General features: G+C 35.2%; 22 protein-coding genes, 1 long non-coding RNA gene and 5 pseudogenes across 33 annotated transcripts; 10 read left to right on the top strand and 18 right to left on the bottom strand.

The window, feature by feature from the left end:
* Positions 1-1,177: 1,177 nt before the first annotated feature.
* Positions 1,178-4,161, bottom strand: LOC9330380 (myrosinase 4). Its single transcript, XM_002891595.2, has 13 exons — positions 3,958-4,161; positions 3,789-3,849; positions 3,608-3,666; positions 3,432-3,507; positions 3,253-3,330; positions 3,075-3,162; positions 2,716-2,959; positions 2,497-2,615; positions 2,150-2,361; positions 2,020-2,051; positions 1,840-1,936; positions 1,629-1,737; positions 1,178-1,531 (listed from the first exon to the last, which is right to left on the bottom strand). Exons 1-13 carry the CDS (start codon positions 4,144-4,146, stop codon positions 1,363-1,365), a joined length of 1,533 nt encoding a protein of 510 aa, XP_002891641.1. The 5' UTR covers positions 4,147-4,161; the 3' UTR covers positions 1,178-1,362.
* Positions 4,162-12,641: 8,480 nt separating this feature from the next.
* LOC9327703 (ABC transporter G family member 13) lies at positions 12,642-17,086 on the top strand. The gene is made up of 9 exons (XM_021013467.1): positions 12,642-13,022; positions 14,413-14,492; positions 14,620-15,081; positions 15,157-15,279; positions 15,360-15,521; positions 15,609-15,893; positions 15,974-16,246; positions 16,347-16,454; positions 16,536-17,086. Exons 1-9 carry the CDS (start codon positions 12,836-12,838, stop codon positions 16,890-16,892), a joined length of 2,037 nt encoding a protein of 678 aa, XP_020869126.1. The 5' UTR covers positions 12,642-12,835; the 3' UTR covers positions 16,893-17,086.
* Positions 17,087-17,546: 460 nt separating this feature from the next.
* Positions 17,547-19,832, bottom strand: LOC9330379 (protein TRAUCO). The gene is made up of 2 exons (XM_002891594.2): positions 18,491-19,832; positions 17,547-18,167 (listed from the first exon to the last, which is right to left on the bottom strand). The coding sequence occupies exons 1-2, from the start codon at positions 19,734-19,736 to the stop codon at positions 17,902-17,904; spliced, it is 1,512 nt and encodes a 503-aa protein (XP_002891640.1). The 5' UTR covers positions 19,737-19,832; the 3' UTR covers positions 17,547-17,901.
* Positions 19,833-28,434: 8,602 nt separating this feature from the next.
* Positions 28,435-30,523, bottom strand: LOC9330378 (phospholipase A1-Igamma3, chloroplastic). Its single transcript, XM_021014679.1, has one exon. It carries the CDS (start codon positions 30,225-30,227, stop codon positions 28,647-28,649), a length of 1,581 nt encoding a protein of 526 aa, XP_020870338.1. The 5' UTR covers positions 30,228-30,523; the 3' UTR covers positions 28,435-28,646.
* A 2,978-nt stretch (positions 30,524-33,501) lies between these two features.
* LOC9330377 (probable sucrose-phosphatase 1) lies at positions 33,502-35,993 on the top strand. The gene is made up of 9 exons (XM_002894270.2): positions 33,502-33,611; positions 33,821-33,896; positions 33,980-34,282; positions 34,369-34,470; positions 34,551-34,745; positions 34,822-35,112; positions 35,203-35,389; positions 35,481-35,527; positions 35,613-35,993. The coding sequence occupies exons 2-9, from the start codon at positions 33,837-33,839 to the stop codon at positions 35,700-35,702; spliced, it is 1,275 nt and encodes a 424-aa protein (XP_002894316.1). The 5' UTR covers positions 33,502-33,611; positions 33,821-33,836; the 3' UTR covers positions 35,703-35,993.
* Positions 35,994-36,965: 972 nt separating this feature from the next.
* LOC9330376 (abscisic acid receptor PYL9) lies at positions 36,966-37,907 on the top strand. Its single transcript, XM_021010546.1, has 3 exons — positions 36,966-36,983; positions 37,141-37,356; positions 37,450-37,907. Exons 1-3 carry the CDS (start codon positions 36,966-36,968, stop codon positions 37,666-37,668), a joined length of 453 nt encoding a protein of 150 aa, XP_020866205.1. The 3' UTR covers positions 37,669-37,907.
* A 119-nt stretch (positions 37,908-38,026) lies between these two features.
* Positions 38,027-40,095, top strand: LOC9327701 (histone H3-like centromeric protein HTR12). Of its 6 annotated transcripts, none has more exons than XM_021015010.1 (10): positions 38,027-38,177; positions 38,253-38,313; positions 38,432-38,448; positions 38,528-38,573; positions 38,691-38,716; positions 38,790-38,826; positions 38,922-39,034; positions 39,367-39,444; positions 39,571-39,646; positions 39,784-40,095. In XM_021015010.1, the coding sequence occupies exons 2-10, from the start codon at positions 38,262-38,264 to the stop codon at positions 39,837-39,839; spliced, it is 501 nt and encodes a 166-aa protein (XP_020870669.1). In that variant the 5' UTR covers positions 38,027-38,177; positions 38,253-38,261; the 3' UTR covers positions 39,840-40,095. The 6 variants fall into 6 exon arrangements, with proteins under 6 accessions (XP_020870669.1, XP_020870668.1, XP_020870667.1 ...); XM_021015008.1 differs by having other exon boundaries at positions 38,028-38,177; positions 38,256-38,313; positions 38,405-38,448; XM_002894268.2 differs by having other exon boundaries at positions 38,028-38,177; positions 38,405-38,448.
* A 2,092-nt stretch (positions 40,096-42,187) lies between these two features.
* On the bottom strand, positions 42,188-44,097 carry LOC9330375 (cinnamoyl-CoA reductase 1). The gene is made up of 6 exons (XM_021015188.1): positions 43,809-44,097; positions 43,426-43,595; positions 43,154-43,345; positions 42,908-43,070; positions 42,649-42,835; positions 42,188-42,545 (listed from the first exon to the last, which is right to left on the bottom strand). The coding sequence occupies exons 1-6, from the start codon at positions 43,927-43,929 to the stop codon at positions 42,401-42,403; spliced, it is 978 nt and encodes a 325-aa protein (XP_020870847.1). The 5' UTR covers positions 43,930-44,097; the 3' UTR covers positions 42,188-42,400.
* An 85-nt stretch (positions 44,098-44,182) lies between these two features.
* LOC110225435 (nucleoprotein TPR) lies at positions 44,183-46,539 on the bottom strand. 2 transcript variants are annotated; one of them, XM_021015187.1, is made up of 5 exons: positions 45,550-46,539; positions 45,166-45,444; positions 44,968-45,093; positions 44,665-44,886; positions 44,183-44,580 (listed from the first exon to the last, which is right to left on the bottom strand). In XM_021015187.1, the coding sequence occupies exons 1-5, from the start codon at positions 46,012-46,014 to the stop codon at positions 44,257-44,259; spliced, it is 1,416 nt and encodes a 471-aa protein (XP_020870846.1). In that variant the 5' UTR covers positions 46,015-46,539; the 3' UTR covers positions 44,183-44,256. The 2 variants fall into 2 exon arrangements, with proteins under 2 accessions (XP_020870846.1, XP_020870845.1); XM_021015186.1 differs by having other exon boundaries at positions 45,166-45,453; positions 45,550-46,537.
* Positions 46,540-47,841: 1,302 nt separating this feature from the next.
* Positions 47,842-48,389, top strand: LOC9327700 (photosystem II 5 kDa protein, chloroplastic). Its single transcript, XM_002894267.2, has one exon. It carries the CDS (start codon positions 47,939-47,941, stop codon positions 48,257-48,259), a length of 321 nt encoding a protein of 106 aa, XP_002894313.1. The 5' UTR covers positions 47,842-47,938; the 3' UTR covers positions 48,260-48,389.
* Positions 48,354-50,105, bottom strand: LOC9327699 (nifU-like protein 5, mitochondrial). Of its 2 annotated transcripts, XR_002329241.1 has the most exons (7): positions 49,799-50,105; positions 49,541-49,702; positions 49,276-49,451; positions 49,099-49,202; positions 48,907-49,018; positions 48,619-48,760; positions 48,395-48,476 (listed from the first exon to the last, which is right to left on the bottom strand). XR_002329241.1 is itself a non-coding variant. In XM_002891591.2 (6 exons), the coding sequence occupies exons 1-6, from the start codon at positions 50,001-50,003 to the stop codon at positions 48,695-48,697; spliced, it is 825 nt and encodes a 274-aa protein (XP_002891637.1). In that variant the 5' UTR covers positions 50,004-50,105; the 3' UTR covers positions 48,354-48,694. The 2 variants fall into 2 exon arrangements, 1 of the variants encoding a protein (XP_002891637.1); XM_002891591.2 differs by having other exon boundaries at positions 48,354-48,760.
* Positions 50,106-50,269: 164 nt separating this feature from the next.
* LOC9327698 (DEAD-box ATP-dependent RNA helicase 34) lies at positions 50,270-52,480 on the bottom strand. The gene is made up of 7 exons (XM_021011652.1): positions 52,386-52,480; positions 51,970-52,263; positions 51,408-51,729; positions 51,222-51,329; positions 51,020-51,139; positions 50,757-50,924; positions 50,270-50,656 (listed from the first exon to the last, which is right to left on the bottom strand). Exons 2-7 carry the CDS (start codon positions 52,236-52,238, stop codon positions 50,465-50,467), a joined length of 1,179 nt encoding a protein of 392 aa, XP_020867311.1. The 5' UTR covers positions 52,239-52,263; positions 52,386-52,480; the 3' UTR covers positions 50,270-50,464.
* Positions 52,481-52,726: 246 nt separating this feature from the next.
* On the bottom strand, positions 52,727-54,210 carry LOC110224749 (F-box/FBD/LRR-repeat protein At1g51370; the record flags this gene model as incomplete). The annotated part of the gene is given in 4 exon segments (XM_021011654.1): positions 52,727-53,464; positions 53,575-53,880; positions 53,883-54,095; positions 54,097-54,210. Coding segments are annotated over 4 exon segments (927 nt in total), but the record flags the coding sequence as incomplete, so codon positions are not given.
* On the bottom strand, positions 54,131-55,025 carry LOC9330374 (stress-response A/B barrel domain-containing protein DABB1). Its single transcript, XM_021011653.1, has one exon. It carries the CDS (start codon positions 54,986-54,988, stop codon positions 54,350-54,352), a length of 639 nt encoding a protein of 212 aa, XP_020867312.1. The 5' UTR covers positions 54,989-55,025; the 3' UTR covers positions 54,131-54,349.
* Positions 55,026-61,336: 6,311 nt separating this feature from the next.
* LOC110224462 lies at positions 61,337-61,781 on the top strand (annotated as a pseudogene).
* A 1,473-nt stretch (positions 61,782-63,254) lies between these two features.
* LOC110224461 lies at positions 63,255-66,001 on the bottom strand (annotated as a pseudogene).
* A 1,199-nt stretch (positions 66,002-67,200) lies between these two features.
* On the bottom strand, positions 67,201-68,250 carry LOC9327696 (cyclin-dependent protein kinase inhibitor SMR9). Its single transcript, XM_021013554.1, has one exon. The coding sequence runs from the start codon at positions 68,023-68,025 to the stop codon at positions 67,669-67,671; it is 357 nt and encodes a 118-aa protein (XP_020869213.1). The 5' UTR covers positions 68,026-68,250; the 3' UTR covers positions 67,201-67,668.
* A 2,655-nt stretch (positions 68,251-70,905) lies between these two features.
* On the bottom strand, positions 70,906-74,470 carry LOC9327695 (armadillo repeat-containing protein 8). Its single transcript, XM_002891587.2, has 9 exons — positions 73,996-74,470; positions 72,954-73,676; positions 72,760-72,855; positions 72,589-72,672; positions 72,236-72,470; positions 71,981-72,141; positions 71,626-71,904; positions 71,314-71,535; positions 70,906-71,121 (listed from the first exon to the last, which is right to left on the bottom strand). Exons 1-8 carry the CDS (start codon positions 74,362-74,364, stop codon positions 71,482-71,484), a joined length of 2,001 nt encoding a protein of 666 aa, XP_002891633.1. The 5' UTR covers positions 74,365-74,470; the 3' UTR covers positions 70,906-71,121; positions 71,314-71,481.
* Positions 74,471-74,554: 84 nt separating this feature from the next.
* LOC9327694 lies at positions 74,555-77,449 on the bottom strand (annotated as a pseudogene).
* A 543-nt stretch (positions 77,450-77,992) lies between these two features.
* Positions 77,993-81,901, bottom strand: LOC9327693 (protein DETOXIFICATION 42). 3 transcript variants are annotated; one of them, XM_021013960.1, is made up of 14 exons: positions 81,502-81,901; positions 81,063-81,203; positions 80,788-80,982; positions 80,582-80,703; positions 80,258-80,479; positions 79,985-80,169; positions 79,771-79,906; positions 79,586-79,682; positions 79,399-79,499; positions 79,131-79,294; positions 78,973-79,044; positions 78,628-78,744; positions 78,322-78,539; positions 77,993-78,236 (listed from the first exon to the last, which is right to left on the bottom strand). In XM_021013960.1, the coding sequence occupies exons 3-14, from the start codon at positions 80,856-80,858 to the stop codon at positions 78,194-78,196; spliced, it is 1,548 nt and encodes a 515-aa protein (XP_020869619.1). In that variant the 5' UTR covers positions 80,859-80,982; positions 81,063-81,203; positions 81,502-81,901; the 3' UTR covers positions 77,993-78,193. The 3 variants fall into 3 exon arrangements, with proteins under 3 accessions (XP_020869619.1, XP_002891631.2, XP_020869620.1); XM_002891585.2 differs by lacking the exon at positions 81,502-81,901 and having other exon boundaries at positions 80,788-80,929; positions 81,063-81,282; XM_021013961.1 differs by lacking the exons at positions 81,063-81,203; positions 81,502-81,901 and having other exon boundaries at positions 80,582-80,698; positions 80,788-80,845.
* Positions 81,902-83,104: 1,203 nt separating this feature from the next.
* LOC9330372 lies at positions 83,105-84,362 on the bottom strand (annotated as a pseudogene).
* A 7,111-nt stretch (positions 84,363-91,473) lies between these two features.
* Positions 91,474-96,158, bottom strand: LOC9327691 (putative F-box only protein 11). Its single transcript, XM_002891583.2, has 3 exons — positions 95,624-96,158; positions 95,424-95,497; positions 91,474-92,247 (listed from the first exon to the last, which is right to left on the bottom strand). Exons 1-3 carry the CDS (start codon positions 96,156-96,158, stop codon positions 91,474-91,476), a joined length of 1,383 nt encoding a protein of 460 aa, XP_002891629.2.
* Positions 96,159-102,992: 6,834 nt separating this feature from the next.
* LOC9330370 (tRNA-specific 2-thiouridylase MnmA) lies at positions 102,993-109,351 on the top strand. Of its 2 annotated transcripts, XM_021013112.1 has the most exons (11): positions 102,993-103,438; positions 103,516-103,590; positions 103,759-103,812; positions 103,890-103,968; positions 104,093-104,220; positions 104,371-104,454; positions 104,600-104,683; positions 104,764-104,915; positions 105,138-105,288; positions 105,363-105,647; positions 109,279-109,351. In XM_021013112.1, the coding sequence occupies exons 1-11, from the start codon at positions 103,076-103,078 to the stop codon at positions 109,324-109,326; spliced, it is 1,503 nt and encodes a 500-aa protein (XP_020868771.1). In that variant the 5' UTR covers positions 102,993-103,075; the 3' UTR covers positions 109,327-109,351. The 2 variants fall into 2 exon arrangements, with proteins under 2 accessions (XP_020868771.1, XP_020868770.1); XM_021013111.1 differs by lacking the exon at positions 109,279-109,351 and having other exon boundaries at positions 102,994-103,438; positions 105,363-105,898.
* On the top strand, positions 105,970-108,446 carry LOC9330369 (1-acyl-sn-glycerol-3-phosphate acyltransferase 3). The gene is made up of 11 exons (XM_021013113.1): positions 105,970-106,224; positions 106,401-106,523; positions 106,608-106,647; positions 106,731-106,804; positions 106,896-106,955; positions 107,029-107,106; positions 107,192-107,350; positions 107,430-107,555; positions 107,657-107,749; positions 107,843-107,929; positions 108,014-108,446. Exons 1-11 carry the CDS (start codon positions 105,991-105,993, stop codon positions 108,221-108,223), a joined length of 1,284 nt encoding a protein of 427 aa, XP_020868772.1. The 5' UTR covers positions 105,970-105,990; the 3' UTR covers positions 108,224-108,446.
* A 316-nt stretch (positions 109,352-109,667) lies between the features above and the next one.
* On the top strand, positions 109,668-111,947 carry LOC9327689 (1-acyl-sn-glycerol-3-phosphate acyltransferase 3). Its single transcript, XM_021013791.1, has 11 exons — positions 109,668-109,864; positions 110,023-110,145; positions 110,229-110,268; positions 110,346-110,419; positions 110,510-110,569; positions 110,653-110,730; positions 110,816-110,974; positions 111,055-111,180; positions 111,270-111,362; positions 111,443-111,529; positions 111,614-111,947. The coding sequence occupies exons 1-11, from the start codon at positions 109,784-109,786 to the stop codon at positions 111,821-111,823; spliced, it is 1,131 nt and encodes a 376-aa protein (XP_020869450.1). The 5' UTR covers positions 109,668-109,783; the 3' UTR covers positions 111,824-111,947.
* Positions 111,948-114,114: 2,167 nt separating this feature from the next.
* On the bottom strand, positions 114,115-118,785 carry LOC9330368 (polycomb group protein FERTILIZATION-INDEPENDENT ENDOSPERM). Its single transcript, XM_002891580.1, has 11 exons — positions 118,594-118,785; positions 118,436-118,513; positions 118,192-118,335; positions 118,027-118,107; positions 117,667-117,742; positions 117,520-117,599; positions 117,348-117,425; positions 117,142-117,238; positions 114,495-114,558; positions 114,344-114,403; positions 114,115-114,229 (listed from the first exon to the last, which is right to left on the bottom strand). Exons 1-11 carry the CDS (start codon positions 118,783-118,785, stop codon positions 114,115-114,117), a joined length of 1,065 nt encoding a protein of 354 aa, XP_002891626.1.
* Positions 118,786-130,108: 11,323 nt separating this feature from the next.
* Positions 130,109-131,460, top strand: LOC9327688. Its single transcript, XR_002329050.1, has 3 exons — positions 130,109-130,239; positions 130,470-130,688; positions 130,762-131,460. It is a non-coding gene; the product is annotated as an uncharacterized LOC9327688 (long non-coding RNA).
* A 601-nt stretch (positions 131,461-132,061) lies between these two features.
* On the bottom strand, positions 132,062-135,364 carry LOC9330367 (annotated as a pseudogene).
* Positions 135,365-136,826: the final 1,462 nt, after the last annotated feature.

Here is a 136,826-nt window from a genome sequence, read left to right as displayed (position 1 = left end):
CCGAAAATACTCGAATGTTTTATTCGAAAACCCGAAATTTTACCCGAAATTAGCATTTTTACCCGAAAACCCTGATATTTACTCGAAAACCCGAAACTTTACCGGAACATTTACATACCAGGTATTTAGCAGTTCTAAAAATCTATATCATAACCGATCCGAACCCGAAAAGACCCGAACCGAAACCAAAGTAATTTTTTTATTTATCCTAATGGGTCCTAAACACCTCAACCCGAATGACCCGTACCCGATCGTATTTTACCCTAACCCGACCCGCATAGCGGAACGTCCAGCCCTAATAAGTATCAAATATTTAAAGTACGAAATTTAAACCCTATCTTTGCGGTACAAGATGAGCATATAATTTTTTTTATATTATATAATATGTGTGTTAGTACAAATTTAGATAAACTAAATTTTTGGTAAACCAAACTCAATAATAATCATGGGAAGAGTTTGTAAAAGCATATATTCCTCTCTTGATTGATATTCTCGAAGTTTACAAAGATTAGGGATTTTTTTTTCTTTCTAAGTGGTAAAAAATATTGAAGAATTCTTTTAGGTAAATTTCTAATTTGTATTGACAAAATGATGGCGACATAGTTTTGGGTAGAAATTTTGGAGAGTAATTAAACATCAAAATTATAATTTCCGTATGTACATTTGATTGATGCAATTAAGTTTTAACTCAATATGCTAGTCCGTAAGGGCACAATTGTATATATCCAACGGTATCGAATTCATGAGAATCAAGGTCACACTTTTAGTAGTATTCTGAGAACTGAATTTAACCAAGACGTACCGATTTTTGGTGTCGTTTGTATTAATCACAGTAATGAAAGTAGATAGCAATATAAGGCAATTAAGGAAGCAAGGCACCTGAAGAGAGTAAATAGAATTGAAAACATTGGACATTAGGATTGTTCCCAGGCGTTCATCGCCGTAGAAATGTTTTTCGAAATTGTTATAGCTAGGGCTCATATCACGTGATTAAGACTAATATTCTTTCAAAGAATGATTTCTTAGGTTTAAACTATAACACCTTAAAATTTTTGATTATTACACAGTTACACCTTGGCTTGGCGCTTTTGTAATGTATACCTGTCGATGGTGTCAAACTGTAAAACGTTGAAAGATTTTTGAGATGTTATACTTAGCAAGAGTATAGAACAAGAACAATACAAACTTCATCTACATTTTTATTTATTTATGAACTGACCCCGAATTAAGATCCGATTATCACAACATTATTAACAACATACACACAACACATAAGGTTTAGGCAGTCTTAAAATAATAATACATACAGTACAATTGTTATTACATTTGAGGTTTGGATTTATATCAAGGGCCGGCTTCCACTTATTTTGCGAGGAACCTAGAGAACCATTTTCCAGAAGCTTTTTCTTTTCGATCAGAAGGATTAGTGAAGTTGACCCAATTCATACCAAACCGGAGAGTGTAACCATTTCCGAATTCGTAATTGTCCATCAATGACCATGCAAAATATCCTGCTACGTTGCATCCATCCCTATAAAATATTTTTCGAAAAGTAGTTTTGGTATATTAACATTTATAATTGTCCGAAGAAAGTATATCAAATAAATAAAACAGGAATTATAACTCACTTCATGGCGCATTTGAGACAAGAGAGATGGCTGCAATGGTTTTGAATTCGTCCATTATCGGCAAGAGCAGTTGCAAGCGTTACGTTTCCAAGATCAAGATCAGCAACTCCTGAAATTTTAACACAAGCTAGATTTGTAATAAACACATATCTAGATCGATTTTTCATTGGTTAAACATATTCAAATGCAACATAAAATGATATGTGCATACCGTTTTCGGTGATGTAGGTAAGTGGATTTTTGTAGTTGTCTTTGATGTAGTTTAGAATCTGACGGAATCCTGGAGGATAGTAGACGAAGCTAGGAGCCTGTAGAAGAAAGAGAAAATAGAGTCAAATTAGTAATCTTTTAACTATGAAAAAGATATTTTCAAATTTAAGTCGATACTTACCACAACACCAATAGGAACTCCATTGCGGTAAACTGAAACCAAATAAAGGATCGGAATAATGAGTATGGATCCTAGAAATATAAATAAAAAATACACACAAAACAAATACAAAAAAATAAGTTTTACTTACATCCAAGAGTAACTCGTGGATCAGTTATTGCACTAGGTTTTGCCGGAGCAGGTGCGTCGGTTGCATATTGTGTAACGTAATAGTTCAACCCTAGAAAATCAAGTGATCCTTTAACTAAAGCTGATTCCTCAGGTGTGAATTCTGGCAATCTATCTCCTACCATCTCTCTCATAATCTTTGGATATTTTCCGTACACCAATGGATCCAAGAACCTTAATTCATGTAAGAAAAGATTCATAAATTAGTGTTGCAAATTAAAGTGTGCTTTTAACAAAATATTCCTAGCTAAAACTTTTGATATATTAATGTGTGTGTGTTTTGAGAATCATTTAAGTGAACATATATACCATCCAACAAAAAAATCGAATGCTCGTTTTGCAGCAGCCTTGTCGAGTTCGCTAAATTCGTTTAGCGGGGCGAACCATCTCCCGATCAAGGTTGTTCCTATCTTACCACCTTGGAATTTCTGCATAAGTATTTTTAGGTTATAGACTACAAATATGTACCACATAAAAGTAAAATTGACGCACAAAGAAATTAAATGAGAAATTTTACAGTATACGTACCTGATATCTTTTTCTGTATAAAGATACAGCTTTGGCATGAGCTAGAAGTTGGTTATGTGCAACTGTATAAGGTTCAACTCCAGAATCTCCTCCAAATTCACAGCCGGTGCACCGTCCTGGTGGATACGATCCATCTCCATAACCTTTGGTTGCAAGAGAGAAAGGCTGATTTAAAGTGATCCAAAATTTGACCCTGTCTCCAAATCTTTGGAATAGAAGCTCAGCGTAGTTTGTGTAGTCCTCCCTATTCACGTATCGCACATATTAGGCATACATAGATTTGATAGCGATGTTACATAACCTAAAGCAAAGAAAGAAAAAAAGAAGAAGTTATGAATCAAAATCGTTAATGCACTTACACTATACGTGGGCTTAAGAAGCCTCCATATTCGTCTTCTAAAGTCTGGGGAACATCCCAATGAAATATAGTCACATATGGTTCTATGCCTGTATTCACGTAAGTTAAATGTTTATACGACAAATACAATAACATTATTTAAAATGTATTAGCATTAAGTACTTGAATTTCGAATTTACCATTTGCTTTCAACTCGTTAATGAGATTGTTGTAGTATGTTATCCCATTCTCGTCCACTCCCCCAATCAGTCTTCCCTCTAAGATTAGTATATAAAAATCACAAAATTCTCGGTCATTTTTCTTTTGTTAATTAGATGAAATCATGCATGAAGAATAGGAGAAGTGTTTTTGTATTTACTTGGTAAGACCCTTGACCATGCTATCGAGAGTCGGTATGCTTGAACATTCATTCTTTTTAGTAGTTTGACATCATCCTGTTCAAGGTTAAATGAAAGTTGTAAAATTAAATTGAAATTACAAAACTGAAAAAATATCATATCTACACATTCATCAATAGTGATAGCCTCTTCTTACCTTATAAAGATCATACGAATCACAAGCAAGGTCTCCTGAACTGCGATCGGGAACTTTTTCTGTATATAAATAACAAAAACATGACCATGAATAACTCTTTTTAACATCTATATATAGGTACATTTTTTCTCATACATTGAGGATCATGGTAACAAATAATATGTTAAATGATGTTTGTGACCTGGATATCTATGAGTGAAGTAGTCCCATCCATTAAGTGCTCTATGTGCTGCACCTTCAATCTGGTAGAACAAGTTAAGTCATGTTGGATATATATATTGTACGAAAAAAATCAAAAATCCTATATATAGCAATAAAAATCGATCCCCAAAGCCAAGATATATATATACTTGATATGCCGAAGTAGCTGCACCAAAAGTGAAATTTTTGGGAAATCCAGTTCGGTTGAATGCATGAGTATTGTCGCAGTGGAAGGGTTCTTTGGCCTTGCATTCTGGATTGCAGACTTTTTGGCTACTCGAAACGACAAAGAGAACGACAAGAACTGCTAAGGAGTAGTGAGCTTTTGTAATTGCCATGGTTGAGTTTGTATTTTCTTTATTGATGGGCTTATTTTGGTGATGATTAACGATGAACTTGGAGGGGTTTATATACAAGGGTTTGAGTGCATGGGACTTGCATGGAGATTCAAGTTAACTCGTTACGTATATTTGCATTGCATTTTAATTATTCTCCACATGTTTTCCACCTCGATCGCTGTCTTGTTTTCTAATTAATAACTTCTGAATCAGCACTTTGAGGTTTACGGCATCATATCCTCTTATCTCTGTAAAATACGTCTACATCAAATTTACAATTTATGTAAAGTTCATCTAATATTAATTACATTTTTGATGTTAATTGGAGTTTTTTTTTTTTATCTATCTTGATATAAGCTAGCTGGTTGCTTAATAATTATTAAAGAAAAAAATGGTTGGAACTGTTAGTTCCGTGTTCAATATTACTTGGCTTATATCACAAAAACTTGTATTATTCGTGAATGCAGCAACTGTCGTTCCATAAGTAAACTATGACTTGTCTCATTGACAAATACGACAAGTATCAAATATTAAATTACGAATTTTCAGACCCTATTTTAAGGAACAATAACAATCTATAATTATATCAGTTGAATGTTATTACTAAAGATAAAATTTAATAACTTGTATACATGAATTCTGGTACCATTCTTGGGGTAAATTAGATAAAACAAATTTAATAAATGTTCTTGCAAATCAATTTATCTTTATTTATAAACTAAAGTATAATAAAAATGTATGACTCCAATGATTTTATGTAAATTGTGCGAGAGTAAGTTAAATTCTACATTAAAAAATTTGTTAATATGAATATGATTAATGAGCCATGGAAAGTTTCTTTAAATTATTACTTTTTTCGTTTGATTTTTTTTATTGAAGGTACATAAAAGTGTAAAAATTAAGGGAAATTTGTGAAATGGTGGAATTTAAGATGTGAGATAGATCTTCAAGTTTCTGTTGGAAAGTTTTGTGAAATGGTATAGAATTCTACATATTTTGTCCAAAAAATTATCACAAGATTTTATTGATTGTAACTATATAAAAATATAACCATATTTTTACCAAAACAAAACGATTATAAAAATATATATATTTAAGATTCATGTATTATGTTATATATAACAATGAAATTAAACGATAATTTAGAATTTCGTTATAATATATTATCGCATTCATATATAGCATAACTGAAATTAAAGTATATTTGATCAATTGGATGTTCATTTTTTTTTTTTTTATAAACCCTATCGGCTATCTGGTCGGCCCCGGTAGGAACGTACCGAGGTGCTACATAGTGGACTAGGTCCTTCGGACTATCACTCTGCCTATCCCGAGTTTGGAATGCCTTCCGACTAAGTGCTAGGGGTAGTCAGGCCGCCTGCATTTTTGACTACCAGGTAAACCAATTGGAGTAAAGCCCAACTGACAGACTTCCCACAATAATGTTGATAACAGCAGGAGGAGTCGAACCATGTAGAGGAGAGAGTTGCACCCAACCACCCTGAGCCCACCAAACCACCAGCCCACCATCATGTGGGCAATTGGATGTTCAAACAGAAAAAAAAAAAAAAAAAAAAAAAACAAATACGTTATGTATTATAAAGAAGCTGGGTTTGGAGGAGCTGGATTTAACAATTTGGTGGTAGAACCTTTAGGAACCTCAATCTACATTCTAAAGAAAACAGGATTTGGAGGAAGTTTTGCAAACTCCACCAAATTGCTCGTCTCGTTTACATATGCAAGGTTGATAATATTCTTTAGGCTCGTTTTCGGTACGATACTTGGTGTGATGTGGGTCCTCTTATCGATGTGGTGGATCCTTTTGGTCCAAGCGTTTGGTATTGCTTTGGATGATCATGTTCTTGGTTGTTGACTCTGGAACAAGTTCATCGTTTCTCCCTTGAAAGTGTCACCTTCGAATTCAACTGCTATGGGTTGCCCTTCTTTCTTGCAGTGAATTTCTCTTTTCGGATGCACGCAGGCCCGGCTCATCTTTTTTGTTGGACCCAGTGTTAGAAAAATAAAGCTTCATTTTGTTAGTACATATTTTTTTAAAAAAAATTGGACCCTTAATTTGGTGTAAAGAAAAAAATGGATAGATCTCAAAGCCGCAGGGTTTGGCTGGATCTTCAACAACCAACAGGAGGATATACACACGGTGGGATCGGATCACGCCTTTCACATCAGATCTCCGCTTCTAGCCGAAGCAATGGCCAGGCCCGGCGCGCAGGACAGGCTACCCAAGCGACTGCTTGGGGTCCCACAATTTTTTTTTTTGTTTTTTTGTTTTTTTTTTTTTAGTATTTTTTGGTTATTTAGGCCCATTTTAAAATTTTACTTAGTTAAATTAGTGATATTGAAGCCCATTTTTTTAGATATTTTTTTTAAACAATAATAAAAATTAACATATAAAAAAAAAAATCATATGTTACATATTGTTAATAAATATCAGGACCTCATTTTATATTTCGTGTAGGGTCTCACAAATGCTCGGACCGGCACTGGCAATGGCCATCCACCAAGCTCTCCAAAACGCCTCAGATTTGGGATTTACAAATCTCTCTTTCGCTTCCGATTCAAAGCAATTAATCGAAGCCATCAATTCGGAGACTCCTCCTAAAGAGCTCCATGAGATTCTCCACGACATCCTGCAGATTTCTTCTACTTTTCATCAAATTAGATTTACTTTCGTACCCAGAGAAAAGAATCGTGAAGCAGATGCTCTAGCTAAACGATCATTAACTGTTGCTGTACCAATACCAGTTTAATTGCTTTTAATGAAAAGCTTATTTTGCTCAAAAAAAAAAGAAAAAAATGGATAGATCTTGTGCTAATGCACTATCAGCACATGCATAGAGTCGGCACTGGACGCACAACATGTTCTATTGAATTTGGATGACATTTTTCCCAAGATTTGGCACTTCTTCCTCAACAAAGAAGGTCTTCTCGAGCGGTTTCCTTCTCCAACATTCTTACTTGGATCAGTTCACCCCATGTCGTCCCTCCGGAACAAGGTTATTTTAAAACTCTCTTTAAACCATCCTTTAATAGTTCTATGAAACTTGGAAGGCACACAACGGTCACTTTCACCATGCGGGATCAAAGCAGATTATGAGGAACCGGCTAAGCACTCTCAGTTCACACATCCAAGCTCGATCGAGGTATGGAAACTTGTCTCATAATATGCATGGTTCTCAATATTCCAGCCATGATAATTGTTTTTTTTTTTTAATTTAGTGATTAATTGTTGACTATTTGTTATCTCTCCCATCAATCTCATATCTCTAGCTTCTTTCTCTTTTTCCTAAGGTTTTCTTTCAACATTCTTCCTTATAACTAGAGCGTAAGATCACAGCAAGCCCATATAAATCTAATAATTGTTAAAGTGTGGTCGCATCACAATTTTGGCCACAGTAACAACCCTTGTTCTAAAAATCGGCCGCCTAGCCGCCTAGGCGGCCGCCTAGGCGCTGATCGGAGGAGTACCGCGGCGATTTTGTCCAAATCGATGAAAAAAATCGGAGATCCGATTTTTGTCCGCCTGGACCGCCTAGACGGCGCCTAGCCCGCCTAGACGGCGCCTAGCCCATTTTATTTTTATTATTATTTTTTTTTTTTTACTTTTTTTTTTCATCTAAAATTCAAAACGTCCTACTTATGTTCGTAATTTGTATAAAAATCATAAATTTGAAATTAAAATCTTGTTTTCATGTGTTTAATACAATTTTAAAAACAATATTATATAAATTACTTAATTATAATAGATTAATATGTTTTTAAAATATTAAATAGCCCTAAAACTAATCCCCGATTAATCCCCGTGTAATCCCCGATTTTCTTGCTAGGCGCTAGGCACACCCTCACCGCCCGACTAGCGCCTAGCGATTTTTTGAACACGGGTAACAACTAAGAAGTTGTGGTAATAAAAAACCAACGAACTTACAAGGAGATAGTTGAATTAAATTAAGGTGTCAGCGATACGAAGTTCACAGTTGAGATGTAGTAAATATAGCAAAGGTTACGATTCAATTTACCAAATATATATATGCATACAGTACAGAATGTTTACTCTCTTATATTTATTTCAGATCTCATAACCAAAAGTAGATTTACTTAGACAGCACTTTTTTTGTTTGCATTCTTCGTCCCTCGTGCCTTCATTTATTGACACTATATTAATTATAAAACTCAAAATAGTCATATTTTTTTAATATAAGCTAAAAATTTGACAAATTGTGCTGATAAACACTGCTTGGAAAAGAAAGTAAGAACATGGCTTCCCATAACTAGGGTTTTTGGAAATTTTAGAAACGGATATATATGTCATTAGATCGAGAACTCTTTAATTAATTATTAACACACAGATTACAGATAGAATGAACTGCAGAATGTTATGATCAAACCCAAATTAAAAGCACTTTATATGTAAAATCCTTTGGATTACAAAATAAACTGCCAAGGAGTTAAAAAAAAAAAAAAAAAAAAACTGCCACAAAAAAAAATCTCAGGATATTTATAGCATTTATGGACCACACAAAAATAGATTATTGTTTTTTTTTTTTTTTGTTAAATACAAAATTGATTATAGTTATGATATGGAAAAGAAGGAAGAAGTCATTTAATAAGTTTATCTAACGATCTATGATTAGGTTACCGCAGTAATGATTTTTCTTTCGCAGCAGAAATGAATAATTTAGTCACACTAACTTCATCTAGCTTTAATTCTTGTTGATACAATTTAAGACAAGATATAAACGCTGAAACACTGTATTTGAAATATTGTAGTACGCATGTGTTTCAAAAAAAAAAAAAAAAAAGTTGTATGTGTTTGATTACCACGAAACACATAAGAACTCATGGTTAAAAACAAATCCGTTACCATAAGCGTCCCTTGATTATGCAATATTAGTTGTTTTATGGAATACAATAATGATTTTTTAAGTATTATTAGTTGGGAATTATTTTGCCGCCTTTTTAAGAAAGTTTTCAAGTACTCTCTTTTTTTCTATTTTATAAGATATTTTTGGTTAAAAATACAAAAATTAAGAATTAATAAATATTTTCTTATTTCTAAAAATTCAACTAATAAAAAAATAACAGCAAAATTCAAATAGCCATAAACTATTAAATTAATATAAATTAGGTATAGAAACTCTTTTTGTATGCATAGAAACTTGTAAAAAATTAATAAAATGGAACAAGAAAATAGGTTTTGCTTGACTGCACATTAATACTTTTAAAATTACCTAAAATACTCATATATTTTACTTCCTCCGTTTTATATTAAGTGTCGTATTAGACTTTGAATTTTGTTTTAAAATAAATGTCGTTTTGTGTTTTCAATGCATATATTTTGTAAAATTTTCAAGTTTAGCACTATTAATTTAATTTATCGACCAATGAAAAAATGATATAGTATATAAATAAGGCGTAAAACAGAAAATTTATTTGGTTTTTTAATAAACTGTATGTGAAAAAAATAAATTAAAATATACTCTCTCTGTTCCTAGTTAATATATTTTCTAAGCTTTTCATATAAAATAAGAAATCATAATAAAAATTGATTATAAATGTATTTACTTTTGAGATTTACAATTTTCTTCAAATCTAAACCAATAGTATTTAACTATTTTATTTTAAAATTTACAATTCATCGAGGGATAATACCTAATAAAAATATAACTTAAAAATAGATCTTTTTGAAACAATTTTTTTTTCTCTAGGAAATACTAACTTATTTCGATTATATGGAGTATTAATTAGGTTATGACTTTTGGTTGTACATTGATGTTGGCTAGTAATCAACTTTTTGTACGGTGCAATTAAAACACTTTATGATAAAGCATGCATAAGGGTGTGAAATTGTTCATACTAATATATCGATTTTAAAAGACAACTCATTTTGAACCAAGCCAATGAAAATAATTTGATGGAAATGAAGGCAAAATAAATAAATTATTTGATTAAAAATAAAAAATGATTCAAATTATCATATATGCTTTTCTAAATAAAAATTTGAAATTTAACATTCAAAGTCCAAAATAAATTTTTTATATAAAAATAATTAAAATATAAATGAAAAACATTTTCCGTGGTTAATTTTTAGCATTACGATTAAAGAATTGATCCAGTCATTTGTTTACAGTTTGCACAACATATTTTAAAATTCCTTGTGTATTCTATTGATTACCTTCGTACCAATTACCAATTTACCATAAACTCAATAAACTTACAACAACTAGATTACTTTTAATCTAAAGGTTCTAATATACGGCATTAATGAATTGTGTCGATTTTACTTATATATATATATCACAGATTATATAATAAACTAGATCATAATCCGTGCTATATTACGGATATTTTTTTTTTGTATAAAATAACTTTGTACCTTTAAAAAAAAAAAAAAAAAAAAAAAAAAAAAAAAAAAACCTTTGTACATTTTGTTTAGAGAAGTAAGTAATGTTATATATGTCATGTTTTCAGTGTTTTTACGTCTAATCCGAACTGTCTGGTTCGACCAGTTGACCCGTGACCAAAATACCCCTAAAAACTAGCCACTAATTCATAACCCAGTGAACCGATTGAACCGATCCGGTTTGGGTTTAACAAAATTTATTTGATTTTGGTCTTTTTGAATAAAATATAAGGTTTTAGACTTTAAGTGAATTCACTATTCAATTATTTTATAACTTTTTCAGTTCTTCGGTTCTTCTCAAATGGTTTTAGTTGGATATATTTAAAAAAATTAATCACTTTATTATTATTGTTAGACTTCGTATTTTGTTAAACATGTTATGATTATGTTTTATTTTTATATTTATAAAACTAAATAATCTTTATAAATATTAAATACATTAAATAAATTTGAATCAATTGACTCATGGTTTTTTTTTTCTTTTGTTGATATACTTTTTTAAGATAAAAATAATTTGGTAACGCAAGATTTCATGTTAATGGAAATAGTGGTATATTTAATTGGAAAAACAGAGAAATCATATATTTTAAATAAAGTGATATTATGTTTTTTTTGTTAAGATAACGCATGATTTTATACTAACAGAAATAATGGTACATTCAATTGGATAAACAGAAAAATCTTAGATTTTAAAATAAGTGATAATACTATTTTAGATATGGTGTATGACGCTTTAGAAGAAATAAAGAAATCTCAGTAGATCCATGTTTCTAAGAATTAAAGAAATCTCATAGACCCGTATTTTAGATATATGACCCACGATTAGCACAATTGAATTCAAGAGTAAATTGACTTTATAACCCCTAATAAAGTGAACTGAATCAGTGGTTACATTTTTTTTTCCAATGGCATTATATCGTAATATCTTACAAAAACTAATGTTACCTTTTAAAGATACTTTAGAGATTCAATTTGTTTTTTTCCAAAAGTTTATGCAGTCTAAACGTAGGTTTAGATGAATAGTATAGACTCTCCTTATGGATTTGAGATTTCTCATGTGTGGTTCGTTTGAAAAATATGTTTTGGAGTGCCATACTAGTTCATACCCCTGTTCTAAAAATCCCCGCCTAACCCGATTACTCTCCGCTTAATCGCTAGGTCCAATTTATCCGTCTCGATTAATGACTAATCCCCTAAAGAAATCAATTACCCGATTACTCTCCGCATAATCCGATTACTTCCCGCCTAATCCGATTACTCCCCGTCTAATCTTACATATCCCGATTATTTTTAGATTGCAAGTATAAAAAAAAACTTTTTATTTTTGTTATTCAATCATTTAAATTGGGAGTTTGTGATGTTTTACAATAACTTATGTTCAAATTTTAATAAAAATCATAAAAATTTGTCTCAAAAATACAGTTTTATGTGTTTACTGCAGTTTTGAAAACAATATTGGATTAATATATTTTAAAAATATTAAAATAACTCTAAAACTAATCTCCGATTAATCTCCGATTTAATCTGATTTTCCGATTAATCGCTAGGCGCCCGACTAGCGCCTAGCGATATTTCAAACAAGGGTTCATACACTCGACCAAATCGGAATCTTATAACAAGTTTGGCATAATTGCCAGAAAAGAAAATTATTGCAATTTACGTGATAAATACACTAAAGTGTTATGTTTCCTTAAATCGTGAAACGATTAGCTCACGACTTATATAGTAAGTACCTAATGGGTCCAAGGAGTAAATGAATATAACATCAAACGTCAATTATTCTGTCACATGTGACATGCCTTAGTCTATGCATGCATGATAGCGTAGATATATAATAATTTCCTTTCTGTCTTTACACTATGCTTATTGCTTAATCCACTTTTCTGTTTTGCATGGGTAGACATTTTTTTGGTTTCATAATATAAATAGTAACCAATATCATTTAGTATGGTTTGAATTTTTCTTCGGATTTTACCATAACTAATTTAAAAATAAAATCAACTATACGTTAATTTCTTTTTCATTTATGATTTATTTTAAATATCAAAATTATATAACCGAATCGATTTATTATTGCCTACTAAATCTAGTTTTTCCGGATCACTTTCCTTGGTACAGTTTCGGTTTGACTCAAATTAGTTTAAACCAATTGGACCACCCTAATTAATACATTCACCGCACAACTTTTTCTAACTATAAATATGACCACAAACCATTTACACATATTACACTCTTCTCTCCCAAAGAAAAAAAAACTCTAAAGCATACTACATGTCTACGCCGGAAGAGGCAATGTATGTGGCGTGGGAAGATCTTACGGTGGTGATACCAAACTTCGGTGAAGGAGCCACGAAGAGATTACTGAATGGAGTGAATGGTTGTGGTGAGCCAAATAGGATCCTAGCTATTATGGGCCCTTCAGGTTCAGGCAAATCTACGCTTCTTGATGCTTTAGCAGGTCACTTCTCGCTCTCTCTCTCCCCCTCACACACACAACCATACATGTCAAGATTAGCTCGTCGTTTATTCTGTATATATATATATATATATATATATATTTTTTTTTAATTGTTAAAGGGTTTTCTTCTATTAAATTGAAACTAAATCTTATCACCCATACATGTTTTTTTATCTTTTTTTTTGCCATGGGACCAAAATTGTAGGATTTACTTGTAACTCCTAAACCTTTTTCATTTTCATAGAATATTTACATTTTTAGCAAAAAAATAATAATAATAATAAATAAATCTAAATCTTAAGAGAGCTGAAGCAACATCGACCAACAATGAGTGAATAGTAATTTAGAGGAATAATTAACAACCAACCACATTTAGCTTTGAAACCAACATTAAAGGATGAGACTTTCCCACTTTGAACCTAGTCATTTATTTTTGGTGTAGCGTTCTACATACTCTATATATATCTTACTATAACAGTATTGAATGATTATTTATACGTGACGTTATGTCTTTTTTTTTTTTTTGAATTAATAAATTTATAACTTTCCTATTTGAAAGCAACAAACTATGTATATACCGTATCACACATTTTGGTGAAGTTAAAACATTAATTGAAGTTTCTGTACTCTTCTGTAACTTTGACCAATCGTAACATATCTCTATTTTTTTTTTTGGCAACAGAACATATCCTTTTTTATAAGCAATGAAGTATGAACATATCAATATATAAAGATATTTATAAATATAGAAAAGCACTAGAGGATACATATATAGATATTTCTAACTTTATATTTATGGATTCTAGCTACCAATTTTTTTTTTTTCATTATAGCTATTTATTATCGGAGTACTAAATAAAAATTTTAAAGTAGTTGCAATTTTCATGTTCCTTATTAAATTAATAAGTTTACTTCGTCGTCGTACATTTAGTATTGAATGAATTGATAGCTACATTTTTTTTTTGGGAACAATTCTCTAACGTAGACTATGTACAGAAATTCTGCAGTAACTTTTCTTATTAAATCATGATTTTAAATGTTAACCTACCAATCACCAATATTCTGACACAAAAAATTAGGATTGCACGATCGTATCTTCGTACCGACTTGTGATCTCTCTTAAGTTGAACCCGGTTTGGTAACTGGTCGGACTCATTGAGGGATGTTACGTTCAATCCAAAAAGAATCCAATTCGATTATTGTTTTCTTGTCCAAACCACCTTTAATTGGATTAAGAAGATCTTTATTTTAATGACAAATCTAAACACCAGAAAACCCAAAACCCGGACTGATCAAACCTTAATTAATTCTATCAATGCTATAAGATTGTTCAAGAACATCTAACATTAAGAGGTAAATATTGTTTGTAACAAATTTGGTGATGGTACAGGAAGATTAGCAGGGAATGTTGTAATGAGTGGCAAAGTTCTTGTCAATGGTAAGAAGAGAAGACTTGACTTTGGTGCTGCCGTAAGCAAATCTACCCTTTCCTCTTTAGTTTTACCCTTTTGACTTAATCAAACTAATATTATTCATGAATGTCCTAAACCCTAAATCATAATTGTTGTTTCTTTTGAAACTGTTGAGAAACTCTCAGGCTTATGTGACACAAGAAGATGTGTTGCTAGGAACTTTGACAGTGAGAGAATCCATATCTTACTCAGCTCATCTCAGGCTCCCTTCAAAGCTTACTAGAGAAGAGATCAGTGACATTGTGGAAGCTACAATTACTGACATGGGTCTTGAAGAATGTTCAGACAGGACCATTGGAAACTGGCATTTGCGTGGAATAAGCGGCGGAGAGAAGAAACGGCTTAGTATTGCGCTCGAGGTCTTAACGAAACCAAGTCTCCTCTTTCTAGACGAACCAACCAGTGGATTGGACAGTGCTTCAGCTTTCTTTGTGGTTCAGATTCTTAGAAACATAGCAAGCAGTGGCAAAACTGTGGTTTCTTCAATTCATCAGCCGAGTGGTGAGGTTTTCGCCCTCTTCGATGACCTGCTACTGCTGTCAGGAGGAGAAACCGTTTACTTTGGCGAAGCGGAATCTGCAACAAAGGTAATAAGATAAGAGTATTGGCAAGAGTATGCAACCATCATGCTCATTTGTGTTGTTGTTGCTTTGACTTTGCAGTTCTTTGGTGAAGCGGGTTTTCCTTGTCCCAGCAGACGGAATCCATCTGACCACTTCCTTCGCTGTGTCAATTCAGATTTCGATAATGTCACAGCGGCTTTGGTTGAATCTCGGCGAATCCAAGTTTGTTTTCTTCTGCCCTTTTTTTGTTTTATGAGCTTACAATACACGCAAGCTCCTGACTCGACCGTTTGCCTCTGCAGGATTCTTCGTTCTCTCTTTACCAACTACATGAAACTTCAAATACATTAGATCCTCTGGATGATATACCAACAGCAGAAATTAGAACAACACTTGTCAGAAAATTCAAGTGTTCGGTATATGCAGCAGCTTCAAGAGCAAGAATTCAAGAAATAGCATCGATAGTAAGTTATGGTTACGATTGCTCTTTAAACTACAATGTATCACACAATGAGAGTCTCATAAGCACAATGATAAACCTCATGGAACAGGAGGGGCTTGTCACAGAAAGGAAACAGGGGAGCCGAACAAATTGGTGGAAACAACTCAGAATACTTACTCAGCGATCTTTCATCAACATGAGTAGAGACTTGGGTTACTACTGGATGCGGATTGCAGTCTACATAGTGCTATCCATTTGTGTCGGGTCAATCTTCTTCAACGTCGGGAGAAACCACACAAATGTTATGAGTACTGCAGCTTGTGGCGGATTTATGGCAGGCTTTATGACATTCATGTCAATAGGAGGTTTTCAATCCTTCATTGAAGAAATGAAGGTAAAGGGCTTAACAAATAAAATTCTCTTTCTTCCCCTAAAGACTTATCTTATGTTTTAGCATCTTTTTCCTTAATCCAGGTGTTTTCCCGCGAAAGGCTCAATGGACACTATGGGGTTGCAGTATATACTGTGTCTAACTTACTCTCCTCATTACCTTTCATAATCCTTATGTGCCTCTCCACTAGCTCAATCACTATCTACATGGTGAAGTTCCAATCCGGAGGTTCTCATTTCTTCTACAATTGTCTCGACCTCATCTGTGCGATTACAACTGTGGAGAGTTGCATGATGATGATAGCTTCAGTAGTCCCTAACTTCTTGATGGGAGTCATGTTGGGAGCTGGTTACATTGTAAGAATGGCCTGTCTCTCTCTCTCACCTAAAAGGTTTCTTATATATATATATCCAATGACTATCTAAATTGAAATCCGCTATATTCTTCATCTCATAGGGAATTATGGTGTTAAGTGCTGGTTTTTTCCGATTCTTCCCCGACTTACCTATGGTGTTCTGGCGATACCCGGTGTCCTACATAAACTACGGTGCATGGGCACTACAGGTAACCAGGTTTTCTCAACTTTAAGATGCAGATTATATTGGCAAATAAATATCTTAAATGAGCACACCTGATAAATTGCAGGGAGCATTCAAGAATGAGATGATCGGGGTTGAGTATGATTCTCCGTTACCTTTGGTACCAAAAATGAAAGGGGAACTCATTCTTCAAACTGTTCTAGGCATAAATCCAGAAAGATCAAAGTGGTTGGATCTAGCAGTTGTGATGATGATTCTCATTGGGTATAGGATTGCCTTCTTCGCCATCCTCAAGTTCCGGGAAAAGGTTTTCCCAATTATTCACATGTTATACACAAAGAGAACTCTGAGCTATATCCAGAAAAGGCCTTCTTTCAGAAGAATGACACCTTTCCATTCCAGGCGATACCCCGTTCACCATGCTCTCTCTTCTCAGGAAGGACTTAACTCTCCACTGCATTAGAAGCATATACAGCAGAATGCAATGTTTATTAGTGGAACCTAAAAGATACTGCTCGATAACCTTATGCCAGAGGTCTATATATTTCAATATGTCAGATGTTACTCTCTTCAAACTTGATAAACTGTTTGTAGCCTGTTGTGTAAGAAAAAAAAAAAGAGATACTATTCATTCTGACTAATCAGATTTGTTTAGCATGCGGATGGAATCCGTCAGAGATACAAAAATTGCCCGAAAAAGCTGAACTACTGGATTTTCAGATTACAAGCGATGCATGAGAGAGTATACCAGCGAAACATGGTAAAGAAATCAAATAAGACACTTCCTTTGCTAACACATCTTCAGAAGAAACTGTGTTATGGAAATCAAATGCTCAGGAGATGGTGTGGAGATTTGTTACCTGACAGTACAACAGTGGTCCTTGCTTGATAGCACCAACTAGCTGAAGCAAAACTTAAAATCTGTGCAGCACAAGAACAGGACCAGGCATATTTGACTTTAAGATTCAAATATGCTAGAGTCTTGAGCTGAAAAAGACTGATTTACTTTGATCACTGAGTGCCATGAAATCTCCTCTTGTGGTGTATAGTTGACAGGGAATAGAATCCAAACTCACAAAAGTACCTCTCGAAGGCGTCTGTTGAACAGAAACAGATAGAGAACAAACAACGAGAAGCTTCAATCTTTATAAGTGTAATACCAAGCAAAAATGGTTAAAATTTCAACTTTGGAAAAACCAAGTACAGACTCCCAGAAAAGTTACAAAGTAAGGTAAAAAAATACACAAACAATCAATAACTTTAGACAAATATGGCTAATCCAGTAGTAAGAAGAACATCCAGTTGTGAAATCAGAAAAACAGCCTGATTATTTTAGAGTAGACATGTACAGAACTCATTTGTTGTTCATTTGCTACCCTATGACTGTCACAACTAAACTCAACCAAATCTGAACCAATAACTAGTTTCGGAAAACTGTGTCAAAATGTCAAGAATACGCCTGCTGGTTCTGCCTAACTCTTCATATCATCAGAACCATTACTTTCAAGTCTACCATTAAATCCATGATATGGAACCTCCCACATCGGCCTCGGGGTAGCACGCCCACCAAAATCCTCAGGGAAAAATTCAAAATCGGGGCCAAAATTGAACTTCACAAGACAATTTGACTGGTCAGGGAGAGTGTACATCGAAGCAGCAGGGTAGTAACGACCGCCAAAAATATCTGTGAAGGCAACTCCCTGACATACACCATTTTTGAAGAACGATATTTCACTGCCTGCATCAGAAGTAAAGGCATTCGTTAACAAAAGATTGGTCATTCATCTTCCAGAATTGCCAGACAGTAACTACATCATAAATGTTGATGGTAGCAAAAACGAAAATAAGGCATTTAGCCATGTGAATCTTGAAGAAGAATCCCCACTATCTATAAGAATCTTAACCATATCTATTCTCTACCAAACCAAGATAAACCCTCTACCATCACAAGCAACAACATTCATACACATTTTAGTCCACTTAAAACATATGCAACTAACTAAAAGCAGCAAAGTCACCACAGGAACACAAACATTAATGAACAGGTAACGCAGAGCATACCTGGTACAACTTTAGGAGGCTCCTCTTTAGCATCAGGTGCACAAATATATCTCTGCCCTTTATAAAACACATAATGAGGAGGCTTTGGAGCGAAAGATTCACCATCAGGAAGATTTATGTAGAATCCAATAACATCACCTTCCTTGTAACCTTCCTCAGCATACTTCTCCCTTAAAGCCTTATGTATCTTACACCCATCAATATCCCTGAAACCAAAACTATTCCCATCATACCCAACCGGAGCCTGCAAATCCCCTTTATCCGTCGACCACCCGAGTCGTGTATGACCAGACTCACCCAAATTCAAAACTTTAATCTCAAAGTACCAAGCTCCTTCAACAACCCCTCTTGTAGCTCTCACCATCCTATACCCTTTACTACTTCCCGCAGTAAGTCTATCTTCACTTACCTCAACTTTCTCAGCTTTGTAAACTTTAGAAAGGCAAATTTCCAAGTCAGGCGTATCGTCTCCCTTATCGGGAACTCTAGGAACCGGAGTTATCAATACCTTATCTTCAACAGCTGCTGAATTCGGCGTATTGGCTTTACTCTTCTTCTTTCCCTTGCGTGTACTCTTAGTCACCCAAACATTATTGTTCTTCTTCTTCGATTTCGATTTCTTAGCCGCACTCGCAACCAAAGTCGCCGCCGCTTCCTCCACAACCATTGCTCCCGATGGCTGCATTTGCTCTGGCTCTTCCTCTTCCTTAACAGCAACTGAAGTAATAGAATCTAACTGCTTCTGCTTCTTATGCGGTGGATCATCTTCTTCTTCATCTCCTTCGTCTTCTTCCATTGCACTACCGTTCTGATTAGCCACAGAATCCAGTTTCGGAGATTTAGGGTTATCGGAGGAAGAAGCAGTTGGAGCTTCTTCAGAGAATGAATCGGATTCAATTTTCAAATCGGATCCGGGTCGATCAACATCCATAGCTACTACATCTACTTTCTCCAAATCAGTATCGATTGGTTCTTCGATTACACCGGATGGTTCCAATGGCACTGTATCATCCACTTCAGAGGGAAGAAGAGCGATTCCGGTGGGTTCTTCGGTAAGAGAAATTGAAACTTCTGCTTCTAAATCAGTTTCGATTGATTCTTCAACTGCAGCGGATGATTCCGGTGGCGCTGAATCAAGAGTGGTTCCAGTAGATTCGTCGGGAAGAGAAATTGAAACTTCAACTTTTTCGCCTTTTGGATTTTGTTCAGCTTCTTCGATTTTGGAATTTGATTGAAGAGACTCCATTGGAAGAAAGTTTTTCTCTGATGCAGCAGATTTGTGGGACTCGCAGACTTGACAAATATTTCGAGGGACTCGCAGACACTAGGCAGAGTTTGCAAAAAAACCAGTGAAGTTTGTTTTAGAATGTTGGAGACTTATATGGGCTTTATGAGGCCCAATAAGAAACTAGGGTTTGGATAAGGGCGTGTCCATGATTTTTTAGTTTAGTCCATTTTGATTTAAACACGGTTTAGACATCTAACAACGATCTACTAAGCATTCGAAATTAGAATTAAGAGGTTCGTTAATAAATAGGGAAAAAAACAAAAAAACAAGATTTTCCGACTAGTGTACTTTGACAGGGAGGAGCAAAGTCTCTCAAAGAGATAAAAAGTCCATGAGCGAAAACACATCCCTTCTCAAAGACTCAGACTAATGTTTTTAACTGCGATTAATTGTTCACTGAATAAAAACAAAACTAAAAGTGTTGTCATGTCATTTAAAATTAATATTAATTAAGATGACAACGGTATAATTAGATACTTTTTGTTATGAGATCGTAAATATGAAAATAAAAACATTTATTTTTTTGGGTATTAAAAATACACGTTTTACTTAGATACTTCAATCTTTTTACAAATTGTTTTATATCAATCTTTCATTCATCAAAATTAGAATATAAGCAAAGACTTTTTGTTATTTCATCACCTTGAGCTGCCTCAATAGCTATTTGCATTCTGTTTTCCCAAGTTAGAATATGTCCAATACGGTTTTCTATGCCCAATCCAAATGAAACAAAAACTACTTTTCTCTAACTCTACTTCAAATATGTCCAATATTTGCATTCTGTTTTCCCAAGTTAGAATATGTCCAATACGGTTTTCTTGAAACGTAAAACTGTTCTTGTTTTATTTGAAGTAGAGTTAGAGAAAAGTAGTTTTCAGCCTACTGATTAACGAGTAAGAGATGATTTTTTTAACAGTCTTCAAGTAACTAAATTTTGAATGATTGTTAATTGATCCCCATATCTTGCAATCTTCTTCCCCGTATTTAGTAGGAGGCAATGTAATCATAGACTGAGCCATTAGATTGTTGTGTTCAAATATTATGCACCTGCCAAAATCATCAATACACAACATAGTCTATAAAAATCATATAAAGCACACTTTCTATGAGAGATTTATGAAGCAATAGTATGTTAGAAATAAATTGGTTACCAAGATGTTTTAGACGGCTGTCTAATAAATTTGTTTAAGCATCGATTAATCTATTTATCATTTTTCACTAAAATAAAAATAAAAGAAAAACAACATCATATATTTATTAAAAAAAAAAAATCAAATCCCTTATATAAATTAATTTCAAATTTTGAAATAGCACATAGCGGAATTTCAGATAAGGTTTTTCTCAAACATTCGATGAGCGCATAGCGGAGTTTTGAACATCGGATAAAAACAAGATGGTGTTTTGGAATATATTCGGTTCAAACTTAATTTTTTTTTTGTCAAGTGTAAATATTTATGACGTAAGAAATGAGAATAGATATAGTTTTGTTGGTGTGCTTAAAAGAGATAGATGGATTGCATAACTGGATGAAATAAGATTTGAAAAAGATTTGTTCCGTTGAAATTCCTATAAACGAAGAGACAAATCTTGTTCCTCGTGTGATCGAAAGTAATAAAATAATTGGAATATTACTCATGGTTATAAATTGAGCCAAAAACAACTTGAAAGTTCCAAAACAACCGGAAAAATTTTAAAAAAAAGTAGGCATACGGCGTACAAAAATTTTACGCCCTTCTTTATTTCTAAGACGGGGTGGCCTAACCATCCAACAACTATTTCATCCCCATTGTCCATTGAATCCGCTCAGAATAACCCCTTTTTGATGAATTATTAAGAATATAATCATAAAAATCTTATTTTTCAGGAATTGTAGCTCAATTTTCTGAAAAACTTTGATTTTCAGTCAGTCTAGCACTAACTCTTCGATATATATGACAGTGTTGTCACGTCATTTAAAATTAATATTGATTAAGATGATAATGGTATAATTAGATGACTGGTTCTGCTAGTCATCTCTTCACTTCTTCATGGCTTTTGATCAATGACATTAGGCTCTGATCGTTTTGGTTCTTCATGTATAGATTTGCTTGTCCATTTGGTTCAGTTTGTTTATCTCTTTTACTTTCTGATGGATGAAATTTGGTCTCATGTTTTAACGAACTCTTTCTTCATCAAGTTGTAATAGATTTGGCCAAGTTCAACAATGGTGGAGCAAAAGAAAGCTGAGAAGACATATGTTAGAAGGAATAAAATGGACAAAAAGATTACACATCAAGAGGACATGCTCAATGAGTAAAAGGAGATCCTTGGTGATGACTTGGTTCTCAATGAGGATTCAACACAGAAGATTACACATCAAGTGGAGGAAAAGGAGATCCTTGGTGCTGACTTGGTTTTCAATGAGGATTCAACTAAAGGTGAATTCTCATTGTTTTGGATCTAACATTTTTCATCTTCTTTCATTGTTCTGATCTTGGCTCCGATTGGTAACCAATTTTGAGGAAAATAATGAGTAGGAATGTCATGTTCTTTTTGTTCCTCATTTTTTTTTACCATTTATAAGGAATCTTTGTTCCATTCTTCATTCCTCAAAAAAAAAAAGAATTGTAGAGGAACAACAAGGAACAAAAATTTAAAATTCGTTTTTAATTTTTAAATAATTTTAAAATAGCTTTTTTGATAATATTTACATTTTTATACATAAATAATTCCTATATTTTTATTATATATTTATGTATAAAAAAACTTTTATCAAAACTTTAATTTAAATGAATCTTATGACTTTGTTTTAAATTAGTATTTATACTAAAATAAATAAATAAATGCTTTCAAGTGAAATTTATATTATTTTAAAATAAAATATTTGAACTTATACTATATTTCGTTTCAATTAAAATAAAACATTAATTTTAAATAAAATTTATAAACTAAATAAAATACATAACTTTTAATAATTATTATGTTAAATATTTGTTCAATTTTTTTGTTACAATTTACCATAATCATTTGTTCAATTCTTATGTTCCTTTTGGTTCCTGGTTTTGATCATTTTCCTTTCATTTTTGTTCTTTTTCATTCCTTTTTATTCATGTTCCTATTGTTCTTTTTTTTGTCACCAATTGGAGCCCTTGTCTTTTTTTCTAGGGACTGAAACTATGAAAAAGAAAGCTGAGAAGACATATGTTAGAAGGAATAAAATGGACAAAAAGATTACACATCAAGAGGACATGCTCAATGAGGAAAAGGAGATCCTTGATGATGACTTGGTTCTCAATGAAGATTCAACACAGAAGATTATACATCAAGTGGAGGAAAAGGAGATCCTTGGTGATGACTTGGTTCTCAATGAGGATTCAACTAGAGGTGAATTCTCATTGTTTTGGATCTAACATTTTTCATCTTCTTTCATTGTTCTGATCTTGTCTTTTTTTTAGGGACTGAAACTATGAAAAAGAAAGCTGAGAAGACATATGTTAGAATGAAAACAATGGAAAGAAAGATTACACATCAAGAGGACGTGCTCAATGAGGAAAAGGAGATCCTTGGTGATGACTTGGTTCTCAATGAGGATTCAACACAGAAGATTACACATCAAGTGGAGGAAAAGGAGATCCTTGGTGATGACTTGGTTCTCAATGAAGATTCAACTAAAGGTGAATTCTCATTGTTTTGGATCTAATATTTTTCATCTTCTTTCATTGTTCTGATCTTGCTTTTTTTTTAAGGGACTGAAACTATGAAAAAGAAAGCTGAGAAGACATATGTTAGAAGGAAAAAAATGGAAAGAAAGGGTAACAATCAAGTGGATGAAAAAGAAACTCAACAGAAGGACGTGCACAATGAGGAAAAGGAGATTCTTGGTGATGACTTGGTTCTCAATGAAGATTCAACTATTACACGTAGTTATAAATTGATCGAAAGACCACTTGTAAGCTACGAGGACCACACTGGTGCCGCCTCAGTACTTAATTCTGAATGTGTCCTTGCCATATCTTCTGGAAGTCTTTACAAACGGAGTAATGCTTATGAAGACAAGCTCAACGAATGTGAGGATCAAAGGTTAGTTCCTTTCAATGAACAATTTTTTTGTTAGTGGTTAACCATTATCTTGAGTCTTGAGTTTAATGGGATGTGCATCATTAGGTTTGAGCTAGATATGCTTTTAGAGTATGGGAATTCTGTCACAAAAAATGTAAACCAACTTTAGGAAAAATTCAAGACTAGTGAGAACAAACCAATTTGCTTGGAAGATCACTTGACAGGTTTGATAACAACTTGTATAAATTGATTGATTGATTCCTCTGTTTCCTCTGTTATGGACTGATGCTTTGTTATGTTTTTGTAGCTCAAAACTTTAGATTCATAGAGATGTTGTATGGTGCTGAAGGGGGAGAAGTGATCGAAAATATCAAGAGTGATCCAAGTCTTGCATTGGCTTGTGTCATGAAGCGTGTAAAACAGAGGCAAGAGGAGTGGAGAACGTGCCTTTACGAATTTAAAGAACCATGGGGTGAAGTATATGCCAGGAATTTTCAAAAATCACTTGATCATAAAACCTATGACAAGAAGTCTTGAGAAGGTTGAGAAGGTTGAGAGTCACGAAGATGAGGACAAGGGTATGATTCAAGAAGATGGGGTCATTCGCAAGTCAGCTAGGAAAATTAAGCCAAACCAGAGATACCTTTAGTTTCATCGATATGAGGTGATTTCCTTTTATTTTGGTAATTATATTTGCTGAATGTAATTAGATATGAGAAAATAGAAACGATATATGGAAATCTAAGACCTTATGACATATACCGAATATACTAACTAGAAGAGTATATGCCAAAATATCCTAGGATATTATATGGTAACACAATATTTTGGATTGATTATTGAGAATTATAACACTAGGTACTTGCATTTGAGAAACTCTTTTTAGCATGCTATATTTTTGTTAAGCTCATAAGAAACGATTTGGTTTGCCGATTTTGAAAGAGCATGACAGGCCATGATTAACAAGCTAGCTTATAGTAATTCTAATAAAACTAAGAGATGTCACTAATATTCTCTTGGAGTTTTCTGGTGTGTACCTGCGTTCAGCTTGCATATTTGTCACCAACATACCTGGGACAAGCATTTTGGATATCGTGATTGAAATTTAATCACACAATGTTAGCATATATATATATATATATATATTGGATTCTTATAGTCCATTCTTTACATAGTGATAAGACCAAAAAATTGATACAACATCATTTGCAAAAAAAAATGATACAAATGACCTTTTGCTCTTGACTTTAAAGGACAAGCTTACTATCAATGGGTCCGTTCATGGATTCTCTGGAATACAGAAACAGCAAGGAGTTCATGACTTCGGATCTGCCCGAGCAGTATCATTTGGAGGATAAGAAGAAAAATACACAGTTTTTGTTGAACTTTCTCTCTATGAGGTATTCTCTCTGTTTTACTCCTCTGTTTCAATAGAGACAAAGAGAACTTTGCTCTCTCTTTACTCTCTTACATGTCTATTTTGGCTCTCTTCATAAAGAAAAAACGTTTAGTAACTAAGATGGAAGGGATAAATCGTTAATTAATCTTCTACTTTCTTTTCATTGATTGATTTACACTTCACAAAGATATATACTTATAGTAGTTTGCTACTACGAACCACACACACTTTAACTACTGCCATTTAGACCATACTTCTAGCTAGAAGTCTTACAAGCAAACTTTAACAACTCACTTTAGACTCTAACCAACCCGTAACAACTCCACCTTACCTAGACTTTAAACAACAAAACACACTTCCTTGTTTGCTTAACCAAACTAAAGACTCATTAGTTACTTTCTAACTTAGTTTTCGTGACTTTTAGTCACATCACAACTCTCTTTGACTTCATCTTTTCTCTTTGATGACTCTTCTCATCTTCTTCTTCTTCTTCTTTTCTTTTTTTTTTTTTTTTTTTGTATGAATGTAAAATTTATTCACCAAAAAAAGACTGTTTTACAATAAATGCAACGTTAATCTGAAAATCCAAAACAATTGAGGAAGAGATTACAACATGAAAGAATCATCCACGTCAATGGGTACTAAACCAATATCGCAGCCCGCCTTCGAAAACGGGTGATCCAGTCAAAACCAAGGTACTTAGCCTGTTTCTCATACTCTTGTCAATCACATTTGTTAACTGCGAGGCCGGTGTTGGAGGCTCCCCATGTCTTCTCCCATTCCGTTCTCGCCAAAGACTATGAATAGAGAGTTGAAATACATACCGCAACACAAACAAATGAATTTGTGGAGTGTCGAGGATGTGAGGAGAGGTAGTAGAGACTCCCATCTTGTTGTAAACCGTAGTCCAAGCATATCTCGGGTTAGAGATGACCAAACGTGAGAGGAGTAGGGACAAGAGAAGAATAAGTGGTCCCTTGTTTCTACTCTCTCTTGGCAGAGAACACATCCTCCATTTGAAGCCCTGTTCAATTGCAACAGTCTGTCTCCCGTAGCGAGGCGATTTCGAATGGCGATCCAAGCTGTGAATGAATACTTGGGTGTGGAGTGTTGGAACCATACACCCTTGTACCAGTCACATGTTGGATTTGTTTGCCGTATCGCTTGCCAAGTTTCCTGTGAGTTAAATGAGTTCTTGAAAGTACCATTACTTCTTTTCCAAAGAGAAACATCATTACCAGAATGGGAAGAAAGAAGACGGAGAGAGTCCATTTGTTCCTCAATCTGGTTCAAAGCACTTGCGCGATGTCTACAGCGACGATGCGACGAGAGAGCTGCGGCAACAGTGGAATTGGAAGAGATTCCCATGTCAATGCTACCACGGGGGCCAGTGATATCAACTAATCTCCCAAGAGAGCACCACGTATCCTGCCAGAAAGAGGTATGCATACCTGATCGGACCTCCATTTTATGAAGAGGTTTAGCCATGTCTCAATATTTCAAAATTTTCTTCCACATCCATGAACCCGCATTACTTGTGCTACGGGCTGACCAAAGGTGACCGTGACGGAGCAGATTTGTTCGAATCCAATTGACCCACAGGGAGTCCTTAGCAGACATTAGTCGCCATATGAGCTTCAAGATACACACCGTGTTTGTTTCAGAGAGTGGTCTTAAGCCCAAACCACCTTCCTTTCTCGGTTTACACACGTCACACCAAGCAACTTTCGCCTTTCTTGTACTTAGTTCAGGACCAGACCATAAGAAAGCAGAGAATAGGCTGTCAAGCTCTTTGATACACTTACTTGGCAAACGAAAAGCCGAGAGCCAAAAGTTAGTGATACTTGATAGTACAGATTTTATCAATTGAAGCTTCCCCGCAAAAGATAAAAAACGACCAGTCCATGTTGTAATTCGTGATCTTATCTTCTCTAGAAGAGGAAGGTAATCTGATCGGGTCATACTCCTAGTGAGGAGAGGTAAACCAAGATACCGGACTGGGAGAGTACCCGCAGAGAAAGGAAAACATTGAAGAAGATCTTGTTGATGCTCTTGTGAGTGACCTGCCAAGAACAACGTGGACTTCTCCAGACTGATTTTTAATCCCGAGACTGCTGCAAACTTATCAAAAACTTTCAGGATACCCTCAACTGAACGTGCACTTCCATCTGAAAAAACCAATATATCATCCGCAAAACACAAGTGGGTTAGTCTCATGTTTTTGCAACGAGAATGATAACCAATTTCGCTAGACATGGCCGCTTGATCAAGCATACGAGACAGAACGTTCATACAAATGACGAAGAGGTAAGGTGAGAGAGAACAGCCTTGTCTCAAACCCCTCTTGCTACGGAGAACAGCCTTCTTCTTTTCTCTCTTTACGAACATGTGTTTCCTCTGTTCTTTGCACTTCTTCTTTGCTTCTTTTTGCAACACTTAGTTTCTGTGATGTCTTCATCTTCATCACACTGATTTATTTCTATTATTGTGCAGGATTATCAAGGTTCATACTTCAACAGTTTTGTTGAGTTTAAAAGAGTCAACACTTTTAAAAGTCAACGTATAAGAGTCAAAACTTTTAAAAAGTCAACCCAACGCAAACTTTTAAATGTTGCCCAAAATGTGATAAGACAAGACCTAGAATAGTATGAGTTTGAGATAATCTATAAATTGTCAATTGACTTCGAGTTTGAAGCCAATAAAAATTAGCATGGTTTTAAGTATACTATTATCTTCTTAGGCGATTTTGCATCATACTTGCCCGGGTGGAACCCCATACATCTTAAGGAAAGCCAGATTTGTGTGACTTGTGGTGCCATGAATTGTTCCGTGCTCTGGTCCATTAAGGCTTTAGTGGCTTATAATATATGATCATCACTTTATAGCTAGAAAGATATCTTTCTTTGGATATCTTTCTTTGTATTTCCACTGCATTCTCAATTTTTTCAATAGAAAGAAGGCTTCAAATCAAATCTAGCTAGCTATAAATTTAGGTGCTCAGTCTTTTCTTAGACGCATGATGACAACTCTGAATCCTTCAATTTCTATCGTGCGCACATCGTTTTTGTTATGTCATCATCTGTGGGGTCAACAGAGATTCATCATCAATTTTATTTGGAGTGATCCACGCACTCAATGCCCTCTAAGCATTGTGGTCCACTTTTCTTCCACGTTTTGTGTACGAATTTACCGGTTAATTCATAACCGAGAAAAGTTGTATTGGATCTCTCCTAAACCACATATTATTACTAACATAGCTTTCAAATGACAGAGAATTTAAGTCTTTGGATGGGGGATGGTGATGGCCTCCATAATTATAGAAGTGCAATTGCATCATTAATCAAACACTAACTAACATACTCAATTTATTAAACGTGACCCACACATTACTAATATTTTTTTTTAGTAACTATTTATATTTAATTTTCGACTTAAGTCGTTGTGGGTTTAAAATTATCATCGTTAACCTTCCCAAGAACTTGTTGAAGATGGTGAGCGATATCCTCCTGTCGGTGAGGTTCGAGCTGTGGTCGGTCCGGCAGAACCCACCGTCCATCACTGCTCTTGACCATCCCTTTGTTCTCGTCTTGTCTCCAACAAGGCGGCACATGGTACTCACTTCTCAAGAAATCACAACTCTTATTCACTAAAGCTATGTCTCTCTTTGTCACCAAACAGAATCTCTTCTGTGCTTCTTCGTCTTTTCCATGATATCCATCTACTAAATGAAGCAAAGCTTCTAGGTTATGTGCACAACCCAAATCCTTAGTCTGTTTCAGAAATGGGCTTTTCTTGTGGTCCAAGGCAAGCTCCACGCCGACGTGCGCGTAGCTCCATGGGAATGATGTTTTTTCTTCTACATACTTCTGAAACTGAAACTTTTCGTTTGCGAATATCCCTGGAACAGAAGGTACCTTGTCGTGTACATTAACGACTCTCAGAACTTTAACCCCTAGTTCGTCGCATCGTTCCTTGAACCTCAAGTTACCTACTCGAGGTCCCGAGAAGGAGAAAACAGTAATTGGAACTTTATAGTTGTTCTCCGGTACGTGATTCAAGTTTAGCTCCGCAATATCATAAGCACTGACCAAAGCAAGAGATGCGCCAAGGCTGTGCCCAGTCACGGTGATGCTTATCTCATGACCTTCTTCTCCGGTACCATAGTACTCAAGAAGCCGTTTGACTTCGGCCAAAACCTGTTCCCGAGCCGAAAAGGAAGAGAATTTGCAAGAGTCTTCTTTCTTGGTGTACAAGTCATGAAACCCTAATTCAATCTTGATCGATGGGTCGTCACCAAAGTTAGCTGAACAAAGAATGTCTTTTAAGTCATAGATCCATTCGAGATAAGTGACTGTGCCTCTCCAAGCAATGACTATGTCACGTCTCCCGAGCCGACCCACCTCTTCTTCGTCCGTAGCTACAGCAACATAACCCATCCAGTTGGCGTGTTGGCTCCAAATGGAGCTGAGTTTTGATTTCTGGAAGAAGTTTGGGAGGTTGATGTTGGATGTAGCGTAGAGGTAACGTGTTATGGTGTAGCCTTTGTGGAGATGTAGGTCAAGGTTTGAGAAGAAATCAGAAGGATGGTATTTGCAAGAGCCACAATATTTAGAGTGAGGATCGAAGTCGAATGAGTCATAGCAAGCTTGAGCGAATTCGCCATAACGTATGATCTCTCTTCGAAGATGATTGTTCATTGGATCTAGTAGTCCTTCCCAATTATTGCAACCTTGTACTTCTCTCCAAATTTCTCGAAGACTAACTTCTTTTTCTTCTTCCTCTTCCTTATCTTCTTCTCGTTTGTTGTCTGACACATGGGTTTGTTTCTTTGGCTGCTTCTGTTGAGTCGTTGAAGAGCTTATGCTTGTGCATGAAGATGCGCAAATGATGGAGCAAGTCTTGAACTTTGTTGTCAAAATTAGGGTTTGGGGTTGGGTTTTAAAGATCTTGTGAGGAGAAGAAGAGAAGAATCTTGGGTTTTTGAGAGATATTGGTGATGATGGAGAAGCCATTTAGATTTTGTGTTAGAGTAGAGAGTTACAACTTCTGTTTTTGCTTGTTTTTTTTTTTTGTAGAGAATACTAGAGAGCAAGTGAGTATGTATATGCATATGAGTTTCGATTAAATTTGCTTGTTTTTTTTGTGTGTGGATGATTATGATTTGGTTGGGTTACAAAGATTGATGATGAATTTGGTATGAGTGCCTCTCCTTATTGTTGTGTATTTAATGGATGTTTCTTTCTTCTCCTTTAATGGAGTTTCCTTCTTGTACAATATGGCCACACATCTTTTAACACGTGTATATGCACAGCATGTATGATGTATGTATGTAGATGTGTATTAAATATGTGAATAGACCCACCCAAGAAACAAATAAATCTTCCACTTTGTATTGAGAATTAACATTCTTCTTTTTCAAGTGGTACAACATAATGATGAGTTTGAGAATTAAGGGATCGTGGATGGGTACAATTAGCAGCCCCGGCTCACATGGGTGGGCGGAGGTGCGACGGCCTAAAGCTTTTTTTTTTTAATAAAAATTGTATATAGAAAAAAGGCCCAAATATTTTTTAAAAAAATTATTAGTATGAGAATTATATTTCAAGAGGCCTAATTCTTTATTAAAAAAATATAAAAAGGCCCAAAATTTTAATATAACATTTTTTACTGTAAAGAATCTGTAATTTTTTTTAGAAAATAGGTAAATTATTTTTTTTATATATAATAATAGGCCAAAAAATTTTTTTTTGCCCTAAGACCATATTTATCGGAATAACTTATTTGGGTGTTCTTAAGGTTAATTAAGTATTAAAATAATGTAGATAGAAGAACAGTTCTTGGGTGGAGAGAAGAACATGTTAAACAGTTTTTGGGTGTTCTAAAACCATTTTCTTTTATTTTATTATTTTTTTAATGGTAAGAACATGGGATAAGTTATCCCCTTGCATATGCCCTAAAGCTCCCAAATATATTGGGCCAGAGCTGACAATTAGTAGAATAGTTTATGCAAACTTGCTAGCTAGCAATGATAGTCAAATTATCAATGGCTGATATAAGTTGTTTTCTTTAGTTGATACTGTTTTGAAAAGCCAAATTTAATCATATAAAATAAGAAAACGTTTCACAATCTTTAAAGGAACCGAAATAATAAATTGAAACATCGGGGTGAACGAAACCCCATAAACATGAAACATCGAACATATACACTATATGCTTTGGTACTCCATGCTTAATCTAAATTAGACGGTGACAACTCACTCACTTTCATAAGACTTGGTCTTTTAACTCTCACGTGTAGTCCAATTCAAACTGAAATTCTAACCAAACTGAGCCGAACCAAATCTTAACTTTGGTTCGATTCGGTAGGCCATGGACATAACTTTTGACTATCATTGCTATCTAGCAAGTTTGAATTGGACTCTAATGGCTTGGTACATAACTTTTTTTTTCATTACCCACGTTGAAGAAATTAATTGGAAGTGTAAATTTTGATTTTGAGTTTTGGAAATTTCCTAACTCACCAGATAGATAATTTCATATTCAAGTCCCATAACGGTCTTCCTATGTAACATGATGTAAGATACCCCAAGTTAATTTGGTCTACCAAGAGCATCCATCCAAATCGCTCCATTAGTAGGTGTGAAAATGATTAGAGTCATCACCCCGCTACCAAAATCGGATTGATGTTCAGGCCATAGTGTTTGTACATGACGTATATCTTTTAGTGTCTGAGTCATTCGATTAATTCCAAGAATGATAAGGACTTTCCTTCAAACCTATCAAGAATAAAGCATATTCGTCGGGGGTCTACTATGGATTCATCGGTTAAGGCAATTAATTTAACATTCAACCAATTAGAATAATGAGAATATCTTTTACACTCAATGATACTCTTTTTTTCATTTTTTTTTTTTTGCGTCGAACAATTAGCCATGTATGTGAGAAAATCATCTATTTTTGCAACACTTTGTTGACGGGTAGGTAAAAATGCTTCCGGATATATCGGATATCCGACCCGTTTAAAAAAATCCTTCACAAAAAATTTGTTGGGTCGGATTATATTTAACCCAACTCATACACCGGATATTTCATATTTAATAATTTAGATATTTAGAAGATTTGATTAAGATTTATAATTATGATTCTCCTATCATCTTTGTTTGATTTGTTTTTAACTGTTTTGAATCATCATATAATACATAAATTAAAAAAAAAATCAATTTTTTTCTTCTGCATATACTGTGATTCGAAATTTTAAATACGGACATATATTATCCAATTGACGAAAAATTGTGTTCAACGTTCTACATCGATTAAAATATTTAGACAATGATTCAGAATCATATCATAAATAAGAACATTAATAAAATAAATGAGTTTTTTGGCCGGACGGGTTTGGCGGAACGGGTTTTTGAATCAATAATAATAAAAAGATTAAAATATCATTAATCCGCCGCTTCAATACGGACTAAATCTTTTTTTTTTTAATACCACAAATATTAGACATATTAAATCAGTCTCATTTAGAAAAGATTGTATAAAACCAAAAATTGTCCCGTGGTATAATGTCCCGTGGTCTTAGAGGATTATATGATTTGTAAAATTTTATATATAATAAATAATCATTAAATTTTAAAATAAAAAACAAATCACGGGACGGGTTAAGAAATTACGGAACGGGTTATATTTCGGAAAGTATTTATATGGCGGACGAATTTGAATCAATATTTATATACCGCTTTAATACGGGTTAAATCCTCAGTTTATTAATAATTGTCTCGTAATGTACCGCAGGTTAAAATCGAAGTTAAAATTGTATCGAAAACCAAATGATAAGATTTAGCTGATACTAAAAAAAAATAGAAAACTATTATACACATAAACAAAATTTTGTATACACATGCATACACACTTAACATTTTCTTTACTATTTTGGTGAACTAAAATCATTTTCCAATTTATTATTTACTTTCGTTAAATTGGTAATATAGTGTAAACTTTAAAATATTGGAGAGAAATTGAAAATTTAATAGCACACTCAATTTAAATAAGAGCAAAAAATCAATTTTCAAAATTCTTAGAGAAAACAGATATATATATATATGAAATTTTGATGTTTTATATAATAAAATGTATATGTCAATCTTTTTGAAGTTTTATATAATAAAATGTATATGTCAAATTCTAAATATATACTGAGTATTTAAATAAGTACGTCAACGTGGAAAAAAAGACCACATCAGTCATAAACAAAATATTACTATTTCGTGGAAAAAAAAAAAAAGTTTAAATTAATATGAGGAAAAAATTGACTTGTTCTTCCCCCGCTCTGCGCTGCGTTAGCACTCTCTCAAATTCATTCTCATCACAAACCAATTCTTCTTCGCATTCTTCAGGTTTGTCTCAATCTCAAATCACCTTTACCTATTGATCTAACCCTCAAAGTTTCAGCCTTTAAGATTCCAAATCTGTTGTGTATCTTTAGGTCAAAGGAACCTTTTTTAAAATCGTTTCCTTCGATTTGATCGCTCTGACATATAAAAACGTAATCTTTTTGGCTCCGATGATCTAAAGTTTCATGCTTTTTCACTAATCAAATCTCCAGGACGTTGATTGTAATCATGGAGCGGTTAACATCTCCTCCTCGTCTAATGATAGTCTCAGATCTTGACGAAACAATGGTAAAACGCAACTCTTTATTCACAGAACAACGATTTGATTTGATTGATGTGTACATGTTTTTGTTTTCTATTTGATTTTGCAGGTTGATCATCATAAAGATCCAGAGAATCTATCTCTATTGAGGTTTAATTCATTGTGGGAAGACGCTTATCGACACGATTCTCTTCTTGTTTTCTCAACCGGAAGAGCACAAACAATGTACAAAAAACTGAGAAAAGAGAAGCCTTTGTTAACCCCTGATGTTATTATTACATCTGTAGGAACTGAGATTGCTTATGGTAACTCCATGGTTCTTGATGATAATTGGGTTGAAATCTTGAATAACAAATGGGACAGAGGAATCGTCGAGGAAGAAACCAGAAAGTTCCCTGAGTTAACTCTTCAGGCACTTTCTCCTTAAACACAACAAAGTCTCAATGTCACTATATACTCAGATGTTACTTGTCCATTGAGTGTTATCATTGAATGCAGGGTGAAACTGAACAGAGGCCACACAAGCTTAGTTTTAACATTGACAAAAGTAAGGTTAAGGCAGTGACTAAGGAGCTATCTCAGCGGTTGGAGAAACGCGGGGTAAGATTTGTTTCTTTACTCTTACAGAAGTTTGCCTGATCTTTGTTTGTTAGTTTACAACATGTTTGTGTTCTTTTCAGGTTGATATCAAGATAATTTTCAGTGGAGGAAACGCTTTCGATGTTTTACCACAAGGTGGAGGAAAGGGACAAGCTCTTGCTTATCTGCTAAAGAAGCTGAAGACTGAAGGAAAACACCCTGTTAACACTCTTGCTTGTGGGGACTCTGGAAATGATACTGAACTATTTACCATTCCCAATGTTTATGGTGTCATGGTTGGTTTTTCGCGGTCTCTGATCATCAGTTTTGCAATTGAGTTTCCATGTTTTTAGTCTTCTCTTGTTTTCATAGGTAAGCAATGCTCAAGAAGAGTTGTTGGAGTGGTATGCTGAAAATGCGAAAGAGAATCCAAACATAATCCACGCAAATGAGAGGTGTGCGGGTGGGATTATACAAGCCATTGGTCACTTTAAGCTTGGTCCAAACCTATCTCCAAGAGATGTTTCTGACTTCTTGGAGTGCAAGGCGGATAATGTGAACCCGGGTCATGAGGTAGTGAAGTTTTTCTTGTTCTACGAGAGATGGAGACGAGGTGAAGTTGAGAACTGTGAGACATATACAGCAAGCCTCAAAGCTTCATGTGTGAGTATAACCTTGTTTCTCTTTATCTGCAAATCTCACTGTATCAAAGAGACTTAATGATTCTTTTATGCTTTCTCAAACCACTATCAGCATCCTGCTGGTGTCTTTGTTCATCCATCTGGTGCTGAAAAGTCTCTCAGAGACACCATTGATGAGCTTGGCAAGTACTATGGAGACATGAAAGGGAAGAAGTTTCGGGTTTGGACTGATCAGGTCTTGGCAACAGACACAACTCCAGGGACTTGGATAGTAAAGCTTGATAAATGGGAGCAGATAGGTAGTTAAATAAAGCCTTAATATGTGACACTCTCCCACAAACCCCATATTAGTATCTTGCTTAATCGATATTCGGATTGTGGATATTGCAGGGGATGAGAGGAAATGCTGCACAACAACGGTCAAATTCACCTCAAAGGTAAGAGATGATTAAGAGGACTATTAGTATAAAGAGTAGATTCTTCTGTTTCTTGAGGATTGAAAGTAATATTGAAATATTGCAGGAAGGAGAAGGGTTTGTGTGGGAACATGTGCAGCAAATATGGTCGGAGGAAACAGAGATAAAGAAGGATGATAGCAATTGGATCATCTGAATTCCATTAAACCATTACAATTTACTTTTCTTTTTATTCCCTTCATTACTAAGAAAAATAAGCCAAAAAAAAAAACTATAATGATAAACTAAAAAAAAAAAAAAAACTATTTTGGATTTTTTTTCCTGAATCTTGCAATTAAATCTTCTTTATAGACCCCAAGAGGAGAGACATATACCGAGAAGGGAAAAGAGAATTTTCATACCCGTACTATCTGCACCGTGGATTTTTATACCCGGACAATTTTGTAAGGTATTTTACAATCTAAACTTTAATAAAATTTGAATCTCATATCTATACTTGATACAACGTGCAAAAATCGGAGTCAATCTAACGGGTGTTAGTCAACTCCGTTACGGTGCTGAGTCATCGTACACGTGTACGCTGACGTGTATCAAAACGACGTCGTTTTCATACCCGTACTGTCTGCGTCGTAGATTTTCATACCTGGACAATTTTGTAGGGTATTTTACAACCTAAACTTTAATAAAATTTGAATCTCATACCCTATACTTGATACAACGTGCAAAAATCGGAGTCAATCTAACGGGTGTTAGTCAACTTCGTTACGCTGCGTATCGAAACGACGTCGTTTTGATATGTGTTCTCAAACCCATTATTTCAATTTCTGTTAGTTAATAAACAAATTTATACATTTTTTGGTTCATACCATCACTGTTTTTACATAGCGCACACTTTATTCCACACATGTGTAATAGTGGAGTCAGAGGCTATAATGCCACTAAACCAGAAAAATGAATCACACATGCCATTTTAGAATCTGTATGCCACTCTAGTATGTGTTATTTCTATTTTGACCTTAATAAATATTTTTTATTTAATAACTTTAAAAAATTAAAAGGAAAATAAAAAAACAAAAAAGCAAAAAAAAAAATTGCTAGCATCATTGTAAGAGATCTAAGGGTCAGTTCTGTCATTGGCGGTGAAGTCAGGGCTGTCAGGCTCGGTGGCTTTTTGAGGTAGCAAAGGAAGAGTGTAGAGAGGAGGAAGGTTGGATATATTGTGCCACATATGCCACTATTTGAAAAAAATTAATCTGGCGTGCCACCTTATAATCTGAGTGCCACCATAAATGTGATATCCCCAAATTACCCTTAATGAAATTAAGGTGAATTTGTATGGAATAGTACAACTTGGTACAACTTTGTACAACTAAGAAATAATAATACAACTGGTACAGATGAAGCGCGTTTGAAGTGAAACGCGACGCGTAAAGAGCGCCTCCAAGGCTCAAGGACGAAGATGCAGTTGCAGCATTACGTTCTTTATCTTGACTAGGATGGTTGGATATATTGTGCCTCTAATTTCACCAATTTCGTAGCATTTTCTCCGATTTGATCCGTCAATTTTGATCCCAACCATCGATTTGGGGTTTTCCCCAATTTCTGTTTTAACGATTGGAATTGAATTTGTTTAGGTTTGGTCACTTGTACGGAGATTTGACCAGCCGCAGAAATACAAACCATTTGTGAGCAGATGTACAGTAATTGGTGATCCTGAAATCGGTAGTCTTAGAGAAGTCAATGTTAAATCTGGTCTTCCTGCAACAACAAGTACTGAGAGATTAGAACTTCTTGATGATGAAGAACATATCCTCTGTATCAAAATCATCGGTGGTGATCACAGACTTAAGGTATAACGAGATATCAAATCTCATTGATGTTTGTTTACATACAGATTGTGTTTTAGAAAACTGAGGAATTTGAAAATGTTGACTTTTTCGCAGAATTACTCGTCGATTGTTACTGTTCATCCGGAGATAATCGAGGGAAGAGTAGGAACAATGGTGATTGAATCTTTTGTAGTTGATGTTCCTGAAGGTAACACAAAAGATGAGACTTGCTACTTTGTTGAAGCACTTATCAGATGTAATCTCAAGTCCTTAGCAGATGTTTATGAAAGATTGGCTTCTCAGGACTTAACTCAATCGCTACATTATCAATGAAGGCCAGTGAAGTGAAGTATCAATTCTGGAAAACGGTGTCGTTTTTGAAGAGTATAATTCAGGAAATGCGATTGAGTTAAGTACTTCTTCCTGATAAAATGGTGTCGTTTTTGAAGAGTCGAACCTCCTATATGAAGCGGCAGGTTTAGTGCAAATAAAAGTTCTTATGAGTCTGACTGAAACAAACCATAAACCATTGGTGAAGCAGATTCAATTTTAAAATCAAAATTTTAGGGTCCAGCGGGAAATTAAAAAGCTACTCATTTGTGACTATGAAGAGTCATCATAAATTCATAACCAAATAATTCAAAACTATTAAACTTTCATGTTAAAAAAATTAAAAAAAAAAAAAGAAGAAAACACGTGCTAATGCTTCTCCTCCTCCTCCACATCGCCGGGTTTTCCTCCTCTTCCTCCCCTGTGAAAACTGCATTTATATCAATTCTCCAGATCCCCCAAACCCTAAATTCTCTCTCTCTCCAAATTTTCTCCGGGAAATTTCTCATTAGGTGAGGTTCATAATCGTCTTTTCTAAGATCTCTCTTTCCGATTTTACGATTCGTCTCATGGTGCGATTTCTCCAGCAGTAATTAATGGCGAGAACCAAGCATTTCGCTACCAGGACAGGATCTGGGAATCGAACTGGTATCTTAAATCTGCTTTCTCTTTCAATTTACTTGTGATTTTACCCATAATTTTCCGGTGTTAACCCTAGATTTCGAATCTGAAATTGTAGATGCCAATGCTTCTTCATCTTCTCAAGCGGCAGGTCCGACGAAGGTACGGCGTATAAGGGTCTCGAATTCAGATTCAAAGTTTCCTTATCACGTTATGATTTTGTCAAATTTCGAAATTGTAGACCCCGACAACAAGAGGCACTGAAGGTGGAGATAATACTCAACAAAGTGAGTTTTTTTTTTTTTTTTTTGGGATCATTATTATCACTTTGATTATTTTCCCTATTTTTTCATCTCTTTGTTTGTGCGTTATGTGAAAAGTTTGTTCCTTTGTAACATTTGCAGCAACTTCACCAGCTACTGGTGGAAGGGTAAGATTTTGACCACTGCTTATGAACTTTGATTTCGCGTTATGCTGACGAAATTCTCATTTGGTTTGTGAAGAGAGGGCCTAGGAGAGCCAGACAGGCTATGCCACGAGGTTAGTTTTTTTTTTTAAAACATCTCTTGTGATATCCTACATAATGCAGGACATTTATTGTGTTTTGAAAACTAATCTTCGTCTTGTCCATGTAGGTTCACAGAAGAAGCCTTACCGATACAAGCCAGGAACAGTTGCTCTGAGAGAGATTCGACATTTCCAGAAGCAGACAAACCTTCTTATTCCAGCTGCTAGCTTCATAAGACAAGTGAGTTTCTCTTTTTCTCTCTTTTTCTTTTGCTTAATAAGTTTCACAGCATAACCATATATATATCAAGAGATAACACAAGCCTTTTGGTGTTTGATGTGGCTTGTTTTCAACATGGATCCTATCTGAACATCAATGCAGTGAACATAGTGATATAGCATTTTTACTAAAATTCAGCCAAACCTCCGTTAAGGAGCTTGTAATCTAGTTTGTCTTTGAGGTTATTGACTCATAGATTCACAACCATATGATTCTGTAACTACAATACTTCCTCAGTGATATGGAAATGCTGATTTGTGTTCCAAACAAACTAATTTAGTTTCTTTTTCCAGGTGAGAAGTATAACTCATGCGTTGGCCCCTCCCCAAATCAATCGTTGGACAGCTGAAGCTCTTGTGGCTCTTCAAGAGGTACCAATCCTTCAACTTTTTTCTTGATACAAATATATGAATATAGATATAGAGAGAGTCACACACATCACAAATAATGTCTTGATGACCCACCCAATCAACTTAATCACAAATTCTTTGTGATAGGCGGCAGAAGATTACTTGGTTGGTTTGTTCTCCGATTCAATGCTCTGTGCTATCCATGCAAGACGTGTTACGCTAAGTAAGTACTCTAAAAGAAGACATTTTCAGTCAAAATTTAGGAATCACAAGCTACTTTTGTATCCCTTTGAATCATTAGTTACCTGAAAATCATATACAATATTTATGCTTATCCATATCTGTTTTTGTTCATATCAGTGAGAAAAGACTTTGAGCTTGCACGCCGGCTTGGAGGAAAAGGCAGACCATGGTGATAGAAACTCACTCCCTATTCACATCTCTTACATTGTAAGTGAGGATCGAATAGTTAACAACAAGTGTGTCGTAGGTTGTATAAGTTTTATTTATTCTATCCTCATGACTTGTTGATGCTTGTCCTTTTTTCTTTAACTTCATGATCTGACCAAAAGCTTCTTTTAAAACATAACTGGAAAGCGGAATTTGGTTGATTACAGTATCTAGGTTGGAAAATTTCGTTCTCAATGTGTGTTTCTTATCTGCTTTTCGTTGGATTTGATTGTTTTACGTTGAGATTTCTCTTGACAAAAACGTTTTCTTTTGTTAAGTTCTAACTTCCAATAGTTCATGTATATAAATCGAAGCCTCAGTCTTAGAAATGGCTGTGATTGAAAGGATAAAAAAGAAATTAAGTGGAAGATTTGGAAGAACATATGTTTTGGGAGGGCTTTAGAAGAAATATCTCTCTTGACTAATGGGAATATCCACGACTTTAAATTAAGTTTTATATTCATCCCTAACTAACTTTCAACTTACCTTTTGATAGTTCTAACAATATATTTCATTAAATTGACAAAATTTATCTCAATTTGTAATAGATTGAACTTCATAAATGTAAAAGTTAAGTGTTTCTCCTAATTAATGCATACTCTATAGTTTTCAATTTCATGTCTCTAATCAACCTTTGCTAGTATATATACATTGATGTTACATACTATTTTCATACATATCATTGTACATTAGTACTCAACATAGTTGATTCGTATGAACTTAATAACGGTTTAATTTATTTTATCTGCGTATAAATATAAAACATCAAGTAGTATTATTCCTATTTTAAAAAGCAATTAGACAAGAACATGACGGAGCAAATGTCTTATGATTCTCATTGGTTCTCAACGTAATCACTCAAGCATTGGCACACACACTGACATCTATTGGCTGCCACCCATAAGTTGCTAAATTAATTAATAAGAATAATAATTTAAGCCGTGACAAAAAAAAAAAAAAAATAATAATAATTTAAGTTAAATCCGATTTAAGGAAAATAAAGTACCATATACATCAATACATCATACATGATTCCTTAATGTGGAAACCGACCAAACCGGTCGTTAATATTTTCCCCTATAAATAGATAATAGACTTCATGTTCTTCCCTTAAAATCCACCATTCTCTCTTTCTCTCTCTCTACCTTAGGTTCAATATGGATGAGAGGAAATGCTGCACAACAACGGTCAAATTCACCTCAAAGGTAAGAGATGATTAAGAGGACTATTAGTATAAAGAGTAGATTCTTCTGTTTCTTGAGGATTGAAAGTAATATTGAAATATTATTGTAGGAAGGAAAAGGGTTTGTGTGGGAGCATGTGCAGCAAATATGGTCGGAGGAAACAGAGATAAAGAAGGATGATAGCAACTGGATCATCTGAATCTATTTTGGACATTTCCATAAAAACATTACAGTTTACATTTTTTTTTTAATTCCCTTCATTATTAAGAAAAATAAGCCAAACTATACATGATAGACTTCTAAAATAAACGTAATTTTTTTTTAAAAAATATACATGTATTTGGGATTTTTTTCCAAAAACTTAGAAAAACAAATTATTGATTGTTGTTGATGAATCTTGCAGTTAAATCTCTAGTTCAAACCCTTTGAAACTTGCTTTTTTGCTTAGGCTTTTAGCTGTTTTCTTAACAACATGGCTTTTTATGATATTAAGATAAGATGTCACTAAACACACGTTTTGTCCTATACACAAACTTGTTTTGATAGGATATAATTCGAGTATCTTTTACATGTTTTCAGTTTTATTTTTGATTAGAAAAAAAATTTGTCACAAATTTGCATAGTCAAGAATTTTCAAATCACGATTATATTAAAATGGGAAGATCATCAAAGAGAAGAAAATGATATCTACTCTATAGACTTATAATCTCAATTGGTAAACTATCAGACCAAAGTGTCATATCTATAAACTCTTCACTCGGCCAAGCTTTTCAATGTGTTGTTGACATGTTGTTGGGAACATTTAAAACTCGGGTTTACTCAAATCAGAAAATAGAAAACGCTAATTATTGATTTTAAATCGCAATTATAAAAATTAATTGAATTTGGTTAATTCGGTAGAATTTTATAGATTGGGTGGAATTAAGAAGGAAAAGAAGAGTATAGGGTGAATTGAGTTGAGGTCAAAAGTACAAAGTGATCCTAGTTAAACGTATCTAGTGCAGGTGGATTGCTACAGGCAGCCCTTAAATACAAGTAGACGTAACAATTTTGCTAAGACTAAAACAATAGTTAAAGTTAATAAATTTGACAGTTGGCTATATTATATTCCACTGAAATGTAACCACTTTAAAAAGGAAACTTCATTCCAATACAAATTCCAGTGAAAAAAAATAATTTAGTTCCATCAGTCCAAAATGATGAAATAATGTTCATAATATCAAAGGCAACACTCCATATTTGAATGAAGTAAAAGAAAAAACACATTAAAAGAAAACTTGGGAGTAAAACACAAACAGATCCAAGTCTGGTTCTGGTTTGAGTTTTCTTTTTGTGGATGGAACTCAGAATCTGATGAACCCTTTATCTCTCAAGCTCTCTACAGTCTCTTTAATGCTAACTTCCAATGGCACAAACTCAACCCCAAGAGACTCTGCTTTCTCTTTTGACACTTTATATGTTGGAATATATATCTTTTCATCTGCACACCTACAACAAAATTTCATTGATTATTTTCAAAGATCTTGTCTTTTAATTATCAACTTCTAGAAAGAAAAAAAAAAAGAAAAGAGAGACACTAAAAAGAACTAACTTCTCAGGGAGTTGAAAATCAGGGTAAAGATCATGCAAAATGTTAACAACTTCAGAGTAATGGGCAACTCTCTCCACTAAACAGTATCTCCCATCAGCAGTTGGATTCTCAAACGCTTGAATATGAGCGTTCGCTACATCTTTAACGTTAACCCACCCGAACGTCGCATTAGGAAACGTTTGTGCTCCTGAAAATGTAAGCCAATGTTCAACTTTAGGTAAGTGTCTGAACCAAACCAATGCTTCTGTTTTTTCTTTACCTTTGATCAAGCTTAGTACTGCAGCAGCGCTAGTGTTTAGCGTTGGCTGTAAGAGAGGACCAATCACCATAGCTGGATTTATCGAAACCAGCTGTAAATCATTCTCTTTCGCGAATTTCCACGCTGCGTTTTCAGCTAATGTCTTCGACAATACATACCATAGCTTTTGAGGGAAAATAACAGTGATTCAGCAAAAAACAGAGTGATAACTTCAACATCACGCAACCAGAATTCATTTTGATTTACCTTGGAAGCTCTGCAATAGTCAGGATCGGCAAACCAAGTTTCGTCAACTATGGTTTCGGGTGTTCGAGGCATTCCATTGAAAGCAACAGCTGCTATAGATGAGGTTAAGACGACTCTTTTAACAGAGGAAGTCTTCAAACAAGAGCTAAGAACATTGATTGTTCCTTTCACTGCTGGATCAATTAACTCAGCCTACATAAACCAAACCCACAAACCAATCAATAATGGAAAATTCGATCACAAGAGAATGCGCCAAAATGAGAGAGGGAGACCTGAGGGTCCTTGACGTCATGATAGAATGGCGATGCGGTGTGGAAAACTCCTTCGCAACCATCGATTGCTGAATCGAAAGAGCCTTCTTCTAACAAGTTTGCTTTGAACAATTTAAGCCTTTCCTCTGCTCCTTCCAATGCAAGCAAATGCTCTGTTTTCCTCGGATCATCTGTTCCATTGAACCATATATACAAAGTAAACGAATCTATGAATCTTGAATCATCCGACAATTACAAGATCTCTAATGATCTCTCATCTCTTCAAATTTCATTACAAAAAGAAAAGAAAAAACGAATCATGAACATGAAACTATATTAGATCCGTTATTTCGGTTTCGATATATAAGATTTGGAAGAGATTGAATAGAGAAAAAGAGACGGACTTGGATCGCGAACAGAGGCTTTAACGGTGTAGCCACGGAGAAGGAGAAGCTTAACGATCCATGAAGCAATGTAACCTGAAGCTCCTGTCACACACACTGTCTTCTCTTCTTCGCTGCTCATTCTTCTTTCAGATCTTCTTCTCAAATTATCTCTCTTTGTTTTTTTCTGTGTTTGAATTCTTCAAAACTTAGATATTCTTAGCCTTTTGCCTTTTATTTTCCTCTTCTGTTTTTGGGTTTTAAAGCGCGCCATTTTTAGGAGAGTTCGTTAGAGTTTTCCTCGGGATTTTTCTCTACCAAGTGTGTGACTCCTCTTAATCTCCTCCGTACGTTTATAATTAATAAACTAATTTCGTTGTTAAACCAAGTTTTCATGAACTCAATTCGTAAAATTTATTAACCGAAGAAAGAAAAACCGGTAATATCCGGTTTTGGTCAGAAAAAAAAGTTACATTTTGATGACATTGGAGTTTCTCTGCCTTGCTGTGGCTGAACTGTTCTTAACTTCCCTCATAGGAGGTCTCGAGCTCGACGGTTTTGTTGTTCTTCCTTCTTTGTACTTAGACCAATCTCCATTGTTGCTATGTCGGTTTTCTTTTAACCGACAAATCAATACCCTTTTCTCTGACTCTGATGGCAATTTGTTCTTCTCTAGTTCTAACTTATCTTCCTTCCTCATACTTTTGATCTCTTCTTGTAATTCGCAAACCTCTTCTTGTAGGTTTTTCAACTTTGCTTCCGATGATAACGCCTTTCTTCGCCATCCTTCAACCTAAAACAGATTCCCAAAACATTTGTTAAGTCACCGACTTGTGCTATATCGAGAAGAACTGATGGAGTGTAGTTTCTATCTTACCGAGGAATGTAGATTTTGTATCTCAGCATCTGACTCAAGAGCGCGGTTTTGCCAGAAATCACGACATGATTGAAGCTCTTCCATTTCTTTTCTAACTTGATTTAACATCTCTTGCATTTGTGACCATTGCTCTGCTTCAGCTCTTACTTCATCCGCGATCTTCCTCATAACTGCTTTGCAGTGTCTAGAACAGTCTTTCTTTTCCTCGTGCGCTTTAATTGCCTGCAAAACGTAAAAATTAATCCTCACAAACTTCATTTGAGCTCATATTAGAGAGTAGAGAATTTGTTTTCACAACTTTACCTTACTATACATGTCTTGTACAGAGCTTGAAGACGGTGCAACGAGACTCGATCCATATTCCTTCTCCATTCTTTCCAACAAAACCCCTTTCGATAACGCCTCCATTTTACTACTCAATGTATCTATCTGCAGCAAAAACATCAAAGTCAAAATCATGGAAAAAAACCTCATCCATTTAGAGTTAATTGTTACACTCACATTTCCATTATTGTTTCTAAGAATGCTTTGATCAGAATGGACCGAGAAGCTAGCTTCTGCCATTTTCTGAATTCCTTTGACACAAACCTCTTCGGAAACTGCCTCATCAAACCTCTCCAGCTCTCTTCTTAGAACAGAAGCTTGCTTATCAAAATTATGTCTGAAGTTTCTAGCTTCCATGTCCTTAACCTTTGGAGACTTTAACTCATTCAGTTTCTCAACCAAATAGCTTATCTCATCTTCCAAAACCTTGCTCTCTTTCTTCCCTTCAGAGATTCTCTGTTTCCCCTAAATCAAAACACCAACATAGAACAGCTTCAAACTCAAAACACTCACACAACAACAAACACAAACACACAAACCAAATCAGATTCTTTGACTTACAGAGAGAAGAGTAAGAACAGCAGATCTCAGCGTCCTCTCCATTCGCTTCTTCCTCCTCTCCATCTTCTTCAAAGCAATCTCTTTTTCTATTCTTAACAAATTACACTCTGATCTCAACATCTCCGCTTGAAACCTCCACTTAGCTTCCTCAACTTCATCAGCCGCAGAAGAAGATGGAAACCCACCAATCTCTCTCCCATCTGCAACTTTCCCTCTTCTCCTTCCTTCTTCCTCCTCATTCACCATCACAATCGATGCCCCTCGATCAAAAGTCCTCTCTTGATGAAACAGAACCTCCAGTTTCACTCTCCGATCCTTCTGAGACGACGAAGAAAGCGTTGTCTTCAAACCCTTTGCAGCATTCCGTCGAACACTATGCCTACGTGGCAATTGAAGAATCCTCGGCGTCTGTGGGTACTGCCACTTCGATTTCCTCATCATCAACGATTCGTTACTTCTCTCCATTTTTATTCACCAACCAACTTTAACAAAAAAAAAAGCAACGAAAGTCTCTGTCTTTGTCGTTATCTTTGTCTCTGTCTGATGATGATTGTCAGAAGAAGAAGAAAGCTCTGATCTTTCTCTGTCGGATTTTTTGAAAAATAAATCCTTTTGTTACCGTTGGAAAATAGAATCACTCGAAAACAGAGAAGAAAAGAGACAACCTTGGAGAATTCATCGAGGCTTTTGGTAATTTAAAAACTGTGTTTTTTACTACAATGAGTGCATTGATGTGTATAAATAAAGCGATCTTGGGTCTGGTTCTCGAGTAAAGCCTACGGCGAGAGAGAGAGAGATAAGGGAGAAAGAGAAGCCTCGTGAAGTGGAGCCATTTTCAAATAAAAGCTGTCTCGTGTTAAGTTCGTGATGAAACCGCTGCTTCCTCTTTTTTATTACAACTCTGCCATTACCTTATTGGATCTTTTTTACGATATCCATTAATTAATATACATAGTAGTGACTAGTGGTTGTTTTTTGTTTTTTGTCAACGACTAGTGTTGTTTACTCGAGTCATGTTTTTTTAGAGTCTATTTCAAATAGGACAATATAATAGTGATATTTGAAAGAAATGTTTTTGGGAAAATGTGGTTTTAAAAATTCTCAACTTTCTTATTTTCCAAACAATGCCTAAATTTTTTTTTAAATTTTTTTTCTATTGTGTAAAGGTACTTTCTCTGCATAAATGACATATCACGCACACTAAACAAATAAATATATTCTTAAGAATTATTCGAATTTCATTAAAAAATTCCAAGCTCTTCTTATTTTTTATATGATTAAATTAGAACATTATATATTATTTTATAAAATAAAATAAAATTTTTTTATGAGTTTGTACAAACCATCGAGTTCTTTGTTAGTGGAATGCGCATCCTCGAAATCGGATTCAACAGCTTCATCTTTGAAATCATCTTTTAAAGGTAGAGTCTCGACTTTTTCGATCAATTCATCATATGTCTCAGCATGTATGTTACTTAGTCTTTTCTTTAGAACTGTTTCCATAACCTTGAAAAAAAGTCTTCATTATCCTTATGGAAATACTTGTTTTTACTGTCTTCAAGCTCTGAAACCACAAAACATGATATTCTAAAAGAGGAGTATGAACATGGAGTAATTTCGTCAAGAGACCAAATCTTAGATTGTTACTATGGTGTAACAATTGTAAAACTCTTGCTACCAGTTTATATAATGCATCAACCTTATCAAAAAAAATAAAACTTCTTTTGTTTGCTACAGTTTATACTTTATACAGTAAATAAAATTATGTGCATTTTTTCAATGTTTTGAAAAGAGAAAATTTAACAAAACCACTAGTTTTGCTCTAACTAAAATTAACCCTAAAAAATAACTAATTTGTTATATTGTTTTGAAAATGGAATTATAGCACCTCCCAATTTAATTCTATTAGTTTCTGTTTGGGCCAGAAAAAGCTCGTGACCACTGACTGGCTCGTCCGTTTTGGTGGTTGAAGAAGTGAATTGGGCTCTTGACCCTTTTTGCTTCTTCTTTTTCGAAAATCAAAGATTTTGTGATGAATTGGGCTCTTGACCCTTTTTGCTTCTTCTTTTTCGAAAATCAAAGATTTTGTTTCACAACCCGAGAATGGACCTAGTTCTTCTCGACACTACAAGAAAGCTTCTAGTATTCATTCTCTTTCAAAAGTTCATCTATGCAAAATAAGGATAGCACAAAGACACGTGGCAACAACCCATTTGCTATAAATTCATATTTTGGATAAGGAAATGGATCATAATCGCTCAATATCAATTCTTTTTTGTTTTCCCATATCCCCAACTTTTTAAAGACAATCAATCACCAACTCATCAGATAAACAAGAAACAGAGATAGATAAAGAGATCACACGTGGGAATCCAACTTACCAATTGCAATGGCGTCAATGACCATGACATCTTCATTTCTTCCCACCGTTTCAAAGCTTCCGGCAAACATCTCCGGCAACAGCAGACGAAGCCTCACGGTGGTCAAAGCGTCCGCGAGCGAAAACACAACCAGCTTGGAGAACAAGAAGCAAGAGCAGAGCATGAAGATGAGGAGGGATCTGGTGTTCACAGCTGCAGCTGCGGCTGTGTGCTCCTTAGCTAAGGTGGCAATGGCAGACGAGGAACCAAAGAGAGGAACAGAGGCTGCCAAGAAGAAGTACGCTCCTGTCTGTGTCACAATGCCTACGGCAAGGATATGTCGTAACTGAGTTCGCTATCTTACCAACGACACTTCATATGCCTCTGTATTTATGTCGTAAAAACTATTCTCAGTGTGGTTTGTAATGATCATATTTGATCAAATCTATAAAAAAAACCTTTGTTAATGTAGTTAAATCATCCACTGATGCGATCACAAACCTTAAATAACTTCAAATCAGTAAAAACTTCAACTTAAGCTTGGGCAACCAATCTTTACCCTTTCGACTACAAATAAACGCACAATAAGAGCCGTATAATCCATTAGAACAAATCAATTGTTGGGTTATATCAGAGCGACCCCATGATATCTCAGTAGTCTATAGTTTTCTGAGGCTGCCAGGTTCATGAGAAGACAAAACTAATGTACCTCTGGTTTATTCTTCTTCTGTATATTGAAGAGCAACAACAAATCTCAAGTTTTGTTCTGATGCATTTCTGCTACTCTACTCCATTGGGCCAGACGATGTTCCCTCCTCTTCACCATCAAATTCTTGCTCAACGCCTTTGACCTGTGTTTTGCACAAACGCTTTGTGGTGAGTAATTTGATGATTAGAAAACAAGAGAAGAGACCATTACAAGATCATGATGCCCCAATTAGCAGCAGAAGACATAACAGAAATGATAAATGGTAGGACCTCTCCTTATAATCTTTACCTCGGATACATAATGCATAAGCATATTCTCAATTCCTGATTTCAAAGTAACAGATGAACTTGGACAACCGCTACAAGCTCCTTGCATTCTAAGCTTAACTATACCAGTTTCCCTGATCAAAACACATAGCTCTGATAAAGACAAAGAAACCGATCTTCTTAACATTTGGTTTGAACTCATAGAACAACTTACGTATCGAATCCACAATACTCGATGTCCCCTCCATCATCTTGAACTGATGGTCGGATACGCGTCTCCAAGAGTTCCTTAATCATTGCTACAGTTTCAGAATCATCCTGAGAAACAATTAACACTCTTGTTAGTATTTGGCTTTTTAAACTCTATATCTACCAAACATTGGCAGCCTACCTCGTGAATGGCGGTATCCTTGGCAGCTGTAGCTTGTGAGTCGAGAAACAAAGGCTGACCAGAAGAGTAAAAGTCCATTACCACTGCAAAGATATCAGGCTTGAGAATATCCCATGTTACATCATCTGACTTTGTTACAGTAACAAAATCTGACCCAAAGAAAACTCGAACAACACCTGCATCAAGAGAGAATCTTGATCACAAAAACAAGAACACAGATCATATGAGGAGAAAACAAATGTATTTAGCGAAAGACGAAGGATACCATCAATGGCGAAGATGGCTTTAGCTAAAGGTGAACCCATAGCAGAACGAGAATTAGGGAAATCAGCACTTCCAATATCCATAACTGGTTTACCAGGATTAAACATTAGAGAAGAAGGGTTTGGTGTTGATTGTGTTTCGATAAACATTGTCCTCCTTTGCACTGCTCATAACACAAATTTCAAGCCATAAGAATTTCAAAGTCATTTCATTTCAAGAATCTGGAGACAAAGATTAGCGACCTAGAAAATTATCATACCGATCCAATTCAGGGGAAATGAAGAAGATCTCGCAGAGTTGCGAGAAGCATTAGTCGTTCTGGAATCCCATAAATTCGCCGGCAAGTGTGTCGCCGCCGAGATAAACAGAGAGCGACGTGATACCAGAAGAGAAGTAGAAGGAGAACAAGTTACGGAAACTGTATGTCGCGAAAGAGAATTGAGAAGTCTCGTAATCCCTTTCATGATCTTCTTCGTCTCCGTTGCCTTAGCTTACGAAATTAGGGTTTCGACAGGAAAAAATCGTAAAACGGACGGCGAATGAGAAGTGGAAAATATCGATCAGAGAAACCTCTGCTTACGGCGACGACGTGGCCGTTATATATCTACCGTGAGATGCCGTTACCGTTACCGTTACCGTCAATTACTTGAACCGGAATAAACCCGAACCAAAATTTCTGCAATTTCTTATTACGTCGATGGTACAGTTCAACCAAACCAAAGCATCGTAATTTCTAAATAGAACAAAATTTCAAATGTATAAATAGCTACAATAATATTATGGTTGCTACAAGAACGAAGTGAAGTATACATTTTAGATGCACATTGTCTCAAAGAGCTTTTATGCCTAAATCTAAAACAATGGAGTTCAGAACAAAAAAGTTGAAGGACAAAACTTTAGCTTCAGCTTCAAGGAAACAAAATCTCTAGACAAGATCAGCTGGCATCTCGCGGATTTTGGTACCGTAATGTCGCTCAATATCCTTAAGATCCTTCATGTCTGAAGATTTTACAAAGTTAATAGCAACACCTTCACGACCAAAACGACCCGCTCGTCCTATACGATGAATGTATAGCTCCGGGTTGTTGGGTATATCATAATTAATGACATGAGAAACCTAGTACATCAAGGTTTCTAATGTTAACATGAAAGTTTTTTGTGACATTGTCATTGATAGTTAAAAGGGAGAGAGAGAGAGAGAGAGAGGTAGAACATACAGTTTGAACGTCGATCCCTCGTGCCCATACATCTGAGGCGATTAAAACACGGCTTTTAAATGACCGAAACTGGTTCATGATTTCATCTCTCTCCTTCTGACGTTTGTCTCCATGCATTGATGAGACTATGAAATTGCTACTCCTCATCTTTTCAGTAAGCCAATCCACCTTTTGTAGATATAAAAAACGCAGATCAAAGGTATAAGATTATCAACAAAAGATATAGGAACCAAAGATTAAGAACATGAGTAACTGTATTTTACCTTTTGTCTTGTGTTGCAGAAGATAATAGCTTGATTAATAATAAGCCTTCCATAAAGATCGCAAAGAGTATCAAATTTCCACTCTTCTTTATCAACATCAACATAGTATTGTTTAATTCCCTATAAAACCAAAAGTTGTAACTTATGCTTTTCATGATAAAACTAAAACTTAAAGCATAAAAATGGCAGAAGAAAAACTTACTTCAAGAGTCAATTCATCAGGCTTCACAAGAATCCTCACAGGATCTGTCATAAACTTTTCTGTCATCTCCAAAATCTCTTGAGGAAGAGTAGCAGAAATCAAGCAAACCTATAAACCAACTGCATTAGCTTCACATTACCATAGAAACTAGAATCTAGTAATTATTTGAACAGTTGAGATTGAAACCTGAATATCGTGTGGAAGAGCTCTGTAAACGTCATAAATCTGGTCTTTCAAACCTTTACTCAGCATTTCATCTGATTCATCCAGAACCAAAAGTTTAACAGCTTTAGTTTGTAAACTTCCTCTCTTTATCATATCGTAAACTCGACCAGGTGTCCCAGACACAGCATGGACACCACGCTCCAGCTTCTTGATATCTTCTCCAATGCTCTTACCACCAATGCAGGCATGCGCCTGAATATTGGTATGTGCCCCAATAACCTGTATAGTCTTCTCTGTTTGTGAAGCCAACTCTCTTGATGGAGACAACACCAAGGCTTGAACCCTTGAAACCAAAAAAAGAAACAGGTATTGCAGCCTTAAAGTAAGTGTTCCGCAACTTAATTACAAGGCAAAATCATCAACAATAGACTACCAAGTGGATTAGTAAAAAAAAACAGAGATTGCAGCCTTAAGCAAGTATTCCTCACCCTAATCACAAAGCAAGATCAAGATTGCAGTGAAATTCTAAATTGGAAATCTGAATTAAGGTTTTCTTCGATCACAGGGAAAGAAAAGGACTTACTTTCTGGAAGAAGTGTTGACGATTTGACAGACGGAGATTGCAATCATGGAGGTTTTACCAGTACCAGACTGAGCCTGAGCTATAACATCTCTTCCTTTTAGAATCGGCACCAAGGCTCTCTGCTGAATCTCAGATGGTTTCTTGTAACCGTAGTCATAAACGCCGCGAAGAACTTTATCATTCATGCCCATGTCATCGAAACTCTTAATTGGTTTGATCCCTTTGGTGGTTTCGAATACCAAATTCTCGTCATCTAAAACTCCTTCCATAAGTCTCCACTCTGAATCTCTCTTTCTGACCAAAATCAAGACAAGTCAAATAGATTTTCTTATTGCAAGTTTTGGAGCTTGAAGACGAAAGTGTCGGGAGAAGGATTGTCCAAGAGAGATAAAAAGGGTTTTAGGGGTTCTGATTACCTTAAGAAGAAGAAGAAGACGAAGACGTCATCATTTTCGTGACAAGAGAAGGTCAACGAAGAAAGAGTTTTGTGGTTGAAGCCAATTGGGCCAGAAACTAAAGTAAAGCCCACTTAAGTATGGGTGTTGTTTGTTAAGTTAAAGCAAGGTAGAAGCCTTAAGTGGATTAGGGTAATAATGAGACATGAGTATAATGATGTAAGAGAACATTATCCAAAAAGATCTTTGGAGGAAAACGCTTCTTGTTGTCTCTCTAGAATACAGAAACCAAATCTGTATAAGAGATAGAGATCTAACCAAAGAGGTTAGATATGTGAGAATCCAACAAAATGTGTTTAATATAAAAAGATTTATTTAATACATACGGCGGCGACCACTGTAATCGACGAACTTCCGCCGCCAAAATTACACCTGTACCTTTTTATGGAATTTGTTTTTGATGAGACTACGAATAGATTATTGAGGAGAACCATAAAGTATTTAAGAAGAACAATCCAGCTCGTAATTAACTCAAACCAAAATACAAACAACAAAACTTGCAAAGCTAACATGCCTGAAATGTTAGGGAGCACCATTTTATGACATAAATAGAAAATAATTATCAGTATACAAAATAATACAAAATACTTGACAGCGACTTGGTGGAAGTATCCATCAAATTCGAAATAAACATGCTCATTGGTGATTTACATGTGGCTCTAAGCCTAACAGCCTCCGAAAATCAACTAATTTAACGACCAAAAGATTAACCTTAAACGAAAAGTTGAGCAATACCTTTCAAGTAATTAAAGAACAAGGACTTCACATGTGCTAGAGCATCTTGGTATTGCAACGAGTTCTGTAAGGAAGGCACACTTTGCCTTCTTCGTGTAGTGAACATTGAGCCTTAATTTCTTCAGGAGTGTTGAATTCGTCAGGAAATATCTTCCTAGCTCCATTTCTCCTTCATACCTTGGGATTGAACGTTTCAATTCCACAAACTTGAGCGATGATACCAAACACCGAGGCACTGTTGAAAACATCACATTTGGTTCTCTCTTCTCCTCATGACGTCCCATGGATTGCTTCTTGACCATTTCCTGCAAAAATAGGAACAAATAAAATAAAACAAATTGAGTAGAGAGATACATATAAGAGGTTATCACAAACAATATGTGTAAATAGGAGGGTTAAAGCTACTCATTAGTACCAATATGAGAGATTCTAGTTTTGGACAGCTCTCAAGAAGGGTTGGCAACATTTCAAGATCAGATATATAAAATCTAGCTTTCAAAGGGGAGAGGTAACGAAACTGACGCACTGGTCTTGACTTTGAGTACAGAAAGAATTCCTGGTAACATAAGTGAACAAAAAAACTTTTGTAGAGGAATATTTTTAAATAAATATGCTCAAACGTTGAGATGTATACCTTCCAAGTATTACTACTAATAACTAGATCCCTGACCCTCGAAATATCGATGAGGATATCTCGAATGACGTTTTTATGGTATCTCACACACTAGTAGAGAGGAAATCAATATCTAGTTTGGCAGGGAAACCCGAATTGATGATCTGAAAGTTCTTTGTTGAGTACATCTTAGCCCTCACACACTGGAGCAGAGGTGCATCAATCACAACATCAATAAACTCATTGACATTGATTCTCTTTAGCGTATGAGAGCGCAATTGTAAAACGTTTCTCTTAGGGTACGTAGTGCTGATGAGTGATGAGTATTAAATCTTCTAGAACTGGAGAGCCTGAGATAAGTGTCAGCAACGTGGTCTCATTAGAACAGCCCAACAGTGTCGCGCTGGTATATATGATTAATACAGACGTAAATGGGCTTCAAGCAAAAAGCCCACTATGAGCTTTTATATTGTGTTTGATACATACGACGGCGACCACTGTAATCGACGAAATTCCGCCGCCGAAATTACACCGCAGACCAAACCGGTTTCAAATTGGAGCATTTTACAGCTACACTTTAGATAGCTTGTGAAGAAGAAGACGGTACCACGAACTCAACAACAATGGTATCATCAATATATTCACGAATCTTCTCCTTCTGCAACTTCATCTGATCATCCACAGCTTCAATTTCACCAAAATCCCTAAAATACGAAATCGATCCAATAGAGAAACCTTTAGATCTCCCCGGAGAAAAGTTTTCTCCAACGGTAATCTGATCACATCCTTGAAATTTCTCCTTAATCACTTCCATAATCTCCAATTTCGCTTCATCGGAGACATTCTCTTTCAACTTGAGAAGCGTGATTTTACCAATTGAACCAGGAGGCGGTGCTAGGGTTCCGGGAACTTGATCGGCGATCCAATCAACGGCCATGATATCTTCGCGAATCGATTCAGATTCCTTGACAACACGAACGTGATCGGGATGGATTGCGTAAGCGTTGAGATCTTCCTTGGATTTGTAACGGCTATGAAGGACGTGAGTGAAGTCGGAGGCGGTGGTGGAGCTAAGGCGGTGGATAGAACCGCAGGAGAGGTGAAGCACCTGGTTGAGATTGACTAGTTCGTTGATTCCGTTGACCATGGAGTTTATCTTGCCGGAGTCAACGTCGTTGAGCTTGAATAGAACGACGTGCTCGACGATTGAAGACATGGTAACGACGACGGAGAGAGATGGATTGGTTTCGTAATTTTGGCCACTTATTTTTTCTTTAAAGAGAAATTGATTTTTTAACTGTAATTGGGCCTTAATGGGTAACTTAACGTAACGTTACAGGCCCATTATGTACCTAACATGTGTGTTTGTTTGTAGGGGAAAATGGAACCTAGGATTCTTGTAAAGTTTAATCAGCTTTGACATAAACGTACGATTACTAGCTTTATTATTTGGTTAGTTGATTATCTTTTTTTTTTTTTTGACATATTTGGATCGACAAGGTCCGATCCATAGCCAATCTCTACTACGCGGGGTAACGCGACTTAGTGGAGTCCGGTGAGGAAGGCGGAGTCAAGTGGTTAAGTCCACTTGACTAAAGGCACATCCCCGGTTAGTTGATTATCTTAGTAATGTATTTAATAATATTTTAACTTTATTTCATAGTTTAATGATTTTTTTGTGTTTATTTTGGGACGACGTATAATTAATAATACAAAGACAAAAAGCGAAAAACCAAAAGAAATTGATACGGACTCGAATCTAATCCTCATTCCAATGTGATTTGTAGCTTTTAGGTACCTAATTGGATTTTTGTTTGTACGTGTGTGATACTATGCACACGTGGGAGATCTCCCTTGCACACAAATATACGAATATACTAGCTAGTAACTAATATTATTAGGAGTGGACACTAGGCTAATATCCACTATTTTAAGGATATTTGTTACTTGATTTGTTTTATTCGGTTAATAAAACTTAACATTGTATTTTGTTTGTTGAAAAACGAGTATCCGTAGTTTCAAATACTTTGTCTTATTACTTGCTATTTGCGAGTTAATAATACTTTCAAATTACTTGTTGATTTATTTATTATGTTTTTACCTTCTTAAACTTACTTTACTTAGACCTAACTTTTAAATATTGGTCTAACAGTAATACAATATGAACTATATGTATATAAAATAGTAAAATAATAATGAGTAATAGGTCAAAAAAACCGGGTATTAGTTTTTTTTTTTTAATTATTTGTTACTTGGTTTGTATTTGCAAGTATCTTAATTATATTACTTGTATTTTTCTTTAACAACAATGGATACTTGTTTTTTCAAACGAATACGAGACAAATAACATGTACGGGACGAATAACGAGTATATATTAAACCCACCACCTATACGTAGGGTTATTACCTTAACTACTTTATGATGAGAATTATAATATTGTACGTAACCAATGGAAGAACTTCGTTAAGTATGAATTGAAATTAGGCAACCTTAGCCATATGAGCCTACATACTTGGGACTTGGGACTTAGGAGTAACCTAAGTTCCAAATGAGGACTAGTAGTAGTTAACTGCACTCTAAGAGCACGACGACGACAACATATTTGGGTGTTTCTCTCTCCAGCGGCGGAATTAGAGCGATAACACGACTTCCTTCGCATCCCACCTCCGCCGTCTCTCACGACGACGGAATCCGCTTCCGGTTCTCTTCAAAGGTCTTCTCCTCCTCATGGGGAAGAGCGGTCGCCCTAAGAAAAAGCCTCCGGGATGGGTGTCTCCGTCGGCTCACTCAAAAATTCCGTCCTCTCCTTCGTCTTCTAATTCACCAGCTTCCGGGATGGATAGCCCAGTCTCTCCCTCGTCGGTAGCTCAGTCTCCTCCGGTCGACAGTGCCTTAACTGAAGCGCAGTCTTCAGTCTCAGCTGCTGTTGTTGAATCCGGTGTCTCCAAGGCAAAGCTTTCTTCAGCTCTGCTCTCACGGGATGCTCTTGCGAGTGCTGGTGTCACACCACTCCCTAAGCAGTCCGGTTCTCTCATGTCGGAAGAAATGCTTCCCCAAATTGATGCTTCCCTCAAGGTCTCTGCGAAAGTTGTGTCTACAACAGACCCAGAAGTTGTTGGATCTATGAAAAATAAATCAGCTTCTGCAAAAATTGTTTCTGCAATGGACCCAGTGGCTAGTAAAAACCTCTCGGATGCTGCGAAAGTTGATATTTCAACGGACCCAGGTAAGGAAGAGAGCAAATCTGTCTCCGATAATTGGCTTAAGCTTTTTAAAGGTCCCTCTAGAGCTCTCTCGAAGAAAGGTAAAGTCTTTTCTCTGCCATCCGGAGAATCGTGTGTTGAAATCCCCAATTCGGTAATTGCCAAGCATCAGAAGTCTTGGGATTCTTTCATCTTAGGACAATTCTATGCGGATCCTCCTTCTCAAGGAACAATCCACACGATTGTAAATGGTATTTGGAGTCGTCAGTTTAGAGATGTCTCTGTCTCAAAGGTGGAAGGGAATGCGTTCCTTTTCAGGAATATAAATGTCCAAACCAGAACTCGTTTTTTTAAGCAGAGGCTTTGGAATATTGAGGGCCAAACAATGTTCGTCGCTAAGTGGAAACCAGGAACGGTGCCTGTAAAGCCTAAACTTTCTTCTGCTCCGATCTGGTTAGAGCTTCGCGATGTTCCTCTTCAATTCTTTAATGATGATGGCCTTGAGTACATTGCTGGCCAAGTTGGTGATCCAAGGTTTCTGCATCCAGACACAATCAAAAGAACAAATCTTGAAGTTGCCAAAGTATTCACCATTATTGATCCAAGAAAGCCTCTCCCTGAGGTAGTAAATGTGAGGTTCCAATCTGGAGATATCAGGCGTGTCAGGATTTCCAGCCCGTGGATGCCTCCAATATGTTCTCTATGCAAAGAGGGTTGGCCATAGCGCGAAGCGCTGTACATCAGCCCCTATCTCCTGTTCAGGCTGTAATTCTTCTTCCCATTATGTGGATGCTTGCCTACGCGTGAGAAAAAAGAAGAAAAATCTTGCGTATAGGATAAAACCAGCGGTTGTTGATCCATCCCTTCTCTCAATTGTGCCGACTACATCAATTGTGCCGACTAGTTCAGAAAAAGTGTAAAGAGCTGCCTAGAGTGGAGAGCAAGGCTCCTGTTATATGTCGGTCATAATCCTAACGACTGCTGGTGGTGGTCAACTGGTCGGAATATGCGCTCGAATGCTTCTTCTAGGGTCTCGGCTGCTGATCCAGATTCTTCAGATGTGTACTCAAGTGAGTCTCTTTACAGTGATGATGAAGGAGAAGATTATGATAATTATGGGTTCACAGAATTGGTGTCGAAGAGGCATCGTAGAAGTGAGCGAGGCAATGGCCTCAAAATCCATTAATATCTATGTGTATAGATATCTTTTGTTGGAATGTCTGAGGCTTTAATAAGCTATCCCACCGTACCGGATTTAAGAAATGGCTTCGAAGAAATAAGCCAATTTTTGGTAGTCTAATAGAAACTCATGTGCAACAGCCCAAGAAGGATAAGTTTGTAAGTCAGCTTATGTCGGGTTGGTTTTGTGAAGATAACTATAGGTTTTCGGAGCTCGGGAAGATTTGGATCCTTTGGCACCCCACTGTTAATGTATCTATTATCTCCAAGTCTCTGCAAATGATTACATGTAAAGTTGAATTACCTAATACTACGCAACCGCTGGTGGTATCTTTTGTGTACGCGTCAAATGAAGATTCTGAAAGGTTGTTGTTATGGGAGGAGATAACTGAGTTATCTCAGAATATTGTTACTACTGGTAAGCCTTGGACGGTTCTGGGAGACTTCAATCAGATTCTCAACCCCTCTGAGCATTCCAAGTTGGATGGATTTAGTATTGATAGAGAAACTTCAGATTTCAGAAATTGTCTTTCTTCTGCATCTCTACCGGACGTCACTTTCAGAGGATGCTCTTATACTTGGTGGAACAAAAGGAAGGCTGATCCCATTACAAGAAAGCTTGATAGAGTACTGGTAAATGATGCTTGGTTAGGGGAGTTGCCGCTGTCTTTTGCTTATTTTGGGGAGCCAGACTTCTTTGACCATGCAAGTATCTCTATAAATTTTTCGGTTGCCTCCTCATCTCAAAAGAAGCCCTTCAAGCTGTTTCCTTTCCTCCTGCATAATCCTGATTTCTTAGCTTTGGTGTGTAGCAACTGGTTTACGTTCAACTTTGTTGGTTCTGATATGTTCAGAGTATCAAAGAAGTTGAGAGCTCTTAAGAAGCTTATTAGAGATTTCAGTAGGGATAACTACTCCGGCATTGAGAAGAGGGTTCAAGAAGCTCATGATAAGCTGATTGTGGCTCAAAGAAATATGCCTTCCAATCCTTCAACCTGTAATGCAAATCTTGAAGTTGAAGCTCAGGGACATTGGGAATTTTTACACAAAGCAGAGGAATTGTTCTTCAGGCAAAGATCAAATATTACTTGGCTGAGCGAGGGTGACAACAATTCAAGGTATTTCCATAGAATGGTGAACCAAAGAAAGTCTATTAATCACATCCACTTTCTGGAAAATGCTGTTGGGGATAGGATTGACTCTTCTCAGGGAATTCAAGATGTTTGTGTTTCGTATTTTACGGATCTGCTGGGTAGTGAAGTCTCTGCCCCTTTGTTTATTCAAGAGGATATCACCAACCTATTGGGGTTCAGTTGCTCGGCGGACCAACATCAGTCCCTTAAGGAGCCTTTCACCAGTGAGAAAATCAGGGATGCTTTTTGTTCCCTTCCAAAAAATAAATCTAGTGGCCCTGACGGCTACCCTGCTGAATTCTTTGTTGCCTGCTGGAGTATTGTTGGTGGAGAGGTTACAGCAGCTATCAAAGAATTCTTCTCTTCGGTAAAGCTTCTTAAGCAATGGAATGCCACTCCTTGGTATTGATTCCTAAGATCCAAAACGCTTTTAGGCCTTCGGAGTTTAGGCCTATCTCTTGCTTGAATACTATTTACAAGGTTATTTCAAAGCTTCTGGCCAACAGATTGAAGTGTCTGATTTCTGAAGTGATTTCTCCTTCGCAATCAGCTTTTATCCCAGGAAGGCTCCTTTCATAAAATGTCTTGCTAGCCACTGAGATAGTGATGGATATAATAGAAAAAACATTGACCCTAGAGGTATGCTCAAAGTGGATCTTCGCAAAGCTTTTGATTCCATTTGGTGGGATTTCATCATTTCAGCCCTCAAGGGAATCAATGTGCCAGAGCAGTTCTTATTTTGGATCAAGGAGTGTATCTCTACTCTGACTTTCTCGGTTTTAATCAATGGAGTCTCAGGTGGTTTTTTCAAAAGCAAGAAAGGTCTAAGGCAAGGTGATCCGCTCTCGCCTTCTCTCATTGTCCTTGCCATGGAGGTTTTCTCTAAGCTTTTACTCTCAAGATACAATTCTGGTTATATATTCTATCATCCCAAAACATGAGGTTTGAACATTTCGCACTTGATGTTTGCGGATGATGTGATGATTTTTTTTATGGTGGAAGCTCATCCCTTCATGGGATTAATGAGACGTTAGAGGACTTTGCGGGTTGGTCGGGTCTGAGCATGAATAAAGAAAAAACAGAATTATTTCTTCTGGAGTAAATGATGTTTAGTCCATGGGAATTGCAAACTATGGGTTTCCTATTGCTTCTCTGCCAATCGAAAGCTAAAACTTTCTGAGTATGCACCTTTGGTAGAGAAAATCAAAGCAAAATTCTTGAGCTGGACTGTCACTTCCCTTTCTTTTGCAGGAAGATTACAACTGATTGCCTCGGTCATCACATGTGCTGTTGTGTTCTGGATGTCCACATTTATTTTAGCTAATGGCTGCATTAGAGAAATTGAATCGCTTTGCTTTAGATTTTTGTGGTCTGGAGGTATTGAGAGTCATCATAAAGCAAAAGTGGTTTGGTCAAAGGTTTGTTTGCCAAAGTCTGAAGGTAGTCTTGGCCTTAGGAAATTCTCTGAGTGGAATACTTCTCTCAGCCTGAAGTTCATTTGGTTGTTATTCTCTAATAGCGGTTCTTTATGGGTCGATTGGCACATGTTTCATCATTTACATACCCGGTCCAGATTTTGGTTTATTCATGAAGGTATAAATGACACATGGAATCGGAAGAGTTTGTTGCAATTGAGGCCCTTAGCACAAAGGTTTATCAAGTGTTCAATTGGTAATGGCTCTTCGGCGAGTTTTTGGGGAGATGTTTGGATGCCTTTTGGCCCTCTTATCAGTTTCTTGGGCAGCGATGGTCCCAGTTGTTTAAGAATTCCAATTAGAGCCACTGTGGCTGACGCAATTGTTGATTACTCTTGGACTTTGCCGTCTCCGAGATCAGATTCTACTTTGGCTCTCTATGCCTTCCTTACTACTGTTTCACTGCCGCTACAATTGAATATTGAGGATTCTTATGACTGGGTATTGGATAATGTAGCTAGCGTTGGTTTCTCCTCTTCTTTAACTTGGAATTCGATCAAGCATAGGGAAGCTGTTTTGAGTTGGGTTCTGTCAGTTTGGTTTAAAGGTGCTACACCGAAAAATGCTTTTAACATGTGGATTTGTCAACTTGATCGACTCCCTACATGCTCTAGATTGCTCTCTTGGGGTATGGTAGTGCCTCCTAATTGCTGCTTGTGTTCTGGTCCGCTTGAGACTAGAGATCACTTGCTCCTTTCTTGCAGTTTCAGTCAATCTCTCTAGAATCTGGTGCAAACAAGACTCAGGCTTTCCCCAAGGCTCTTCCTTGCTTGGGAAGATCTCATCAACTGGACCATGATTAAATGCAGAACTTCTCCTTCGATTCTAAGGATGCTAGTGGCGCAGGCTACAGTTTATGCGATATATATGGAAGCAGCATAATAATATCTTTCACAACCAGCAGGTGATTCCTCCGCTTAATATCTTTAAGCTTATTGACCGGAAGATCATCAATACCATCAGCGCGAGAAGACACAGGAAAAACTGTAGAAATCTAATGGGTCTTTGGATCATTTGAGAATCTGTCTTATCATTTTTTTTTTTGCTTCCTTGTTTTTATCTTTTTTACCAAGGAACCAAAAGCTTAGGTAATCAACATGTAAACCCAAACAATCTTCATTTTATATGATATTTACTAACTTAGCAAAAAAAAAAAAAAAAAAAAAAAAAAACCTAAGTTCCAAATACGCAGTTAAAAATTGTTTGAAAATTAACTTTTTATTTTGTAAAAGTATTTTGGGTAGAAAAAGGTTACCATTGATTGGCATTTAATTAACAAGGTTTCGTGTACAAATGAAGTGTGATTAATTGATAAACAAAAGAGTAAAATATTACCATGAAATAAGAACTTATGCAGAAAATTCATAATCAAAATTCCATCAGATTAAATGATCATATTTAACACATGTAACAAAGCTACACATTGGAAAAAAACGATAAAATTAATAAATACTCCCTCCGTTCTTTTATAAGTGATGTTTTAAGATTCTAATTTTGTTCTTAAATAGATGATGTTTTCAGATTACCAAAAAAAAAATAGATGATGTTTTCAATTTTCAATTCAAAATTAATTATTTTTTATTGGTTTTGACGATTTTATTCTGTAGATTGTTTTTTTTATTGGTTGATTAGAGAATAAATGATGTTTTAGTTTAGAAATAAACAAAAATTAAATGATTTCTTAATCTGTATGCATTCTCTTAAAACATCACTTATAAAAAAACGGAGGAAGTATGTAATTGTAAAATCGGAAAAACGGTCTATTTCCCCCCGAGAACTATCGTATCTGGCCAGATAAAGCCCGATTTTTGACCTCTGTCTATATACCCATGAAACAGAAGTTAAATGTTTATTTCCCCACCAATTGAAAGTTTGAGATCTTAATGTCCATGAATCCTGGTTTCGACGGTTTAGTGCGTAAACCCGAGACGGAACCATATTTCGGTCGTAACTCAACCAAAAAAAAAAACGATTCCTTATTAAAAACCCGACCCATTGTCGTTGTCTTCCCAAAAAGAAAAATCCCCAAATTCAAAATTAAGAACCCTAATTTTCGAACTCTCAATTTTCGAATTGAAAACCCAATTTCCAGTTTAGAATGAGCAACCTATCATCCAGTTCGACGGGATCAACGGGACCACGTGGAAGAGGAAGAGTGGTCGGAGTGCCAACAAGATGCTGGTGCGGGGAAGGAATCGTGGCACTCAATTCAAAATCCGATCCGAATCCTTGCCGGAGATACTTTCATTGTGGTTTTTCTGCAAAAAATAGGGTAATTTCAATCCTCTATTTCATCTAATTCCTATGTTTTCATATTTTAGATTCTTGTAATCTTGAAAAAGATCATTGTTCATGTGTTGATGAAGCTAAGGAACGATGATCACGTTTTTAAATGGGTTGATGAAGCTTTGATCAATGAGATAGATACATTGACAGCAAAGCATGGTGAAATTGAGAAGGAGCTGAAAGAGCTTAGAAGAGAGAGGTTGGAGTTTGAGAAGATGGTTTCTGAGAAGGTTGAAATGAACATGGAGAAGGAGTTGAATGAGAAAGTAGAAGAAGCTTTGTCTGAAGCGAAAACAAGCAATAAGAAGATGATGATTGTCGTAGTGTTAGGGTGTATGATCATGATCGGATTCTCTAAACTTGTAGGATGAATGTGTTAGGTTTGGAGTTATGATCTTGGTATGTTTGGTGAATGTATGTTTGTTCTAGCTTTGTGGGATTTGTGTTTGTACGTTTATGTGTTTAAGTTAATGACAATGCATGTTCTTATTAGAGAAATTAGGAAGAAAGCAATATCCAAATTTAAACATTCCATTCAAAATAAAGAAGTTAAGGATACAAATAAGCCAACAATCAACCGAAAGATTCAAAATAAAGAAGTTAAGGATACAAATAAGTCACTGTGGTCGAAAATTACATCAGAGACAACCACAATATAAGTACCCTATGTCTTCTACCCTAGTTCTTCTAAGCTATGACTACTAGATCAAGCTTGAGTGAGTGAACCTTGACTTGGTTCAGGCTGAGATGGCTGCGAAGAAGAAATTGAAGCCTGCAAAAGAAGACTAAGTGTTACCATAATCCAACAAGAGAGAACCAAAATGTCATAGATTATCTAACCACAAACCTTGTCTTTCTTATGGTGTCTTGAATTATGATCAGCTGCCTCACAAACTCTACAATGCATAATTCTTTTCTTAGCCTTTGGCTGCTTCTTAGTAGGAGACTCATTCACACCCTTTTTCCTTTTCTTCTCAGCCTTTGTCATCTTCTTTTCTTCTTCTCCTTCTGGTGGCTCAGATACATACACTCTCGGACGATTACTCTCGGGCCAGAACTTAGGACCCCTTTGTGGAAAGAGGCCATCCGTGTAATTCTTTTTCCATATTGCTGTCCTAAACCATTGACATACAAAGTTCTCTGGTTCAAGCTTCTTGTGGAGGATGACACCATATGCACGCTCACACGGGATTCCACAAATTTGCCACTTGATGCAGGTACAAGTGTAAGCCTTCAAGTCTACACGGTGAAGATCTCCACCATGCCTGACTATATGCTTTAAAGTCAAAAGTAGCTAAGGTCAAAATCAGAGAAATCAGAGAAATATATGCTTTAAAGTCAAAATCAGAGAAATAACAAGGCTTAATAGAGTAGCTAACCTGTGTGAGTATGGGATTCAACAGACCTTTTGGCAATCCTCACCATTGTATGCTTTAAAGTCAAAATCAGAGAAATAACAAGGCTTAATAGAGTAGCTAACCTGTGTGAGTATGGGATTCAACAGACCTGTTGTTGTCAACGTCCTCACAGAAGCTGCCTATCTTTTGGAATGCCCTAACCCAACTCCTAGGATTTGTCTTCATCACAGACTCATAGACCTTAGTGTCATAGCACCGTATCTTCTCCAAATGCTGCTTATACTCATGCTCATTATAAGACCAAGCCAAATTCCATAGCAGTGGTTTTATCCTTGTTTTGCTGCCATAAATCTTCTTCAAGTTCCCATAGATGTGTTGTACACACATCCGATGCTCTATCTTGGGTAACTCAAGCTCAACCGCTTTGATTAAACCCTAAAACAATAAAATCAGACAAACATTAGATAACACTAAACAGACACAAATGACAATAAAACAAATACAAGACAAGGTAAGCTACCTTTTGCCTATCTGATATCATGATGAAGCCTTCACCATCCCTTAATCCGAAGTCTTCTTTCAGCAGCTTAATAAACCACACCCAGTTTTCTGTGTTCTCTACTTTAGCAACTCCCCAAGCTATAGGATATATGCGATTGTTTGTATCCCTACCTAAGGCTACAAGTAACTGTCCCTTAACCTTATTCTTTAGAAAACAACCATCAATGCCTATTAGAGGCCTACAAGACTCCTTCCATGTCCTTCTAAGACTGTCAAAACATACATAGAACCGATTGAACATGTCTTTACCTTTAGCACTCGTGAGACATTCAACTTCAACCCGTGAATCCTTGTTTGATTTAACTATCTCAGCCGCATAATCCCTTAATCTTGCAAATTGATCATCATACTCTTTCTCAATCCATTGAAAAGCCTTCTTTCTCGCAGACTGACATTGATTCCTAGTGATACTAATCTTCCATTGTTCCATAATTATTTCTTCAATCTTTGCGGGCATGTAAAATTCAGGACTATCCCTAATCTTATCAACAAATAACCTAGCTATATGTGGCACCTTAAACATCTAAAATTCTCCATTAGGGATACAGCTATGTGTGTCAACAAACTTCATAATCTTCCACATATTATCACTCTTGAGAATGGCCGCATAAACTTTCCACTCACACTTAGCTCCACCTTTTTTCCCATCACAACCAACACATATGAACCCAATTTTATCGGAATCATACCTGTACTGCTTTATATTGCAGCCGGTTCTGAGAGCGTAATCAACTACCGCCTCTTTGAACGCAACCCCACTGAAAAAACTCTGCTTGTGGTACAAAAACCCATCACCACGCCTGATATATGTGTGTCAAATCTTCCAGAACCGTCGGCGTTTTCCTCATCATCACTCTCCGGGTACACATCGTGGCGAATTGGTGGTTCGTCGGTCCACTCCTTTAGCAGTTCTTCCATGTGAAACTCATCTCTGTCTTCAGCTTCGGGATCGACATCACCAACAAGATCAGGGTCGTGAAGGGCTAACAACATCGTTCAAATTCGGGGAAAAGTGATTTGGGGATTCTAGGGTTCGTCGAGAGCAATTCAATTTAGGTTTTAGTTTTAGGTTTCGATTTGTTTTTTGGGTAATGGGTCATAAACGGGTTGTTAATTGGGTTAAGGCTGGTTCTAATTAGGTTAACGTGGTTCAAGCATCGGTTTGGTATATAGTAAACCAATTAAACCCAGCACTATGGGGTTTTAAATCTCTAACTTAGGATTCATGGACATTAAGATCTCAAACTTTCAATTGGTGGGGAAATAAACATTTAACTTCTGTTTCATGGGTATATAGACAAAGGTCAAAGATCGGGCTTTATCTGGCCAGATACGATAGTTCTCGGGGAAAAAATAGACCGTTTTTCCTGTAAAATCTCCTAAAATATACTAGCCAAACATTTATGATTTTTTCTACTGCAGATTCTCCCATCTATGTTGTACGTACATTCTCAAGTGACCTATTAATTGACGTAGAAACGAATAAATAATGCAGGTAGAGTTTCTAGTTCTCAATCATGAGATTCGTACGTCATTTTAGGATTTATCCACATTATTGAAGTCTGAAGATTTTATAACAATAATTCGAAAAGAAATTAATGATGGGAAAAACGAATTATTAAATCACGTAGATATTATCAACGTAACGTAGCTATTGTGTCAGTGTCGTCATATTCTTACCTACTCTATATATAGATATATAGTTTTATACATTCGTTATAAGTTATAATTATTAATTTTGCTCTTAAAAGGAAGTGTGGGAGAGAAAACAAAAAAAAAGAAAAGAGAAAAATGATGAAAAAAGCCGCACGAGTCCTTTCATTGGATTCCCTTTGGAGATGTTATCGTCAGTTCCGACACTTTGGCCATCCCTTGGTTAAACTGACATATCCTTCGCCTATTTTTTTTTACTTAGAAACTAAATTCAATCTATATAATTACAGTACAAATAAGGTGATTTGACAATGTCTTTATTTTCCAAATAGATTTACGCAGTAATATTTCAATTTTTATAAACTTTATATCCAATAAGAAACAGTTGAATCTTTTTATAACTTTGGATTATATCCAAAACTTTTGTGTACATATTATTCTGCATCCACTATATATTTTTTTGGCTTTGTAGACCTTTTTTTTTCTTTCGCACTTGACGCATTTTAAACTTGGATCAAAAATTTTGAATTTGAGCTCATCACTCTGATAAAACTGGTGTCCTTTCATGAATTTCTTATGTACCCAATAAAAATGAAATAGATTCCAAGTACTTTAATTTTTATGCAATTCGTGTTGGTTGAGGTTACAAATAAATTATTGAGGAGAACCATAAAGTATAAGAAGAACAATCCAACTCGTAATAAAACCAAAATACAAATATCAGATTCAAAACTGCAAAGCTAATTAACAAGCCTGAAATGTTAGGACGCACCATTCAGTTACAAAATTAAAACACAAAATAACTAACTAAAAAAGAGAGGGTATTTGATTGATAATACCCTACCACAAATTCAAACTCACCTAATTCAAAATCATCCAAAAGAGTAGGAAAAAAAAAGAATGATGAAGAAAAGCAAAATATTAAGAAGCAAAACCTCACACTACACTCTCTATAATATACTTTAAATATTATTGTATTTGAATCAAACTAGAAACTAGATATTGATACCATGATAATAATCACAAAACCCTAATTATAAACTTAACTTATTTATTGATTTGTTGACCAAGTGCGAAAACGAAGAAGAGTTCTACATCCGGAGGAGCAAAGAAAGCGATTTGTCTCCTCCTCAAAGAACAGTTTTGCGCCACCTTTTGCTTCTTCGGCGCCGGCGGACACGTCAGCATCTCCGGTATTCGTGACTTCTCAGATTTCGGAGTACAACATCCACTCTCTACTGGAATCGAAGATGGCGTGACCATTGATGTGGGAGAAGTAGATGTTGATGACGTTGAAGTGACGTCACTATTGGTACTACATGGAGGAGATGGGTTCTTGAAATGGCTTCTTTTTCTTCTTCTTGTAGTTGTTTTTTTTATTGGTTTCTTTCCTTTTGATGCCATTTTTGAGACCAAAAATAAGAGAGAGAGAGAGAGAGCAAGAAAAAAAATGGAAATGGGTGAATGTGAATCTATATTTGAAGAGTGTTTATAAACCTTAGTGGAGTTTTACTTTAAATTAGTTCTTAAATTTTGACTGGAAAAAGTTTCTATCAGAGGAGAAGAAAAAGCCAAGAAAGAAAAAGGTAAAAAAAAGAAGAGATTGCTTAGTATTTGGAACTAAAGAGAAAGGGTTTCTTTTTGATGGACGATCAATGCATGTAAGTCACTGTGAAATGTGAAATGGGTACGCTTTATTTTCTTCTTTTCATTTAAATATTGAATAATATCAATATCTATGCTTAGAAGACCAAAATATTAAGTATCTATCCATGTTTTTTAATTAATTAAGTAGATAAGAGAGAATGATATTTTTACCATTTTACCCTATTTCTACACACCTAATTATCTGTTTTTCTTTCAAATCCTCCCCTTTCCAAATCTTCTTCTTTCTTCATCGTCACCCCTTTTTCTTCACAAACAGATTTTATATCTAACTCTTCATTTGGTTCATCAAATTCATCTTTTTGATATGTAACATACAATCATCACCAAATAATTCACAAAAATAGAGAGAATCTACACGCGTTTGGGATGGATTAAACTTTTAATTTGAAGAATTTAGGATGAAAATTATGGTTTTGTAATTTAAAATGAAGATGGAGAGGACGAAGATAAAGGAAATAAGGAGGAGAGAAGAAGAAGAGAAAGTGGTGAGGTGATCATGGGATGGAGTTGCAGGTGACAATGGAAGAAGAAGAAAATTTGGGAAAATGACGACAGAGGAGGGTACTCGAGAAGAGAAGGAGATTTTATTACTTTTTACGTCCACGATAACACATAAGTTAACCGTGATAAACAAATTATCATGATAAATAAATATGCTAATGCATAAGTTAACGATGCTAATGCATAAGTTAACTGTGATAAACAAATTATCATGATAAATAAATCTGTTAATGTATAAGTTAGCGGTAATAAATAAATTATTAAAATAAATAAATATTTTATTATATAAGTTAGTTGATAAAAATCATATGATAAATATTTTAGTACGATAAATATAAGTTAACCATATAACTTTTAAAGTTACCGTGATACAATATGATTTATCCTGTTATTATTTTTGTCAGCGCTCACAAATAATTGAGGGTGGTTTGGGTATTAATTGGGTCAAAGAAAAGAGAACTAATTAAAAAATAAGTAGGGATAGATTTTTAACTTTTCAGTCTTCTATGCATATCAATTAATATAACTCTTAAATATTCATAGAAGAAAAATATATATACATGATAGTGTTTTAGAATTATCAATTATCTCCTCATTTCACAGTCGTTTTTCAATATTAATATCACTTTAATTTCCATCCATTTTTTAGAAAATACTATTTATACGATTAACGCAATGTGATTTTCTTAATAATAAAATATTTATCAAGAATTTGTTCCTAATGTGATAGTATATTTGTAAATGATATTTGAAAAAAAGGTTTATATTATATATTATTTAATTGGTTGTCTCCTAATAAGCTAAAAGAATCTAGATGAATATATCAAGAAAAAGAAGATAAAGAAAAACAAACCAGCATGTAGATCTCCTTTTAACATGTACCAATAAAATAATTTCAACAATATTAAATTAAGAAGAAAACACTTTTCTCAAAGAAGATGGTATCAAATTACGGAAGAAATTATCTGTTGTGTTGTTATTTCGAATGCATGTTAAGTTTGCGGTAAAAGACAAACACTATATATATTTGCTATAACATTATTATTATTATTTTATTTTTTTGCTAGGAAGCCATTTCAAGAATCCATCTTAACATTACTTGTAGATTTATATACTCAAATGCATATGTGAAGAAGTTAATTATTAAATGTTAACAGTATAAATGTTCACATGCATATACTATTTTCAATAATAAATTCAATTACATCCCACAACTTATAGAACATTTGAACATATATGTATTAATTAGTAATTTTTTTAAAACAAGACAACAGTATGGGAAAGGAAAATATACTTAAAGGAAGAGAGAGGTCCCGAGAGAAGAGTCTCAAATTTGATGATTAAGATGTTTTTGTCTTCAAAAACACTTTGGAGGTATTTAGGTTGTAATTATAATTGTTGCATATTGTTTATAGCCTTACGATATTTTTTCTTAATAAAATGATAAAGAACTGCATATTCCATGAAGAATAAAATATCATTTAACTCAAAAACTTTGATGCAATAATATAAACTCACGTGGGATGGGATGGGATGGGATTTAAATTCAATGCATGGGGTTTCTACACTTCAACTAACCCTATTCTTTTAACCAACTAACCCTTTTTGGGTTTAGTTGAGATTCTTGTCTCTGCAATTTTTTAAAAATGTATATATAAAATATGAATTTATACAATTCAGCTGGTAACTGTTCGATTTTTTTAAAAAAATTTACGAGAGAAATTAATATGTATATATAGCATACAGTTGTGTATATGTATATATAGAGATTTTTCTTAACAATTTGAATTTATACAGTTGTGGTAACTGTTCGATAGTCGATACAATTTTTTTTTATATACGAGCGAAATATTTTATAGCAAAAAAAAAGCTACACAGTAGTCGAGGCTGGATCTTATCAGGGGATCCAAAACATAGGATTCACTGTGCACATACGGCGAGTTAGATTCTCAAAGGCCATTTTACATAAAGACAAACATATTAGTAATTTAGTATAGTATATTACACAGGCAGCTAGTCTTTTTCTGATTTTGATTTTATGTTTTGTCACGAAAGTTGATAGGTCATGCGTCATTTGAATGTCAAAATGCGAAAATAAAAGATTAATTTGGGACATTACCATAAATTATTGGTATTGACGAGAAAAAAAAAAATTACTTATACAAAACTCAGATGTTTTTAAATGTTGATATAAACTGAGAGATTACAAAATACAAATAAGTGAAGTTCTTTCAAGGCAAAAAGAAAAAATAAAACAAATATGTGGTGGATCTAATCTAAAATGTATCACAACTCACAAGTAATAGTACAACTCTTTCTCACTGCTTTCACCTGCATACACAAAAAAAAACTGTTTTGTTAAACAGAACAGAACATCACATCATTGGTAAGCAAATGAATAAATCCTAAGGCAATGATTTTAAAATGCTCTGATCAAGTGTTCGGTGTACGCGGTTCCAGTTTCAGTTTTGGCCATTTTCGAGTAACTAGAAATGAAAAGAACGAGCCCAAGAAAGCAAGTACCTGTTGAATCATAGGTGTGTCTCTGGAACAGGAGAGATAATAGATGATCATGATCATAAACTCTAGGCTCTGTCTCTCTTTTGCTATATGCTGAAATTTGAATCAAACCTAAATCACTACTGATATGTTCAATGTTGTATGGGATTGGGAAAAGTAATGTCTCTGTGTTTAGTAATTATCGCCAAAAGACATGGACTGGCCTAATACGGTTCTGATGCGAATCTGCAAAGCCAAAGAGATTGAAAGAACATAACTGAGTCAATGATAAGAGATAAAGTATACAAGGTAACTAAAAGAGCAATAAAATTGTACCTTAACATCGAGGCAAGCGTCATTGACCATGTTTTTTAACTGGGGAATGACACCCGCATTCCGTAATTTCACATGCCGATCAAATGCACCTGGACTTGAAGGACTAATGAGGTTTATGATTGTCCAGACTGTTGCTGACCGTAACTGGCTCTCGTCGCTCTGCAGAAAGTTAAGCATGAAATTCTCTGATTCAGCTTTGGCTTGGGGAAACAGTTGCTGCATAACCGCTTCTTTATGTAACTCAGTCCCACTCGCTACATTCGTGAGCACATACATTCCCTAGGGAAAGAAAAACATTTTATATCAGAGATTTTGTTAATCTATTTATATGGTAATACTTTTTCACTTTTGTCACCTGTATTGCCATTTGAGCTTGTGGAGCTTTCCTCAATTGCCTCCCAACAGTATCTAAGATAAGACCATCTTCATCAAATACAAACTCGATTGAGCTGATACATCCGTCAACAAGATTACGGAGGAGGGCCAAAGCTTGTTCTTGTACTGGGGGCTCAGGATCTGAGGGCAATGAGTTTGTTTGTTAGTTGACAAAAGAAATTTCATAAAGATGAATCATATGATTTTGGTTTGAGGTTTCCAAAGAATGATTTACCACTAATGAGGCAAGCAAATCCTTGAGCCTTGACGTCTGAATAAAAGAGTTCTTTACGTTTATTGTCGGCAAGGAACATGAGGTTCCTTAAAGCCCGTAAAGCGCTACACCGAGCAATTGGATCCATTGATTTTGATAACTCAATAAGCTGTTTTATCCCTCCATACTCGATAAAAGATGACTTCGGTGATGAAAAATCCAATACTATATTGCTCAGAGCACCAAGAACTGCAACCTGCTCCACAATATATAGGTACATATACATTCAAATCGGTTATGTCGTTTGCTTCTAAAGAAGAAAACCACATCGGAAACTAAGTCAAAGAAATGCGGCATCTTATATGACACAGTACCTGGACAGAGGAAGATGGATCATGCAATAACTGAACCAAAGGAAGCATAGCATGATCGCTGTTGAATCTTCCTGCACTCAAACTCTAAATGACACTTCTCAGGGAACTTACCACTTAATACAAAACCCACTGAATTACTAATAACATGCTAAATGTATAATGTGAACTAACCTTGACTGATTGAGCGGCGTTTCTAAAGCAAATGCACGCCGCAGCTCTTACATCAGCATCTTTGTGTCTTAGCGCATTAGTCAGCAGGTCTAACACCTAGTAGAAGGAAAACAAGACAAACCAATTTAGCACAGATAAAAAATAAATACTAAACTACCGAATATCAAATCAGAAAACGGCATGTGGAAACAAACCTGCAATGACAGGAAGCTACACCTGCAATCCTCCAGCTTTGAGCACAATTCAGCTAGAGACAAAAACAAACCCTGAAGACGTCTAGGCTGGAGCTCACTACCTGTCTTCAAGATGTCAACAATATTCTTGATCGCATCAGCCTCGTAAGCTAACTGTTGTAAATCCTCTTTTTCCGCAATAAGACAAGATAAACCCAAGGCAGCATCATCTCCAGATTGACCAGGGTCATTAAGAAGCTCAAGCAGAGTCGTTATCAAACTCGATTTGGTTCCCATGTTTACGAAATAAGACGGAGAAGTGTTGTATATGACAACTAAGCAGAGACAAGAAAGCAGCCTAGTCCTCGGATACCTATCCTTTGTTAACTCAGTCACGGAATTAAAATATTTCCCAGACTCAAGTCCAACAAAGTCCGAAACAGCTTCAGGATTATTCTTCAAAACCGTCGCTAAAGATTCAAGACAAGCTTCTCTTTGGCTAAACGAACCATCAAGAAGGATAACAAGCTTCTCCAAGACACCAGCTTCACAGAGAACCCGTTGCTCTACACTTGTTCCACAAGCATGAGCAATAATGCTCGCACCAAGCCCACTAACATTCTCATTCTCGCTATTCAACAACGAGAAAAGAAACTCCATGTTTTTCTCTTGAAGAAAATCATACTTTGGAGCTTGATTAGATTGAAATATCATTCTAAGCGAACGAGCCCCTGCATCTACTACCTGAAGAAGAATCATAAACATGAAACAGAAGCAATAAGGAAACGATAAGAAAGCAACACAAGAGAAGAATCTACCAAGAGAGGATCAACAAAATTCTAAAGGCCAATGCTTTAATTCATCAGATGCAGACAATTCAAAAGGTGAAAACTTTAACCACAAGTCCCAAACTAATAAAGATCAGACAGAGTAATTCCAAATCATTCAAGCTTCTTGTCAAAGACCCACAAGTAATTCTAATGTAATTTCGAATCTAGACACAAATTTGTGGGAAAATAATTAGACTTTTAACAAAAAGTCAATAACTTTATAAAAATCTAACCTTTTCGTCAGGATTAGTAAGAAGACGAAGAAGATGAGGGAAAACGCCGGCGTCAAGAACAGCTTGAACTCCGGCTTCAAACCCACAAGCGAAACTCCCAAGAGCCGCCGCAGATTGGACGAGGATGTTATTACATTTATCAGAATCGTCAGCATCAGCGAGAACAGAAGCTATGGCGGGAATAGCTCCGAGTTTGAGGAAAGAGAGCTTTTTTGTACGATTTCCGATAATCTGGTTTTTGACCTCACGAAGGGCCTTAAGCTTGACTTCAGGGTCAGAAGAAGCGAGACGAGAGAATACATCGGCTTGACGATTGTTACCGGAGACGGAGGAGGAGGAGGAAGAAGCGGAGGAGGTGGTGGTAGGCATGGCGGAGATTTAGTTTCTCCGGTAAATCGGAAAAAGGGAAATTGAGTTTTGGCTTAGATTGGAAAAGAATGGCAGAGGAGTTTCCGTAAAGGTTTCCACTTTTTTTTTTTTGGTTTTGATTTTAATTTCGCTAATAAAGATTGGATTTATTTATTTATTTTTGTTTTTAAACTAATAATTGAGGGTCGCTATGAGCCAATCATGTTAAAGAAGAGAGTTTTCTAAACATAGTCCCTATTAGTTTTTTTAATTTTTTTATTTGAGAAACTTTACGATATTTATTTTTATAAGTATCGATACGATTTATTTATGTGACTACATTCATAAAAAAAAAACATTTATAAAATATAAAAGGATGAAAGAAAACATCTAACAAGAGTAGCAGCAGTAAAATCTCAATATAGAATTATTTGTACTCTTTGTATTTTTATTTAATTATAAGCTCATTAGAAATAAAGGTTTAAGAACAATTAAAAACATGTTCATCCCTTCAAAATACATTATTCAGCTCCTAAGAAAAGACCAAGGTCCTGTTCCTGTCCCAATCCTGTTATAGTCACATTCACATTCTGTTATAAATTGAGTTTTTACCTTTTTACTACAAGAAACAGATAGTTTCATAGAGAGTTTTACCGCCAGAATCCAACGCCTGCTCTGAGACTCATGTAAATGATGAGACCAAACCAAAGTCCAATAAAACCATGAGTCGATGAGAGAAAGAGCAAACACAAGATGCTAATTATAGCCACCATCACTAATGAAGCTGCGGCGTAACCGAAATCGGATGCTCCAAAGTTAACTCCATCGAACACAAACGCTAAGGCATTGATAGGTTGTGTCTGCCACAAACTTTAGTAAACATTAAACAAGAACCGGAATTAGCCACAATGTTACGACATAATCTTGGTTTGAGTAAAGGGATTAAGGGGATCATTTATCACCGGAAGGCCTATGCTAATAAGGCGTAAGACTTCATCGTCTTTCGTAAATACTCTTGCTCCAAAATGCAATGCTGCTCCACGTATAACCGCGAGTAGAAACCCGAGAACCAATCCCAACTATCAAAAGATTTAGTATCCTTTTTAAATGTTTTTTCTTATGGAATTGTAAAATACAAAGCAGAAATTGTGTGTACCTGCAGTACACGAGAAGCGGTAGCTGCAGCTCTTTTGTAGTCTTTGTTGGCAAAAGCGCTCGCTAGTATTGCCTTCAGAACAAAAACACTTGTTAAAAATTTAAACCACACGCTCAATATATCGAAAAAAGATGCAATGAGTAAAGAGATCATGTGGTAAAAACCTGGCCAGCTACAGCAAAACCATCTGCAAGAAGTGAAGTAGCTAACCAAACCTGTAAGCAAACTTGGAAAGCTGCCATGGAAATCGATCCTTCTCGTGCAGCTAGTGACGCGGAAAGAGTCACGCAGAATGTTACTGCGATTACTCTCATTAGTAGAAGCAAGCCTGAACAATAACCAAATGGTGTTATTTTATCATAGATATCATTATGAACACACTGGAAATTTTCAAAGTATTTACTATACCATTTTTCATGAATCTAAAGAGTTGAAGATGTTTGGTACTCATGTTAAAGATATCAACTTGACCCATCAGTTTCCACAAAAGTATTCCACACATAAGGTATCTAAAAATGAACATATAAACCGGTAGTAATTTAAAGCAGATGTCAATTTGAGATTAACCAAGCTTCAAGTGAAACTAAACTCACTGGGATATAACATGAGCAATGGCTGCTCCTGTTACGCCTAGACCGAAAAAGAATATGAATATTGGATCGAGTATTATATTTGTAGCATCTCCAATCACTGCATAGGAGATCATTTATAAAAATGGATCATCAGTTTTTTTCTGTTCATTGACTTTGATCACGTTAAAAATATGACATTACCAGTTGCGTATAATGGAGTTGTCGTGTCTTTAAATCCGCGGAAAACACCTTGTGTCGCTAGCGAGAGAAGAACAGCGGGTGCGCCAAGTGATCTTAAAGATAGATATCTCTGAGCAGGTCTCAGCATTGGAGAATCCTGTGAAAATTTAAACCATGTTTAGAAGATTTTTAACATCATAACATCAAAAAGATCCCGAGAGATCGATGCTTTACGTGTTTAACTCCCATGAAACTCAAGAGAGGTTTCCCTGAGGATATAAGAAACATAGCTTGAAGAAGGCCAAGAATGCCTCCAATGATCAAAGCAGATGAAGCTGATGGAATAATTCTTTTCTTGATTGGAGATTTAATTACTAACACTTAAGATACCGCTACTACTGGTTTTCGATTCATCTGATATAGAATCTGAAAGGAAAATCAAAGAAACTAGTGATCATTACTTTAAAAAATTAATATAAAAGCAGAGAAGGAATTGACTACATACCTTCATTGTTTTCAGGAATAAGTTCTTGAGTTTCCTCCTTTGTATTGTTATTACCATCTTCAAAACATTCTTCATGATCTTGGACTGTGTTTTGCTGAGAGCTACAAGCATCTTCCTCTGCTACAAAGGAAGTTGTGATGCTCACGAGCGGGAAAATAGCGATTCTTGAAACTTGGTTGAACAAAGCAATAGAAACTCCAACTGCAGCAAGCTCTACAGGACCTATAAATCATCACCAAAACAACCAATAATTTCCATTTTGAAACAAAATTAAGCAAATGAAAGACTTTGCTGTTGTTGTTGTTACCGATTTGTCCTATGAAGGCTGTGTCAACTAGAGATGCAATAGGATCAGCGGTTAGAGCAAGTGCTGCAGGGTAAGTAATTCGCGCTATTTCCAAACCGAGCTCATTAAATTTCAAAACTGACCTGATACATCAATGAAAACCAATTTTAAGTTTCTGTCTAATCATGACTACAAACAGATTTCTACAAGAAAATGTTTTACCTGAAATCACTAAAAAAGATGTACAGAGGGTTTCTTGGAAAATCTGTGTTGTAGACATTTTCAGACATCATTAACTGAGAGATGTTACTAAAGTTTTCACAAATATGTAAAAAGAATGTTTGCAAAATCAGACATATATATGAAAATGATTCTCAGTTAGTTGGATGGCATTTCATTAGATGCCCTTTAGATTCTCCCAAGAAAAAAGAGAGTTTATACATTTCAGTTTCATCAAAGTAATATCATTAAGTCAAACTCGAATTTAGCCTTGAATCAAAGGCTAAAACTTTTCTCCTCTTCAAATAGAGAAAAAGAAATTAAAGAAGAGAAATTTAGTTACAACAAATGTTCTAACACTGAAAGTTTGGTTAACGTCAATTACCAAAGACAAAATAAAAAAAAGTTGAAGTCAAGTGACAGAAAACAGTTTCAATGTCTGATAGAAGTGGAAACTTATACCAATAAAATCTGATTTTAGAACATTTTAAAATCATCTCAAATCATTGGAATAAACTGAAGTAATGGGAAATAAAATCACAAATCTGTATCAAAATAGAAAACAATATTATTTTTATGAAACTAATTTTTTTTTAAAAAAACTGACATCCTACTTATATTTAATATTAGATTAGAATAACTTGTTTTGAAAAAATTGAATCCAAACTGTAGTCAAAACCAAATCATTTTCTATATATATATTTCGATTTTCTATATTTAACTACAAAATCTGATATAAAACCACCAAAAATTGGACTAACTACCTCTAATTACAGGATACCACTTGAATATTTACAAGAGTAGCAGTAAAAATCTCATAGAATTATTGTATCTCCAGACTTGTACTCTTAGTATTTTATTTAGTTACAACCTCATTAGAAATAAAGGTTTAAGAACAATTAAAACATGCTCTTCCCTCTAAAATTCCTTCTTCAGCTCCTAAGAAAAGACCAAGGTCCTGTTCCTGTCCCAATCCTGTTACAGTCACATTCACATTCTGTTATATATAAAGTTTTTTACCTTTTTACTACAAGAAACAGAGAGTTTCATAGAGTTTTACCGCCAAAATCCAACGGCTGCTCTGAGACTCATGTAGATAGTGAGACCAAACCAAAGTCCAATAAACCCATGAGTCGACGAGAGAAAGAGTAAACACAAGATGCTAACTATAGCCACCATTACTAATGAAGCTGCGGCATAACCGAAATCGGATGCTCCAAAGTTAACTCCATCGAACACAAACGCTAAGGCATTGATTGGTTGTGTCCCTGCCACAAACTGTAGGAAACAAGAACCGATTTTAGCGAAAATGTTATGACATAATCTTGATCTGATTAGTGGTTTATAATGAGAACTTGTTGATTACCGGAAGTCCTATGCTAATTAGGTGTAAAACTTTATCGTCTTTGGTAAATACTCTTGCTCCAAAATGCAATCCTGCTCCAAGTATAACCGCAAGTACAAAACCGAGAACCAATCCCAACTGTCACAAGATTTAGTTCTTTAGTTTTCAAATTGATCAAACACAGAATCTTTATAAACTTAAGTAGATATAGGCCTCGATTGTTTGTTTGCGTTTGAATTTCCAATTACATATACATTTACAGTATATTTCTTCAAATAAATCCATAAGCTCAAACAAAGTTTCATTTCAAATGTTTTATTTCCTCATGTAAACGCTAAGATATATAAATGCATAAATTGTGTGTACCTGCAGGACACGAGAAGCAGTAGCTGCAGCTCTTTTGTAGTCCTTTTTCGCAAACGCGCTCGCTAGTATTGCCTTCAGGTAAAAAACATATGTTTAAACTTTAAACCACACGCTTAATCGAAAAAAGATGCAATGTAGAGACATCATGAGCTAAAAACCTGGCCAGCTACAGCGAACCCGTCTGCAAGAAGTGAAGTAGCTAACCAAACCTGCAAGCAAACTTGGAAAGCTGCCATGGAAGTTGATCCTTCTCGTGCAGCTAGTGACGCGGAAAGAGTTACACAGAATGTTACCGCGATTACTCTCATTAGCAAAAGAAAGCCTGGGAGAGAATAATCAAACAAGAAAAACAAGAACCAAATGGTGTTATTTTATTAGAGCTTTCACTTTGAACACATTGAAAATTTTCAACGTACTTTGCAATACCATTTTTCATGAATCTACACAATTGAAGATGTTTTGTACTCATGTTGAAGATATCAACTTGACCCATCAGTTTCCACAAGAGTATTCCACACATAAGGTATCTGAAAATGGACATAGAAACCTCTTGTAAATTAAACTAGAGTTCATTTTGAGATTAACCAAGCTTTACATGTGAAATTAAACTTACTGGGATATAACATGAGCAGTGGCTGCTCCTGTTACGCCTAGGCGGAAAACGAATATGAAAATCGGGTCGAGAATTATGTTTGTGACATCTCCAATCACTACGAAAGAGTTTTAAAAAGAAAAAGTGGATCATCACTTTGTTCTGTTTTCAAGGATTTTGAACCTATTATATATAAATGGTGTTACCAGTAGCGAATAGCGGAGTCGTGGTGTCTTTAAATCCACGGAAAACGCCTTGTGCCGCAAGTGAGAGTAAAACAGCGGGTGCACCAAGTGATCTTAAAGATAGATATCTCTGAGCAGGTCTCAGCATTGGAGAATCCTGTAAGAATAACACCATGCTTAAGAGATTTTGAATCTCATCACATCATCTATAGAGCTCAAAAGATCGATACTTTACGTGTTTAACTCCCATGAAACTCAAGAGAGGTTTGGCTGCGGATATAAGAAACACAGCTTGGAAAAGGCCAAGAAAGCCTCCAATGATTAAAGCAGATGAAGCTGATGGTATGTTTCTTTTCTTGGCTGGAGGTTTACTAATACTAAAGATACTGCTACCGGTTTTAAATTCATCTGATAAAGAATCTGAAATAAAAATTAACAAACTAATGATTATTACCAACCAAAAACAAAAAACAGAGGAGTGATAATGCTAACAAGAACAAATATACACCTTTATTTTTTTCAGGAATCAATTCTTGAGTTTCCTCAGTTGGATTGTTGATACCAGCTTCAATACATTCTTTATGATCTTGGACTGTGTCTTGCTGAGAACTACAAGCATCTTCCTCTGCTACAAATGAAGTTGTGATGCTAACGAGTGGGAAAATAGCGATTCTTGAAACTTGGTTGAACAAAGCAATAGAAACTCCAACTGCAGCAAGCTCTACAGGGCCTGTATATCATCACCAAAACAAGAACCAATCGAAGATATAAACCGATGATTTCCATTTTGAAATAAAAATAAATAAATGAAAGGAGTTGTTCTTGTTGTTACCAATTTGGCCTATGAAGGCTGTGTCAACTAGAGATGCAATAGGGTCAGCTGTTAAAGCAAGTGCTGCAGGTAAAGCTATTCGTACTATCTCTAAACCGAGCTCATCAAGTTTAAAAACTGATCTGATTCATCAAAAGCCAAACCAAATTTTCAAGTTTCTTCCCGATGATTGAGCATAAACAGAATCATACAAGAAAATGTTTTACCTGAAATCACTAAAGAAGATTTTAAGAGGGTTTCTTGGAAAATCTGTGTTGTATCCATCTTCAGACATCATTAAGAGATGTTACTGAAGCTTCTTGAGTCTCTAAGCTTCACAAGTACATTATAAGAATATGTATGCAGAATCTAGCAAAGTAAATGATTCTTGGTTAGCTTGGTGACATTTCATTAGATGCCCCCTAGAAAAAGATAAAAAGAGAAGTATTTCATTTTCAGGAATAAAGCTGTTTGGAGGCTTATAACCACACATTACAATTACCTTAGAATTCAAATTATTGATGACTTTAAGTCAAAACTCCAATTTTGTGTTGCCTCCAGAAATCTAGAGGGTTCCAGAAAATCTCAAAATTTGTCCTAAGAACAATTTTGCTTGGATCAAAGGCCGAAATTATTCCCACCTCTTCATATACAGAAAAAAAAAAAGGAAATTAAAGGAAAAATATCAAAAGAAATTAGAGAAGAGAAAGTTGGTTATAACCACAAATTTTCTATCACTAAAAGTTTGGTTAATGTCAATCACCAAAGAAAAAATCGAAAAATTGATTTTAATTAATGACAGAAAGCTACCCAATAATTTGATGAACACTTTATGAAAGAAAACAAAAAAGGGAATTTAACTTTAATCCAAAATGTGTAGAATTTGAAAAGGTGATAAGAACGAAGATAGCAAAAGAATGTAACGTAAAAGAAGAAGCCACCTTTTTTTCTGAACCAAGAAGAGAGGTCAATAATGTCTCTTTTCTTTTTTTTTTTCTATTTTTACGAAACAATTTCCCAGCAAAACTTTTACGATACAATTTCCCAGAAAAATAACAAAACAAATCCCAGCAAATTAAAATCCTCAGATATTTTTGTTCTAGCAGTTTGGCGAATGTTACACTCTGTTTTGGACTTTGGACCAAATAAAAAGAGTTAATTCAATAAGGGTTTTGGAAATAAATCTCAATGGACTCGAATGATATGAAAAAATGGAAACAATGAAGGAGTAGGAAAGTTGACAATAACAAAAAGAAATCAAGGATTAGAGAAAAAAAATGAATTCGAAAAACAAATGGTTGAGACTAAAGCCGATGGGTGTAGATGGAAGGTGGAACGTGTTTTAAGTTAAAAACATTCGAGATCATATAGATTATTTTGTTTCTTTTTAAAAGGGAAATAGAAAATAAAATAATAAAAATCGGGAACCGTGACTATTACTTTCGCATAAAATGACTTTATTGGTGAACTAAAACACCAAAAAAATACTCCACATGTATATTTTTTTGTTTTTACGAACTTACGATTTAGTACAATTTTTGATGCCTGTAAAATATTTCACAAAATTAATTAATTTGCTTGTAAATCATTTTACTTGTTAGATTTGAATAAATAAAAAATTGCTTGAATATTCAACGATTCTTTAAAATAAACATTGAATATGATATGCAAACATTTTATTTAGTTGTATTTACAAAAATGATTCATTTTGTTTATACACGTACGTGTTTTAAACAATATTTGTTGTATATACCTTCCTAGGATATGCACTAAGATGCTTAACTGAGTTAAGAAAATATAAAACTGCTAGTATATATTAAAGAATTTGATTGTACTTTAATCAGAAATAACCTTTCCCATAGGTACCTTTCCCATATGTACCTCTAAGCTATGTCCTGTGTGTATATAATTTAAGGTGTATATAAATATATATGTTTTCTCGGTTTGCGGTGGAACATTAGAGCACCCCAATTGGTGAGTCCTAATTAAGGACTCCTTACAATTTTTTAATACTAAATTTTGAATAAATGAGAGTTTAGAGTTTCTGTTGAATCCTTATATTTTTTATTGTCCAATGGTGGAGTTTTTATGTGGGTTTCTTAAAATAAATTTTTTTTTAAATATAATATTATAATATTTTTTATTTCACAAAACATAATAATTATTAGAAATATTAAAATTGTAAACATACATAACATAAAACCAAAACAAAAATATAGAAATGAAAAACTTGAATGACGATAAGAGTTAAGCTTGATTCGGACCAAATTTTTGCCATATATGTTCAACCAAATCAGCTTTCAATTGCTCATATTTAGTCCGATCACAAAGTCGGGTTCGAGTGACTATCATATTACCGAGATTCAGTATTGGTATCGGCTTGGCGACGATCACCATAATTCTCTAAGGCTTAATCGATATATTCATCAAACTTGTCATCCATCATTTTGTCGAGATTATAATGCGAAGAACCTGCCATTTTGGAATAAGTAGAATTTCTTGGAGTTAAAGAAGAGTGTTTTTGGGGTTTTGGAGTTGAAGAACAAAGAAGAGTGAAGACAATTGGATAAATAAGAAGAGCGATACATGGTTGTATATATAGAGAATATTTTCTAAAAATTGAGACAAGAATAGCTTTGAATACAAATTGTGGTCCGAATATTGTGATAGATACTACAAGCGGAGAGTAGAGTCCTCCAAACAACCGCATCAGGCTCAAAAGGCATTTTATTTATGAAGTCATACGCCTCGTTTAGTCGACTTGCACGTCCCAAGATATCTACCATTGCTCTGTAGTGAATCATCATTGGTTTGATCTTGTGTGCTTTCTCCATATCGTGGAAGTATTTGTACCTGTCATCCACCAATGTCGTGTGGCTACAAGCGCATAAAACACCGAGAAATGTCACCTAGTTTGGTCTCACCGTTGATTCTTTCATCATCTTCGCGAATAGTTGAAGGGCTTCTTCTGCAAATCCATATTGTGCTAAACCTACAATATAATCATGGCACTCCAAGTCCAAACATTTTTGTCAACCATTCTTTCGAAAACTAACCTAGCATACTCTAATCCACCAGATTTTGCAAAACAACCATTGTCGTCTCATCCGGACAAAACCTCCTACCAATCATCTCACAAAAACACTTAAACACCAAATTGAACTTACCATTCTCAACAAGAGCTGTCATAGTCGAGTTCCAAGAAACAAAATTTCTGTCAGTCATTTCGTCGAACACCTTCCTGGGTCCTGGCATCAGAAGTTTTCTTACAAGAACCATATAGATGAATCAAATAATTCCCAACATACACATCAGAATCAAACCCATGTTTCAAAACCTCAACTTGAATCTGTCTACCCGCAGTGAGACCTAAAAACGAAGCACAAGCCTTGAGAAGAAAAGGAAAAGTAAGCTTATTAGGTTTGATTCCTCGTCTCTCCATCTCAGAATAAAACCAAATCGATTCTACTAGAGTATCACTCGAAGAATAGCCTCTACTGAGCATATTAATTCCAAGTAGAAGGAGTCAAATCTGAAGAGTGAAGCAGAAGGGTTCGCGCAAAGGTAAGGTCTTTGAGTCAAAGACTTTGACGAGGGATAGTGATGAACCCCGTACAAGCTCGCTGATGATAAAGCTGTCATTTTGGAGTGAGGAGACATGGATTTGACCATGGATCTGTAGAAGATGTTTAAATGAGGAACATAGCTTGAGAAAGATAAGACATTGGTGTTTCCTGGATTTGAAGCTTGAATCTGAATCCGTAGAGCTTCGGAGAAAACAAGGAGGAGAGAAGGCAAATCGATTTCAAAGGAAAAAAAAACACGGGATAGTAAATTTTTTTTTTTTTTCTACAGTTTTCCAATAAGAGAATGACACGTACACGAACCTTAAAAACCAGAAAACACCTAATGCAAGGTGCGAACCTTGCTTAATACCACAATTTTGAATTATTTTTTGACTTTTTTTCTTTAAGATTCTTCTAAGAAACTCACAAGGTCCTCCCAATGGACCTGCTCTTAGAACTAGAATTTTTTTCCCCAAAGTAATAGATTTATATTCTTTGCAAAATAGGAAGGTAATTTGTTTTTTTTTTTTTAATAAGAAACAAAATATAATTGATTGAAATATCACCGCAAGAGTGATTTGATAATTTGTTTTGGACATCTGATGAACTTTATCTTGTCATTGTTCAGAATATTATTTCATATACTCATTAGAGTCAATAAAGTAACAAATACAATATTTTTCTAAAATTATTCAATCAAACATAGTAATTAAAAAAAAATATTGATGGAACTTTGTAGTCTTAAAGAGTTTCAAAGCTAATCACATTATTATATGTATCTTAGACGTTAAGCTATTGATGACACTAACTCATTAAGTCAAACTTGAATTTAGTGTTGACTCTTGTGTTTGCCCCCCAGATAAACCAGATAACCCAAATTCGTATAACTAGTTTCAAGAATTTTGAAGAAGCTAAATTTAGTTATAGCTAGAGAATTTCTATCAATGAAAAAATATCGGAAAGATGATGTTGTCATGGTTATGTACTTATGTTGATGTTGAGAGAGTATTATCCAACAGTTTTATGAAATCTGTATAATAATTGATACCAAAAGAAAAAAAGATCTATAATAATTGTGAATTTTACTTTGTAACGAAAAAACCAAATGCGTAAAACCTATTAGAGCATCTCCAATGGTGAGAGTTCTTTATGGGCTCTCTCCAATTATTTAATATAAATTTTGAGAGAACCAACTCTCTTTGGGTTCTCAAATCTCTCTTTAGAGAACCAACTTTTCTCATAATTCAATTTTTGATTTAATTTTAATCATTTTTCATAAGAGAAACTCACAAGAGAGCTCCCATTGGAGTTGCTCTTAGAGCATTTACAGTGGGAAGTTCTCTCAAAGTCTCTCAAAATATATTATTATAATATACATAAATTAGTTTAATTGCATAATTAAATTTTAAGTAATAAATTTTATTTAAAATCAATTACATGTTGCCATGTGTGACATGAATTTCTCAAAAGGTTCTCAAAAGTTTTCAGGTCATAACCCATGCTCAGGTCTCTCTCTTACTTTTTATTATTTTCATTTTTTATATTTTTGAGAAAACTCGTGAGAACCTCCTACTGCACTGCACATGCTCTTAGGTGGTTATGATCTGAGAACGCAATGCGTATAGATGGAAGGTTTATAATTGGAAAGGCCAGCGAAATTTTTTTCTTTTAAAGGGAATTAAAAATATTTTCATTTGTAGAAATATCCTGAACTTTACAACTTTCGCATAAATTAATGTTTTTTAATTACATCAAATTACTGTTGTTGGTAAACTATAAGATTAAAAAAAAAACAAAGATATTTGCAAATAAAATAACCAAACCTTTTGCAGTTTGAAAGAAGGAAATAGCAACAGAGTGTTATAAACACAGTTGGTAATTGTGCACTCTAAATATGACTCAATGATCTCTGCTAATATTATAGCAACCCCAAAATCCGCTTTGCTTCACTTGTAATGTAACTGAATCCAAATTCATTCAATAAGATATCTTGATGATATGCATCAAAAGCTATCATCAGAAAAAATGTAGATGTGTTAAGGAAGCTATTTATGATAGTATGTTGAATTTTTTAAGGAACTAACCTCGATTTAGTGATTAATTTGTAGCTTTTTACTGTTGGTTAGGGGTGGGTAAAAAAGACGTAACCGAAAAAACAATCCAAATCAAACCTAAACTAAAGAACTGTTTGGTATTATTAAAAGCTTCCGGTTTGGGTTTGGATTGGTTAAATGTTAAAACCATAAAATTTTCAGCTTTTGAGTTAGTTCGAATATTATTTGTTTATATTTTGTTAGTAAGATGCATTTCTTTGCTTATATTTGGTTAGTAAGATGCATTTTTTAAGGGAAAAACATGTACGTGTATAAATTTAAAAAAAAATCGTGAAACTTGACTATTACATCATTTACATTCGCATAAGACATAACTCTCTTGGTAAACTAAAAAAAAAAACGACAAAAATGAGGTTCATCATTACAGAAATCCCACATATATAGATTCAGATCAATACAAGCTAAAAACTTTACTTGAACCAGCGGAAAATAGCAACAAAGCTTAGCTATACTTAACAATTAACTTAGCCATTGGTGTACACAGATTCACCGGGATCCATGTGCATCCATCCATGCCTCTCGCATCCCACTCCGATGACTCGATCTTCCATCGCCTTAGCTACGTACCGATAACAACCTTCTTTGTACCGGCTACCAATGATTCATCCAACAACATACTTACTTAGCCAATCACCCCCACATGACTATGCATGAAGAGAGATGTCTGGATTCCTCATCACACAAAACACCCATGGGCGGATCCGGAACTTATTTTAGTATGGGGCACAATATTATAAAATAATTTTATCAAAAAAATATAGTATAAATTTTTTATAAGAATTTATCCTATTTTCTTCTATATTTTGAAATTTTTTCATCACTATTTCATTTATTATTTTATAAATAATTATGTGTTGTAAATTAAACTAAACAATCGTTTAAAAGTAATTTAGGCCGACTATGCCTCATATCTCATGACTATCATTTTAATTTGTTAATATTTATGTGGTCTAAGGGCACATTTGTTTTTTCAGTTGGGTTAATATGGCATTTTAGTGTATTTTTTTGTGTTGTTAACGTAAAGTATTTAAGTGTCTTAATCAAAATTACTTGAAAAATAAATAAAAGAGTATAGGGCACGTGCCCACCCTTCTCAAGCCATAGATCTGCCCCTGAAAACACCCGTGTTACCTATAGGAACCACACAAACATGATCCACCCGATCAACAGGAAATAGACATGATCCTTCCGATCATCAGAACATAAGACATGATCCTTTCGATCATCAGATACCAGTCATCGATCCTTCACTTGGATCTCAATAAGAAAATAACTCATTATTTTCTTTCCGGAGAGGTAGAGACCAATCTGACCATGTCACCATTTGAGGAAAAAACGTTAATAGCTGTCAAATATTATAGAATAGAATATATTATTGAGTTGTGTTTTATATGAGAATACAAGATACATATATATAGTGTCAACATTAATATAATGCTAACACCAACATAATATAAACTTTCCTAAACACATAAGGAAATAGCTTGTACAAGAAGTAATATAGAGATCTAGAATATTCTTCGGTTTAGACTTCACGGGCTTCACTTCATAATGGAGTTTAACGGTCTATATTACTTGGTCTGCAAGATACATATCTTGCTTATCTCCAATACTCCCCGCACAAAAAAGGTGGGACGCGAAATGCAAAATATGCAACCACAAAGCGGAACACCTATGTCGTGGACATCATGTCGAGGACGGACAAATCATATCAACAGACTCCTCATGGTATAAACTTCAATCTTCAAAAAAGAGGGTGGAACTTCAGCTCGTCTTTGGTCTTGGTAAAAGGGAATAACAACATCCCGTAGGCGCAAATCCTGCAACTCCACAAATAATCGTCATATCTTGGACAGTCCACAAACCGGACTAAAAAAAAGACTTAAAACATGAGCGTTCCAATAAACTCCCCCGTAATATGAGAAATCAAAACTCATATAAAAAATTGAGATATTCTAAACTCAAGAATAAATCTCATAAATAAATAACTACTTGTGAAAGCCCAAACCCTTAAAAAATAATTCTTCAAAGAACTCTAATTCTTGTACTAAACCAAACCATAAACTCAAAATAAAACCAAAACCTTAACTTAGAATAAAAAAAATATAATACCCTCATGTGGACGTCAAAGCAAACTTTGCTTCACGCCATCATCCGGATCGTCTTCGTCACCACCGTCTTCGATGGCTTCACATCCCATGGTTATTGTGACCACAAGATTTTTAGTGCAAAAGCGTTTAATTTAGATCTACAAAGATCGACTTCTTTGATATCATGTCAAATATTATAGAATAGAATATATTATTGAGTTGTGTTTTATATGAGAATACAAGATACATATATATATATATACTAGAAATTAACCCGCGGTACACCGCGGGCCTATAATTTTACTAAATAATAAAATTAATTTTTCTTTTTCAGGTTGAGAGCCCGCGGTATACCGCTGGAAATATTAATTTTACATGTTGTGACATTGATTTTAATATTGTATATTTTTAGTAGAGAAAATTGTGTAGTGTATGAAAAAATGATAAATTGTTTACAATAAAAATCTGTCATATTAATTATGATTTAGCGGTAAAATGGAATTTTGAAATCTTGGTAATGAATGTTTTAGGGGTAAGGAAAATACTATGTTTTTAGGAAAACATATACTTAGACACGCCGCACGCGTTTGTATTAAACAGATATCAAAACAAAAAAAAGAATTAAAATCGTAGAAACATTACATCATTAATAGAAAATAGAGAATACACAATGAAAATAAAAATTAGATTGCTCAAAAACTGAAGCATAGATGCTGAGAGAAGTTTGTGTGGATGAATGAAAAATGATTTGCCGAATAGCAGAGCCTATATTTATAATGTTTAGAATTAGGTTGCTTTATTAGGGTTTTAAGAAAAGCATATTCTACAAAATATTCTATAGCGTAGATATGCTATAGTTAATCGCATCAGAATATCTAAACGAAATTAATTTTAGTTTCTATCGTTAAAGATCTTAACATATTTGATTTGCGCTTTCGCGATTTTTATAATTTTGCAGTAAACCAACTTTATGACTTTCCATAGTTCAAGATCGTAGAGAATATTTGATGGTTAATCTGATAATTAGAAGATTCTATATATTTTAGCGAAATTTTTTCCCTAAATAACGAAGAAGTTACCATATACTTCGGAATTGTATTTGTTGATTTGATATTCGATTTTAAATTGAATAATTTACATAGAAGTTACCATACAAGTCCGGTAAGGTTTCTTATTTTTGCTGTCAAAAATACTCATATATCCGATTATCATTATTTCTATCAAAAATACCCAATTTATTAACTACATTTATTTTATAATAATTCAAAATAATATAAATATAACATCAAATAAAAGTGAAATGAGAATTATATAATTCTGTTTAAATTAGGTCGAGAGATTGTAAAAAATTAGCTCAAATTTGTTAATTAGCATTAACTCATCATATTTTATATCTTTTTCTGTAAAAATCGTGAAGAATATATGTCATAAATAATGAGTTTAGATATAGAAATAGTTAAAAATATAGATATTTTTAGAGTTTATAAATTAATTTCGTTTTGGATATTGCCAAAATTTAAAGAAAGATCCAATTGAATATTTTTGGTCACAAAAAAAAACTACCCATAAAGATTAAAATTTAGGATTATAGTTATTTCAAATTTTAAACTAATTTAGATTTTATAATTTTCATAAATACGAAAATAATTTGTTCACCTATATCAGAAAATATAACTAAAACAAATTACGTAATATTATATAAAAATTTAAAATAAATAACTATTTTCATTTTATGGTGTAGACAAATTATTATTAGTATTTACTATTTATGTAATTTAGTTTCAAAAATAATTTAGAAAAATAACAAACATTAAATTTTATAACAAAACAAATTATTTTCGTAAGAATTTGTCCCCAAATTAATATTTACAAAATATTTATTTTAATCACATATTTTTTCTATATAAAAATAAGTAGTTAGATAATTATGGTTAGAAGTAGTTAAGGTAAATAACAAATATGGTTAGTTTAGAGATATCATATATATATAACAAATAAGATTATTTACCATTAAAATAGGTAACTTATTTGTTTTGTTATACGCATATTCTCTTAAAGAAAATTAATAATTAGGTGTGGGGAGAAGTTAAGGAAATTAACAAATATGAATTAATAAAGGAATTAATTTCGTTTTAATATTGCCATAAATTTTTTCAGTTTGAAATTAATAAAGGCTTCATTTATTAGTTTGAAATTAAGACAACATCCCTAAAATTGCTTATCCAAGATCCGAATAGACTAAAACCGGGTCAAACCCGGATCCAAAAGAATTAAAGCAAAAAAGTACTGTAAAAATGTATATGTAGATATATATATATATAGTGTCAACATTAATATAATGCTAACACCCACATAATGTAAACTTTCCTAAACACATAAGGAAATAGCTTGTACAAGAAGTAATATAGAGATCTAGAATATTCTTCGGTTTGGACTTCACGGGCTTCACTTCATAATGGACTTTAACGGTCCATATTACTTGGTTTGCAAGATACACATCTTGCTTATCTCCAATAATAGCCGATTGCCAACAAAAGAGATACAAACACGAGCACCAAGTAAAACTGAGCTTGGTTTGAACCCAGGCCGAATAACCTATCTTTTGCCAAAACGAACATATATTCATCTGTTAGGGTGGATCCCAAATTCTTTTTCTTAACAGTCAGTCACTAATAAAAAATACATCTCAGTTTCAAAAGCATTATAAAATTTTAAGAAGTTTTAATATAAACTTTCAAATTTAAGTTTCTTTGAGTCTTGATTCTACAGCTAATTCATCAATTTACGATCTGGCTCATTCAATTAAATGTTGGGTTAGTTCATGGGATCCAAAAACGTTCCCAAAACAATCAAGAACAAAAGTATGAAGAATAATTCTCTTTTAAGGAATGGAATAAGCAAAATCATCTAAGTTTTACAGAATCTATCGATATCATTTGAGGCTTGTTAGAAAAAAGCTAATAGATTTTATTCAATAACAAAATTCGACATGTCAAAGTTTTACATTATAAGATCTGATCACATCGATGAGCAATAAATTGGCTTAAAAAGACAAAGACGGTTGTTAACAGATAAACCAAAGTACAAAATCCATCCATATAGTTTGTTCTATAACCAAACAAAAAGCCAAAACATACTAAACGTTAATTCTTGTTGTCCTCTTTGACCGGGGAAGGCCGAACCAAACTGGGGATATATGTATGGAGATGCGGGTGAGATTGATCAGATAGAACCTCATACTGATCTATTTTGATTTTTTCGAACGTATCTCCTTTTACAATGTAGATGTAAGCCTGATTAGTTTCATCATAACAACAAATGACAAGCCTCTTAGCATCATCGTTGTCGAGGAAGTAAGTTAGGTCAGGACGGTTATACCAATAAAATGAAAATTTAGGGAAATTAGGTATTAACACTGTCATGAGTTTTATCCACACCACGTCCTCTTCTAATCCTACCTCCCTATTATTGATTTTATTCTTTGTCAACCAAATCTTTATCGTTGATGTTTTATTGCATAAGTTTAACAATGAAAGATGATCTTTCCTAAAAACCGCAAGGGCTAGAACATTGTCGTCATCGTACTTAAACGGTAGACGACAAAAAGTCGTTTGTCTTTCTGTTGAAAAACTGAAGCTTCTAATGAAAATACCATTGTTAAAATCTACACCAGCCCAATACAAAGTTCCATTCAGAGATACGCAATTTGATTGGAAAATTGACCAAGTACTATCACACCCAAATTCTTTGAATTTCTTTGCATATAACCCAATCTCATAAATCCTGGATTTTGTTGATGGGTCACCTTCATATTTATAATAATTCAACATCTTGTATTGTTTTTTGTTATCATAACCTATGTCATATGTGATTGGATAACGATTTTTGGATGCCAATAATCTTGCATGGAAGGTTGACTGACACCATTAGGTTTAAGATGAAAATAAGGATTATACTTGGGTGTCACATAATTTTCTAAATTATAAAACAACAATATGTACTATATAAGGTCTCTAAAAAAATATAATAAAATATAAATAATTTCATAAGGTAATATACAAAAAAATAAGTAAAAACAAATAGATTTTTTTGACTAAAATATTAAATTTAGGAAGAAATATGTAAAATGTATTAGATACTTCCAGATAAAATAAACTGTATGTAGATAAGCTATATTAATTTGGATTTGTTTCATCATAGCTATTTTAATATTTTAAACAAAAAAATATATATATTATCGTGAACTTATTTAGTGGTACATGAATTATTTCACTTCCTAGATTGACACATATCAAAATGCATTTATATATTGTTTTGATATGTTTTTGTCAAACTAAAAATATGTTACATGTATCAAAATAAAGCCTCTTGAAAGGAAAAAATAAACTAATTGCAAAGATTAAAATATACCATAATAAAATGCAAATTTTTGTTGAGCAAATATATTATATTTATGAATAATGATTTAAATGTAATGTAGTAGTCAAAATATAGTAAACTGTATATATATGGGATTGGTTTCACACAGTATGCATATATATATACTATTTTATGCCAATTGTTTTTAACTTACAGATCTGAGTCATTTGACACATCTCAAAATAATGTTCCCCATTTTTTTGGTTAAATTGCTTACACCTTTTGTTTTCAAATTCATTTATTTATTGGATGTTATTTAAGCATGCATTAAAATTTAATTGTTTTCTTACATCTAATTTATCCATTTATATTACATCATAATTAAAACTAGGGAAAATTGGAAATAAAGGACAAATATTTAAACTTTTGTCCATCTATGCATTCTATGATTAGATGTCAAATATTCCTAAACTATCCCTTCCATTATATTTAACCAATTTTTTCAAGGAAAACTAAGAACAATTTGTAGAAAAATGATGAAGAAGACATGAGGATGCATAAAATATAGAAAAATGTCATTTTTGTTTATGTTTTGGATGGATAAATTTTGATCTATGAAGTTTATAATACACCTTCTGACATTTAGAATTTGTATTCTATACACTCTACATATTCTACGAAATTTAGATCATGGGTTCTACACACTCTACATGTTCTACGAAATTTAGAAATCATTTTTGATCTATGGTATTTAGAATACTAGTTTTCTATGATTTTTAAAATACATATTCTATACTTTTCTCTTTGTTCTATTAAAATTAGAATACTTTTTCTATCATATATACATGTTCTAAAAATGTTAGAAAACGTATTCTTAAGTTTTCTCTAGATTCTATAAAATTTAGAAATTACATTCTATGATATTAGAATTTCTTTTTTAAAAAAGAAACAAAATCTTAAAATAAGGAGATCGAATATAGAGGTTTTGTTCCCATTTAATTTACTGTATGGTTCTTTATTATTTTAATAGTGTTGCTAGAATGATTGCCGGGAACAAGAAGACAGTCTTTTTTTCATGTTTAGTTTCAGTTTAGAACTAAGTTCCCTTTTTATTTTTTATTTTTGCTCTCTCATTCCCAATTCTTAAACCATGTTTGTCCTCCTACAATACAAAACAGAGTAATCTATGTTTGGATTCTTTGTTTCACATAGTTTTGTTTAGTGTTTTCCTATTGTTAAAAGGTATGAATTGCAAGATTATTCGAGCTTCAAAAAACTCAACTTTGAAAAATTATAGAGACTAAACTGATATTGCAGAGATTAAGTTGATGTGGAAAATGATTCCTCTTTTGAATTAGTAATAACAGTTATATATGACTTCGTAAAGAGAAATGAAGTGGCATAACAAACTTGCTGTATTAAACTACAAAAAAATACGAATATGTCAATCAATGCTTCCTTATAATAAACCTAAAAGCTACAAAAAATAAAAAAATTAAACTGACATATTCCATATCCTTGTAATAATATAATCGTATTTGAGAAAAAGCAAACACAAAATAGAAAAATTAAATTGATTTAGAAAAATATTTAAAGTTTTGAATTTTTTAAAAAAACTGAGGATATAATAGGATTTTAATTATATTAAAGCATATGTCACCAATTTTGAATTTAGAATGCATAGATGGACAAATGTTTAAATATTTATCCTTTATTTCTAATTTTCCCGTTTTTAGTTATCAATATGTATATACTATTTTATGCCAATTCTTTTTACTTACTAGATTTGAGTCATTTGACACATATCAAATAATTTTCTCCACTTTTTTTATATTGCTTTCACCATTTCTTTTTCAAATTCGTTTACTTAATGAGTGTTATTTAAGCATGGATTTTAATATAGTTATTATTTTCTTACATCTAATTTATTCATTTATATGAAATCGGATGCAAGAGTTGGCAAACTTTTTCATCACCGCCAAGCGCCAAGATATGTAGCGTAAATGTGCAGTTACGTTGGTAGGTATAGACCCGATGCATGAAAGACATGGAGGCCTATGAGATGAGAAGTGCAACTTGACAGAAATATACTTAACTGAATATCATGCTTATTTGCTTAAATCTCTCATACTCTTTGAACAAATAGGTAATGTTGTCGTAGTTATGACTAGTTACCGTTGTGATCTGATGGCGTAGGTACCCTTAACTAGTGTCTGGCGCGTTGTAACTTGTAACACTTCTCTTAATTAGTGTGTGCCCTGAGTCAATAGAAAATAGCTTGCCCAACAGAAGTGTAATGTTATCTCTAGTAGCAACAGAAGGAGATAGTCCCAGTTCCCCTTGTTTTTCCAACAGGAATGGTGCTGTTTCCGCAAAAATATATTGCTTGATGAACTAAACAAAATTCATTAACTTACACATCTACGAAAATATAAATATTGAACAATTGAAAAATAGTTCTTCTGTATAATCGCAGCGATTGCGACCGGCAACCAAGAATACAGCTTTACTTCTCCTTCAATTCTTCTATATCTCTCATTTTTTCTTGTCGCAACGACTTAATTTCAGGATTTCAGAGTCACTCAAATTAATAGCGACACTACCCATGCCTTTAATTTGAAGCTGCGACTGTCGCGAGTTTGAAAACCATGTACAGATCTCGACGGAGAAGACGATAGAGAAGATAATTTACATAAAAAAAAATGAACTTTAATTGGGAATTAGCAAAATTTACAATTGTACCCTTGAAAACCCATATAATTACATAAGCAGTTGTTAATGAAAAAGTCTCAGGGAGAGTCGCACACTCTAAAAAGAACACGGCCGAAATTAACTAAAGTCAGACAATCCTTTAATTAAACTACAAATAGAGAATACTGCTGACATAGCAACATGAGCCAGAGGCATAACATATGTTTTTGAAAGCACAATTACCAACGTCATCAAAAATATTGTCTACGAGTCCTTCAACTCTAACTCTTCTTTCCATCATCTTCTCTACATCGTAACAGAAAATCTCAAAAGGATCAGAGAACCACAGTGGAACATACACAATCTCTCCAGCAGCAATGATCCCCGCAAAGTGCAAGCTCAAATCCAAAAAAAATGAACGGGTGAAAGAAGGAAGGACAAAAGTCTTATGTGACCAAACTTGATTCTTAACATCATCAATGTTATAATACGCAGCTAACTTCCCAAGGTAGTTTGTTAGGACACCTGCCAATTTTTCAGGTGTTTTAATGAGACGTAGTTGCTCGGACCCAACATCAAAACTACTCACTGCCTTGCATTTATTGATCCATGGATTCAAGCAAACATCGTAATACACAATTCCATCAATGTATACTCCACTATTATTATAATTATAATAGTGGATATCGCTTTCGACGCGCCTCCATGAGTAAGAAGATTGTTGACCTCCCAACGTGCATACACTATGTTCAATAACTAAACTAGTGTGTTGCTTCATCACCAGGCACAATACTTTGTATTGAGCATTGCTTCGGGTGTACGGGTGTATCCCAAGTACATTTTATGTAGTTTATAATCAGTAGGATTGTCGTCTTCGGGTAAGACCATGACTTGTCTTGTGGTTGGATTACATACCACGAAACGACGCTGATTGAGGAAACAACATATGAAGCCACGAATTGAATTACTCTGCATGATGTAATCAGAAGACTTGACTTTTGGCATCGTCAATGAGTTCTTTTTGGCGGCTACCAATGATGATGATGATGAAAGAGAACAACTTTGAGGAGGTGAGGCGAAGAACATCAATCGATCGTCACCACTATGATTGAAACCAAGGAGGAGACGAGGTCGTGACATTGACATGAAAGCTTCACTGAATTGTCGGCTACCGATGATCGAACACCATGTCTTTGACACACATATGAATCTGAAAATGGATTTTGACGGCCATGCTTTCCAAATGGGTTGAAACCATCAGTACACAGACCGAGGTAAACATTCCTACTTTCATCTGCAAAACTTGGATACATAGTTTGAAAATGTTTCCTTTGCAAGTTACTTGTTCTGCTTCCAGCCCTTGCAGATTGGATTCCAGAACTGTAGTGATTTCGAAGATACTAGCAAACCGGTTAAAAGAGTTGCTCCCGGAGATCATATTATCAAATCAAACAGCTTTTGTAAAAGACCGTTTACTGATGGAAAACGTCTTACTTGCCTTTGAATTGGTAAAAGATTACCATAAAGAAGAGATATCGCCTCGTTGTGCGATGAAGATAGATATCTTCAAAGCTTTTGATTCGGTTCAATGGTCTTTCTTGCTCAACACGTTGCAGGCTCTGAACTTCCCAGAAAAATTTAATCACTGGATCCGGTTATGTGTAACAACAGCAACGTTTTCGGTACAAGTTAACGGTGGGCTTGCGGGTTTTTTTGGTACCACTCGGGGATTAAGACAGGGCTGTGCTCTCTCACCCTACTTGTTTGTTATCTGCATGAATGTACTATCGCACTTGATTAACAAAGCAGCGGCGGAGAATAAATTTGGTTACCATCCACGGTGCCAAAAGGTTCTCTTAACGCATATATGTTTTGCGGATGATTTAATGATTTTTGCAGAAGGAACAAAGCGTTCAGTGGAGGGTATTATCACTATTTTTGACGAGTTTGCTAAAATCTCGGGTCTGAAAATAAGTTTGGAGAAGTCTAATCTATACATGGCCGGAATCCAACAAACCACTCAAGAAGAGATTCTGCAAAATTTCCCTTTTGAAGCGGGAACTCTTCCAGTGCGTTACCTCGGGTTACCACTCATGACAAAAGCAATGACCAGCAGTGACTATCTTCCTCTCACGGAGAAGATACGGAACCGAATTAGTACATGGACAAGCAGATTTCTTTCATATGGAGGAAGACTGCAGCTTATAAAATCAGTTCTTATGAGCATCACAAACTTCTGGTCATCGGCGTTTCGTCTACCAGGAAAGTGTATGAAGGAAATTGAAAAACTATGTTCTGCTTTCTTGTGGAGTGGACCAGAATTAAAGACTCACAGTGCAAAGGTAGCATGGCAAGTAGTTTGTCTTCCCAAGGGTGAAGGAGGCTTAGGTCTCAGGCCACTAAAGGAAACAAATACAGTTTGCGGTCTAAAGCTAATATGGAGGCTGCTCGCAGCTAATACGTCTTTGTGGGGACAATGGGTTCACACATATCTAATCCGTAACAAGTCTTTCTGGATCATTGGGTCATCTATTCAGGGATCATGGATGTGGAGAAAGTTACTTAAACTACGAGAGGTAGCAAAACAGTTCCATAGGATGGAAATCAAGAGTGGAAGAAACACATCTTTTTGGTATGACAGATGGACTCCTATGGGGACGATGGTGGATATGCTCGGGGATAGGGGCTGTATAGACCTCAGCATTGCTAAAAATGCAAGTGTTGAAACTGTCCTAAGCAACCATCGACGAAGGCATCACCGGCAAGACCTGTTAAACCGAATTGAAACAGAATTAGAGAAAGCAAAAGAGAAAAGACAGCCCACTGTCGATGATGTCAACTTATGGAAATGTCGAGCGGGTTTCAAGAGGAAGTTTTTCACTTGCGAAACATGGAAGCTCATTCGAACGGCGAGCCAGGTTTGTGAATGGGCAAAGGGCGTGTGGTTCCCGCAAGCCACACCGAAGTTTGCGTTCATAACTTGGCTGGAAATGCATAATCGACTCTCTACGGGAGATCGAATGTTGAAATGGAATCAAGGTGCTAACTCAGCTTGTGTCTTTTGTCAAGAACCGGTGGAGACTAGAAACCACATTTTCTTCAGCTGCAGCTACTCGCATCAGATTTGGGAACAAACAACAAAGGGTCTCCTAGGACATCTTTACACGTCCCAATGGAACCAAATCAAGTCACTTGTTTCAAGTTCAACTCTCGACAACCGAACTCTGCTGCTCCTACGGTACTCTCTTCAGGTCGCTGTCCACTCCATTTGGAGAGAACGGAATAATCGCAGACATGGCGAAGCTCACATCCCAGCTCCTCGCCTTGGCCAAATGATAGGGAAAACAATTCGAAACAAGATAACACTTCTTCGCTGCTCGGGAAACCAAAAATATGATGACCTCCTCATGTAGGCCTGGGCAAAATACCCGGAACCGAATACCCGAACCGAAAAACTCGAACAATACCCGAACCGAACCCGAACCCGATTTTTAAAAATACCCGAATGGGTCCTAACCTCCTACCCGAAAAAAACCCGAACCGAACCCGAACCGAATCCAATACCCGAATGTACCCGAATGTACCCGAATACAAATATACACCTATAAATATTAGTTATATTTATATTTATAATACCCGAAATACCTAAAATTACAATCATAAATCCGAATATATTAGGTATTTTAGATATTTTTGGTTATATTTGGGTAAAGAGTAACTATTGTATTTTCGATAAATCGAGTATTTCGGTTAGATTTGGGTATATATGAGTTAAAAACCCGAACCCGACCCGAACCCGAAAATATTTCGGGTATTTTTGGTTATTTTCGGGTATTTTGCTTTTTTTATTAAAATACCCGAACCGACCCGAACCCGAACCGAACCCGAACCAAATTTTTAGAATACCCGAATGGGTCTTGACCCCCTACCCGAATAGACCCGATACCCGAAAAAAAAGAACCGAACCCGAACGGGTACCCGAATGCCCAGGCCTATCCTCATGTTTTGGTTTTCTACTCAAAATTAAATTGTACCTTAAATCAGAGTCTTCTATAAACTTGAAACTGAAACACTTGTTGTAACACCGGTTTTTTGATTGAATAAATTTTACATTCTTTCAAAAAAAAAAAAAAAATGTTTCCATGCCTCTGCATCAGAGGGATGTGCAATTTCGCCTTCGTTAGAATGCTCTTTGTGCCATCTCATTGCCCCTGCTGTGCGCTCAGAATGGTATAACCTTTTCAACCTATCAGCTAATGGCAAATACCACATACGCTTAAACGGCACTCGAGCCCTTCCACTAGTCTCTTGAAACCGTGCCTTTCCACAAAATCGACAATGTAAGTACTGTGCGTCTGATTGCCAGTAAATCATACAGTTATCGATACAGACATCGATCGTCTGATATGGCAAACCTAGACCAGAAACAAGCTTCTCAATTTCATTATAAGAACCCGGTGCGATGTTGTCTTCTGGCAATATCTCTTTGACAAAATCGGCCCAAGCATCTACACAATCTTCAGACAAATTGTAATCCGTCTTTATATTCATCATCCGTGTTGCAGCGAATAAAGGAGAATGTCCTTCGCGACAACCTTCATATAACGGTGTCATCGATGCATCCAACATTTCATAAAATCTTTTTGCTTCTATATTTGGTTCTTCTCCTCTATTTTCTTCGCCTGGAAACGACTGCATATTTTCCCTATATGCATCGTGAACCATTTGAACCGTGCCTACCGCCTCTGCTGGGAATGTAGATTCTTCTACCCTATCTGAAATATTTCCACTACTACTACCCACGTCGTATGTTTCACATTCCCCGTGATAATACCAGACTTTGTAACTAGGCAATATTCCGTCTCTATATAAGTGAGACCATACTAAACCCTTATCTATGAAATTATTATTATTACATACTGGACAAGGACAAAACATCATACCAGTTGTTAAGCATGACTCCTGATTTCCTGCGAGGGTCATGAATTCGGTGAGGCCGGCCGCATACTCCGTCGTCAGCAATGAGTTTGATGCAAATCTTTCCTTGTCCATCCATGCCCGAAAACGATGCATAACTTGTAATCAATATATAATATATACATATATATATATAATATTTTCGATTTTATTATATAAAAAAACCTTTTGTATTTTTTTTTTCTCATAAATGTTTTTTGTGTTTTTTTTATAATAAATTTTTTCTCTTTTAAGATATTGTTTTTCTTTTTTTGTAATGTTTTTTTTTCAAGAGGAGTTGATATTGTTGTAATGTTAACGAATGTGAAATGCGTCTATTTATAAAGAATTTTTTTTTTCCTATAGTTTACCTATGAATTTCCTACCAAAATATACACTATTACACCAACCTAGTAATCAACACGTTATTTACCTACAACACACACCACCAACCAAACTACAAACGTGTTAATAAAAAGCCCTACGCTTATCCTTCAAATTTCCTACCAATTATTTCCCCATTAGTTTCCTTCGCATTTCCTACGAAATTTCCTACGAAGTTCTGTTCGTAAGAAATTGGACGGAAATATTCCCACGAATTTCCTACCAAAATTTTCCTTCACCTTTCATTCCATTTTCCTACGAAATTTTCTACGATATTATTTTCCGTAGGAATTTCGTAGGAACTTTCCTACAAACATCTCACGGATTTTGGCGTAGGGAATTCCTTTCGAATTTCCTACGAAAAATACGTTTCGTAACAAATGTGTAGGAATTTGGTAGGAAGTTTTTCCTACCAAATATTTGGTAGGAAATTTTGTAAGAAAACCCTATGTTTTCTTGTAAGGATCTCAATCATCATATCAAGAGGGATGTTATTTTCGATAGATGCCATCATTCCTTCTTTGTTCTCCCTTCTTAGTCTTTGCATGTATTTTTTATAGACACACACAAACCCTAGACTTAAAGTTGACTCTTAGGCCTAAATATCTAGCTAAGTAGTGTTAATAATGAAAAGTCTTATTTAATGAATTTACTGTAATAACTTAATATGGAGGATAATGATTAATTTTACTAATTAGTTATCATATTTTTAGCGTTAATATATGTTATATGTTTTGTATTTATATTTGATATATACTTGCTGAAAATCCTGCAAAGTATGTAGTTGACAAAAAAATCCAAATAATCGGTTCAATTCGGTAGAATTTCATTAACCAAAATAAACCGAAAATCCAACCGAAGCGAACAGCTCTATTTGGTTAATTTTGGTGGTATCGTCTGCTAACCGAAGAAACCGGCTCAGGTTCAGTTTGGTTAATCGAACCCGCAAGGCTAGAGGCCTAGAGCAAACAAACATACCACATAAATAACGGAAAATTTGCCAAATCTACCACTTTCTCAAGTTTTTCCTACAAAAATGCCATATTTTAAAAAACTTTTCCTCCATACCACTTTGTAAAATTGGAAATGACCATTTACTCCTTATTTTCTCCACAAACACTCACACAAATATCTTCTTTTTTTTTTTTTTATCGTTTCATGCTCTCTCCCTCTTCCTCTCTCTCTTCATCCTATTCCTTTCTCTACTTCTCTTTTTCCTTTCCTTTCTCTGTTTAGATCTAAGATTTGTTTGAAGTTAATTAGATCTATTTCCATCTCCACCATCGTCTTCTTCTCTTCTATATCACCACTGTGGATAAAAAAATTCAGATCTATAAATTTTGATATCCTCAAGAATAGATCTTTTAGTTTTCCTATCTAAATCAAGTTCATTCTCCCATCTAAATTTGACGATTCACTGGTTTTAATTTTGTTTTTAATTGGTTATTCAATTTCGATATTATGCATATTAAATGTTTGTTGTCTACGAGAGAAAAAAGAAGACGAAGATGTCTAGTAGAAAACTGAAGACGAAGAAAAAGATGTCTACGAGGAAACCGAAGATGTATATTGTCCATTATTCTTATATCAATCAACATATATTGTCTACTATTATTATATCAATCAACATATAGTTCTAATACTTCGTCATTTTGGCCAGACAGAGAAGAAGATGTTTACGAGGAAACCAAAGATGTTGTGGACAATATCATTGATGTGAATCTGAAATGTTGTCCACTTAAGTAATAGACTAATAGGAATCTGATTACATTTTTTTGTCCATGCTTTTATTACTTTAAAAATATTGTCCATTTACCAGATTAAAAATTTCAAGCAAACGTTATCGACGATTATTGGTCCAAGATGTATATATATGGTTTTTTTTGTCCATGCGAAGCAGATACTACAGACTTATTTGTATTTATTTCATGATATATGTATATACTTATAATTTTTAGTTTGGTGGACAAATTTAGACATGTATATTTGGTTGTTGTCCATATATGTGTGTGATATCATCTTTGACGAATCTATTTCGATGAATTGATAATGCTGGACAAAAAATATTAAAATAAAGCAAAAAAAGAAAATAAAAATATGTTTTGCTTCCCATTAATACAAGGGTATTTTGGTCTTTTCATATTATTTCTACCATAAGAAAATGGTAGTTTTGAGGAGTTTACACAAATGTTGTATTTTTGTTAAGGGTCCCAGCTTTTTGTGGTAGAATTCATAGTTTTCCCCATAAATAACATAAAAATGTCATTTTGAGGTTTTCGTTTACAAAACGCAAAACAGAGCAGATAAGATAAACCCTCCTTCTTTAACCGAAGGTTCAATCGCCGGCGAATTCCGATGTTCTCCGCCGTCGCCAAACCCTTCCTCTCTCCTTCACCACCGCTATTTCGCCTTCCTCTTTCTTCTATCTCAATTTCCTTCCGCGTTTTCCCCTCATTCTTCTCCTCCTCCCCATCCTCCTCTTCCTCTCTCCTTCCGTCTCCTCAATCTTCTGATCCAATTACGCCTCTCCTATCCTCGGGCCTTAACTATAGTCGCCATGCGTTTCTCCTCGACCAATACCTCTCATGTTCCATGCCTGAGAAGCCTCTTCGTGTCGCCGTCCTCCTCAGTGGCGGCGTCGATAGCAGTGTCGCTCTCCGTCTCCTCCACGCCGCTGGTCACTCCTGTACAGCTTTCTATCTCAAAATCTGGTTTCAGGTGTGCTTCTTCTTCTTCGCAATTGCTTGTTAGAACCATAGACATATATGGGTTTGTGATGTTTCAATGTTCTGTAGGAAGGCTTTGAGAATTTCTGGAATCAGTGTCCTTGGGAAGATGATTTGAAGTATGCTAAGCATGTTTGTGAGCAGGTAGTGTTCTTGATTATCTTGATTCTGTGATTATCTTCAAGATTCTTGCTTGTTCCAAAAGGTTCATGCTTGTTTTAAAAGGTTCATGCTTGTTTCAAAAGGTTCATCCTTTTTATACTTAACAATGAAAGGACGATGTTTACTGTTTCTAGTGGTGCCATTTTATAGGTTGATGTTCCTTTGGAGGTTGTGCATTTAACAGATGAATATTGGGAAAGAGTTGTAAGTTCTTTCTTTGTTGCTTCTTTCTAAAATGGTAATAATTTGGGTTGCTGATTGGATTTCCAACTATAAATCAGGTTTCCTACATTATTGAGGAGTATCGGTGTGGACGTACACCTAATCCGGATGTTCTATGTAATACTAGAATTAAGTTCGGTAAGCTCTTCAGTGCAATAGTTTGTGATCAAGAGTTTTCGCCCATGAAGAAAGACTTCTGCTTTCAGTTGAAGTGTATATGCTAATTTGACTAATCAGCTATAGATTGACCTTATATTTTCAGGTGCATTCATGGATGCAATCAGTGATATGGAGTATGACTATGTAGGTTCAGGTCATTATGCTAAAGTGGTTCATCCTCCTGTTGACCAAAATGATGCATCATCTGTTTTGGAACTATCACAAGACATGGTATAAAACACTCTTGACTTAATCTTTCTGATCAGCATATTTAATGTTTGCATTGTACCTACTGTTGTTGGCTACTAATGCGTCGTAAATGCATTACTTTTATTTTCAGTACCTGTACCATTTTATAGTCTGTATTTTTCGATTGTTTAGGTGAAGGATCAGACCTACTTCCTCTCACATCTCTCTCAAACCCAGCTTAAGCGACTGATTTTCCCACTTGGTTGTGTAAAAAAGGTACTCGAGGAAGTTCTAGCTTTCCAGAATTGGGAGAGATTTTAGTCTTATACCTCTGGTCGATTCCGAAACGTGAAAAAAGGTTAAGAATGAAAACATTTTGATTTCTTCGTGGTGATTGTCATACTTGTTTTCTGATGTACAGGACGAAGTTCGCAAACTAGCCACACAATTCGATTTGCCAAATAAAGATAGAAAGGATTCGCAAGGAATTTGTTTCCTTGGAAAGGTATATTTTTTTAGTTTGTTCTTCTGGTTAGTGACTGTTTGTGCAAGTCTGAAAGATAAGAACATGGTTTTCTGTAATAGATAAAGTTCAGCGACTTTGTCTGTGCACACATAGGAGAGATGGAAGGAATTATATTGGAAGCCGAAACTGGGGATTTTCTTGGTAACCACCGGGGATTTTGGTTTTACACAATTGGACAACGCCAAGGCTTGCGTTTACCCGGTGGGCCCTGGTATGTTTCTTAAAAGATGTTTGAAATTCGAAGCTATTTCTGTCGTTGGTTGAGATACCAGCTTTTGGCTCATATGATAATTAAAAGCAGCTTCTGGTTCTTAATGTATGAACGCTTCATTAGTATCGAGAAAACAATTTTGCTGAACTTCTCATCACATGCCGAGTATAATTTCTTTTAGATCTTTAATTTTGGCCGTGATATCCCTTTATTCATGTGCAGGTATGTTGTTGAAAAGGACACCAAGAACAACGTAGTGTTTGTCTCCAGAAATTACTACTCAATCGACAAGAGAAGGCGGATTTTCCGTGTTGGCTCCTTAAGATGGCTTAGTGGGAAACCTTCAGGCAATGTTAGAGAGCTCCGTTGCAAGGTAAACAATATGATCAGTTACTTTCTACACATGATAGTCTACTTGGCACTGAATGTTGAGAGCGGCTTTTATAGGTCCGACATGGGCCTAGCTTCTACAGCTGCAGTTTTGAAATGGAAGCAGACGGAGATGTTGCAGTTGTGCACCTAGACGAAGACGATCAAGGTCTAGCTGCTGGACAGTTTGCAGCGTTTTACGAGGGAACCACTTGCATTGGTTCAGGCGTAATTCTGGAGTCATGGGACGATCAGTGTTTCCCAGTCTGTGCAAAAGCCCTTCAACTTGCAGCGATGGAAGATAAAACCAAACTCGGGAAACCTGTCAAAATCAGGACAATGCCACTTACGTTATCTGTCGAGGCTGATTCAGGAGAATCCAGTGCAGAAGAAAAGCTGGTTAATGCATGAGAGACGTAATGCTAGGAATGGTGCAGTGCTCAGTTATCACCCAGAAACTCTGTAGATCCGAAGTTTTTGCTGATAGTCGATAACAACATAAGACATACCACTACGAGCTTCCGGATTTGATGGGAATGTTGTATTGTACATAAGGTATACTGTTTAAAATAATTTGACCTTAACATACGCACACGTCTCCATGTGTTTGTCAACTTACTTCGTGGGAGAGCTTTACATACGCACACGTCTCCATATGTTTGTCAACTAAAATATTCTAAGAGAGAGAGAGAGAGAGAGACAGAGCATGATGGGCTTAATATATAGCTTGAAAAACGCTCTTGCATCGAAACAAACAACAATGATGTTCCTTATTCTCATTTCTCTAATCCCCCAAAAAGAATTTGAGAACAGGGAAAACAAAAACAGAACAGTCATTCTCTGTTGGTGTGTCTCATACATGACAATCCCTGCTGCTCTTGTCTTTATCCCTGTTGGCATCCTCTTCTTGGTCTCAGGGCTCATCGTCAACAGCATTCAGGTCATTCATTTTTGTTCATGGAAAACATGCTTTTTACTCTGATACCAAAAGAAATTCATTTTCATTGTCTTCTCAATGGAAGAGACAGAGCTGAAACATTGAATGTTCTTTAATATCTGTAATAGAATTGAAATTTGTATCAACTTAAGGTTTTGGAAACATTTCCCTGTTTTCAGCTTGTGTTCTTCATCATTGTTCGTCCATTCTCAAGAAGTTTGTATAGAAGAATCAACAAAAATGTTGCGGAATTACTTTGGTTGCAGCTCATATGGTTGTCTGATTGGTGGGCTTGTATAAAGGTTGGTGATTTCATGAATCTTGTTGTTGTTTACATAGATGTATCATAATAGTCTGATATGTGATATGTGATGTTGTTGTTGCAGATCAATTTATACGCTGATGCAGAGACTCTAGAGTTAATTGGTAAAAAATAATCAAAGAGCTTATGAAACCTAATTCTTAAGTATTTGAATATAATGATTCTTGTTCATGATATTAAATTTCAGGGAAAGAACATGCACTTGTCTTAAGCAATCATCGAAGTGACATTGATTGGCTTATTGGATGGGTCATGGCTCAGGTGTTTCTGTCTTTCTCTACAACATGATTTTTTTTATAATTAATTTGGAGAAATCATTGTCTCTGATTGATTAATAGTAATCATATAACAGCGTGCAGGTTGTCTTGGAAGCTCTTTAGCCATCATGGCGAAAGAAGCCAAGTATCTTCCAGTGAGTTCTTTCGATCTTTCTTGTTTTTAGTTTACTCTCTATAATTTACTGAAACACTACAAGTCTTTTACAGATCATAGGTTGGTCGATGTGGTTTTCGGATTACATTTTCTTGGAAAGAAGTTGGGCTAAAGATGAGAATACCCTCAAGGTTAATTTTGCGCTGTTTCTGTCTTGTGCTTAAATTTGATTATGTTTGATGTGCTTGAAACATCCTTTTGTTTTGCTTCTTGCAGGCAGGTTTTAAACGACTTGAGGACTTTCCTATGACATTTTGGCTAGCTCTTTTCGTTGAAGGAACTCGTTTCACTCAAGAGAAGCTTGAAGCTGCTCAAGATTACGCCTCTATCAGAAGCTTACCATCACCTCGAAATGTTCTGATTCCTCGTACAAAGGTGAGTTTCACCTAAAACTTGTTTTTTCAGGTTATTATGAGCGTTACTTCACTTGGAATTACGTAGAATGCAAAATCAGGGATTTGTTTCAGCGGTATCTCAAATACGGTCATTTGTTCCTGCAATTTATGACTGCACCTTTACCGTTCATAACAATCAGCCTACACCAACTCTGCTTAGGATGTTCAGTCGACAATCATCTGAGGTTACAAAATATTCAAATGTGTTTGTGTTTTTTTTTTTTTTTCTTCACATAGAAGCCTATGCTCACTATATCATAAACTCTTTGTTTCTTCTTTCTTGAAGGTAAATTTGCAGATGAGACGTCACAAAATGAGCGAGTTGCCAGAAACCGATGATGGCATAGCACAATGGTGCCAAGATCTATTTATCACCAAGGTTCACCAACAATATTCTACTCATCGAAATTTCCTATTTACGCTAAAGTTCATCTCGCTACATTGCTTGCTTATTGCTTACTTTTAAAATCAGGATGCTCAACTTGAGAAATACTTCACAAAAAACGTATTTAGCGACTTGGACGTTCACCAAATCAACCGGCCAATCAAACCATTGATCGTAAGAAACATCACACATCAGGATTACCGCAAAATGCTATTAAATTGATTCTCTTATAAAATCTGGTAATGTTGTTGGAAACAGGTGGTCATCATTTGGTTGTGTCTTCTTATATACGGTGGTTTTAAGCTATTCCAATGGCTTTCCTTAGTGGCCTCGTGGAAGATCATTCTTTTGTTTGTGTTCTTCTTGGTGATTGCAACTATAACAATGCAAGTACTTGTTCAAACGTCTGAGTCACAACGTTTCACTCCTGCCAAGAGACCTTTAGAAGAACAGCTTATTTCTGCCTAGTAATAAAGAAACCTCTGTTTAAGCCATAGATTTTACATTGCATTGTTCCTTCAATCAACGATAATTGTTGGTGTTAGTGTGTAACAATTAAACTGTTTATATATCTAGTTCTATCATTTAGTCAACAACCAAATGTTCATTGTGAAATTTATGTTTCCAAATGTTTGTATTAAAAAAGTAACTATAAAATCTGACTTTGTGAAATATCAGCTCGTTGTCATTACATAGCCTTTCTAACTTTTCTTTGAGCCTACCTATTGTTTTCACAGAAAAAGTTCACTCTACAAATTTTAAAATATTTGATAGTTTAATTTGGTATTAGATTGTACATTAAACATTTTTTCAAACGGTATCTCAAAAAGTCAAAATGTAGAGCTTTTGGTACGAAATGAGTTACATAGGATCTGGATAAATGTAACCAAGAAATTTTTATCTCTGATTTGTGAAAGTCTCTCGCAGACTGTTGGAGATATGCTTTGAGATATTTGTTATATATGCGTTTTGATATTTATTGGAACCAAAGGTCAAGTGGTGCAGTTTTTAGTGCATTGCATAACTGATGTTTTTCTTTGGCGCCAAAGCTGCTCCGTCTTAGAGGTAATCTCAGCTCAGCCCTCCTCCCTTGTGGAGAGAATCGTTTCAAAGTCTTTTAGTTTTCTCTAACTGGTTCACGCCGGAAACCATTGAAGCTAAAGAATCTTCTTCAACGTCACGAATTCTTTTGAAAGTATTGTTAAGCTCCCCGAATGTTTCGCGGAGGTGTCTTTGACGCACCACGATCTCGCTTGTGACATGTTGCGTTTTAACTTCTGTCATCCTATGGATTTATCCCCTATGTTTCATACTTTCTCAATCTTTCTAGCTACCTATGTTGTAAGCTTGCTCTCATTTTTCCTTATGTACCCAACCATTAGGGTTGATGCTTTATAGGTCCGACATGGGCCTAGCTTCTACAGCTGCAGTTTTGAAATGGAAGCAGACGGAGATGTTCCAGTTGCTGCAGGACAGTTTGCAGCGGGAACCACTTGCATTGGTTCAGGCGCAATTCTGTTGAGGCTGATTCAGGAGAATCCAGTGCAGAAGAAAAGCTGGTTAATGCATGAGAGACCCACTGCAAGGAATGGTGCAGTACTCTGTTACCACTACGAGCATCAGGATTTGATGGGAATGTTGTATTATATATGAGGTATACTGTTAAAAATAATTTCATCTCCTTATGAGATATGAGTTAATAATACAACAATTTTTGTTATTATTTAGTTGCATTTTATTCTACTAATTCATGGGAGAGCTTTACATGCGCACATGTCTACATGTGTTTGTCAACTAAAATATTGTAAGAGAGAGAGAAAGACAGAGCTTGATGGGCTTAAAATAGAGCTTGAATAACGCTCATCAAAACAACAATGATTTTCCTCATTTTCATTTCTCTAATCTCCCAAAAAGAATTTGAGAACAGGGAAAACAAAAAGATAACAGTCATCCTCTGTTGGTGTCTTCTCCAACAATTTTTGGTATTGTCCTGTTGCTGCTTTGTGTTGTTCCTTCTCTCTCTCAGACATGAAGATCCCTGCGGCTCTTGCCTTTATCCCTGTTGGTGTCCTCTTCTTGATCTCAGGGCTCATCGTCAACATCATTCAGGTCATCCATTTTTGTTTGTCGAAAACATGATTTTTACTCTGATGTCTTCTCAATGGACGAGACACAGCTGAAACATTTTATGTTCTTTATAATATGTCTGTTATAGAATTGAAATTTGTGTCAACTAAAGGTTTTGGAAACATTTTCTTTGTTTCCAGCTTGTGTTCTTTATCATTGTTCGTCCATTCTCAAGAAGTTTGTATAGAAGAATCAACAAAAATGTTGCGGAATTACTTTGGTTGCAGCTCATATGGTTGTTTGATTGGTGGGCTTGTATAAAGGTTGGTGATTTTCATGAAATCTTGTTGTGGTTTACATAGAGGTATCATAGTCTGATATGTGATATGTGTTGTTGTTGTTGCAGATCAATTTATACGCTGATGCGGAGACTCTAGAGTTGATTGGTAAAGATCAGTTTTATGCAAACTAAGTCTTTAAGTATTTGAATCTAATGATTCCTGTTCTTGATTTTGAATTTTAGGGAAAGAACATGCACTTGTCTTAAGCAATCATCGAAGTGACATTGATTGGCTTATTGGATGGGTCATGGCTCAGGTGTTTCTATCTTTCTCTAAAACATGAAATTTTTTTGGTTAAGTTGGAGAAATCATTGTCTCTGATTGATTATTATTAATCATATAACAGCGTGCAGGTTGTCTTGGAAGCTCTTTAGCCATCATGAAGAAAGAAGCCAAGTATCTTCCAGTGAGTTCTTTTGATCTTTGTTGAATTTTCTTCTTTTTAGTATACTCTCTATAATTTACTCAAACACTACAAGTCTTTCGCAGATCATAGGTTGGTCAATGTGGTTTTCGGATTACATTTTCTTGGAAAGAAGTTGGGCCAAAGATGAGAATACCCTCAAGGTTAATTTTGCATTGTTTCTTTCTTGTGCTTCAATTTGTTCTGTTTGATGTGCTTGAAACATCCTTCTGTGTTACTTCTTTGCAGGCAGGTTTTAAACGACTTGAGGACTTTCCTATGACATTTTGGTTAGCTCTTTTCGTTGAAGGAACTCGTTTCACTCAAGAGAAGCTTGAAGCTGCTCAAGATTACGCCTCTATCAGAAGCTTACCGTCTCCTCGAAATGTTCTGATTCCTCGTACAAAGGTGAGTTTCACCTAAACTTGTTTTTTTCAGGTTATTATGAGCTTTACTTCACTTGGATTTACATAGATATGCAAAATCAGGGTTTTGTTTCGGCGGTGTCTCAAATACGGTCATTTGTTCCTGCAATTTATGACTGTACCTTAACTGTTCATAACAATCACCCTACACCAACTCTGCTTAGGATGTTCAGTGGACAATCATCTGAGGTTACAAAATATTCAAATGTGTTTTTTTTTCACATAGAAGCCTAGGTTCAGCACTATATCAGAAACTCTCTCTTTCTATTTTCTTGAAGGTGAATTTGCTGATGAGACGTCACAAAATGAGTGAGTTGCCAGAAACCGATGATGGTATTGCACAATGGTGCCAAGATCTCTTTATCACGAAGGTTCACCAACATTCTCCTCATCAAACTTTTCAATTTTCTGCTAAAATTCATGTCGCTACATTGCTTACTTTTTAATTCAGGATGCTCAACTTGAGAAATATTTTACAAAAGACGTTTTCAGCGACTTGGAAGTTCACCAAATCAACCGGCCAATCAAACCATTGATCGTAAGAAACATCACACATCGGGAATACCGCAATATGCTATTAAATTGATTCTCTAATGAAACCTGGTAATGTTGTTGGAAACAGGTGGTCATCATTTGGTTATGTCTTCTAATATTCGGTGGTTTCAAGCTACTCCAATGGCTCTCCATAGTGGCCTCGTGGAAGATCATTCTTTTGTTTGTGTTCTTCTTGGTGATTGCAACTATAACAATGCAAGTACTAATTCAATCGTCTGAGTCACAACGTTCCACTCCTGCCAAGAGACCTCTACAAGAACAGCTTATTTCTGCCTAGTACAAAAGAAACCTCTGTTTTAGCCACATATTTTACATTGCATTGTTCCTTCACTCAACCATTTAAACATAATTGTTTTTGTTAGTGTGTAACAATTGAACTGTCTATATATCTAGTTCTATCATTTAGTCATGTCTAGTAAACAACCAAATGTTCAGTGTGAAATTTATGTTAAATTTTATGTTTCCTAATGTTTGATTTAAAATAACTATCAAATTTTACTTTGTGAAATATCAGCTCATTGTCATTACATAGCCTTGTAACTTTCCTTTGAGCCTATTGTTATCACATAAAAAGTTCACTTTACAAATTTTAAAAATATTTGATAGTTTGGTATCTAGAGATTGTACATTCAACATTTTTTTCAAACGGTTTCTCAAAATATTGAGCTCTTCCTACGAAATAAGTTACATCAGATCTCGATAAATGTAACCAAGAAATTTTTATCTCTGTGTGATTAGTCACGGCAGTCTTTTCAATATACATAGCACACAACTCTTGGAGATATGTTTTGAGATTTTTTTTTTAATATATGCGTTTTGATATTTATTGGAACCAAAGGTCAAGTGGTGAAGTTTTTAGTGTATTGCATAACTGATGTTTTTCTTTGTGATTTTATGATTTCAAACCTACGTTCGGATAAAAATAGCATGGTAATGAGTGGACTAAATTATCAAATTCTCGTCGATTGAAGGAAAAAAATTATCAAATTCTCGTCGATTTAAGGTAAACATCCTTTCGTCCTCAATTAGGGACACACCATTTTGTTGCTAGCTTAGCAACGAATGTGTAATTTAATTACTTAATTTATTTAGTAATTAGTACGATGTCACTAATTCATCGCAAAAGAAGCTTGGATTATCGGGTATTCATTCGAAGACTAAACTAATTTTTCGTATTTCTCGTAGCTTCAACTACACCAGTACCCACTAACTAATGAAAGAATCCGATAGGAGGTTACATTGCAAAAACAAATTACTAACGTCTCACAACTAGCTTAAAGTTTCGAACATTGGCCATTGTATGTGAATGGTGCTCATTTTTATACGTCCAAGCATCACGAAGAAAATAAAGGGAAGAACTACAACAAACCTTACATCAATAAATGTTTTAGAATAGAAGAAAAAAGGAAAACAGAAATCAAACTCTACACTGAAATGGAAGATTATTTAGTGTGTTTTAAACCAAAAAAAAAGGTTATAAGATATTTTGCTGTAAAAAAAAGTTTATAATGTATTCAAATGAATCCATCACAAAGCTGATACAAAACTGGAATTTATAGTTACATTTGAAGGGTTTTGATGAAGAGGCTCACAAATGGAGAAGAATCAATGTTGTAACCATGGGAGGAGAAAAGAAGACAGCAAAATTAATGAAATCCATAAAGGGTCATTCTGGTCGGGAAAAGAGAACATAAGTATATGTTCTTGGATGTGGAAAGAGTTGCTGAAATATAGTGAAATTGTGAAATCTTTGCACAAGGTGGAAGTATAAAATGGATGCTCTACGTCGTTTTGGTATGATGACTGGTCGCAAATTGGGCAGACTAATTGACACTACCGGACCTTCTGGAATCATTGATATGGGGATATCTCTTGAAGCACAGTTGAAACAGTTTTGAGACCTCGTCGAAGACGAAGACATCGAGTCCTCTTTTAAATAACATCGAGGCAGAGAACCACAAATTAACCCAAAGAGAAAGAGTGAAGCGTTTAAAAAAAAAAAAAGAGTGAAGGTAAATATATCATACTTTGGAGATTCTCGGTAGACAGGTTCAAGTAGACAATCACTACGAAAGGCACTTGAAACATCATAAGGTCGCCCATCCAAAGGAAGAATGGTACAAAGGCCTATAGTTCTCCAGTGCGACGCCCAAGTACTCATTCTTAACATGGATGACAATTCATGATACGTTTATCCACGGGAGATCGTATCAAATGTTGGAATTCGGGACAAAGGGTTGACTGTGTTCTTTGTGACGACATTGAAGAGTCAAGGATTCATCTATACTTCTTTTGTGGGTATTCTTCTGAAATATGGAGAGCTCTAACCCAAAGGCTTCTAGCAAATGACTACTTGACGGATTGGGATCACATTATTAAGAAATATTTTTAAAAATAATACTCAATTCTCTTTCGACCAAAGCTTTTTTTTTTTGCTTTTTGAGTTTACGATTTTCTTATGATAGATAATAATAAAGCTTCAACGTGACACATGTTGGGATAGATAAATGGACTTGACAATTTATTCCAAAAATTAACTAACACTTGATATATCGATTAGTAGATTCTTCAATTAATCACCTTCAGCTTGTGTATCAACTGATATATAATCGACTTGGTCTGCTCCAAAGTTGTGTCGTTCCAACGAATAATGACTCCTTTCTCGTTTATGCTAAAAATTACCCTAAAAATATTTTTCCCACAAACAAAGAAAGGGGAAAATGATGAGATTTATAATGTCATTCAATCCTAAAAATATAAAAATTTAATAGATCACAGTATATATATATATATATACCTTCCATCACGAGTCATCGCAGTCTGTGTGATCGTTGTTTTTGAATCAGGATCTGATAAACTATTTGCAAAAACAAATTCATGTCAACACCAAAGATAATCCAACCTAGCATTTGTGATATTCAATAATGATGTTTTTTTCATTTACTTACATTGCAATCAATTCAGGAGGGCTGCTTTTGAAATTCCAGACATATATTTGTCCCTTCTTGTTCCCTGATGATAAATCAAACCAAATTAATCCCAAAACATGATAAATAAAACCAAACCAAATTAATTCCAGGAATTCATTTTAGGGAGATTTACTCAGATGTTATACATTTTATATGAAATTACCAGAAACATACAGATCTTTTTTTTTATTACTATCATATTTCGGGTATATTTTTTATACCCAGCGTGCCCCTGTTAAACGTTAAAGAAAAAAACGTAATTACAAAGAATGCCACTGCCACGTCAGCAAAGCCGCGTCGCCACGTCAGAAATCGCTGACGTGTATTAATGAACTCAGCCGTCGAGCGATATAGCGGCAGTTACGGCTGAGTTACGGTATGTTGCGGCTGATTTAAGAAAAATGGCTGAGTTATGAGCAAACGGCTGACTTACGAGTATAACCCAGCCTGGAGTTACGGCTGACTTACTAAAATCTATCTGAGTTATGATAAAATGGCTGACTTTCGAGCATAACCCAGCCTAAGTTACGGCTGAGTTTTCACCCGATGGTTGATTTGTCAAATTTTTGGCTGAGTTATTGCTTCGACACGGCTGACTTAACTTTCTCCGGCTGGCTGAGTTATCAAAGACGGCTTAGTTATGGGATGACGTTACGGCTAATTTATGTTCGAGTATCATAAATCAGCCGTAATGAGCTGGATTAACGGAAAATTCGGCCTTATTATGGCTGACTTAGTAGCGAAAGATTAATTACTAGAATAGCATGCAATGACGGCCGACTTATTAAACGACACGACTGAGTTAAATATTTTTGGTTGAGTTACGACAGTAAACGGCTGAATTTGGCTGCCGTTTTTTCGTTTTTTAATTACTGTAATAGTATTCATGTTGCGGCTGAGTTAAAGTTTTGTTTGATGGCTGGTTTAATTTAGCTGATTTACATTTTCGTTTGGTGGCTTACTTGCCACTTCATCAATTAAAAAATGACGTGGATGCAACATTCCATGTCATCATCATCAAAGGACAAAAAAATAGGGCCAAATTTTTTCAACTCGTCTTCTTCACCTGAGTTTATCACATCACCGGAAATTCCAATTCTTCATCGTCTTCCTCATTCTTCTTCAATTTCTTTCATCCTTCTCCCGATATGGTTGATCCGGTTCCGGTAATTGGGTATAAAAACACAAATACGTATTTAACACCGATGAAAGAGGGTGTAGAGTTGTGCAGATAGATGCGAAAACAACGCACGAAAAACTTGTGAAGTTGGTGCTCGATGATAAAGTTAGAGGAAATGTTGCGTCTCTTATTGTTTCGCTGCAAATTTACATGTCACGGCTGAGTTATATGCTTAAGGGAAGACGAAAGGTTCGGTCAATTTACATGTCACGGCTGAGTTATATGTTCCAGGGAAGACGAAAGGTTCGGTAAAATTACATTACGGCTGAGTTATATGCTTAAGGAAAGACGAAAAGTTCGGTCAATTTACATGTCACAGCTGAGTTATATGTTCCAGGGAAGACGAAAGGTTCGGTAAAATTACATTACGGCTGAGTTATATGTTTAAGGGAAGACGAAAGGTTCGGGAAATTTACATGTCACGGCTGAGTTATATTCTCCAGGGAAGACGATAGATGGGTGTAAATTATATGTTACGGGTGAGTTATATGCTTCAGGGAAGACAAAAGGTTCGGTAAATTACATGTCACGACTGAGTTATCATTCAGGGAAGACGAAAGGTTGTGTAAATTATATGTTACGGCTGAGTTACATCACATTACGGCTGAGTTACATCACTTTACGGCTGATTTATAATACAGATCGGAAAGCAACATTTTTTTGGAGAAGACAATATGAAATTTATTGGTCAAATAACAACAATCAAATTAAGATTCGTAAAAATATGTATGAGGGATACATAGGAGGAAGACTAAACCGTATGAATCAAAACATAGATAGAAGTAGAAATGTCTCCAAATAGATCGATTGAGAGGAAGATTAAACGAGAGACATGTAAAATCAAAGTAAAAGAGTAGCTATTCTTGATTTCAACTCAAACCTGTAACGAATCATGTAGAATTCCATAGATCTCTTTGTTTTGGGTTTTGATTTTTGATGACTTTTTTCGTGAGCGTGGTTGCGAGTAGACCTGACGAAGCTTTTGATTTGGGACCCTATGGCAAGCGTTGTGGCTGTGAGGTCTAGGAAGATCCAGCCCAATCCTGCAATTTGAAGATCTCTGTCAATGTTGTACCCAAGTTAGTTGCAGATTATTAGATCTAAAAGCTTTTCTTGGATTTGGAGACAAAAAAATGAGAAGAGGAGAAATGATCTAAAAGTTTTTCTTGGATTTGGAGACAAAAAAGAGAAGAGTAGAAATAACATGAGTTTGAGGAGTGTGAGATTGGTGATGTGGATTAATGACATGGATAATCAAATTTTTATTTATTATTTTTAATTAAAAACGAATTAAAAATTATTAATTAAAAAAAAACTAATAAAGGGTGTTAATTGTAATTACACAAATGCTCAAAACATATGAGTAATTTTTAGAAAATGTATGATATTCTAGTAATATTCGAACTTTTGGTTAACATCTGAGTAAATATTTCTTCATTTTATTACCAATTGCAACTTTATCTTCCATGTTACATGAAAACTTGCATGGCGGTCCGCTTTCTGGAACAGGAAATTTTTTCACAATATTTGGCTTCCCATTAGACTGTATTTGCCACATCACTATCCCGTAGTCATCAAAAAAAAAAAAAAAAAGAGTTATATGTATATATTTATAGTAATTCGCACCGTAGTCTACTAACCAACCAACCAACCTGTGAGAAAAGCATATCACCGTCGTAAGAGAAACGGTTGCAATCAACGTAATCTGCACCAAGTGATACTTCATACATCTGTTGGTAGAATAAATATTGTTAGAAAACATGTGTCACTTCTGTTTTTGTAAACTGTTACAAGATGACAGAAATCAATTGATATAGTACTTACTGGAGAACTAACATATTTGGTTGGGAAATTTGACGCTTCGCCAGTCCACTTAGAAGACTCTTTTACAAAGACCCTATGCTCTGACAAATCCAAAGATTATAAGCCAGCGACAAAATCAACTTACTCAAATAAAACGTCATTATTTACCTTTTAGCGACCAGATTTTGATAGTTTTGTCTGCCCCTGAACTTATAATCCAATCCGTATCCATAGGATTAACGTCCTAAATTGCAAAGAAAACCGTTGGTAATTTACACAAAATTAAAACTGCAAAAAAGTATAATTAAACATATATATATATACAATTACACACCGCACTATAAACTTCACCATGATGGCCTTTGGTTCCAGAAAAGATCAAAACACACACCCCAGTTACGATGTTCCACAGTCGAACCGATTTGTCCTAATATTTAATTTTTTATGTAACAAGTGGCGCCAAAAGATTTTATTGCAATGCAGATACAATAATTTTCAAAAAAAAAAAAACATAGAAGTATAATTTACCTTGCTTGCACTTAAGACAAGTGGAAGAGCAAACAAATACGGTTTGATTTCATTCACTGCACCCTCGTGGCCTACCAAAGTCTTAATATGGAAGGCAAATCGAGTTGAGTAAATACATATTCCAGGTTATCTATATAATATAGTCACTCAAAATTTTGATTATACCTTATCAAAAGTAAGGCTGTGAGATTCTTTGCGATCATCAAATTCAATGACTCGGAGAATGCCATTTAGTCCTCCAGCCACAATCATTGGGAACCCATTCATGCCTTGACGTGCCCAGCTAACGGCATAAAACGATTCGTTTTTCTGGTAAAAAAAGAATGACAATTAAAGATCACCTACGTACCCAATAGTTTAAACTGCCACAAAATAAATATATAGTTAATTAGTAAAATGTATTCCGTACGTCTTCGTCAAAATAAGAAGGCATGGTGAATTTGGTAAAGGCACAGTCATCACTAGTAAGCAACATGTAACAAGTAACCTACAAAAAAGAGATGCACCAAATTAAACATACAAAGTCTTGTTGCCCAAGGATAGAAGAGTAGTGGTAGAAAAATCAACCTGGTAGCCACCGGCGACAGCAATGTAATCTTCAAAATGATCAAAGTCGTTAAAGGCAACGGCGGACATTCTTCTGCATGACTCATGAATCCATTGGACTGCTTTGTACTCTATCCTGTTTGATGGGGTTAACGATCCCACGGATGCCTCAGTTCCTGTGATTTGCACTTCCTTTCCAGGTCTATGACTCATAGTGATTTCGGATGCTAAACTTGTCAACGTTTAGGCGTTTTGGAGCAGGGAGAAGAACGACCGAGCTAGGGCTGGAGAAAATTTCACAAGATTAGAGGTAGTGCAGTGAAAATGACAGGATTATATTACATCATCTGGTATTTTAACGCATAGTGATTTCATTTCAATGTAGAATATTTCAATCTACCGCGGGTTAGAAGCTAAACATCACCTCGAAAAATTACCTAATATTATTATATAAATCACATGGTTAATAAATGTATACACTATACAGCGACCTACTCTACCTCTGCTAGAAAATGGTCAATTTCTTTTATTTGTTAAAATGGTTTCTTTATATATAAAAATGAATACATAATTAGCAAAATTCTATAAAGTTAAACGGAAATATTTTTTAGATCAAAACTGGATAATATGCCCTAGCGAAGAAGAAGGAATCAAGCAATTGAATCAGAAACTCGATTACAAGAAAAGAAGGAAGAAAGTAACTGAAATCGGTTAATTTTTGACATGGTAATTATATATTCATGCAATGATGTAATTGTAGCTCATACGTATCTGTCTCCTGAAGTAATTTGCAATTTGAATTATATAATTAATCTGTAGAGAAAGACTAGAAAAGTGAATTGTATAATCTGTAGAGAAAGACTAAACAGAATTAAGGCATGTTTACCCGAAGAGGGTAGCCATCGTGAATCTCAGTTATCCTAAAGACTAAAATGTTCAAGGAACTAACAACAAAGTAAATAAAAATATTAGAAGATAGCATCATTACCTTCCCTTCAAATATATATGGGTAATGTCTGCAAGAAAGAAAGAAATTGGTAAGTATAGAGTTAAATAGAAATGGGTAAGAATAGAGAAATAGAAGTTCAACGAGAAGATTATAATTAACCTAAATCTCTTTTCAGCGTCGTCAGAAAAAAAAATATATATATATATTCTAGTTTCACAAGTGTGACGGAAAATGTATGAAGAATAAGAAGAAGGTTATATGTTTTTATAATCCTCAAAGGTAATGTGATAGAGAAGATTTTAAGACTTGATGTCGATTGCTTTTTCTCTCTCTCTTTCTCTCTCTAATTAAGCAATAAGAGGCATCATAGCAAGAAAAAACAAATTTCAACGCGGAATATTTTTACTCTTTTGCTATATGTAGAAAACGTCTCAGAGCTCGCTACCTTAAAATTAAAGTTGAATATGTGTGCAATTTGAAAAACTTGCTTAAGTTTTCAAGATCTACTTTCAAAAAGATACTCATTGTGATATTTTTTTAGGAGTCTTTATTTTTATTTTTTCTCAAAATTATGTGGTGGAGTCGACGATTATTAAATGTGGAGCATCATCACCACTAACTGAATAGTTATACTATTTTGGACAAAATGTGGAAAAAGAGTGTAAGCTATTTCTAATTGAAATGCCCTTGATCTTTAGAGCTATATATAAAAAATGTTTACACCTTCAACACACAAAATTTTAATGAAATCAATTGTTACAAATTAAAATTACTGTACGGATAGAAAGAAGACTAGTAATTCTCTTTAAACCGGCCAAACGAAGTATATGCAATGTCCCAATCATTTCATCAATCAAGAATTTTTTAAAAATTAATTAGAGATTATTACAATGTCAAAATTTAAATTATCATAAATCTCTTTTAATATGTAAAAAAAGTGAAAATAATTTGGGTAAGAACATAAAAACTTTATATAAAGAAAATAAATAAATTTACTAGGAAATTGTATAAATGAATTTGGGTAAGAAAATTTGTAAAAATGAACTTGGAAAATAATAGTTTAGGCGCGTTAAAAATGAAGTCTTGATAAGGGGACCTAGAAACTTAGCGAATCATATCTATAAATGGATCTAAATCGGTGCTTAGTTAATATTATAGAGCACCAAATTTGACATTTATACAAATCTATTAGAAAATAATGTGCTTCTATTTCGAAATTTCACTATACTGTAAAACCTATTAGAGAATATCGCTATGTACTCTTTATTCTCGATCTAGTATTATTGTATAAAATTACATTTCGGAATTTTCATCATTGATTTCTAAGTATAAGTTGTTTTATATATATAACTCTCCAACGAGTTTTATTTTACAGTTATAAGAGATTTTTTTTTTTTTTTCGTCAAAGCATACTTATATTAAATTAGAAAAGTCAATACAAAGTTGGTTTTGGAGCCAACATGGCTGAATTACAGAATTTGAATAAAAAACAGAGGATATAGAACCAAATTTTGCTAGAAGATGGGCTGCCATGTTTCCATCTCTTTTAACAAAAGCAAAACGAATTGTTTGAAATTTCTTTTCCCAGAATTCGATATCCTTAAGGAGATTTGTCAATGAGCCGATCTTCTTTGAACCGTTGACTGTTTTGATTAACGTTTCACAATCCCCTTCAAAGATTATGGCCTTATGTCCACGAATCCATGATTGATGCATTGCTACTAATAAGGCTTTTGTCTCGGCTTCTAGTGGAGTTGTTGCATAACCAAGTTGCACTGATCCCCAAGATTTCGGTGTGCCCTGATGATCTCTAATGATCCAGCCTGCTGTCGCTTGATGTGTATGAGTATCAAAACCTGCATCAAAATTACACTTTATGAATGGAGGAGGCGGCTTCTGCCAGGTATGACTGGAAGAAAGAGTATGCGGATGATGACTTGTCGTGGTATCACTCTTCTTTTGACTAGTAGTTGCCGAGATCCAATGCTTTGTTTCAGATTGTACTTTCAAGACTGTTTTGGAAGCACTTTCTCTACCTTTGTTAAAAACAAAATTGTTCCTGGCTTTCCAAATTCGCCAAAGAAACCAATACGGCATGAGCTTTTTGTCGTCATGGGTTGTTTGGTTTGTAAAACTCATTAAATTTGATAAATTTCCTTCAAAATCATGGGTAAAACGGAGATGTTGCTGAGGTAGGTTCGATAGTCGCCAAACCATAGTTGCGAATGGACAAGTAAACAGTGCATGGTTGATGCTTTCTTCTTCACGTCGACATCGAGGACAAGTTTTGTCGAGGTTCATACCTCTGGATACCAATCTGGTCATGGTAGCTAAGGCTTGCGAGATGGCTCTCCATAAGAAGTGTTTAATTTTTGGCATGATAGGTAATTTCCATACTTTGTTTTTCAGATCCGTTGAACCTGTAGGGATAGGGACATGATCATGAGGTTCAAAAGGATCGTGAGTGAGCATCCAATAACCAGATCGTACGGAATAGTCGCCAGAGTTGTTATAATTCCAAAGTAAGGTGTCGCTGGTTTCTTCCCGTGCAAGGTGAATGTTCAAAAGAGAGGATTGATCTCGTGGGTCCACATATGTGGCGATCTTAGTAGTATCCCATGATCGTGACGTACCAGTTTTAGAAATGAGACATCCTAGCGAAATACCCTTATGAGATTCAACAACCCGAATTGGCCTTGGTGGATGAGCATCAATCACGTTGTCAATGCCCAAACGGATAGTATCACCATCTCCGACCGTGTATCTAGAACCTTTTTTTAGTAAATCTATTCCTGAGAGAAGGGAAGCCCACCCATAAGATTGATATTTGCGACCTTTGGCTTCCAAGATCGAGCTATCCCGGAAGTAGCGAGCTTTCATAATCTTGGCAAATAAAGAGTGCGGATGCTGAATAATGCGCCAGGCTTGTTTTGCAAGTAAAGCATCGTTAAACTTTGCTAAATCCCGAAAGCCTAGGCCTCCTTCTTTTTTCGAGAATTGTAGTCGTTTCCAGGCAATCCATGGAATACCTTTTTGTTTTGAGTTCTTTTCCCACCAGAAATTCATTAAGAGGGATTCAATTTCTGAAATGATCCCTTGTGGTAGCTTGAAACATGACATCGCGTATACAGGCATTGCGAGAGCTACAGATTTTATTAAAATTTCTTTACCTGCCGGGGATAAAAATTTCGCACTCCAAGTGGCTGTTCTTTTCTTGACCCGTTCAATGATATATTCAAACATCTCCTTCTTTTTCCGACCGAATTGTTCAGGTAAGCCTAAATATTTACCACCCCCACCATGATTTTGAATGCACAAAATGTTTTTGAGCCTATGTTGAGTGTTACCATAAATTCGTGAGCCAAAAGTTATCATAGATTTGTCCTTATTGATTTTTTGGCCCGAATAGTATTCATAGACATCAAAAACATCTTTTAAGGCTTGGCAATTCCTTGTGTTTGCTTGGCAAAAAAAGAGGGAGTCATCCGCGAATTGTAAGTGTGTTATCGCCGGTACTCCATTTCCGATTCTTACACCTCGTAGCTCCCCGTCTTGAGCTTTGCTTCGAATTAGGTGACTTAAAATATCACTACATAGGATAAAGAGGTATGGAGACAAAGGGGCACCTTGTCTTATACCTCTAGAAGGTGTGATATTGCCGTGGGGAGTGCCATTAATCAAAACTGAGTATCGAACTGAACGGACTGTTGCCATGATCCAATTGATCCATTTGTCGCAAAAACCAAAACGCCGCATTGTTGTTTCCAAAAAATTCCATTCGACTCTATCATATGCTTTGCTTACATCCGTTTTCACCGCCATGTAAGTTTGGGAAACTCTTCTCCTAGTCTTCAAAGAATGCATGATTTCATGTGCAATCATTACATTGTCGTTTATTAATCTCCCCGGTATAAAAGCAGCTTGTGCATCCGAGACAATTGAATCAAGATGCGTTTTGAGACGTCGAACTAAACATTTGGAGATAATTTTGTAGAGCACGTTACACAAAGCAATGGGTCTATAATCGGAGAGAGTTGTAGGGTTGTCTATTTTTGGTATCATACAAATATTCGTATGGTTAATGTCTTTTTTCAGACGTGAAGTCATGAAGAAAGTTTTTACTTCTCTAACAACGTCTTTTCCAACAATACTCCAGCATTGTTTGTAGAAACGTGCTGTCAGTCCATCCGGACCGGGAATTTTATCATCTCCTATCAAAGAGATAGCGTCATATATTTCATCCTCTGTGAAGTCCTTTGTTAAGTCAGAGTTTACCATGGAAGTGACTGTTGGTCTAAAGTCCGCGAAGTCAATCGGAGAGACTTGGTTGCCATTTGTTGTGTAGATATTTGTGAAGAAATCCTGAGCATGGCAACCAATTTCCTTATCTCCTCTAAATATCGTCCCTTCACTGTTACTGATCGAAGTGATTCTATTTTTTGAAAATCTTGTTTTTGTGCAAGCATGAAAGAAACCAGTGTTACGGTCGCCTGCGTTCATCCATTGGGTCCGGCTTTTTTGATGCCAGTAGATCTCTTCATCATTGTATGCCTTCGAGAGCGCTTCTTGAAGCTGCGGGATGCAAAGTCTCACGGATTGTATTTGACTGTCCAAAGCACTGTTTAGTCGCGACTGAAGTGTCTTTATTCGTACATCCGCATTCAAGTTGGATTGGTGTTTCAACCTTGCCATTGCTCGGCGACATGAACTGATGCGCTCTGCAATTGGACTCTTGTGAGTGAAGTTTGTATTAGACCAACCATTTTTAACGACACCGTGGAAGTGAGGAACGTCTAAAAGCCTCTTATCAAAACTAAAAAGTTTGCTTCGTTGTGGTTCTGGATTATTAAACCGGACCAGAATTGGTTTATGATCTGAACCAGGAAACTCTAAAAATTCAGCTTCAGCATTTGGATACTCTGGTTTCCATTCTTGGTTGATGAATACACGGTCTAAACAACATTTCACTGAATGGTTATGTCTTTCTCCAGACCAAGAGAATTTATCTCCCTTTGATTGCATTTCAGAAAGATCACAATTGGATATGAGATTGCGAAAATTTCGAAAAGTCCAATTCTCCCGTTGAGGTCCCCCAACTTTCTCTGAGTTTGACAAGATTTCATTGAAGTCACCTAATAAAATCCAAGGTCCAGAGCGGTTCACTGAGATTGATTCAAGACATTGCCATAATAGGTAGCGTTCACTCTGTATTGGATGGCCATACACACAAGACAAATGGAAGTTCCTTTCATTATATATTACATCAGCATCAATGAGCCTTTCGTCTTGAGAATTCAAAGACAAAGACACATGATTCTTCCACATTAAAGCTAGGCCTCCACTCCTTCCATGAGGGGGCTGAGTTATTACATTAGCATAACCTAATTCACACGCTAATTTACATACTAGTTCACACTTATTTAGGGTTTCTATTAGGAATAGGATATCACACTTAAATAAACGTACAAATTGAAATAAACGAGACTGCTTGTTTGGTGAGCCAAGACCTTGACAATTCCAGGATGCAATCTTCATGGGGGAAACTGTGGGAGTACCGGGCCTCCCGCGCCTCCGTCTATTCCATTGTTGTGAAGTGAACAGGATCCAGCAGATTCAGTTTTCCTCTCACGTTTGCAAAGATGGCTCAGGACCGCCATCTCCTCCGCTGCTTCCTTCTTCTGGTGCATTTCCTCGAATTGGACTCGCTTTCTTTTCACGAAGAGGAACTGGTTCTGTGCATTGTTTGTAGCCACTCCCTGGAAGTCTTGTTTGAAGAGCGCTTCATCACCATTCCGGTAGAGTTTGCTGTGAAGGTAGCGTAGTCTCTCCGCTGTTAATTCCGTGTCCTCAAAAACACTTGGTGCCGATGAAACTTCTTTACTCTCTGTTGAAAAGTCACGATGCTTCATCATGAGATTGGTTTGCAGGCCGGGGATGAGAGTAACTGGATCCACAGTTTGCAAAGTGTCTGCTTCAGACATGTCTTTGTCATTGATGTCATCGTGATGGTCATCATCATCGTCACTGGAGTCCACCGGATCTGCATCGTCAAAAGCCAGAGTACATTCCTTGATATTGTGCTTCAATGATCCACATTTTGAGCAAAAGTTGCGGAGACGTTCAAAGCGATACTTGATTAAAGTGTTCTCTTCCCCATCAAACTGGAAATTCTTCTGAAAACGTAGGGGTTCGTCAATATTCCAAGCAATCTTCACTCTCACGAAACTTGTCTGGTTTGCATTTTCATCAAAATCTACATCTGTGACATGACCCAGTTTGCCTCCAACATAATCAGCCATAGCATTTGTGAGATAGAGGAGAGGAATTCCTTGGATCTGGACCCAGAAAGGGATGATCTTCATCTCTGTTTCAGTGATGTTTGGATACCATCGGTGGGTTGACAACATCCAGTCATTGAAGGACCAGGGGCCTCGCCTGAGAACCAATTCCATTGCTTCCTCGCTCTGAAACTTGAACTGGACTTTTCCCCTCTCGAGAATTCGCCCCACACAAGTATCCGGGAATCCCCAAACTCTTGGCATTTGGCCAATCAAAGCCCGGAGGTTTTGTTTCCTCGGGTTAACCGTCGATAGTACCACCAGAGAAAAGCGGTTGATGTTGGCGGCTTGGGCACAGAGACCCGGAGGGAGAGTAACTGGTTCATCGTTGGCACCCAAGTCGAGATCTTGGACTGATTTTCGAAGTCGATCACTCATTTTGCTTTGATTCAGACAGAGGAATGGTAGAATTAATGGATGGTCGGAACCAATCGGAGTATCTAACCATTTATAGGGATCAGGCCATGGCGGTTTATTTGGTTGTTATCCTCCGAGAAAGAAGGAGAGTGATAACTGCCATGGAAGGATAAAGGCAGAAAGTAACCGCCGATCAGAAACCGTGAAGAAAAGAAGTTTCTGATGGTCGGAAAGTTGCTCCGGAGAGGAGAATTGAACCGGCGTGAAGGGGGTAACAAATCGCACAAAAAATCGCCCATCAGGACATGGTCTATAAATTAGAGATTTGTAGTTATAAGAGATTAAGATATCTCAACCGACAAGTAAATGGTCTTGATCTAAAAGTTATTATAAGAATAATTTTTTCAGTTCCATGGTTATTTTAAAAAACTTGTAACTTTAGCGTGCTATTTTATTGGTCGATGACACGATTTCTTCCGTGTTGATGACTTGGTCCTTTTTTGTTTTTACTATCCAACTAGATTTTAATCCGTGGTACACCGCGGGATGATTTATTTTTAAAGTTAGTATAAGAATATTTTGTAAATTGTATCTCCTTATAAAATATTTATTTATATTATAGTTTACAATTGTTATTATGTAACGGTATACCACGAGTCCACGAGACAATTGTTAATAAACTGAGGATTTAACCCGTTCCAAAATATAATTCGTTCCGTAATTTCTTAACCCGTCCCGTGATTTATTTTTATTTTAAAATTTAATGATTATTTATTATATATAAAAGTTTACAAATCATATCATTCTCTAAGACATTTATATTTTAATAAACTGAAGATTTAATCTGTATTAAAGCGGCATGTTAATGATATTTTAAAATTTTATAAATATTGATTCAAACTCGTCCACCATATAACTTCATTCCGAAATATAACCCGTCCTGTAACTTCTTAACCCGTCTCGTGATTTGTTTCTAAAAGTAGTAATTTTTAAAATTTAACGATTATTTATTATATATTAAAAGTTTGCAAATTTTATAATTTTTTAAGATATTTATATTTTAAAGTTTACAATTATTATTAAGTAACATTATACCACGGGACAATTTTTGGTTTTATACAATCTTTTCTAAATGAGACTGATTTAATATGTCTAATATTGGTGGTATTAAAAAAATTAAGGATTTAATCCGTATTGAAGCGGCGGATTAATGATATTTTAATCTTTTTATTATTGTTGATTCAAAAACCCGTTCCGTCAAACCCGTCCCGCCAAAAACTCATTTATTTTATTAATGTCGATTTTATTTATGATATGATTCTGAATCATTGTTTAAATATTAATCGATGTAGAACGTTGAACACATATTTTCGTCAATTGGATAATATATGTCCGTTTTTAAAAATTCGAATCACAGTATATGCAATTGGATAACCCGACCCAAGTGTTCTTTTTGAAGGAATTTTAAAAACGGGTCGGGTATCCGATATACCCGGAAGCATTTTTATCCACCCGTCACCAAAGTGTTGCAAAAATACTAGTATAGATTCTATACACACCTCCAATTAGAAATAGAAAAATGCGAACTGGTCATTGTCTAGTGACTAATACACACACCTATGATCCTACGAAGTTTCATTAATTCCATTTGATATTACTGATGTAGTGATCTAGACTGAACAGCGTAGGTGAACGGATTCATTTGATAAATCAAGTAAGCGAAAAAAAAAAAAAAACTAAAACACTAGGATAATTAGAGCTATACATAGAAAGTGTTTAGACTTTCAACACACAAAATATTAATGATGAAATTATAGAGAAATTCCCAAAAAATAGCACTAAAACATGTTTTATGGACAATTATAGCACACATTCCATAAACTTTCAAAAATAACATTATTTGATTCAATATTAAGTTTTTGTTCTAAAATTATTATCACTAGTTTATTTTTTCCAATAATACCACAATTTTTATATATAAACTATTCAACCAAAATAAATTAGAAATAAATTTAAAATATTATATTTGGGTTCTTTATTTTCGAATTAGAGTATATATTTCCATCATTTAAAAGAGATATTGATTCATTTTAATATTGAATTTGTGTTATTATGTTTGGGTTAATTAGTTCTAATTGAGGGTATATATTTTCATCATTTAAAAGAAATTTTGATTCATTTTAATATCAGTTTGTGATATTATATTTGGGTTTCCGATATCTAATTTAGGGTATATATTTCCACCATTTAAAAGAAATTTTGATTCAATTTAATATTATGTTAGTGTTTGCTCTCATTTTATATTTTAATTAAAGTTTATGATACTATTTGTAGAATTTTAGAAATAGTATGCTCATTTTGAAGAAAAAAAACTTTTTTTGAGGATATTTTTGTCAATTGCCCATTATTATACGTAAAAAGAGAGAGGACTAGTAAATACTCTTTTATACTACCAACTAAACGCCAAACGACGTATACCTAGAGTAGAAGACAATAATTTGTACAAAACAAATTATTTTATGGATAAAAAAAAAGCATCTGATTTAATAAGAAAATTTTCGAATTGCATAAACTAAGAATAGGAAAGCTCCTAGTCATTATTACATATTCCCTCCGTTTCATATTACTTGTCATTCTAGATTATTTCGAACAAATTAAGAAAACGATTAAAGTTATTGTTTTATCCCTAATTAATACATTATTTTGTTTGACATATGTAATTAATAAGCTTAAAAAGTAGGGTTAAAACTGGAAAATCTGTCATAAATTTGCATTGTAAATATAAAACGACAAGTAATATGAAACAAAAGTTTAACTCTAAAACGACAAGTAAAACGAAACGGAGGGAATATGTAAAATTACAATGGTTTTGATCGATTACTCATGCTAAATTTAAATTAAGACAGTTCTATTTAATTTGTTTATGTGTATGATGATTAAAATTTTCATAGTGTATAAAAAGAAAAGCATTTGTGGGAAAACATAGACACTATTAGGGAGTTATATAAAATCTATACAAATAAAAGGTATAAATACAATAATTATAGCTTGATCTCTACATTGTAATGTTATTCAATGCAACATTATCTACAAGTAGGGTCTAAAATAGCCAATTAATCCTAGAGCAGAAAAAGCAACTTTTCTAATGTAAAATATTGGGTTCTTAAAAGTTAAAAGCAACGGTATAAAAATATAATCAAAATGTTTGTTTCTTTATGTAAAACAACGTTGTTAGTCCTTTTTTTTTTTCCTTTTTTTTTTTTGAACACGAAACGTTGTTACCATTACACTGTATGGATTACTAATGTAAAACAACTTAGTTAAAGCAAAAATGTTGGCCCTCGCATCCATCCGGATTAGTATGACACGCTGCATAATCTCATAATTATAACACTCCGGTTCAATGGTATATTTCAAGTTTGTTTTGATTCCACCCTTCTTCCTCTTATTGTCATGATTTTTTCCTGATTGAGAAGAGAGGATAGACCGAGCGAAGCTTTGTGGGAAAGAAACTTCGAGCATGACGAAAACAAGTAACCGAAAAAAGAATTCCAAACTCTAAAAGCCCAAATTCAAAAGAATTTACGACAGCCGTATGAGAATTGGCCGGTGAAATGAACGATGGTGGGATGCGAGGAAGAGTGAAAATAAATCGACGCTGGAATGAGAAATAAAATATGGGATGTCGATACTTTCTAAGAGCACCTCCAATGGGAGGTTCTCTTCCATATTTAGATGAGTTCTCATCTGATTTTGGGAAAAAAATAATTCAAAACTGAATTAAGATGAGAGAATCGATTCTCTTGAGAGAGTTTTGAGAATTTGAGAGAGCCGGACACGTGTCAGTGTTCTATTGGAGGGAGAGTTATAACAAAAGAAAAAAAAAATCATTTTTTTTAATTTCTGTCGCGACAAAAAAAAGCGAGGTTGAAGCCGATGGCCTTGGTTTGATTGATGTCGCTTCTGAAGACGATAGCCTTCTCTTCTCCTCCTTTCCTGACCCACCCAGCTACGAGTTTTCCGGTGAACTTCAATATCTCTCCTTTGATTTTGGATTTATGGGTTCTGGGTTTTTGTTAATCTGCTTGATTACTAGAGGATTTTGATTTTGCTTGATTTGATTGATTACTTGGACAAGTTTCAATGTAGGGTTTATTGATTTCTTAGAACTTAGATCCATTGTTACTTACTACTGTAGCGAGCTGGCATTGGATTTTAATTTAAAGTTGTGAATTTTGTGTTTTACATTTCAGAGGCAGATAAGGATGAAAATTGTTTGAAGGATGACAAAGATCTAAATTTCATGAGGGATACACTATATTGTGATGATGAGATATTGGTTTCTACAATTGAAGAGAAGGAAGAGGTACTTCAACCTCATGAGTCGCCTGAGCCTAAGAAGGTGATGAAGAAAGGATAGTATAATTTGCGCAAAAGTCTTGCCTGGGACAATGAATTCTTCACTAGCGCTGGTAAGTTCACCTAGATTTGTTGTAGTTTGTATGTGTTACTTACTTTTGCTGAGATATATTGTTAATATATCAGGTGTTTTGGAACCTGAAGAACTGTCCAGCATGATGGAGAACAATCACAAGAGTGGGAGAAAGCTTTACCTACCATTCTAGAGGATATTAATAGATCTACAGAATCCATTTCTACATTTCAAAGTGACTGCACTGTGGAGAATAGTCAGGAGTTTGTTTTGTTTGAGGATGTAAGAGCGTCTATTCAAAGGTCTGCTAAAACATCTGATGCTGCAACGCCCGGGAAAAATAATGAAGTGAGAGAAACAGAAGTAGCAATGACCCCAATGGATGAACTTCAAGCAGCTTCAGGAGTTCAAGAATGTTATCCCCTCCTTCACTATCTCTGACCTTGGCTTGAAATCAGGTAAACAACTTTGAAGTGAACATCATCACACCGTGTCTGGTTTGGTAATATGATAATCGTAATCTGCTTGTCATTCTTTTGATCAGTTAGTTATAGTCACAGTCACCCATGATTTTCACCGTGTAGTTTAGTCTTTGGGATGTATAAGTGGAAAGAAGACAAAGAATCAAGGACTGAAGACACCACAAGTCACGGACCTATTGCATTTGCTTTTGCTTTATGTTGCATATGCTTTTGTTTTTATGTATAAACACCACAAGTCTCACTTTTTTGTATGCATCCATATGATTGAGCTTTGCTATATATAACAACATCCTTGTTCTTATTATTACACACACAAACATTGTTCTTATTCTTCTTCTACGTCTCAACAAAATTCCATTGTGCTTCTTCTTCTTCTTTTTCTACGGCTCACCAAAATTCCATTGTTCTTCTTAATTTTTTTCTTGTTACTCCAAAATTTACAAGGAACACCAACCAAAAATCCACATTGTTCTTCTTTTCTTTTTTTATTGTTACTCCAAAATTTAGCACCAACCAAAAAAACCATTGTTCTTCTTTTTTTTTATGATCACCTAAATACCATTGCTATTCTTCTTCTTGTTTTTTTTTCAACAATCTTCTTTTTATGAATTGCAATAAATTAATTTTTATGATATACAATTTTTTATATATTTTTTTTCCTAAGAACCCTACTAGAGAACCTACCATTGGACACAAAAAAAATTAAAAAAATTATCAAAGGTTCTCATCTAACATTTTCTCAAAATTTATAATAAAAAATTTGAGAGAGCTCATGGAGAGAACTCCCCCATTGGAGATGTTCTTAGAGCATAAAAAGAGAACAAATGTAAAAATAAAAAAGTAAAATAAATAATAAATTAATTACAAAATGGGAAAGTAAAAAAATAAAAAGAGAAAACTCCCAAAATCTATTCAAATTGGAATTTTTTTTTTTTAGTTTTGCAAGTTTTTTTTTTAAGTTGAAGGTATAATGGGATTTCAAAATGTTAAATCTTATGTCACCAATTTTAATCATAGAATAGATAGATGAACAAATGTTTAAATATTTATACTATATGTATAAAAACATTAGGTAACCACATTTGCTTTCGAAGATTTCTACTCTTCTAGTGCACTTCTTAATTTGCCCCCTTCCCTATGTTTTGTTCCCGTCGGGCGCCAATCCAACTGTAACCATTGAGAGTTTACAATATATGAGCGACTCCATATTTCACGGTATAATATTAGAAAATATTTTCATACATACCTGGAAGAGAGGATCCTCCTTCAATATTCGGTAAAGTAGTTTCCCATCGAAGGACCACATGTTAAACCCATTATCCGTCTCTTGGGCTGATGTCACCGTGGTAGTAACATATCTCAAGAAGAAAGAAAATACAAAACACACATCACTCTAATTGCAATTTTATAAGAAGAGAAACATGGCGGGTCAGGCTTGGTGGATACCCTACCTTCCAGTTGGATCCCACGCGATATCAGTGGCCATCAAGTGTTCAGTTTTGGCCATAGTTTGAAGCTTATCCACGTTGAAAAACTCAAGCTGGCCATGTAATCCAGCGAGAACTATATGTATTTTCCTGTGGGCGACCAGAAGAAGGCACTGGCTTGTTTACCCTTCAAAGTAGCTACCTTCGAAATCCTTCCATGCATAGAATAGAAACTGCAATCTGGCTTTGGTTGATCACCGTGAATCACGGAAAACCTTTGACCATTGGGCTCCCACGCGAAAGCAAGGACCTTGTTTTCCACCTCAAGAACCTCGATGGGAATATCTCTCTCTTTAAGGCAGAAAATCTCAAATCTAGAGGACGTATGTCCATCAACTTTGATAGCTAGATACTCTCCATTGTTATGCCAGTACATTTTGCAGTCGATCGCACCCACAAGATACTTCTGCCTCAGTTCCACCTTGCTAGGAATTTCCACAATAACAACCTGGAGACACACTTATCAACCTCAAGACACAAAATTGAACCAATCGTCGATTAAAAAGGAACATACCTTGGCAGGCTGCTTCCCACCCCCTTTTAACAGTGCAAGGATGGAATCAGTAGGAGACCAACACATGTCCACAACATCAACAGCCTCCATAGGTTTATCACCTAATAGGTTGAAAGTCTTAGTCTCATAGATAGATATAGTGTTTTTGCTAAGCTTGGCACAATATTTATCATCATTTCCGCCAGCCCATCTGCGGAGAAAGATTACAACAAGGGACCAATAAATCAATGAATGCAGATAACATTGTTTGTTGGAAATTTGAATGCATTTCAAGAAAGTACTTAAACACAGGCCATGAGGCGACAGCTCCTCTGACCGAAAAATCATCAGCACGTCCCTTGAAATCTTTAATTGTTTTTCCACTTCTCACATCAAAGATTTTAATATCAACTTCCTACAAATCGGACCCAAATTAATCAAAATACTTTGCATCAAAATGAAATGCAAATAAAATAGGGAAAAAAGAGAGAAGCAAAGATTCACTCACACTTGCATCTCTTGGGTTGCTTGGTTCTTGGCTTTGGTAAGTTACCAAGTATTTCTCACATGGTGAGAAATCAACTAGTTTTACCTTTCAATAGAACCAACAAATAAAAAAATGATAAACTACAGTCATGCAAAGGAAAAAGCAGAAACACTATGGAACAATCAACATAAAAAAACAAACCATAAAATTCCGATAACGCATATGACGGTGGAAGGTATCAGCTCCACCCCAAACAGCTACTCCGTTCTTATGAAGTGTCACAAGGTATGTACCTAGGGGAGACCACTTAACATAACTCTCTGTCCAGTACTACATGGGACAAGAACATCATTAACATTGAATAGACCATTGCGCTAAGCAGTCATGATACACAAAACAAATTGTTGGTAACTTACAATACGCGCATAAACAGGTTGGGGCTTCAAATTCCTTGCATCATTACATAAAACTTGGGTAATATTGCCATAGCGAGCGAATGACTAATTGATCCCGGGGTTTTCCAGTAGGCCACTTGAAAAAAAAGGGAGAAAATATTCGTTAGCATCAAGAAAATGCATCAACATATACTACCCATAATGGGCAGCCGACAAAACACAGTTATTTTCTGAACAAACAAAGAACAGCCAAAGCAAAAAAAAAAAAAAAAAAAAAAGAATTCCGGTTGCCCAGGTTATTGATGTCCCAACTCATCTCCAACAATGATGAGACAAGTTGGTTTGTGTCTTTTGCTTCCTTGTTTTACGTCTTCTTAATGTGTTTGGGCTTAGGGTAGTCAAGGCAATGATTGGAGTTTAATTGGAGTTCTCTTCTCCCACTAACTCCGACAAATAGAGGGGTTTCGCTCTCATTAATTATTCAATTAAAAAAAAAAAAAAAGACTCATATTATCTTCCTCAAACTCTCTCTAGAAAAAAGGCTTATTCTTTCTTATAGCTGGATAGTGGGCGATTGTTATTTTCTGGAGCTACTGCCCGGAGGTCAAGAAGCAAAACAGTTTACCGCAAGTGTATCAAACACATGACTCAGATTTGCAAGTACCACCGCTCCCGAGCTCAATATATCACTTTCAACATTTAGTACAAGACAATATTATATTACAAGGTCCATCCCAGTTAGAAACCTGCTAGTATGATGAAAGTACGCAAACCTCAGGCAAAGATTGTTTGGTTTGTGGAGGCCCGCACTCCTCCTTCACATTCATTGGCCTGTCAATATGATCGAGCTTGTTTATAAAATAGAAGTTGATGTTGTGATTCATTTCCTTAGAGAACTGAGCTTCCTGCACAAAAACCAGATATCGAGAGAAATCTTAGGAAAACTAGATCACAACCCAACTTAACACAGCAAAGAGGCTAAGTCTTGAAACATGTGTAGTTTGTTTGCGCGACTTAAGAATTAGAACAATCCAATTCAAAAGTGAAGACAATCTCTAGAGGAGATACAAAGTAAGCTAATTAAGGTCAGTGTAAGATAATAACCTGAGGGGTATTGAACTTAACAAAACGAAAGTCTGAGCCCAAGGTAATCTTTATCTGGTTGTATATTTCTTCGGTAACAGGGAGGTGATCGACCACAACAATATTACTAAACCCAGGTTTGACTTCTGGTAGGCTACAAATACAGAAGAAGATACAAAAAAGGATTTTTCTTAAACGTTTGATTTGATTCATATGTTATTGAGATAATGTGAAATTGGAAACCCAACCGGCATTAATATCCGAACTCCGAAGGTGCAAAAAGCCCCATAACTTTTACCTTTTTGTAAGAAAAAATGGAGTGAAAAGAAAAAAAAAAACATTGGCACCAAAATTTTCGTTTTATCGATTTTTTGAACTTAAAACCATAGCACAGATTAGTTTAGTTTGGTACATTTTGGTTTACGTTTGTCGATTTTATTAAAGTATATAAAACCATGAATTGAATTTGGTTTGGTTTCGTTCGTTTGGGTTTATTTTATGTTTAAAGTTTAGAAAAAGATCTATTTGGGCTGCCTGGATGAAAGAACACATGCTCAGGAACCAAAACTATTGGATTGCTGATGAAAGGCAAAGTTCTTCATGGATTTGGAGATTCATGACTGCCTTGAAACCAATGGCAAAAAGGCTTTCTCGGCTGCAACCTTGGGGATGGAAAAACAGCACTCTACTGGTTTGATGATTGGAATAGCTTGGGTCCTTTGATTGATGTTCTTGAGTCCGATGGTCCAAGACTAACGGGTATTCGTCTAGAGGCAAATGTTTCTCAAGGCACATGTCCTCAAGGATGGAGACTCCGGTCTATGAGAACAAGAAACTCGTTACTCCTTGCAATCCGTAATGTTTTGTGTTCTTTGGAGCCTCCTAGAGACTCTTCGGGACCGGACTCTTACTCATGGGGTTCTAAAGGTAGTAGAAAGGGTTTTTCAGTACCACAGCTACGTGGAAGTTGCTTAGGTTCTCCTCGGAGGTAAAAGGATGGAGGAAAGCAGTTTGGTTTCCGAGAGGAGTTCCTAAACACTCGTTTATGTTTTGGGTTGCAAATTTGAACAGGTTGCCTTTGAAGACAAGGTTAATCAACTAGGGTATTAACGTAAGCATAGATTGTGTTTTATGTTTGGATGGGAATAAAACAAGAGATCATCTCTTTCTTCATTGCCCTTTTTCTCAGATTATTTGGAGCATGGTTCTTAGTCGTCTAGGCCTTCATCAGTTTACTTTTGGATCTTGGCAGATTATGATAAGCGGGCTACTAGGTCACTCTAAAGATCTTTCCGCTACTTTGAAGAAACTGGTCGCCCATGCCACCTTTTATATTCTGTGGAAAGAAAGAAATCTTCGCATTCATGGATTGACCCATTCTTCTCCTGAAACACAGTTCCGCCAAATTGACAGGGGGATCAAGGACATTCTTCTTGCTAACAGGTATTGCAAACAAGGGAAAGGTCTCCTCTCCAAATGGTTTGCTCATCTCTGAAGTTGCTAAGTTGTGATCCAATTACAGTTAGCTTTTCTCGTTGTTTCTAATGGCTTTTTATTTTTTTGGGCCCTAGAATTCTATAACAAACGTTTCTGTTAAGTTTTGTTTTCCTAATCCTAATGAAAAGAGTGAAAGATCCACGGAATACTAAAAAACAAAAAAAAACTAGCATGCACAGGATTTTGGTCATAAGTTAATTTTGGAAAAAAAAATGAGAAAAATGGGTGAAAAAAAAAACCTGAGCTTTTTCAAA

This window comes from Arabidopsis lyrata (genome assembly GCF_000004255.2).
Source record: "Arabidopsis lyrata subsp. lyrata unplaced genomic scaffold ARALYscaffold_1, whole genome shotgun sequence".
Classification (NCBI taxonomy): domain Eukaryota; kingdom Viridiplantae; phylum Streptophyta; class Magnoliopsida; order Brassicales; family Brassicaceae; genus Arabidopsis; species Arabidopsis lyrata.
Note: the sequence above shows the minus strand (reverse complement) of the source record. Positions and strands in the feature narration are given on the sequence as shown.

Excerpts from the sequence above, each read along its gene's own strand:
- LOC9330380 (XM_002891595.2), bottom strand. The coding sequence starts at position 4,146 with ATGGCAATTACAAAAGCTCACTACTCCTTAGCAGTTCTTGTCGTTCTC. Across the intron at positions 2,960-3,074 it reads TTCTTAAGCCCACGTATAGT|GGAGGACTACACAAACTACG; the intron begins GTAAGTGCATTA and ends ATACGTGAATAG. Across the intron at positions 1,937-2,019 it reads GAGTTCCTATTGGTGTTGTG|GCTCCTAGCTTCGTCTACTA; the intron begins GTAAGTATCGAC and ends TTTCTTCTACAG.
- LOC9327703 (XM_021013467.1), top strand. The coding sequence starts at position 12,836 with ATGTCTACGCCGGAAGAGGCAATGTATGTGGCGTGGGAAGATCTTACG. Across the intron at positions 16,247-16,346 it reads TGTTGGGAGCTGGTTACATT|GGAATTATGGTGTTAAGTGC; the intron begins GTAAGAATGGCC and ends TTCATCTCATAG. Across the intron at positions 16,455-16,535 it reads ACGGTGCATGGGCACTACAG|GGAGCATTCAAGAATGAGAT; the intron begins GTAACCAGGTTT and ends GATAAATTGCAG.
- LOC9330379 (XM_002891594.2), bottom strand. The coding sequence starts at position 19,736 with ATGGAGTCTCTTCAATCAAATTCCAAAATCGAAGAAGCTGAACAAAAT. Across the intron at positions 18,168-18,490 it reads GCCTCCTAAAGTTGTACCAG|GCAGTGAAATATCGTTCTTC; the intron begins GTATGCTCTGCG and ends CTTCTGATGCAG.
- LOC9330378 (XM_021014679.1), bottom strand. The coding sequence starts at position 30,227 with ATGGCTTCTCCATCATCACCAATATCTCTCAAAAACCCAAGATTCTTC.
- LOC9330377 (XM_002894270.2), top strand. The coding sequence starts at position 33,837 with ATGGAGCGGTTAACATCTCCTCCTCGTCTAATGATAGTCTCAGATCTT. Across the intron at positions 34,746-34,821 it reads CCAATGTTTATGGTGTCATG|GTAAGCAATGCTCAAGAAGA; the intron begins GTTGGTTTTTCG and ends TTGTTTTCATAG. Across the intron at positions 35,528-35,612 it reads CGGTCAAATTCACCTCAAAG|GAAGGAGAAGGGTTTGTGTG; the intron begins GTAAGAGATGAT and ends GAAATATTGCAG.
- LOC9330376 (XM_021010546.1), top strand. Across the intron at positions 37,357-37,449 it reads GTGGTGATCACAGACTTAAG|AATTACTCGTCGATTGTTAC; the intron begins GTATAACGAGAT and ends ACTTTTTCGCAG.
- LOC9327701 (XM_021015008.1), top strand. The coding sequence starts at position 38,262 with ATGGCGAGAACCAAGCATTTCGCTACCAGGACAGGATCTGGGAATCGA. Across the intron at positions 38,717-38,789 it reads CACCAGCTACTGGTGGAAGG|AGAGGGCCTAGGAGAGCCAG; the intron begins GTAAGATTTTGA and ends TGGTTTGTGAAG. Across the intron at positions 39,035-39,366 it reads CTGCTAGCTTCATAAGACAA|GTGAGAAGTATAACTCATGC; the intron begins GTGAGTTTCTCT and ends TTCTTTTTCCAG.
- LOC9330375 (XM_021015188.1), bottom strand. The coding sequence starts at position 43,929 with ATGAGCAGCGAAGAAGAGAAGACAGTGTGTGTGACAGGAGCTTCAGGT. Across the intron at positions 43,346-43,425 it reads ATGACGTCAAGGACCCTCAG|GCTGAGTTAATTGATCCAGC; the intron begins GTCTCCCTCTCT and ends TGGTTTATGTAG. Across the intron at positions 42,546-42,648 it reads GATTTTCAACTCCCTGAGAA|GTGTGCAGATGAAAAGATAT; the intron begins GTTAGTTCTTTT and ends ATTTTGTTGTAG.
- LOC110225435 (XM_021015186.1), bottom strand. The coding sequence starts at position 46,014 with ATGGAGAGAAGTAACGAATCGTTGATGATGAGGAAATCGAAGTGGCAG. Across the intron at positions 45,454-45,549 it reads CTGTTCTTACTCTTCTCTCT|GGGAAACAGAGAATCTCTGA; the intron begins GTAAGTCAAAGA and ends GTTTTGATTTAG. Across the intron at positions 45,094-45,165 it reads TTAGAAACAATAATGGAAAT|ATAGATACATTGAGTAGTAA; the intron begins GTGAGTGTAACA and ends TTTTTGCTGCAG.
- LOC9327700 (XM_002894267.2), top strand. The coding sequence starts at position 47,939 with ATGGCGTCAATGACCATGACATCTTCATTTCTTCCCACCGTTTCAAAG.
- LOC9327699 (XM_002891591.2), bottom strand. The coding sequence starts at position 50,003 with ATGAAAGGGATTACGAGACTTCTCAATTCTCTTTCGCGACATACAGTT. Across the intron at positions 49,703-49,798 it reads ATTTCCCCTGAATTGGATCG|TGCAAAGGAGGACAATGTTT; the intron begins GTATGATAATTT and ends TGTTATGAGCAG. Across the intron at positions 48,761-48,906 it reads TTATGCATTATGTATCCGAG|GTCAAAGGCGTTGAGCAAGA; the intron begins GTAAAGATTATA and ends TGCAAAACACAG.
- LOC9327698 (XM_021011652.1), bottom strand. The coding sequence starts at position 52,238 with ATGGAAGGAGTTTTAGATGACGAGAATTTGGTATTCGAAACCACCAAA. Across the intron at positions 51,140-51,221 it reads CTGATGAATTGACTCTTGAA|GGAATTAAACAATACTATGT; the intron begins GTAAGTTTTTCT and ends TTGGTTTTATAG. Across the intron at positions 50,925-51,019 it reads TCTGCAACACAAGACAAAAG|GTGGATTGGCTTACTGAAAA; the intron begins GTAAAATACAGT and ends TATCTACAAAAG.
- LOC9330374 (XM_021011653.1), bottom strand. The coding sequence starts at position 54,988 with ATGTCTTCAATCGTCGAGCACGTCGTTCTATTCAAGCTCAACGACGTT.
- LOC9327696 (XM_021013554.1), bottom strand. The coding sequence starts at position 68,025 with ATGGCATCAAAAGGAAAGAAACCAATAAAAAAAACAACTACAAGAAGA.
- LOC9327695 (XM_002891587.2), bottom strand. The coding sequence starts at position 74,364 with ATGCCTACCACCACCTCCTCCGCTTCTTCCTCCTCCTCCTCCGTCTCC. Across the intron at positions 73,677-73,995 it reads TTACTAATCCTGACGAAAAG|GTAGTAGATGCAGGGGCTCG; the intron begins GTTAGATTTTTA and ends ATTCTTCTTCAG. Across the intron at positions 72,471-72,588 it reads ATCCATCTTCCTCTGTCCAG|GTTGCAGTTCTTGGTGCTCT; the intron begins GTACTGTGTCAT and ends ATTGTGGAGCAG.
- LOC9327693 (XM_021013960.1), bottom strand. The coding sequence starts at position 80,858 with ATGATGTCTGAAGATGGATACAACACAGATTTTCCAAGAAACCCTCTT. Across the intron at positions 79,500-79,585 it reads ACTGCTCATGTTATATCCCA|ATACCTTATGTGTGGAATAC; the intron begins GTAAGTTTAATT and ends GTCCATTTTCAG. Across the intron at positions 78,540-78,627 it reads TAATTAGCATAGGACTTCCG|TTTGTGGCAGGGACACAACC; the intron begins GTAATCAACAAG and ends TGTTTCCTACAG.
- LOC9327691 (XM_002891583.2), bottom strand. The coding sequence starts at position 96,158 with ATGAAGCAACACACTAGTTTAGTTATTGAACATAGTGTATGCACGTTG. Across the intron at positions 95,498-95,623 it reads CAATATTTTTGATGACGTTG|AGTGTGCGACTCTCCCTGAG; the intron begins GTAATTGTGCTT and ends TGTTCTTTTTAG. Across the intron at positions 92,248-95,423 it reads GGGTTTTCAAGGGTACAATT|TCAACCTTCCATGCAAGATT; the intron begins GTAAATTTTGCT and ends TAATGGTGTCAG.
- LOC9330370 (XM_021013112.1), top strand. The coding sequence starts at position 103,076 with ATGTTCTCCGCCGTCGCCAAACCCTTCCTCTCTCCTTCACCACCGCTA. Across the intron at positions 103,439-103,515 it reads ATCTCAAAATCTGGTTTCAG|GAAGGCTTTGAGAATTTCTG; the intron begins GTGTGCTTCTTC and ends AATGTTCTGTAG. Across the intron at positions 103,591-103,758 it reads CTAAGCATGTTTGTGAGCAG|GTTGATGTTCCTTTGGAGGT; the intron begins GTAGTGTTCTTG and ends GCCATTTTATAG.
- LOC9330369 (XM_021013113.1), top strand. The coding sequence starts at position 105,991 with ATGATGGGCTTAATATATAGCTTGAAAAACGCTCTTGCATCGAAACAA. Across the intron at positions 106,225-106,400 it reads TCATCGTCAACAGCATTCAG|CTTGTGTTCTTCATCATTGT; the intron begins GTCATTCATTTT and ends CCCTGTTTTCAG. Across the intron at positions 107,750-107,842 it reads AAGATCTATTTATCACCAAG|GATGCTCAACTTGAGAAATA; the intron begins GTTCACCAACAA and ends TTTTAAAATCAG.
- LOC9327689 (XM_021013791.1), top strand. The coding sequence starts at position 109,784 with ATGAAGATCCCTGCGGCTCTTGCCTTTATCCCTGTTGGTGTCCTCTTC. Across the intron at positions 110,420-110,509 it reads TTGGATGGGTCATGGCTCAG|CGTGCAGGTTGTCTTGGAAG; the intron begins GTGTTTCTATCT and ends ATCATATAACAG. Across the intron at positions 111,181-111,269 it reads TCAGTGGACAATCATCTGAG|GTGAATTTGCTGATGAGACG; the intron begins GTTACAAAATAT and ends ATTTTCTTGAAG.
- LOC9330368 (XM_002891580.1), bottom strand. The coding sequence starts at position 118,785 with ATGAGTCATAGACCTGGAAAGGAAGTGCAAATCACAGGAACTGAGGCA. Across the intron at positions 118,336-118,435 it reads CTTCTTATTTTGACGAAGAC|AAAAACGAATCGTTTTATGC; the intron begins GTACGGAATACA and ends TTTTTTTACCAG. Across the intron at positions 117,743-118,026 it reads TTGTCTTAAGTGCAAGCAAG|GACGTTAATCCTATGGATAC; the intron begins GTAAATTATACT and ends TTTGCAATTTAG.